The sequence below is a fragment of the Lemur catta genome, chromosome 21, assembly GCF_020740605.2.
Source record: "Lemur catta isolate mLemCat1 chromosome 21, mLemCat1.pri, whole genome shotgun sequence".
Lineage (NCBI taxonomy): Eukaryota > Metazoa > Chordata > Mammalia > Primates > Lemuridae > Lemur > Lemur catta.
Window position 1 is genome coordinate 13,341,531 of NC_059148.1, and position 144,179 is coordinate 13,485,709.

Consider the following 144,179-nt stretch of genomic DNA (forward strand, 5'->3'; position numbering starts at 1 on the left):
GAGAGAGGAAGGGGAGGGAAGGAGGAAAACAGAGGGGAGAAGGCTGGCCAGACGAGGAGGAGACCCAGAGATGCCAGTGACCTGGGAGGGCAGCAGGGACGCACCTGCTCTCTGTCCAGAACTTTCCATGGGATGTTCTAGGTCTGCCTTCAACACAGTAGGCTTCAGCCTCATGTAGCTACTGAGCACTTGCAATGTGGCTAGTGCAACTGGAGAACTGAAGTTTAATTGTATTTAGATTTAAACTTGAATAGTCAAAAGGGAGTGGCTACGGTATTAGACCGTGCGGCTTTAAGAACAGTCCTTTTTTTCCAACAAGGGCCTGGCTAAGGTTTTCTCTGGGTCCCTCTTGGCCTCCTAGACTGTGCCCCTGTCCTGAGCCAGGCATCCCTGACTTTTCTCTCCCTCATATTCCTGGACATCCCGCCCACACTGAGGTTTAATTTTAGCTGATTCTCTCGCTCAAGGACAAAGTCTATATTTTTATTTTAATTTATGTCACCTGAACCACTTCCAAGTTTTACTTTTAGAACCTGTCAATATTAGTGACATGTGGCATTTTAGGTACTTTTCTGCTGGTGGGGCCTAAATTTATTGTCATTTTATGTCACTCGGCAAAATGCACAAAATGCCAGAAGTGTTATAAACAGAGACGATTTATGTTCGGGTTGGGGTGAGGTTAAGAGAATGAATATAATCAATTTTTTTTTTTCAGAGACTTTTATGCGCGTGTGCTGGCCGGCAGGTGCACGTTTGACGCTCGGCGGGAAGTATTTTCCAAGCAACAGGAGACGGCAGACGCAGACGGGGCCCAATTACTGCTCCTCACGACTGATCACGCCACGCACTCGCCTGCCGGTCTCGGGCCCCTGGTCTCAGGCACCCAGCGGGGGGCTGTGCACACGCTAGGCGCTCCGTGAAGGCTTGTGGAAGAAAGGATGGAGAGAGCAAAAGAGACAGAAACGGGAGTTCTAAAGATTCTGCTGTTCTACCCCCAGCAGGGCCATCTCTCTGGACCTGTCAATCCACTGCTTAAACCTTTCACTGGCTCCCTAGTACCCTTGTGTTCCGGCTTACAGGGTCCTGCAAGAGCTGCACGGGAGGCTGTCTCTGAGGGATTGCAGTGCTCGGAAAGTTTCAAGCCCTTCCCCTGGCCTTCACATGGGCTCTTCCCAACCGGGAGTGCTCCATCCTTTCTCTTCCTCGTCCTTCTTCAGTAACCAGCTCAAACCACTGTGTTCTTTGCAGCCTTTAGCCCTCTCTCCCCGCTAAGAGAGTTGATTGTTCCCTCTTTGGGGTAGCTCTTGTACCTTATATACATTCATCCCTTGGCATCCATGGGGAGGTGTTTCCGGGACCCCTGTGGATATCAAAAATTGCGGATGCTCACATTCCCGACATACAGTGGCTCAGTATTTGCATATACCCTGCACACATCCTCCTGTATGCTTTAAATCATCTCTAGGTTACTTACAATACCCAATACAACGTATATGCTATGGAAATAGTTGTTACACTCTATTGTTAGGGAATAAGGATAAGAAAAAAAAAGTCTGTGCATGTTCAGTGCAGATGCAACCCATTTATGTTTTCCACCAATATTTTTGAACTGTGGTTGGTTGAATCCACGGATGTAGAACCCTCGGACGGGGAGGGCTGAGTGTGTGTGTTTCTTGCCGGATACGTTGTATCATCTTGTTTGCTCCCCTGTTGCCACCAAAAGATCACGTGCCCCCTGACAGCATGGTCTGGGGCGTTTCAGTCATCTTTACCCTGGGCCTGGGTAGAGAAGCTGAGAAGTGAAATACGATCGAATGATAAAGCACATGGGTGCAAATTGGGTGGGTCTTCCCTGTCCCCACTTCCGGCTTAGGATATAGCTGTGTTGGACCTACTAAGCCCATTACTGCTGTCTACTCACTTTCCAATTTCCAAACCTCACGACTGTTCTCTGTTCTTCCGTTTTCCTTGTCCTTGCAAGTTTATGCCATTAAAAAATTCCTTTATTATAATTTTATTGGGTTTTATGGAGGGAAATATATTAGAGGGGTGTGTTCAATCCACCATCTTTTTTTTTTTTTGAGACAGAGTCTCACTCTGTTGCCCGGGCTAGAGTGAGTGCCGTGGTGTCAGCCTAGCTCACAGCAACCTCAAACTCCTGGGCTTAAATGATCCTCCTGCCTCAGCCTCCCGAGTAGCTGGGACTACAGGCATGCACCACCATGCCTGGCTAATTTTTTCTATATATATATTTTAGTTGGCCAGATAATTTCTTTCTATTTTTAGTAGAGACGGGGTCTCGCTCTTGCTCAGGCTGGTCTTGAACTCCTGAGCTCAAGCAATCCACCTGCCTCGGCCTCCTAGAGTGCTAGGATTACAGGCGTGAGCCACCGCGCCCGGCCTCAATCCACCATCTTCATTGGCAGTCGGTGACAAATGAAAGGAAAGTTCTCTGTTAGCCTTTGGGCAAATCACTTCTCTTACTTTGGTCTCTGATTCTTCACCTTTGAAATCAGGCAGTTGGGCTGGATGAGTTCGAGGGTCAAACCAAAGTCCTAGAGGAGATCACGGTCAGATCAGACGCACCTCAGGGGCCATGAGCAGGGGGTTGGATTTTACAGGACAGTGGTCACCCTCTGGGATTTTTACTGCCACCAATAATGCACTTGCACGGCTAATTCTCTTTCCACTCATCTGTGTCTGCCTCCCAAACTCTGAGGTTGCTGGTAGGTTCTGAGCTTCTCCCTCGTACGACCCATGGTGACAGCCACCATCTTAGTCTGTGCAGGTGGCCTGCAACAAGTGCCACAACTGGGTGGCTTATAGACAACAGGAATTGATTTCTCACAGCTCTGGAGGCTGGAGTCCAAGGTCAGGGTGCTGGCATGGTCAGGTCTAGTGCGGGTCCTGTCCAGGCTGCAGACTGCTGACTCTGGTTGCACCCATAACACCATGCATAGGGTGCTAGAGCTCCCTGGGGCTCCGCCCACATGACCTAATCACCACCCCCTCCCCCGAAGGTCCCACCTTCTAACACCATCACACTGGGGGTTAGGAGTTCAACATATGAATTTTGAGGGGACACAAACATTCAGTCCATAGCAGTAACTGACAGTTGTTTGGTTCTGTAGCTTCCTCAGACTCCTCACCTTGACCTAACAGAACTCTCGTGCCAACCTGGGGCAAGACCTTGAATCTCACTTCACAGATGAAAAATCTAAGGCTTAGAGAAGGGAAGGGTCTAGCCCAAGGGGCCAAGGTGCCTGTCTTGCTCTAACTGACCTTCAGCCCTGGGTGTGTCCAGCATCCTGTCCATCAACCAACCTTGGTTTGGAGTGCAAGGGGGTTCACACTTGAGTTGAGTTGGTCAGGATGGTGATTATAGACACAAGGGCAAGAAACATCATTTAAAAAATTAATTACTGAGTGTAACATCGTCAAGTCTCACCCACATTGCAGCATGCATCAGTACTTCATTCCTTTTTATGGCCGAATAATCTTCCATTGTATGGATGTACCACATTGAGCTTATCCATTCATCCATTGATGGACATTTGAGCTGTTTTCACTGTTTGGCTACTGTGAATAGTGCTGCCATGAATATTCATGTACAGGTAGTTGTCTGATGCAAAGTGAAAGAAGCCAGACACGAAAGGTCACATAGTGTATGATTCTATTTATATGAAATATCTAGAACAGGTAAATTCGTAGAGAGAGAAAGTAGATTCATGGTTGCTAGGGGCTGGGGAGAAGAGAAAAGGGAATTGACTAACCTTTCTGGGTATGAGGCATCTTTTTGGAGCCATGAAACTGTGTTGGAACTACTTAGAAGAAATGGTTGCACAACATTGTGGATGTACTAATGCTAACAAATTGGATACCTCAAAGTGGTTAGTTTTATGTAATGTAAATTTCATCTTAATAAAACACTTAATTACTAAAGACTTCTCTTGAGTAACATTCGACAAAGCCTACTGTGTGTCTGGCAGGTGTTTGGCTCTCCACTTTAAACCATGTTGTATGGACTGGTGAAACATCTGTGGTGTAAATTCACAAGTGGTCAGATTGTCCGCTTCTGGCTTCAGCCTTGATACTGCAAGGATACGGGTCCTCAGACCAGCGCCTCTGTATCCCCAGGAGCTGGTTAGAACGCAGAATCCCGGTCCCACTCCCAGACCTAGCGGATCTCTGCTGTATGACACGTGTTTGCAACGGGAACGATCTCCTTGTCTAACCACTAAAGAGAGAAGTGGCGAGAGAGGGATTGAGGCTAAATCCCCCTGAAGAGTCCATCCTCGCTGAATCAGATGTGTGGTTCCCCCCCACCCCCCACCGTTCTTCCAGGTCATTCTCTTTCTGTCTCTCTCCCACCCTCTCCTCCCTCCCAGACTCCCCCCACTCGGCAGAATCCCTACCCTTTTGCACTCTCCGAATTGATTTTTATCACTCATCTTGGCAGGTTAGTAATCACCATTCTCAGCAGAAATTCCTTCCATTTCATTACACTGGGGGAGACACAGTGGGCAGCGGGGTGGGGTGGGGGCTGGGTTCCGTTTCACTCCCATCTCTGCGTCAGGTGGGAGAGGAGGAATCTCCACACTGAGCCTCCCAGAGGAAGAAGGCAAGTGCCATGGAGGGCAAGGAGACCGCTTGGTGGCTCTATCCAGCTCCAGGGTCCTACGGCACAGCTTACCCCAGCTCCCAGGGCCTGCTGCCTTTCTCTGTCTTCAGTAACACATTGGGGGGCTTGCTACGGCTTGCAGAGTTCATTGCCATGCATTGCTCCGTTAAATCCTCACAACCCTTCCGAGAGGCTGGGACTGCCAGCTCCTTTATTTTATAGGTGGAGAAAGTGAGGCTTGGAGATATGAAGCCACTTTCAAGACACCTGGGAATGAGAGCGGGTCTCCAGGCTCTGAAGGTTGCCCTGGACTGTACCCGAGTCAGTTAACGAAGGGATCCTGCCATCCATCCACCTGCCGTGGTGGGGTCCTAGCAGGAAAAGCTGGGCATTTGTGGTCTGATGGACTTGGGGACCGATCCCAGCTCTGCCACTTACTGGGGCTCTGGGTAAATTGCTCTATCTCCTTAGCTCTCCCTCCCCTTAGCTGTTCACATGGGACAGAGGATGGGACGGAGTTGGCTGAGCACAGCTCTTAGAACGGGAACTCTGTAATGCAAACCAGCCCCCTGCACGCCCCCCAGCTGTGGGACCGGGAGGCCACATCACCTCTCTGAGCCTCCATTTCCGATCCTCAAAACCTACCACTCTGGATCGTTGCAAAAATAGCATGAGCTGGCTCCCATGTGGCTTTCAGCACATGCCTGGCACACGGGCAAGTGCTCAATAAACACCTTTGATTGAAAAAATATCCTTCTATTGGATCATGGAATCTAATGTATGCTCACAATGGCAAGATGTACCCAGAATTCAGAGATGCTAAAATGTAAAAAAAAAAAAAGTAAAAAGTGTGCTTAGAATGAAGAACACCCTCCAGTGTACGGTGCCCGCTCTGTGCGAGGTGTAATGTGAGGCAGTTTATAGATATTTTCCTATTGAATCCTGACAAGGGCCCTAAAAGGTGGGGTTTAGTCTCCCCATTACACAGGTGAGAAAACTGAGGCTCTAGGAGCGAAGTCACTTCTTCTAAGTCATATAGTTTGTCAGAGGTGAAGCTGGGATGAACTCAGGTTGGTCTGCTACCAAATCTGAAGTGCAGATGAAAAAGCAAGCAGACGTGAACATGTTTTGCAAATTACACAGTTTCAGTCATGTGTGTAGGGGAAGATGGGGGAAAACATGATAATAATGATATCTATTAAGTATTCGTTGCCTATCATGTGGCCGACACTGTGCTAAGGGATTTACATGGGTTGCCTCATTTAATCCCTGCGAAAACTCTGTTATAATTCCCACTTCACAGATAAGCAAACAGGTTCAGAGTGGTCAAGCAAGTTACCCGAGGTCACACAGCCAAGAAGTGGTGAAGCTAGACTTCGACCCCAGTCTTACAGGCTGCAGAGTGGAGTCCTTAACCCTGAAATTGGAAGTTGCTAATCTTGGGTGTTTAACGGGGGGGACCCTCTCAACCCTTGGGGGCCTCCCTCTCACCCCTAACCCCAATCCAGGGTTCAAGCTGGGAGTGGACCAGCTGGCTCCCACACGCATCTCTGTGACCCGTCTGTCTTTAGTCCTCCTATCCTCCTCCCAGCCTGCCGTTGGAGCTGGATCCGGACCCGGGCTGGGGCGTTGGGGCTGCAGAGAAAGAGCATATAGTATGCAGATCACCCCATTAAAATTTCATGTGGATTCAGAAATTCAGTGTTGACTTCGGTGACGCAAATAGGTATGAAAATTCTGAGGAAGGCACACTCATTGTTACTGAAATCAAATGGTTGAACGGCCACTAATGAGGCAGACAAGAAGCCTGGCTCACCCTCTGAGGATTGAGGGGAGACGAGAAGAGCGATTGCACTACATTATTCATACCCTCTTGTTTGAGTTTCAGATCTCAAGGAGGCTCTGGAAGGGGAAGGCAGAGAGGGCAGAGGCGGTAGGAGGCGGGGGTGGCAGCCGAGATGGGGCCCCACTCTGCCAGCTGCGGAAGGCCGGGTGACTAATTGACAACTACTCACTGATCCCCTTCCCTAGGGCAGGCGTCTCTTCCATCTCTCATTTTTAGCTCTGGTGGCCCACAAGCACCTCTTTAGCACCTGCCACGGTGCCTGGATTTTCCCCAGCGGTGGCTGCGTGCGTGTGAGCGTGACACGTGAAGGGGGACTCGGCCTCCTCCGGTCAGTCCTGGCTCTGTGTGACCTCGGGCAAGTGGATGAACCTCCCTGAGCCTTGATTTCTTCCCCCGTCAAACAGGGAAGCAGAAATGAACGGTCTATCTATTAATACTTTGCGGGGCGGTAGCGTTTCTGAGAGTCAAATGCCACATTGCAGCGCTTCTCAGATTCTAATGCTCCCACCAGTCGCCTGTGGATCTTGCTGGAATGCCCGTTCCGATTCGGTGAGTCCAGGCCAGGGCCTGAGGCTCTGCATTTGAATCAGCTCCCAGGTGAGGCCGATGATGCGGGTTTGCAGCTCACCCTGTGAGCAGCCGGGGCTAAAGGCTCCCTGCGCATCAGCATTACTGGGGAGTTGGCATTATAAAAACACAACGCCCATCCTCATTTCTTGAGGGTCTGGTTTAATTGGTTGGGTCCAGGCACCTGGAGTTTTTAACCCTCCTGCCCCCACGGATCTTACATGCAGCCAGATTTTGGTGGTTCTTGTTACTAATGCATCTTTATTGTTTATGCCCCTCATTTTTTCTGCAAGCTTCCTCTTCTTTAACTCCCCTTAAGCGTGTAATGCCGCCATGCTTCCTCTCTTTTCCCTGAGCAAAACTGTTTGCAAGAAAGAGCATCCTCCCTCGTTGAAGAGGAAGGGATGCTGCTTCCCCAGGGATTGACCTCTTGCTGGGGGATGACACCTGTGTCCAGGTTCTAACGATGCACTTTGTGTCCCACTCTCTGGGTAGGCGGGGCCCCTCCCAGGGCTCACCTAGGCAACAGCCCCCTCTGCTCCTTCTGAGATGAAGGCCCCATCATGCTGATAACAGATTCTCTAAAAGTAGGACCAGACTGGAGACAAGCCACAGAGGTAAAACCAGCTCGAGAGGGAAGGGATTGATTTCCGCCAGAGAAACCTGCGTTGAATGCACAATCCCACCGTTGACCACGCACCCGGCATCACCAATAAACAGGTTCTCCAGTCCTCTCTGCATTTCCTAATTATTACTCGGCTATAAAAATCCCTTCTCCCTCCTGCCAACATTATCTTAGTAAACGTTATGAGCGCTCACGAGGTTAATGCAGGGCCGTAAATCCGCAGTGGGTCGAACAAGTGAGACTTGAGGAGCTGTTCATAAATCTGCGGGAACGGCTCCAGTTTGTTTATTTAATAAAATATCGTTTCACAGAAATGCACAGGGCACGGTGGGGTTCACACCTCAGCGGGCGCGCCGCGGAGGGGTGGGTGGTGGAGGTCGGTGGAGGTTGGGGAGTGCGTGCCCAGGCGTGCATGCCGCAGCAGGGCACCGTGCGGTCTGGAATTGCACCGGGCATTCTGAACTCAGTACCTGCGCTGCTTAAGGCAGCCTGTTCTCTCGGAATTCTTTAATGGGCCTCGTCAATATTTGAAACGGTGCTACAAAGCCCAGGACATGTGTAATGCTGTTTGCACAACACGAACACCTCCCTGAGAAAATCTTCTGGGATTTGTTAGGGGCGCTCTGCCCACACTGGGCTGTTAAATCAACAAGAAGTCAGGCTTCTTTACGTGGCATGGAATAGGATGCTAAAAAGCATGGGCATTGGAGTAAACAGACACGGATTTTAATACCACATTTGCCACTTACTGGGAAGGTGGCCTCGGTTTCCTTCTCTGCACCGTGGAGATGGTTGCCTGTACTTCATGGAGAACAGGTACGATAGGCAGAGAGACCAGAATGCAACACAAAGATTGCTCTCTTTCCTCTGGTGTTTACCTGTGAGTTTGCAGCATTGCGGCAACTCTGAGATGGTTTTGTTAATTAGTTTTGGCTGAAGGTCATCTACAAGGCCCTCATTCTTTTCTTTTTAATTGACTGGGCCCCAACCTTGCAATCAAAGGCAGTGGGATGTGATCGATGGAAACAGCAGAGAGTCTGCAGAAGCCGGAGGTGGCATTCCTGCTCGAAGGGGGTTAGCATCCCTGAGCCTCTGCGCTGGGAATTAAGGTACTTATGGGAGAATGTGGGTGTTGGTGTGGTCTAGTGGTGAGGACCATAGAGTTGGCAGTCCTGGGTTCGAGTTCTGACTCAGACACTTAACTCTCTGAGCAATCTCCATGGTCAAGTAATTGGTCCCCTGGGTTCCTGGGAATGGGAGATTTCATACCTACCTCTGAGCACTCCACGAGTTAACATGGCTCAAGCATTTGTATAGACCTGGCACACTTGCATGTACAAGCTCAATAAATAGCAGATAGATGAATAGTGGAGAAAAAGACGAGAAAGGCAGAAACTAGGGTGACCAACCTGTCCCAGTTTTCTCAGAACTGCCCCAGTCTTTAAAACTGAAAAGTCCCACGTCTTGGGAAATCCCTTGGTCCCGGAAAAGCTGGACGGTTGGTTGCCCGAGCAGGAAGGAACAAGTCAATGCTTGAAGCACTCTTAACTCTGGGTTTAATTTGGCCACAGCTATTGATGATTTAATAACAGCCGGCTGATTATGGAGGCTTCATCTAAAAGGCTCTAATTCTCCCAGGCTAATTGCTGAGCTTTTGATTAACCCAGTGGCTCTCATTAGAATCACCTGAGGAACTCTGCAAACATGCCAATGACGGAGCCTCATCCCTGACCAGGGTTTTTCTGCCTTGGCACTATTGATGTATTGGGCTGGATGGTGCTTGGTTGTGGGGGCTGTGTGTGCGTTGTAGCATGTTGAATGGCATCCCTGGCCTCTACCCATGCCCCAGTCTCATGACAATCCCAAAATGTCTCCAGACATTGCTCAGTGTTCCCTGGGGGGCAAAATCACCCGCCAGGTGAGAACCACTGCCCCAGACTCACTTAAGAATCTGTGGGCAGAGTAGGAACTGAGCTTTGGTATTTTGTATTAAACTCTATGCCCCAAGGTGACTCTAGCATTTGGCTAAGACCAACTTCATTTGAATATGGGTGATGCTGACAGCCAAGGAGAACTTTGAAAGGTGCTGGAGCTGACTTGGGGTTTGGCCCAGGGCAACCACTGGGAAGAGAATGTGGGCAGAGACCTCATGTGATAAGAGAGGTGCTCAATTCCTACCCCCAAATATGCTGCTAACACAGCCCAAGCCTTACTATTAGACACAAGTTCCTTTAGGAAGTTCAAAGTGCCCTGTCTTGAGTTCTTGTCTTTCAAGTTACTTCCAGAAGCCAATTTTGTTATTGGTCAGTCACGACTTCTTGATGGGGGAAGCTGTGCTGGTTCTCAAAATGTTTTGAAATGCTAAAATCATTTGCTCCTCACAACTCTCTGGGGGTGGTGTGGATTTATTTGCACATGTTACAGAAATATGACTTTCAGAGAGATTTAAACAATTTTCTCAAGGTCACACAGCTGGTCGGTAGCGTCGCTGAAAGCGAAACTCAGGACAATCACTAACTGGTAGTGACTGGCTCACTCTACCATTTGTTTCTTCCATCCCTCAGTGAGCCAGGTGTCCACGGGGCACGACGGGGTTGGAATTGGGCATGAAAAGTTCCTTCTGTTCCACGTTGGCCAACAAGGAAACATTCACTGGGTGCTTCCTTCATGCCAAGTGTTGTACTTGTATCATCTTCTTGAGTCGTCCCAATGTCCCTATGTGGCAGTTTCTCCAGTCAAGTCTCAAAGGGAGGAAGCAATTTGCCCAAGGTCATGCATCCAGTACTAAGTGGAGGTGTCCTGACCTAAAACCAGGTGGGGCGACAGCACTCTATGGTGAGTGATTTACCATCTGAATGGAAAAATTGGATATTTACATAAATTTCTCAGCTGCTGAAATGAGAGGCACTCCATTTATTTTTTTTGCAGCATTTCAGTGCTCAGAATTCTTTAACTCAGCACTGAGTAGAAACAGCTACAGTTAAACGTGTCTCCTTGGCATTCCTATTACTCTAAACCTTGGAGGTCTTCTCTGTTGGTTTCTCAAGCTTGCCGCCATCCCTCTGCTAACAAAGTCCTCCTCCGACCCGGAGGTTTCAGCCCAGCTCTGCTCTGATTGGCTCTCTCCTCACAGGAAGCGTCTAAAGGTCTTGGAGCCGACACAGGAAGTGATTCCCAGTGAGGTCAGCGCCTCTCCTCTTTCCTTCCGGGCCACCGTAAGCCCTACAAAGCCCAGGGTAGTCGCAATGTAATTGGGAAATGCGATTACAAGGATCATAATAGTACAAATGGTGAGTGAATTTTCTGACTGCCGGGAGAGGAAATATTTTAGGATTGGTTCCATCAGAGGAATCCATCATTTTGATCCGAACTGTGGCAGTTAACACAACGTTCACTCTAATTTTAGACACAGTCGGAGACAGGAATAGGTTGTATGTGTCTTTGTCAGGCTGTAGGTAACTTACATTCTCTGAGTCTGGAATGAATACTGGCTGAAAAAATGATGTTTAAAGAAAGTTCCCTTTTTTTTGGAATCACACCAGAGGTTTCTAATGGAATGGCAGCGTTTGGTAACCGCAGTGGAACTGCGTATTTGTTGAAGTACCCGTGTTGATAACCACCAAACTCAGAAGTGAGAGGGACGGGCGGGTGGGGCTGAGAGCTCCTCTCCCTGCGGAGGAGACCTGGAGGATAAGGTGGAGTTCATCGGTCAGAGGAAACGGGAGGCAGGAACAGCGCATGCAAAGCCATGGGGTATGAGAGACCCAGCTGTACTGGGGGTCAGGGAAAATTTCCAAGTGGTGGAAGCAGGAAGTATATGGGCTGGGGAGGGCAGGAGATGCAGGGGGCTGGGGAAGGTTTGGGCTTTCTCACTTTGTTGTCCCCATGACACCCAGCAGAAGCAGGCTTTGGCCCCCATCCCACCCCATCTCCAGTGGCCAGCTTGGATGCCTGGCTTTCTGAGCTGCATCTTCACTGACTCCATGGAGGACAGGAACCTCATTGCCACCACCCTGTGGCCTTGTGACTATTCTTTAATGGGCCTCGTCAATATTTGAAACGGTGCTACAAAGCCCAGGACATGTGTAATGCATGGAGAATCAACGTTGCAGATGGAATTGAGGCTGCAAAGCCGTTGACCTTAAAATGGGGAGATTGCCCTGCATTATACGGATGGGCCCAAAGTAACCACTGGTTTCTTAAAAGTGGAAGAGGGAGGCAGAAGAGAAACAGAGCGGCAGCAGCCTGACAAGGACTCAGCCTGACATCGCTGGCTTTGAAGACGGAGAAAGGGACCCAGAGCCTAGGAACATGGCAGCCTCTAGAAGCCAGAAAAGGAGAGGAAATTGATTTTCCCCTGCCGTCTCCATATGGAATGCAGCCTTGCTGACACCTTCATTTTAGCCCAGTGGGACCCATTTCGCACTTCCGACCTCCAGAACTGTAATATAATAAGCTCCTGGTATTTTTAAGTCACTAAGTATATGGTTATTGGTTACAGCAGCAATAGGACACTAATACAGGCTCCTGATTTTTATCTGATAAGTGTGTTTAATAATCATCCCTGTAGTGTGTGGACGTTTGAACTAATGTGCACCATGTGTTCAGTGCAGCCCCTGGCCAAGACTACCTGTTCTTTTCCATGGATGCTGTAGGTGGAATGACTCCTGGGCCTGCCGGATTAGCAAACCGTTTGCTCTAACGTGGGACTCAAAGAAAAAGCCCTAAACTAGGAATCAGGCATGCCTGGGTTCAAGTCCTGGCTCTGCCTTTTTCTACTGGGTGAGTTGGCCTTGGACTTGTGCTCACCCTGCTCTGGGTCTTAGTTTTCTGGTCTATACGATGACCGTGGGGGAGATGATCTGTGAGCGTCCTACCAGCTGTGACCCTCCCATGAGAATTCACGGGGGGTGGGCTTTTGTAGCCCACTCGAGACCCTTGAAGTAGTTTTCTGTAAATGTGGCACCTTGCACCGTCTCTTCAGGCCTCAGAGCTGATGGTGGTCACCCCTGACCGACTTGCTGCTCTCTGCAGAGGATGTTCCTCATTCTTGAGCAGCGGGCTGGGCTCCAGGGACAGACCAGTGGCCTGGTCCCTGCTGACATCCAGCCTTGTTCTTGACCACATCAGCTCCTGCACAAACTCATCAGCTGACGACAGCCAAACACGTCAATGTCTCTTGGTTCTCTCAGCCAAGTTGATCCCTGAGGCCTCCTGGTGCTGTGGGAAGACTTGAGATTTGCAACCAAATAGAGATGGCTTTCAGTGGTGGCTGAGCCACTTGCTTGTGAGCAAATTGCTTAGGCTCCATGAGCCTTAGTTTACCCACCTGATAAGTGGGGATAATAACGGGTGATGTTAGATAACAATAGAGCCTACCTCCTAAGGCCGTTATGAGAATCAAGATATTAATTCAAATAAAATGGTGCTATGGTTGGATATTTATTCCCTCCAAACCTCATGTTGAAATTTGATCCCCAGGGTTGGAAGGGGGGCCTAACAGGAGGTGTTTGAATCATGGGGGCAGATCCCTCATGAGTGGATTAATGCTCGCCCTAGGATGTGAGTGAGTCCCCACTCTGTTAGTTCTTGCAAGAGCTGGTTGTTAAAAAGAGCCTACCCCCACTCCCCCACCTGGTTTCCTGTCCTGCCCTGTGATCTCTGCATATGTGGGGTTCCCTTTGCCTCCCACCGTGAGTGGAAACAGCCTGATGCCCCCACCGGATGCCCTCTCTCGCACTTGTCATCTACCAAAATTGTGAGCCAAGTAACCCTCCTTTCTGTCTAAACTCCCCAGCCTCTGGTATTCCTTTATAGCAGCACAGCAGGTACCAAGACAAATGGCACGATAGCTGTCACGACACAGGAGGCATGAGGCAGTGTGGACAGTAGTACCCTGCCAGCAAGGGAAGGGGACATGGCAATCACAGAAAACTTCCCACAGGAAGTTACACCTGAGCCAAACTATAATGGGGGTAAAAAGCTTAGCACAATGCCTGACGTGCATTTTGTGCTCAGAAAGAAAAAGGGAGTGAGGAAGATACTGGATTTGCTGGGGTTGGTGGGGGACCCAGGGCCCCTCCCAGGCTCCTGCTGAACCTGCTACACCCCAGTCCTGATGCTTCTCTTCCTCCTGCCCCAATGCTGCACGCACGGTCCCGGCCCCTCACCCTGCATCCTACTGCCGGGGCAGCCAGCAGGGACAGACGTGACAGGAAACAGAGAGAGGCAGAGTTGGGGAGAGAGGCTTGAAGAAGATTGATGCCGGCATTGTTGTCATGGCAACAACAGGATGGGCTGGAGGCCCCACTGCCAGGAGCAGCTCCTGTAGCTCTTCCTGGATTCCGGAGCCTTTGAGGGTGGGCAAGAGGCCCAGGTCGGGGCCCTGAGAACACAAATGGGGCCTCAGGGTGACAGCCAGTGAGAGGGGAGGCACTGGGACCCTTCAGGCAGCATCTGCTGTATCCATAAGCCGTTAGAGAAGACCTGTCTAAACCCCTGAATTGAGAGATGGGAAACTGAGTGCTAAGGAGGAGATTGGAGAGGACACATTTCCTGAGCACCTACTAAGTGCCCAGTACTTTCCGCTAGCTTCTACTTATTTATCTCTCTTTGCGCCAGACTATGTGATCTGCCTGGGCAGGGAGGCCTCTTAGCTAAGGGCCAGATGTAGACAGACATCTAGGTTCAAATCTTGGCTCTGCCACTTACCCCCTGGGTGGTGTGGTGTGTGTTACCTCCCCTTTCTGAGCCTCAGTTTCCTCATCTGCAAAATGGGTGAAGTTTATATTATATAATATTATCTGCCTCATAGAGCGGTTGAGCTTTTTAAATGATATAATTGATATAATACGCTTAGTGCTGTGCTTGGTAAAGTGTAAATGCTCAATAAATGTCATGTATAACAATCAATAATATTACAAGGCTACCCAGAGAAAAGGAAATTTGCATTTTGCTGGCTAAACAAAATACAGTATTTGCAGCATCTGGTTTTGCCCTTTTGCCTGCCTTACATATATATAAATATATATATATTTTTCTGACTCTTAGAGAACAGAGCTCTGTGAGCTAATGGGAGCACACGGGTCAGTAGTCAGGAGACATAGGTTAATAATAATAATAGTTCTCATTTATTGGGAATTTATAATGTGCCAGGCTCCCTGTTAAACATTTGACATGAATTCTTCACAGTAGCTCTTTAAGTTAGATGCTCTTGTTATCCCGTTTTGTAAGAGAGGAAACTGAAGCTCAGAGAGGTTGCATAAAGCATCCAAGGCCACACAGCTGGTCAGTGGCAGAGACGGGATCTAAGTCAACCCAACCGTGGACTTTATTGTCCAGGATCGGGGCGGGATGAAAGGTAGTGTACCTGTGCCGCTGACCTGGGTCCTGAAACAACAGTTTGCATAGGGGCTGAGCCGCCCTTCGGAATGCTGGTTCTCTGATAGTGCCTGTCCTGCCTCTCTCAGGAGGTCTGACAGGTGACTGAAAAAGAAGTGGGGACAGGGCACAGAAGGGAGAACCCAAGGAGACAGTGAGAGAGAAGATTGGGGTCTTCTGAGAGGACCCAGCCTCTGAAAGATCGCTCCAGAGAAATACAAGTGACTTGATTGGATGCATATTTTGCAAAACAAATTTGCTAGGGAAAGTGCTTTTCCTCTCATTAGTTGGAAGAGGGACATCTGGTCCCTTCCCTCCTTTCCACGCTAGTGTTCAGTAACCTATTTTCTGTTCCTCACAGATAGGGTTTCGTTATTCCCACCTCACAGGTTGGTTTTGGGGAGCTAAGGAGAGAATACGGAAAAACTCAAGTATAGTGCGGGGCACACACGACAGTGCTGAATGCATTTCCTTTCGCCCTTCTTCTGGTCTTGTCAATAGCCTCTGCCCATATTTGCTCTGGCCTCACCAGTGCCTGGCCCAGAATGTGGGTTTCCTGGGAAGAATTTCTGCAGCCCAGCCACCCAGGTTCATTTGTAATGCGGGCATTCCCTGCCATAAAGCTCCAAGCTGCTTGGAAGAGTCAGGCACCACCTTTCCCTGCATTCAAAAGTGCCTGGAGTAAGGATCGTGTTCCAGTGGCGGCATGTAAATGCCTCTTTCAGGAGGGGAAATTGCTTTGAAGTTACTGTTTCCCTGGCTTTGATAATAATCTGCTTAATGTCTTGTGTCAAACTAATTACAGCATAATTACCTTTTTTAATAACAGGTACTTTTAATTGGTGCAGGGTTAAACAATTCTGTTGTAAAAATCAGTTGTTTTACATTCATGGCTATAGTTTACAAAGAACTGGGACAACCTCGTAATATTAAACACTCCGTAGAGCTGGGATGGGGCGTGAATGAGGGTGCCACCGTGCCTCCTGTCCATGACATCGGACCCCTTTTCTTGCAATGCTTTACTCTCTCGCAGGCAGAATGTCTCATGCCAAACTCTCGGAGAAGGAAAGCAGGGAGGCTGTTGGGAATACATGTGTCCACATACATCATCTTACATGTACATGCACAAAAGCACATGAAAGAGATGTTGCTACCCCCATTACACAGATGGGTAAACTGAGGGTCAGAGAGGTTAAGCACCCCAATCCCGATCACAATGTCAAAGGACTGAATCAGACTTTGAACTCATGCCTCTTGCTTCCAAATCCCAAGTTTTTGAAAGGTGATATAATTAAGTGGTTAATTAAGTGGGGGAGAGGTCTGGAATCCCAAATATCTGGTTTGATCCTGGCTCTGCAACATAATTGCTGTGGACCGAGGGCAGTTTCTTACTCTTGCTGGACCTCAGTTTTCTCCTCTGTAAAAGTGGGAGGTACTAACAGCATCTATCTCATGGGGTGGATACTATAAAACAACATAGGCTGAGTGTCTAACCCAGTAGGTGCTCATGCAGCAGTAGTTCCTCCTCTGCCCTCTGAGCATTGATCCAACCCTGCTTTTCTTCTCGATTCTTTCCTTGTAGACCTCCGAGCACCCCATGGATGTATTTCCTCACGTCTTGGCTGGAGAAGTGCACACACTCATTTCATTACCGCAGCTTTTTGCATTTCATTAAAAAACCTGACAGGCCATTTCATAATAATTTATTAGCACAGAGTCAATTTTTATTAATTACAATCATTAATTTATCAGTGTTCCCGTCAGCCGAAGTTTGGTCAGAAATGAAAGGCGAGAAGTGCAGAGAGAAAAATGGGGGGAAGGTGGACGTCGTGGGGGATCACGGTCCAGTGGGGTGGGATTGGGGGTGGCATGGGCTGTCTGGGGGCAGGGGTGGCTCCACCCTGGATCCTGAGCCTCAGGCAGGGGCAGCATCCGGCACCGGAGCCCATAGTTGTGACCAGCAAATGATGCTTCCTTCATTAGTGCAGGAACAGAGGAGATGTAGGGGTGACACTTGTCAGGCAGGGCTTCACAGGCTGCAGGATCGAAATCCTTCAAGTTCTGGCTCAGTGTCACCCTCCAACGTCAGCCCCGTCACCATCCCTCATTGCTCACTGCACTCGAGTATTTATTTTTCTGACTGATGTCTACCTCACCTTCCACGACCTAAGCTCCTGGAGAGCTGCCGGCTTGCCTTGGTCATTCCTTGATCTCTGGAGCCCAGATACTTGTTGAATGGCCTCTACACATCCGCTGCCCATTTTATGGAGTCAGAAGCTAAAGCCTGGAGAAGATATTTGACCTACCCAAGTTCACACTGCTAAGTGATGGCTGAGTCAGACCCAAGAATTAAACCTGCTGGACCCTTGACTAGTGGCCTTTCCCTACCTTACTTAGCATAATCTTCCTTTTTGTGTTTTAGCTTTTCCTCCATCCCAGCCTTTGAGGTCTCTCCTTTTCATCTGAAAAAGTAAAATGGAAAGGAAAAGTTTGGATTGGGAGCAAGGATGGGGTTCCCCCTCGGAGGGGCAGAGTCTGCTTCGGCCTGGGCCCTGGTCGTGCTAAAATGGGTCTTGTCTCTGACACCCACATGCTGGCTCAGTGTCTGTTCCCCTCTGGGCAAAGAGCCCCTCAAACAACTCACTGTGGAATTCCTGCGAGGAGGGCTGGGGAAATATTCGGTTGCTGGGGTCCACCCTGGAGCTTTTGAGCTCGTCTACACTGCTAACACGGTGTGCAGTATGGGAGTTGCTGCTCTTGGCGCTGACGGTACACGCCCATGGAGGGACGCTTCTTCCTATTCTCTCCTCTTTCTGCCCTTTGCGTGGCAGCATCATTCCCCCTCCTGGGTCCCAGTCCCAGTTCACGGCAGCAGAAGCACATCCTATTTGACCACTGGAGCCCCGGGGTCACACAGACCTTGATTTGAATCCCAGTCCGTGGATTATGGTGAAGACTGAATGTCAGTGCACGTACCCCAGCCTGGGGTGAGCGGTGGTGGTGAGGGGCGTGGAAAGCTTCCTTCGGGAAGGGGTACCAAGGCAGGGTCTGGCTGAGCAGGAATTAGCCAGGGACTCTGTTGGGGAAGGCGGAAGACATTCCGGGCAGAGCTGATGCTGTATACGGTGACATACATGCGAGAACCAGCACGGTGCGTGCCGGGAACCCCGCGCAGCACACACCGAGGTGCTGAGTGCTGAGTGTAAGCTGCACGGCAGAGAGCTTCAGGGGAGGGCGGCAGGGATGAGATTGTACAGGACCTTGCAGGCCAAGGTAAGGTGAGTGGCTTTCAGTTTGCAGGCAATGGGGGAGCCATGGGAGGCTGGGAAGGAGGAGTTGGATTCAGGAGTTATTAAGAATGCAGACTCCTTTGCTGAGACTCTCAAACCTCAAGTGCAGCCCCTTGCGTGAAGATGTCATGGACCATTGACCTCTGAGCTGGAAGAGTCGTCACTTCTGACCTTAGCAGCTATCGGCTGTGACATCATGAGGTCACGAAGTACCTAGGTCTGGTCTCCTTGGGAAAGGGTCTGTGCCCACTGCATGCTGTCCCCCATCGTTTAGTTTGGGGCTTGGCTCAGATATGGCACTGGAGGAGTAATCACCGGATGGAAGAATCGAGCAGTGTTAGAACTGTTGTCCACGCCCAGCTTCCGAGAGCCCAAGGCACAGAAAAGACATGAAGTACATCACATGTCATTCTTCAGAATCCTTAATGGTGTTGCTCTTTCTGCTGCCCGGAAGTACAGCTGAGCCTCATGGACTCAGTTTGTACGTTAAGTCCCCTACCTGAGCCTCAGGTGTTTGAAATTGAGGGTACCCACAGCAATCTTGCCAGATGTTTTGGAATCCCTTTAAAACATGATAGTTCCTTAGGTTTAGGAAACCCTAAATGAGCGAGAGCTCAGTTCAGGAATGATTGTGGCCCTCCTCACTTGAGCTGTGGGATCTGCCAGGATGGCAGCAGGAATGCCCGTGAGAGAGGAGTTATGGGGCCAAACTGTTCTCGGCCGGAGAAGCAGCACATGGGAGAGTGATTTAAGATTAATAACCCAGTTATTGGAGGCACTTTGTTCTGACCTGAGGACAGCCATCATGAGCCAGGCTGGGGACAGATGGCCACTTGCAGATCCAGATCTGTCATGGGGTTTGTTGTGCAAGCGTGTCGCCAGCCAGCTGCAAGGTTGGCAATGCATCCCTCGCAGGCTTCTCTGGGGCAGGAGCAGCCCAAGAGCTCCACAAGATCCGAGGCTCTCTGGGATTCCAGGGAAAAGGCAGGGACTCTGAGCGGCGGGGTTTGCAAAGTCTGAACCATGTCATGTGCTTGGAGGCTGTTGGAGCAGCGGTCTCTGAATTGGACCACGGGCCTTGAATTGGATTCATGGGCTGGATTCAAGTGCTGGATCTGTAGATTGGAATTCTGGGATCTTGGACAAGAGATTTAACCTTACTGAATGCAGTTCCCAGTACTTAGCAAGCTCCCGGTACGTGGCAATCGTGTGAAGAAACATGTTCAAAAAGTCCAAGGTCACACAGTGAGCTAAGAACTATCCTAACTTCTGGGCAAAGATTTTCCCTGGTGCACACCTGCAAATGATAAGACTCTGTCCTGAGAGGGATTTAAGATTTATCTTGATAGATTCTGATCTGTGTAGCAATGTCAAGGGAGAAGAAGAGAGGGAAGAGGGAGATCCTTTGTAATATTGATGTCCAGAGTTGGGACAAATGCCTCCCCCCCTTTTTTCTTCATTAGTTTCCTTTTTTTTTCTTTTAAAAAAGAATAGCTCTTTTTTTCCAGGTTAGGAAAGTATGATATGCTTATTTTTATGCCATTCAGCTAATGTTTATCAAGTACTTTTTATGCACTAACAACTAGGGATAAATTGACTAGTAAAAACACATGATTCCTTGCTCTTGAGGGCCTGGCAGTTTGTACAGGAGATTGATACAGTCAAATGTGCACACAATGTTAAAACAGTCCAGGGTTCTTATAACAACTAACTCTCATAATCATTTAACTATGCTAATTTCTAGAAAAGTGCGTAAAGAATACTAGTCTTGAGACAGATTGGATATTGGCCAGATTGGAAAAGTTTGACAAATCTTTTTTAGAGAGTGGATCTGTCTAGGAAGAAATATCTCTTTTCTAAGCCATCATTCCCCCACCCCCAGATCCACTCTGTTTATGCTGTTAAGTTTCTGGAATTTCAGTTCTATAGATTTCATATATATATATATATATATTTTTTTTCTTTTTAATTGTGGTAAAAACACATATAACATGAAATGTACCATCCAAACCATTTTTAAATGTACAGTTCAGTAGTGTTAAGTATATTCAAATTGTTGTACAACCAATCCTAGAAATTTTCCATCTCACAAAACTGAAACTCTGTACCCCCATTAAACAACTCCCCGTTGCCCCTCCCCCCAGCCTCTGGCAACCACCATTCTACTTTCTGTCTTTGTAAATGTAGCTACTCTAGTTGCCTCCTATAAGTGGAATCGTACAGTATTCGTATTTCGGTGATTGGCTTATTTCATTTAGCATAATGTCCTCAAGATTCATCCGTGTTGTAGCAAATGTCAGAATTTCCTTCCTTATTAAGGCTGAGTAATATTATATCGCATGTTGAGACCACATTTTGATTATCCATCCATTCATTGTTGGACACTTGAATTACTTCCACCTCTTGGCTATTGCGAACAGTGCTGCTGTGAGCATGGGCATGCAAATATCTGTATATCTGTTAAAGCTTCTTTTTTCCATTATTTAGGGTTTATACCCAGATGTGGAATTTCTGGGTGATATGGAAATTATATTTTTAACTTTTTGAGACATCACTGCTCTGTTTTCCACAGCAGCAGTATGTACCATTTTACATTCCCACCCACCGACAGTGTACAAAGGTTCCAATTTCTCCGTGTCGTCATCAACACTTATTATTTTCTGTTTTTTTGTTTTTTTAAATTTTATACTAGCCATCCCTTTTACGGGTGGGTGAGGACACAGCGTGCTTCGTGCTTCAGAACGACAGCACTGATCACCCACTCCCGGCTGGTATCGGCTCGGGGCTGGGTGCACAGCGACACAGCAGACCTGGTCCCCGGCCTGGAGGAGCTGGCCTGGGTTTGCCCTGAGAAAGATAAAAGTACTCAGTTCTGAGTGGTGCTGCAGTGCTTATAGCAAGGGAGCGAGACAGGAGCTGCTCGGACGGGCCCTAACAGCGTGGCGTGGTTTCCCTGCATTGCCTTTGGTGCGGGTAAACCCAGGGGCCAGTCCCAACTCAGCCACTTCTGAGGTTGGTAAACTTGAGCAATCATTTTCCCTAACTCAGCCTCAGTTGCTTGATTTGTAAACTCTAATAGTGATGCCTATATTTTTGATTTGTTGTGAAGATTAAATAATCTATATTACATGACATGTAGATTAGCTATAGATGCTTTCATGTATATCAAATCCAATCTACATGTAATTTACATATTATCTCCCTCAGCATAGAACCTGGGAACCAGAAAAAGGATGAGGGCTTAGGTACCCGGGATTGAATAGAAGCCCTCTGCAAGGGCTGCTCTGTTGTTTCAAGTGACCCCTGCCTTTCACCTTCCATCCAAATACTCCTCCTCTTCCCACACCGGCGCTCATCCTGGTTTGTGTTCCCTCCGCCCCACCATCCAGCCATTCTATACATCTGCACATTTGAAAAGTACATATATGGTGTGTGTGCTTTTGTAAATTACAGAAGCGGCTTCCAGTTCTCGGTCTCACTCTTGCTCAGCATCATTTCTGAGATCTGCCCCTGTTGGATCCAGCCAGTTTCTTCTGATAGTTACAGGGAGTATTCCTAGGTTGCCTCCGACCATGGATCGTTCACTGGCCCCTCTAAGTGAAGGGAGACTCCAACTTGGTGTTGGTATAACAAGGACACAGGGGACACCCTTGTGCATTGCTTCTTGTGGCCTCAAGAAACAAATTCTTCAGGCTCTACCACCAAGGATGGGATTACTGGGCTCTTGGATGTCTGTACGCCTACTTTTCACTAAACCTGGCCAGATTCAGAGGGCTGTGTTGTTCACACTCTCTCCGGCTGTGCGTGAGAATTCCTCTTTTACCACCTTTTTGTCCAAACACGATAGTACCTTTCTCTTTGATGTTTGCTACTCAAATGTGGATAATGCGCTACTTCACGGTCCTTTTAATTTATATGTCACTCATCACTAGTCATTTTGAACCCATCTTTATATACTTATTTGTCATTTTCTTTCCCTTTCTGTGAATTGTTTACTAACATATTTTGTTCATTTTAATACTGGATTTTCCAAGTTTTTTTTTTCTGATTTGTACATCTCTGTGTTTTCTAGATTGCTATTCTTTGAAAATCTCTTGTTTCACTCCCATCAGCTCAAAGTGCTAATTTCGTTTATGGTATCCGAGGGACAGATTTGTTTTAATTTTGACGTAACGAATTCTATCCTTGACCACTGCCACAATCTCTGATATTTGGATATTTTCAAGAAATCCTCCTCCCTCTCATTTAAGGATTTATGGTCACAAAAAAATATTCTCCTCTGTTTTCTTCTATTTGATTTCTGGTTTTCACTTTTAATGTTTGGGTTTCTAATCTATCTGGACTGTATTTTTGTATACGGTGTGAGGTTGGAATTCATCTTGATCGTTTCTCACAGAGTAATTCAAGTTTTCAATACAATTTATTCAATATTTTATAATTTCCTCACTGCTTGTGACGTCTCATCTATCTATCTATCTGTCTATCTGTCTATCTATCTATCTATCTATCTATCTACCTATCTAGCTATCTACCTGTCATCTACCTATCATTTCCACTTTGCTCCACTTGTCTGTTTTTTTAGAAATATACTGTTAATATGATTTTAATCAACAGCAACAACAAAAGCTGAGCTTCCCAACAGGCTGATAGGGCGTCAAGCCTGCAAAAGCACTTTAGCAATTACCTTCTCTGATCACCTCCTATCACACATGGCACGACCAGGCGCAGGGAGGAAAACTCCATGTTCAAGGACATCGTATCAGAAATAGAATTTCTGTCTCCTGTCCCCATCCTCATCAAGCATTCCTGAGTATCCGTTCCATTCCACAACACCTGAGGGTGTTTGGATGGGAGTGAATGCCTTTTAGGGGCAAACATATTCCAAGCCTTAATGATGAATTAAATACCAAATACCTTAACATTTGAAAAAAAAATGACATTTATTACACTGGGTTGTAAACAGAGAAGAAATTACAATGGAACCCAGTGTAGATCTTCCATAAACGGCACCCGTTCGGTGTAATGACTCTGAGAATGTCAGCGCTAACAAGCACATAATTGGCACTGGGGAGATAATTTTTGCCACCTTATGCGGAGGGGAAACCATTCTGCATAATGATTTTACTAGGAATATTCTTTATTCAACAGGCCCATTTGCATAACCCTCCCAACTTTCTCGAGTTAATACAAAATGCTCTGGAGACATTGCCAAGTCCCTTCCAGAAGACGTCTGCTTTCTCGAAGTAAGCCTGCGTTTTGTGAGCATGTGTTCTGTGCCAGTCTTTGTGTCCCCCGCCTCGTGTGCATTATTTACACTCGCAGACAAGCATCCCGAAGCCGGACACTTCTTGAGGGCTGGGTTTTCTCCTGTCCTCTTCACTGCCATCTTCCCAACATCTACCATAAAGCCCCGGATGCGGGAGGTACCCAATATTATTGAATCCATAAATGAATAAATATCATGACTGTCCTAGGAGGTGGAGGCTTTTGTCAGTATACATTGAAATTGTTTTCTAAAGTCACATGCTAGGAAGTAGCAGATTGGGATTTGAACACACGTCAGCCTCACTCTGGGTGTATGTATTTTACAAACATCTTTCATCTTTCCTTCAGGGAGCAGAGTGTCTAGCCTCACGCTGTCCAATGTACTAGCTGCCAGCTACACGTGGCTCTTTAAATTTAAATTAATTAAAATGAAATACGATTTGAAATTCAGTTCTTCAGTCCTCAGAGCCACGTGTGGTCTACTGTACTGCACAGCACAGCTTTAAAATATTTTCATCATTAATACAGAAAGTTCTATTGGAGAGTAGCATGTTTGCACCTACTCTTGAGTGTCAACCATGTTTTGGGGCCATGACTTAGATATTTGTATACATAGTGTTAGTATATGCTTGAGCTCTGAGTCACACAGACCTGGTTCCAAATCCTAGTTCAGGACTTGGCTTTATTTAGTATGAATCTTAACCTCTCAGAGCCTGGGTTTTCCCTTCTGCAAAATGGGGATAAGAGAAGGACCTAACACATAAGGCTGTCGTGACTATTAAAGGTGTCGATACACAGAGATCAGTCAGTGCAGTTCCTGGCTGTGAAGACTGAAGAATAATGATTCCTGGCTGACAATGAGGAAATGCATTCAGAGAAGTGATGGGGCTTGTCAAGGTTCCCGTGCCAGCGAACAAGTCCCCTGGGATTTGAGCCAGAGTCTGCCTGGTGCTGAAGTGCAGGAGCTTTCGGTTACTGTGGACATCTGTCTCTCGAAGCCTTTCCTCTTACTGGGTGGGGAGGATTGCAGGGCTCGCAGTTGGAGGTAGTCCAGAGACTCTAGGGAGTAGCTGAAGAGAAGAGAGATGTGTCCATGGCAATGCAATTTTCCTCACTTACCAAAGAAATCACTTATTCTGCATAAAAATCTAAAGAAATGATTTTATTAAAAAAAGAAAAACTTAACCAAACAAAAGATAACTTTTATTTTACAGAATAGAAAGGTAGTCCTGGTGAGAGGAAATGAATATCCTAGGACCGCCTACCTGCTTAATGTAAGAACTAAAATAAAATCTCAGATCTTTCAACTCTTGGTTCAAAACTCCATTTTTCTGCGTTTTGATGATGACCAACAATGAATTAGACTTGTTAAAGGTATTGAATAAGGCCCTTTCAGTGACAAATGCCAGAAATGCAAGTGAAACTGTCTTTATCTAAAAAAGGAATGTATTGGTTTATATGAATAGAAAGGGGAACAGCTTCAGGTACAGCTAGCTCCAGGCGCCCAAATCATGTCATCAGGAATATTTGTCTTTCCATCTCTTGGCTCTGCTTTTCTCTGAGTTAGCTCCATTCTTGGGGCATTAATTTCTCTCCATTGTGACAAGATGGCCACTAGCAGCTACAACTCTGTTTGAATTGTTTGTCCCCCAATACCAGCAGAAAGGAAGTCTCTTTCATGAGAGTTGCAGCAAAAGTCACAGGACTAACTCTCACTGAGTGGCTTGGGTTAATGTTTACTCTCCATTGCCCAGGTCACTGTTTACTGTTGCCCTTCCCACTCGCCTGGCCCAGGAGCTGAATTGCCACCACCATGGTCTTCATCAGTAATAAGAATTTAAAGAGGAATTAAAGGAAGACATTCAGTCTCCAGTGCCCATGACTACTGGGGAGGATTGAGAGTAACTGAGAGCCCTGAACCCAGAGAGGCGTGAGTGGGGAGAGGGATGCCATGAAAAGGGCCACCGACCCATAGCAAGGAAGGCATCCTAGCTGTGCTCCGGGCTTGTAGCTTAACCATCATGTTGCTCAACAGAATCAGGGGCTCCCTTTGGGTGGGCCATTGGCAAGGCTTTCTGGAGTTGGTGACTAATCTGGGCTTTGAAATATAGGTGGGATTGGCATGCAGCAGGGGGAATGCCCCGGAGGGAAGAATGTGAGATACAGTGGACAATCTAGCCAGGTGCGGAGCAGAAGGAACAACGATGCTGTCATCTCCTCCCCCTCCATTCCCTTCCTCTATCTTCCCTTCATCCTTCCATCTAGGACTGTGGCTGTCTCTTTTGGAGCCTCTGCGAATTAGTCATAGGATTCCCCCCTTGGACAGAACCCCTCTTGTCCCGGATATGTAGCTTTAAAGTACAGTGTGAATTAGATTTCAGCCCCTACTTGCCCCACTGGCTGGACCCCTTTGAACAAGCAATGGCTCAGACAACTGTACCCCACTGTCCTCTTCCTTCCTTCTCCTTTTTCCCTCCCCTTTCTTCCCTCCTTCACCTCCCCTCCCAGTTCTTCTCATGCACATCCTGCAAATCTGTCCCCCTTCATCCTTGGCCACCCAGCCACCTCTCCCCTGCGTTATCTGGGATCGTCTCGGCAGCCTCTGCCACTTTGGATTTTCTTCCTCTGAGAGCCCCCACCTCTGAGGCTGCCCAAGGACCCCACCGCTGACCAAATCCATCTCCAATTCCTCCCTGGCTGAAGGGCTTTAACTCACCAGCCCAGACCCCGCTTTTGACAGGCTTGATTGGGCTCCGTGCACATCTGGGCCTCCCATCTGGCCCCCGCACACCGCCTGTGCGGGTTGCTTTATGGATATAATAAATATTACTTCCTTAATATGATTTCGCTTAGGTTCCCAGTGACTCACTCAAGCAAATCTTCCATTTAACACATGACTTTCTCTTCAGAGGGAGCAGAGAAAATATTGTTATTGGAAGAGGCACAGCTGTGAGGGTCTGGCATGTCCACCGAAGCTCCTGCCCAGGGGCCTGGCCCTCGTGAGACCTCAGCATTCCGTTGGCTCTACTGCGGGCAGGACGATTTCAAGCAATGTGCCAGCCGCGCCTAGTGCAGGTCACTACACTAGGACTTTGAGTGTCACAGGCAGCCCGGTGCTGTGTCAGAACTCACCTTCACTACATGTCATACGGAGCGGAGCCAAGCCTCTTATGTCATTCATCTGGACGGTGGAAAGGACCGTGGTCACCACCTAGTCACTTTGTTAGAGGCATGCAAATAAATAGCCTTTACTGTCAACAGGATTTGTTAAAATTACAATGCGAGCCAAGATTTATTTTATCCAATGCTTCCAGTGCGAATGAACGGAACTGTCAAGGGGAACGTGGCGTGGAGTCTGTTACTGACACCTACTGGTGGAGTGGGGTATAGCAACCCAGCTCTATTTTACTACCTTTGAGGGGCGGAAGAAGCCAACATTTACCGAGTGACTACTGTGTGCTAGGTTACTTGCATGCATCAAATATTTACTGAATCCTCACAACTTTTTGAGAAGTTAGGTCTCTTGAGGTATGATCTGTTCATAGTAAAATGTGCTTTTTAAAGTGTACAGTTCAATGAGCTTTGACAAATATGCATGGTAGCGATACCAAAACTATCAAGATACGGAACATTTTCATTGCTTCCCCAAATTCCCTCATACCACATTGCAGTCAATCACCTGCTCCCATCCTTGGCTCTGGCAAGACGTGACTCTATTTCTGTCCCTATAGTTTTGCCTTTTCCAGAAGGTCATGTAATGGAATCCCACAGTTTGTAGCCTTTTGAGTTTGGCTTCTTTCATTTTGCATGGTGCTTTTGTGCTTCCTCCATGCTGTTGCATGCCTCAGTGGTTGATTTCTTTTTATTGCTGGGTAGTATTCCACTGTGTGGATACATACTAGTTTATTTATCCATTGTTATGTTGATAAGATCACAGTCGTTTTCTGAGGTGACATATTATCCTCATTTTAAAGAGAAGACAATTGAGACTCAGCAAATTGCCTCAGCTACAAGTGGGCTGCCACTGGGTGTGACACAGACTGGATCCCAAACTCTGCGAGTGGTTATAATGTGTACATATCCTCCTATTCAGCTGAATAGCTTCATTTGATCAAAAATATACTTCTTCCACAAAACGTCATTTCCTCCTCCTCCTCTCTCAATAAAAGCTTGATAAATAAAAAAAATAAATAAAGACCATTAGGACTGGGAAGGGGGGTGTCCCAGGCTGTGCTGGAGGGAGCTAACTAGTGTCACTTCATGTGTTCAGCGGAGGTGTATCAGGGCTTTGCAGCAAGGTACCTATCTGTGGGAATTCCAACCTTGGAGCGGGAGGTCAAGTTACATAGTCCTCATTGTCCCTTTTTGACTTCTTCATTTGAGGAAGAGTATTTGGGCAGAGCAAAATCTGAGTACAAATGCTGTTGTGCTGTGTAGCATTGTTATTTCTGCTCCCTGAACCTCACTTTCCCCATCTGTGCAATGGACACCCCTTCCTCTGAGCTGGGGAGAGGAACTTTGGAGGTGACATGTGAGGGCACCAGCTCCCCATAAGGTGCAGTTCCGGTTCCCATCCCATGTCTTCCCTGCGCTGGGAAGGGCAGAAAAGTTCTTTCCCCTTTGGTTTCTCTGCATGAGCAGTTCTTTCCTCCACGGAGTAGGAGACGTGCCCTCGGTTTCCTGGGAACTTGGAGGGTGTTGGGAATGCATCCCTAGACCCTGCCTTCCTCCCACACATGCCTCCACCTCTACCTGGCAGATGAACTACAAATCAAAGTTCCGTGCATTAATTCTTCCAAGACATTTACATCGGCTGGGGCCGTATTTCATGACCAGAGAACGGCTCCCTTCCTGTCTTATCACAGCCATCTGTGCTTGTCAGTGCGGTGCATGCCCTGACTGATCCCTCTCCCCAGTCCCCATATTTCCCCCCACCCCTAAGTCCCCTGCTAGGCTGCCTCTCAGATCTCACCGATCTTGCCAACAGAGAGTTCCGTTGGTCCAGGACCAGCCGAGCAGAGGGGCAGCCTCCTATCTCCCCTGCCTCCCATCTCCCTCCCAAGTCTTGCGGGAGGCTGGAGCTGGCCTTGTTTTTTTTGCCACTGTGCTCCTTTTCTGGGCTTTTGTACCATGAGGACATACAAGAAGGGAAGCTGAGGTTCAGAAGAGACGGCATGGATTGTCTAGGGCACACTGCAACAGATAACAATTCATTCACCATTATTGTGCAGACAACTTTATCACACCGTACCACTGAGTGTTACAGAAACCGCACGAGAGACACGCTACACCCATCCCCATTTTTCAGGTGAAGATGCAGATGCTCAGAGAGGTTAAGCCACTTGTCTAAGGTCACACAGCTGGAACACGGTGGAGCTGGGAGTCCTACCCTGGTAATCTGGACCCAGATTCACACTGTGCTGCATTTGACCCTTCAGTCTGTGCTGGGCACTGCAACAAAGTCAGGTGGCTTGTCCTCAAGGAGACTCCCGGAAAGCTAGGTTGAAGATATAGACACAGGGAAGACATGGCGAATTAAGCCCCAGGGGAATAATACCAGGCACAAACAGAACATCATGTGATAGGGGAGAAAGAAGAATCTCTTTCTTTGGCCCCTGCACTTCCCTTCTCTCCCAGTCCCCCCATCTTCCTCCTGTCTCTGTTTATTGGTTTCCCACTGCCTAGACTGCAGCAGGATTTAATAACGGTTTTGTTAATAAATCAAAGGAAGAATGACAGTATTGAACAAAAAAAGAATGAAAAGAAGATTGAATGAAAGTGGAAGGCACGAGGGAGGGCGGGAGAGGGAGGAAGCCGGGTCCAGTCTCGTGGAAATCTCGGAAGCGAGCGCTCAGGCTTTGACATGAGTGCCTGGGGGTGTGACCAGGGGCCGGGCTCCAGCTGAGTGCGGATCCAGAAGGGGAAGCAGGGTTGGGAGGCAGAAGACCATTTAAGGCTGGCCTTGGGGAGGTGGCAATGCCTCTGCAGCTGCTCTGGCCTTCGGTGTCCACACTTGTCAAAATGGAGCATTAACCCCAGATTCTGGCAATCGAGGCTTGCTGTGAGGTTCCGGTGAGGAAGTGGACATCCTTGGAAAACCATAGCCCTGCTGCAACACGGGGACTATGAGTCCAGCGACCCCAGATCATGCCATGAAGACACGGTGGGAGCACTGGATCTCCATCTGCTCACCTGGGCACTGAGGATGATGACCGCAGATTCTGTCATTTGCCTGCGAATGAATGAGCAGGGAATCCTTTAGTCTGGCCGGTGATCCCACAAGGACAGCCCCGACCTGGGGGTTCTGGGGACCTTAGTTCTATCTCAGATTGGCTCCTGATTCCACGCATGGTCTTTGGTTGAGCCATTTTCCCTGCAGAAGACCCTTCCTGGACACCCCTGACCTGGAGCACTCAGAATGAAGTCCAAAGCCCTGGCCCAGCCTCTGCCAGGCCCCCGGCCTCATTGTCACCCTCTCCCATGAGGAGCTATGCCCATTTCCTTCCTGCTCCTCCCTCGAGCATGTCTGCACCTCATGCTTTTGACCTTGCAGCTTCTTCTTGGAGCGCCCTTCCTCGGATCATCATATGACTCCCTCCGTCACTTCCTCCAGGCTCAAATGTCACCAAGTCCCTGTCTGTGTTGCTAAAGAGGCACACGTCTCAATCTTGGGTTTTCTGGCTCATTTGTTTACTTTTCCATTGTCTCCCCAAGAGCTGGCACTTGATTAACTATATGGTGGCTTCATTAATTAATGAGCTTTCTGGCTCTCTTGGCCTCAGGCACCCCCTTCTGCAAAATCAGCTCTGCATCTTGGAAGGTGTCCTCCTGCTTTCCCCACCGCCACCCTGCAGGAAGGGTGTGCGGTGGGCAGCCATGGTCCTTGGGTGGCCCTGAATCTCCTGACGAATGAGGCTGATCTCGGCGACGCAGCCGTTATTGATCTGAGCAGGTTGTCAGTGAAGGGGAAGTTGTAATTGCTGCTGTAGTTTCATTGTAACCACCAGCCCCGAAGGGAAATTAAACTTTGCAGCTAATGGGGCTATATGATCCTTCAACCTTTGATGTATTGAATCCAGCGTGGTCCCTGGAATACTGAGTGGCTGCTCAGAGCATCATCTTTAAGCAGAAGCTGCCTTGGAGCTGATATTCCTTTTCGGCTTGGGGAGGAGGTGGAGCTGAATATGTTCTTACCCTAGGTGACACATTCTAAGCTAATTTTCATGGACGATAGGCAAAGTTGATCTGAAGAGGTCATGCAATAAGAGTCCAGGGTTTGGAGTTATGTGGATTTAGGCTTGAATCTTGACTTGGCCACTTACTACCTGTGTGGGTATGTGTGATTTCCTTCCCTGCTTTGAACCTCACAGGGTTGCGGTAAAAATCAAATACATTTTTATATGCAAAGTACTTGAAAGAATGCATGGCACATAGCAAACACTAAAAAAAAAAAAAAAAAAAAAAAAAAATTCCCTTCAGCTCCTGCCAAAAGCCTAAGTACAGGCCATTCATTCATACTAAAGTGTAAATGACTGATACAGCCAACTAGTAGTTAACATGTTAATGACTCTTACAAAGCCTCATTTTTTTAGAGGAGGAAATAAGACTCAGAGAGGTGAGGGCAATGGTTGGAAAGGGATAGAGAGGGAATTTGAACACAAAACTGTCTGACTTCAGAGTCTAGGTGCATATCCACTAATGCATACTTGATTTAATTTTTTTGCTATTACTAACTACCTGGCAGGTAGATTTGCAGGTGGTGAAGCAAAGGCTCAGAGAGAGGAAGTGGCATCTAAGACTCCCAGCTCATGGACTGTGGGAAGTTCTCCCAACATCCAGTCATCCATTCATACAACCAGCATGTGCTGAGCATACATGTTGCATGTGGCACTGTTATCGTCCCTGGGGATGCTACGGTGGCTCAGACAGACCCAGTCCTGGCCTCTCAGAGCTGAGATTGGACGCCAGGGCTCTTTGATACATATTGCAAGGGTCTTGGCTCTCACTTCTGGATGTCCTGGTGACTTAGAAAACTCTCTCCACCCCCTCACTGGCCCTGCTGCCTACCCTAATCCGGCCAGACCTCCCTTCTCTCCCTTCGCCCCTCACCCAGCCCGGCACACCACGTCTCCTGGGCTTGCATCCAAGCTGAGTGGGAGATGGGGCGTATTTTATCCCAGGATCATTGATCATCCCGTTATTGACTTACAGGAAATTACCATTTCTCCCCAGCTGGCGTTCTCCCCTTGTCATGTCTCTTGGAAGAGGGACTGGGGGTGGGCGCTCCACAGGGACCCCAGTGATCTGGCTGGGGGGATGCTTTTTTCAGGGCTGGTGGCGCCACTGTGTAAGGTGCTGGGGACAGGGATGCAGGCAAGATGAAGGCAGAAGCCAGGTCAGCCAGAAATCCACACGGCACTGGGCCAGGAGGCAGGACCACTGGGCTGGAAGTCCCGCTCTGCCAAGCTCTTTTTAATGATCTTGGGCAAGTCACTTAATCTCCTTGGGCCTCTGTATCCTCTCCTATGAAATGATGTTTACTTGATGAGCCCATTGCATTGGGGAGGACTCCTAGGTCCCCACTTACAATAATATCTCGTGCTAAGATATGTATGCATCCCTCACAGACACATTATCTGGGTTTTACAGATAATGCAGGCTACAGTGATTAGGGAAATCTCCCAGGAGAAGAGGAAACTTGAGCACCCTCCAGCCCCCACCCTCCCTGAGATTTTATCTGAAGGCCTGGCACCGTGTGGTGGACATTCTACCCATCATCAAATCCTCTCCAGAGAGATATCCCAGCGCCCTGGGAGAAGGGACAGCCCCTGGTAAAACCCCAGTCTGGCCATCTATGGCTGGGTGACTTTGTGGCAGTCAAGGTCACACACCAGGCTGCATCCTGGGACCACCAAATGAACTACTCAGACTTAAAACTTTGGCTCAGGGTCTCTGCTTATGGGGAAATTCAAATTCAAATGGGGGTCCCCTCACTGAACCGGACCAGACAGCTGGAAGCTTCGTGGAACAAGCAGAGACGTCAGAACAAACCCTTGGAGATATGGATACGTGTAGCAGGTGGAATAAGGACGTGAGTACAGGGGTGAGTAGAAAACAGGAAAGCCTAGAATTCCAGAAGCCAAGGAGGAGAGAGGCTGGAGTATTGATTAGCAGTGACAAAGCCACGCACAAGGTCAAGGGGAAGAACTGGAATCAGCTCTTAAATTTAGCCATTTTATTAGTTATTATTATTTGAAGGATAGTTTTGGTAAAAATGATGGAATCAGAGACATATATCCAAAAGTTGAAGAGGGTGGAGCAGAATGGAATAGGTGAGCATTATTAATTTTCAACAAAGATTTATTAAGCACCTTTTATAGGTGGTATACTGTCACATTTATATCAGGGACTCCTCACCGCATTTCTAGAAATTAGGTCATGGTACCCAATTCACGAATGGGGAAATGGAGGTCACAGTGGTTAGGGTGACAAGCTGGAGCATCAACAGTGGAAGAAAGGAGACACGTGATGGTGCTTGAGGGACAGCGGGGTACAGAGATGCAATTGATTGAACACCTACTCTGTGCAAGCCTGACCATGACTAGTTGTGTTATTTTGTGCCTATTGCAAATATAAACAATTAGTTACATATGTTAGTATGATAGATATTAGTTATTGTTAATTTATACATAATTAGTTACATATGAAACATTCAGAACAGTGCCTCGTACATGGTGAACACTTAATAAGTAAGTGATTACTATTTTTATTTTTAACATTAATATCGTTACTGCTGCTACATTGCTCTGACCTATATAAACATCGTTGCTAAATTCTATAGCAGCCAAAGGTAGCCATAATCTCCGGTTTACGGATGAGATCAATGACACTCAGAAATGTGCCCAAGGTCACAGAACTAGAAAGAGTGGAGCTTGTATTTGAATTCTTTTTATGTGATTCCAAAGCCCATTTTCTTCCACTGCATCAGGCTTGGGCAGAGCTTTGTCACGTCAGAAGTGACTTGTGATAGGTTGAAGGGAAAGGAGAGGGAAGAAATTGAAGACAGAGGAGAATAAGCGGTTAGCAGGTGTGTCTAGTTTTGTAGATAAGATAGAGTGTGATCAAAAGGCCAGACCTACAGGTTTTCCTTACTATGCAAACAGGAAAGAAGGAAGGAGGGGAAAGTGAATTTGGCATTTTGGCAACTGTGAATTGTCAATGAGAGTCCTTCTGTTCAGGGCTTTTTACTGACCTGAGAAAACTTGGTTTCACGTTTTTAAGCTGTGAGCATGGGAGGAAAGAGGGGAGGTGTTAAGGAGCAGTAAAATCTGGCCTGGTCATAATATGCATCATGGCCCATAAAAGACTCATGCAGGAGCCTACAAGGACTAGGGGAAATAGCTCAACCTACCTTTGTGATAGGCCAGCTGTGTCCTGCCCCTAGGTCAAGAGTGGCAAGTCTTATTGGCTCAAAGATCAAGGAAGACCACCAAAGGCAACGTAGAACGGTAGAAACGTCAAGGGCTTTGCGCCAGACAACCTGGGTTTGAACCTTGGATCTGTCAAGTCCTGGCTATGTGGCTTGCACCTAGTCAGTTTCCTTCTCTGAGCCGTAGACTATGAAACGGGATTGTAGTACCTTGCTCACAGGCTGGTTGGGCAGATAAAACGAGACCATGTGTATAAGTGTGTCCGGAATGTAGAAAATGCTGATAGTAGACCTTAGCAATGACATAGTCACAACTTAAGATTCCCCCCAAATTAATGTCTCTTTCTCTGCGCCTTGCTATTTCCCATGGGAGAACCGAAAGAGCTGGTGCTATTTTGTCCACATATGATTTTTGAATCTGAACGGTGTTTCCTGAGCCCGGGCTTGGACTAATCCTGGCCTGAGCCTTGGAAAAACCGGATCCCCAGGAAGAGAGATTTTCCATGGTTTACCTTTCCTCAAATGGGATCTGGTGTTTCAGAGTCTCTGGGGACAGGGATGCCTCAGAGGAGGCCAGATTAAGCACTTTATGGGAAATTCTTAGCTTAGATGGAGATCTATGAAAGAGTTGAGCTATGAGGTTTTTAGTGGGGCTCCGTGGGGGGTTTAGGGCTCTGTATACCTCATTCCAGCAAGGGAGAGATTATGATCCTCTGGGGGGAAAAGTACACATTAAGATCTTGTTCTTTTTAAATTAATTGAGCAACCATTTATTGCACATTTTCTTCATGCCAGGGAGCTGTGTGAAGGCCGGCCCCAGGGAGCCAGCCCCGGAGGAGCTGTCCGTGGTCCTGAAACCTTTGCCTGGGCACTCGCGTGTCGTGGGGGGGGACCCATTTCCGGCCCTGTCTGGTTCATGGTCTCTACTCTGACAAATTCTCTTGATTTCAGCTCTCCGTGATACAATCTGCAGGTTCTGACACATGTCCTATATGTTCAGTGATAACCTTCAAGCATCCAACAGCCCCGATTCTGGTCTAGTCTCTCTCAATAACCAACAACTTGTGTAAAGCTCTGGCTGGAAAATATATAGAAAGTTTGAATCTCTAACTTGGCTGCCAACTTTTTCTTCAAAACCTCACAGGATTTCCAGCTATACTCTCCCAGCACGTCTGGCAGATTTCAAGCCGTCTTTAAATACGGTTGTGTTCTTCACAAAAGAGGCAGAGGAAGCAGGATGACCTGGGTTGAATCATGGCTTCAGGATTGACCACGTGTGTGCTTTGAACACGTTGTTTAACCCTTCTGGGCCAGAAAAACTTTGGTTTTCTTCCAGAACATTGTCCATCACCTTCTGGGAAGACTTTAGTGCCACCTTCAACCCCCAATAACCCCTCCTCTGTGGTCACAGTATATCTATTTTTGTCTTAGCCTTCTCTGGGTTCCCAAGGTACAAATTAACTCCATATTGATTTGGTTAAATATATATATTCAGATAAATATGTATTTGATCGAAATCAAATGAATATGGTGGATTGAAATGAATCAGCCGTCTGGACGATTTGAATCCATTCTGATCTGCTGTTGTTTTCTTCATGCCCCTGGGAAACTCTCTTCCCCTCTCTGAGGGCTCAGTTTTGCCACTGAAAAGATGAAAGGGCTGTATCAGAGGTATTTTAAGGGTACTTCCAGCTTTTTATTCAATACACACTCAATGAATACTTATCAAGCACCTATTGTGTGCTAAGTAGTGGGAGCCCCGAGGAAGAACAAAACCCATCCCTGACCTCACAGTTCTCTTATCCCAGTGGAGCAGGGAGGAAAATCATCAGAAAATTACGATGCCACATGATTTAATAAGTTCTAAGATTGTAGCTGTTATCAGCACAGGTGGTTGTGGAAGCTTAGAGGACAAATATCTAACCCAGCCTGGGGTGGTGAAGGACAGGAAAACTTCCTGGAGGAGGTGCTCTCTATAAGATGCCTAAGAGAGGAATAAAAATTGACCACCACAGAGATCTAAAGAAAAAGTGGAGGAGGACTTTTTTTTTGGTGGGAAAAAAAAAAGACTTGTAGAGGCTTGGGTATATAAAGGGTGGTGCATATTCATGAGACCACAGCTGAAGCATGAGAGGGGTGTGTGTGTGTGTAGAAAGGGGGAGATAGTTGGAAAGAGACCAGGCTAAAAACATAAGCAAGAACCAGAGGCCTCACAGGGCACATTAAAGTGTTTGACCTTTATTCTTAGGGAAGCCCTGAGAGGTTTAATCAGGAGAATGATCTGGTCAGATTGCATCGCAGAAAGCACCTCTGCTTGCACTGTTAGATTGCAGGGGGTGAAGGCTAGACTCGGGGGACTCGGTGGGGTGCGTGTTGTAAGAGTCCCGGTGGGGGGTTGGGGGTTGGTGCCCGGATAGTGATGGTAGACATGGACCAAAGTGGGTAAAATTGAGAGACATTTGCAAGGTGTAAATGACCGGGGTGTAGACGGCATGAGAAGATGAATCGCATTCTCCAGATGGGGACACTGGGTGTCTGGAGGGCCATTTATGGAGCAGGAGCATGAGAACGGAAGCAGGGCTGGGGGTGCATGTGATGGTTTCCATTTGGGACACATTGACCCGTGGTGCTATGGGGCATCCAGACAAAGAAATAAAAGTCCTGACCTCGGAAAATAGGTCTTGAAGGAAGATAAAGACAGAGCTAAGATGTAAATGCTCTCTCCTTCCACTCTATTCCCCAAAGGATCTTTTCCTTTCCTGAACTCTTTGAGCTTGTTGGTGCCACACAATTAGGCACTTAATTGCTTTCTAATTGATATGTGCCTTCGCCTGTCTCGCCAGATAAATTTGCAAGCTTCTTGAGGGCAGAGGGCTCCTGATAATGCCTTCCCCAAGCCTCCCCCTGGGTACCACATGAGATTTACGAGATTTCTGAATGGAGGACGGGAAAACGATGAGTTTGTCAGCCATTGAAGGCTGCCTTGGGCCTCAGTTTTCCCATCTGCAGAATGGGAGTCACCAGGCTCGCTCCAGTCCTTCTTCGATGTCTTAGGAAATGTTGGTTTTGTTCATCTGTCACAATGATAGAGAGGGAGCTGGTCAGAGAGGGACTTCTAAGATGCACCGCCCCGGACTGGTCCAACATCAGGACGTTTAGGCCTGAAGTAGACATTTAAGAAAAAAGAAAAGAGAGAAGAGAATTATTTCTCTCTCTGGTAGTAGCAGGCACTCAGCAAAACAAACAAGTCTAACAGAATGCTTTGGCGATTATACAGACAAACAAATCACTTTCCCAAAGTGCTTCTTGGGGGAATTACGGCTCCTGGAAATGAAACACAAACAGATTATTAAAAAAGAGCTCCCCGTTGGGAGAGAAACAGTATTTACAAGAGAAGATGTGCCTAGCCGGACCTCTAATTGCTGTTCATTATCTCATATTGATTTAATTAGCTGCTGCACTCTGGTCTGAATTGCCTGCTGCCCGCAGCGGGGGGCCGGCGGGGAGAGGGGGTTCAGATTGACCGAGCAGGCTCCCGCCATCGCTCATGTCCTTCTCCCTTCTCCCTGAAACACGGGGGTCAGCTCGCAGGGTGGCCAAGTGGCGGCCGGCGGCCGGAGGCGACCAGCCACATCCAAGCCTTGCGGGCAGCTCTGTCTCTCACGCGCCTCGACTGGGGTGGCTGCGAGGAGCTAATTAGCTGCAGTAATTAGAGAGAGTGTCTTCATAATGTGGAATTAGAGTGGTTTGGTGAAAGCATGGGGAGATATACGGCCCAGGCTGGCTGTGGTAATGGCAGAAGCAGGCAGTGGGAAGACGAGGCTGCCTCCCAGAGCGTCCTCTGGCCCCTGCGGGGTGACTTTTCTACCCCTCTCTCCGGGGTCACCACTCCCATGTCAGGCCGTTCAGCCCCCTGTGGCCTCTCCACCCCTGCGTGACCCGGAGACTCCAACTGAGCGGAGATTTCAGGATGAAAAAAGAAGGTTATTAACGTTTCTCTCTAGTGGGCATCTGGGACCAATTGTTTTGAAGATTTGGGGTTTATAATTGCAAGTGATTAATGGGGGAGTTGGCAATCAGGCTTAAAAGGTAGCTAATTGCTCTTTTAACATAATTGTGTCCGAGCTTGAGAGAGCAGCTTGTGCATCGGCTTGGCATGCAGAATGCGCGGTGTGGGACATTAAGCGGTGTCTGTGCCTCTCTCCCGTCCCTCCATCCATTCAACAAATCTTGGTTGAGAGTTTAGGGAGCTGCCGGCTACATGCTGGGTACCAGGGAAATATCTGTGAATGAGACAGGACCCCTGTACTCTAGGATCTTACTGCCTTCTGGGCTTGGGAACACTGAGATGCAGAGTTCCCTTTGCCCACTCTATTTGTGGCAAGGGAGCCAAACCAACCCACACTTATTAGAGAGCTCCTGGTAGCTTACAGTATTGTCCAGAGAGAGAAGGCAGGGTAACAGTGAATTCGGTAAGACCAAACTCACTTGGAGGTGTTAAATAGGATGACTGTACCGAGTGCAGCATAGCCAAGACCTAGAAGGAAGGTAAACATGGTCTTGGGCAGGCAGAAAAAGATATTCCAAATCTATCAGCCAAATTCCTGCACTGCTAGGAGATATCTTCAGTCTGCCTCCCTCAGAGCCTAATAACTTTATGTTTACAAACAATTATAACAAGCCTGGTGATTTTTATTTTCCTTTCACGACAGGCAAAAAACAGTGATACCTATAAAGATCACATCTTATGAGATATGTGCCATCCGACGGAGAAGGAAATTGAGGCTTATGGAGTTTGGGTTTACTCAAGGTTGCTAATCTGCAAATTAGGTTTCAGCCTCCTAATCTGATGTTCCCCTTTGTCAGGATCCTGGTAGATCCCCAAAGGCCAGGTGAAAATCCCTTAGAGTTTATTGCATTAAGGAGTGGCAAATAGATTTCATCTTGCTCACAAATCTTGCATTTCTTAGTAATGGCTACTTGGAATGTTGCATTGGGAACGCATTTAAGTACACATCTGGTCGCAGTGGACAAAAATCAGTGATTGATTAGTAATGTCTGCTTTGACTAAGGGAGAGGAAGCAGTGGGGTGGATGCACAAATTTGCCATTTTTGATAAAATTTCATCTCCTTATTTTTGGGATATGGAACCAGAGTTCCAAAAAGTTGAAGTGACTTGCCCAAGACTCTTGGGAGTCACTTTAGGAAGGATTTATTCACCTGCTCCCATGGGTCGAGTACTGCAGGGAAAACAGGAAGCGTGACTTGGGCTCTTGAGGAGATGGAGGTTACATATTATCGAGAGGGACCAGACACAGATGAATAATATGTGCAGAGGGAGTCCGGAGAAACAGTGAAGGGAGAGCATCGCAGAGGAGGAGGATCTTGAAGGACTGAACAACTTATGCTGGGCAGCTGAAAAGACTGAGGGAGAATAGTTCAGGTGGCCGGAGGGGAACCGTGTGCATGGCAGAGTCCGGGAAGAGGCTGGCTCGGTGGGCACAGAGGCTGCAGTTAGGAACTGATGGAGATAAGACTAAGAATCCCATAAAGAAAAGAGGCTCTTTCATAACCTCCGGTCCCATTGTGATGATCATGGTGCCTTGTATACAGCAGGTGTTAAATCCTTCTCCAATCCTGCTTTCAGTGTCATTTATTCGTTCATTCAACAAACATTCAGTAGATGCTGAGTGTGTACCAGATTCAGGACTGAGTGCTGGGGAGATGGCACCAAGTCAAAAGACGTGGTGGCCATTCCCGTGTTGGTACCATCTGGTGGGAGAGGCTGCACGGCCAGAGGCTTGAGCTCTGGGATGGGCATCAGGAGGCCTGGGCCCTGGCCCAGTCTGGTCACGGATTTGCGTTGCTAGTCTGAGAAAATCACTTGCCCTGTCTGAGGCTGCTCCTGTTCTTCCCGCATGACATGACCCTGCCCACCACTGCCTGTCACTCTGCTCAGGGTTCCATTCTGCTCCCCTAAACTCTGAGCTCATTCCCACCTTAGGGTCTTCACAAACGCCTCCTCTACCTTCCACTTGGATGGCTTCTTTTCAGCCTTTGGGCCTCCCTGTGAGTGCCACCTCCTCCGAGAAGCCTTCCCTGACCGCCTCGCTAGGGGACACCCTTTGTTCACAGTCACAGCCCTCTTTTGCTCCATGTAGCACCTACCCCACTTTCTAAGCATCCGTTTGTTGCTTAGTTACCTTGCTTTGCACTAGTTTGAGGGCCGGTTTGCCATTTTGTTCCCATTGCCAAGCCCAGTGGCTGGCGCATAGCTCTACGTATGTACAAGGATGAATGAATAGATAAAAGCGTGGCTCTAGGGGATGAAAGCTGCCAGAAGGCCAATTTAGTGGTCAAGACCTGCTCGCCGGAATTCCAGAAAACCTGGATTCATAGCCTGACTCCAACGCTCACCAGCTGAGGGACCCTGGGCAGTCCCTTCACCTCTCTGACCCTCGGTGTCTTCATCTGTGAAAGAGTGATCATCAGTGTACCCACCCCAGAGTGTTGTCTTGAGGGCAAAACGAGCTAAAAAGGTGCTGAACTCAAAGCGTGATGCTCGGAGCTCCTCAGCGTTAGGCTATTTAATATTACTTTTATTCTTATCAGTGCGTCCAGATGGCAGGATGGGCTGCCCCGGGTGGGCAGAGGGCAGAGTGGGATGGGACGGGCGTGGTAGCAGAGCTTCAACTATTGCACGGGGGCAGGAGACGGGGCCGGGCCCTCCAGCGCCACCTGGGCCTGCATATGGGGAGGCTCTCGCCGGTCCCGTGGAGCTCTGATTTAATTAGCTCCGTGATATTGCCCTATCGATCACTCATTTCAAGTCTGCCAACGGGGGGCAGCGTGGTTTGCCCATCACCCTCTCACTTATCCAAAGCAAAAGCTGACATCCACTTGTTTATTCAAGCCCAGCTGGGGAGCCCGCCGGGGCCCCCTCCTCCCCGAACACATATTTGAGTTTGGGTAGATCTCTTCTGCGCCACCCCCCGCCCCCGGGCTGCCAAGGCCCCTAGCCCCACCACCTCCTTTCCAATTGAATTAGCTTTAATATATTTTTTTTTGATGGAAAAAGTATTTGCTTTATCTCTGGTGCTAACTGACCTAATTGTTTCCTTCATCTTGGGTAATACCTCGTTAATTTAGCGGCTGCCTGCCTCTTCCACAACAGCCGCAGCCTTCGGGCTTCGGGTGTTTTTGTTTTTTTTTTTTTCCTGTAGCCGATGATGCTGAACAGGGAGGGGATCCAGTCGAGTTGGGGCTCACCTGGGGTTCTTCTCTCTCTCGCCCTCCCTCTGTTTATCTGTCTCCCATCCCCTCCCTGCCTTTCTCTCTGACTCGTCTGTCTCTCCCTTCTCCCTCCTTGCATCTCCCTTCATTCCACTTCTTCTCCTCTCCTGGAAAGACAATTCGGGCTAGTTGGAACGTGAGATCCTGGTAGGAGAAGAGAATATTCCATTAAAACCCAGAGAGGCCAGCTGGAATCCAGGTGACTCTGACTGTACCCGGCATGGCCTTTGTGCAATACCTTATTCCTCCCATAGGAACCGTTAACCGAGGGCTTCCCCAAACGTGTGACACTCAGTGTGAGCCCCAGGGTCTGTGGTCAGGGCAGGGGCAGAGAGGGGCCTCTGGCTGAACAAGTTAGGATATGCTGTGTATTATGAGGAAACTCTTGGAGAATCACAAAACACACTGGGAAATTAAAGGCTCTGAGAAGGTCTGCAGTAATGAAACATACTCAGTTTTGTTTCATCCTAAGATTTCTGAACTTACCCACTTTTCCAAGTGCTACATGGAACTAACTTACTTGGGAAGTAATTCCTCATTGAACGATGTTCTCTCCCTGCTTTTCCTTCTTTGCCAATCAAAACTCTACTTTTTTTTTAAAAAAAGTTTTTTTTTATGGTCTGACTTCTCAGATGCACCAACTCCCCAAGAAGAAACTCATTACTCCGACTCTGTGCCCTGAAGGGATGAGTTCTGAGACTCCTCTAAGAATTATCATAGTCATCTTTGCTTCAGAGTTCGTCTCTCTCTGGTTGTGCATTCCTTAAGGGCAGGTGCTAAGGGGCAGGAGATTGCTGTGCAGTCAGACACAAGTTCAAATCCCAGCTCCACCACCTGGTGGCCAAACCTTCCTGGGCCAGTCCCTAAAGTCCTCTGTAACTCAGTTTGCTCACCTGTTAAATAGGATAATGGCACCTACACCACCAGACTATGGGAGAGCTCATCAAGATAACGTAAATGCAACGTGGGGTTCTTGGGAGGCATATTCTGGTATGTGTGCTTGTTTATCGAGGTAAATTTCACATAACATAAAATTAACCATTTTAAAGTGTACAATATGTGGCATTTCATGCATTTACAATGTTGTGCTACCGTCATTTCTATCTAGTTCTAAGAAATTTTCATCACCCCCAGAAGAAAAACCCTGGCTCGGAGAGGCAGAGAGATGCCTCCGCGTCCACAGCAGGTGGGAAGCTGAGCCAAGGTTTGAATCCGTGCCTTGCACCAATGGTTGTGCTCCGTCTAGTATTGTTTCCTCACCCGACTCATCTCAATCTCCAGGAAACCATTTAGAAAATAATAGCCTTCATGTGTCAAGTGCTTAGGACGTGTCAGACGCCAGCACCGAGCACTGGACACGTGTTAGCTCAAGGTCTGTCCAACTCAGTCACGAGCACAGTGTCTCCCCCCTCGACACGCCCAGCGGTTCATAGAACTCTTGGATAGCGTCCTCCGAATCAGTGCACAGGTTTCCTAAATAAAATTGCTTTACATGGGAATAGGAGTTGACTTCCACAAATAGAAAAGTGAAGTCACTTCCTATAAATAGAGGCTGCTTTTAAAAATTAAGACCTAAATGAAGTATAAAAATGTTTGTATTCCTGTTGAAAATCTGATTGTAAATAATGCCTTTGGCAGTGCAGGTCTCACGCTTTGCTCAACTCTGAACCATACCTGTGAGGTAGGCACGGGTATCTTTCCCATTTTGTGGAGGAGAAAACCCCAAGGCTCCAAGGATGAATTGACCCATCTTGAAAATGATAGGGTAGGAATTTGGACACGGTTGACTGGATAGAAAGCTCTTAGCCAGTGAGCCCACAGGAGGGAGGGGACAGTAACCTACCCCTTAGCTGAGTACCCCCTGCATTACAGTCCTGTATGGAAAATAGCAACATTTTCTTCCAGGGCTCTTTTTTTTTCCCCCAATAAAAAGGCAACGATGCCTGTTTTTCTGTGGTTGCACGAGGACGTTAGCAATGCAAGTGGTGAGACTTAGTATTTAAGCCCCACCTGTTTGGCTGGGTCTGGGTCAATATCTTTGTTCTTTGAAAGCCATCCCTGGGGGGAAGTTATCCTTGACCTTCCCATAACCACATTCAATGTGGTGCCCGGGTGTGTGCGGCAGGACTGAGCTGGTTTATGTGCGGACCATGCTTAGAATTTCCCACGAGCACCCTGGAGGGAGCCTTGGCGTGGAACCCGCCACCTCCTGCAAGAGTCCCCACCGTGCCTCATGCTGCCCCCCAGAGGGTCTTCCCACACCTTCTGACAACCTCAGGGACCCCGTGCCTTCTTGTGCTTTTAATAAGCTGTCGCAGGAAGGCAGAGGGTGGGAGGGCCCAGGCACCCTATCTGGATGGGCCAGTTTTAACTCTGCCATTCAACGTGTTCAGAAGTGCTCAGATTTTATTGGGTTAAATGAGAAATCTCAGAGTGGGATTCCTGGGGAACCTTGAGACCCTTCAGGAGATTCTGTAGGTCAAAACCACTTTCGTGATAATGCTAAGATAGTATTTGTCCTTTTATCTCTCATGCTCCTGCGAATACACAGAGACATTTCTACCCAGTGCTATTATTATGATCTGCCAACTACTGTCTAGAGGCCGTGTGACACGGGATGACATCATTGTGCTGACAATTAATGGAATGTGGGCTTACATATTCTGTGTATTGTGTTTTAAACATTTCTCAATTTTAATTTCTAATGTGGTAAATATCCGTAGCTATAACCCACATCAACAAATGCTTTGGGGGGAGCTCACAATAATTCTTAAGAGGATAAAAGCATCCTGATGCCAAAAAGTTCGAGAATCGCTGAGTTAAACCACACGAAGTTGCTGATATTGGACAATTTCTAACCTATAAAGATGGCAGCTTCCTGTCAGGCTAATATTTCCACGAGGTTGCTCAAAAACCACACGTGCCTTTCTCTGGGCTTGAACAGTATCTCTTCCCCTCTTTCTGATAACCACCCCCCTTGTGTTTCTGAATTCTGCACAGTCACAGCCTCCTCCAGGAAGTGGTCTCTGAGCCCTCCAGCCATGTGTCTCTCCTTTGAGGCACTTAATGAGGTTGGAAGCTTACATTCACCTGTGTGGCTCTTTGATCAATGAGCCCCATGAGTACCAGGACCACAGGTGGTCTGTTCACCAGTTGACCCTCAAGCTCACAGAGCAAGTCTTCACAGAGTGCACTGTTTGTTCATTCACCTACCCATCCATCCATCCATCCATTCATCCATCCGTCCATCCATCCATCCATCCATCTATCCATCCATCCGTCCATCCATCTATCCATCCATCCATCCATCCACCCATCCATCATCCATCCATCCATCCATCCATCCATCTATCCATCCATCCATCCATCCATCCACCCATCCATCATCCATCCATCCATCCATCCATGCATGCATCCATCCATCCATCCATCCATACATACATACAGCTACCCATCCATCCATCCATCTATCCAACCATCTATCCATCCATCCATTTGTTTATCTGACATTTATCAACATAACCTGAGTATCCATGTCTGGACTTGGCAGTTTATCTAACTTCCCATTTAGTCTTGAGAGATATCAAAGAGAAATTGCACTAGACACTTGGTAAAAACATCGAGAGATTTTATTCTGGCTACTGCAATAGAAGAGAGTGACTTCAGCACAGAACTGAGCTTGACTCTGAATAAGCAAGGGCAGCGGGGGATTTGTAGCCAAGGGGCAAGATGAGGGAATCAGTGGATAGAAAATTACTAAGAAGAACTTGATTAGATATCAAGAGCGGGGGGAATTCTTGCTAAACTTGCTTAGCAGGATTTTTTTTTTTTTTTTTTTTGCTAAACCTGGGTTTGGCAGATCAAGGATGGCAGGCCAGGGACAAGGCCTGGTTGAGAAGAGGCCTCAGAGGATATGGACTAAAGTTTGGTGAAGGAGGGCGTTCTTGTTGGAGGATGTTCAAATTTCTAGATAAGTAAAGTGAGACTCAGAGAACATCTAACGCTAGAAAGTGGTGGAACAGGTTCAAACCAGGTTTTTAAGATTTGCTTTATGTTCTTTTCACAGTCCTTGATGCCCCTTTGAAGAGGGAAGAAATCCTGGAAGACTTCTAAGAAGTGGTGACTTCTCAGCCAGACCCTAACAAAGGGGTGTTCCAGTGTCTTCACTGGGGTCTCTTCCCAGCTTCACTTTCACCCTTGTAGTCCATCAGCATTCTTTAGGAAGGGGGCTAGAAACTGAGGACACAGAGGAATAGTAAATAAAGAGGAACAGAGAAATGAATAAACAAGTAAACACACCAATAAGCATGAGATTCCATAGTGTGGTAGGAACCAGGAAGAATGAGAACAGGTTGCTATGAGAAAAAAAACAAAACAAAACTAGGTTGCTAGTGAAGGGGCATCTATTCTAGAAATTCTCATGTCGGCAATTTCTCTATCAGAGCCTCCTGGGAAAAGTCTTGCTTCAGGGAATATTTTTAAGGGAGAATTGAAGGCACGATTTCATTATCACAAGTGAGCTGTCACATCCTCTGATTAGATATTGGTGCATCTCTTCTGGCTGTAGTGTTGACAACAATCACTACCAAATGCTATTATTGCTATGTGCCAACGGCCCAAACATATTCGTTCCTTGAATCCTGACAGTTACCTTGTAAGGCAGGTATGACTATAGCTCCACTGTACAGATGTGGAAACTGAGGTTCAGAGGCACACTGAAGCCCAGAACTGAGGGCAGAGTACATGCCCTATGGAGAGCCCGGGGCTTCCCACTTTCCCAGCTGGAGGAGGTCATTGGTGATGGCCCCAGGGGTGTGTGTGTGTGTGTGTGTGTGTGTGTGTGTGTGTGTGTATGTTGAGGAGTGACAGCAGCTGATCTGCAGACCCTAAATACCCAAGACCCTCAGGAAAGCCAGGCCAAATTGAATGGTGCTCACAATCAGGGATCCTTGAGTCAACAGACGTGGGTGTGCTCCCTCCCCTGCCTGTCTACCTGGCACCTCAGTTTCCTTCTACATTAAATGGGTCCATCCTTCTTAAAGAACTTTAGAGGAAGCAGCACGAGCACAGGACCAAGGCTGCACTCCGTTCTTGCTCTCCCTCCTCCCTTCCCCCACCCGTGCTGCAGCAAGCCTATCCGGCTCTTCTAATTTGTGTTTTGTGAATGAGGGATATTTAACTCCGAAGCCAAAGCCGGGTTTACCAGCTTCTAATACAGCCCTCTTCCTTGCCCCCAAGAGAGGCTGTTTGACTACATGCCAATGTTTTGTTGATTTAAGAACTCGGTGTGCTTGTCACCTCTAGAGCATTACACATTCTGAAAAGTTCCCCCAAGTCCAGGAGCCATTAATCACCTTTTGTAATTAAATAACACAGCAACCTGTAATTAGGGTATTGATTTGTTGGTTTAATTGTGTACTCCTGAGCTCCCCTCTAGCCTACGAGCTGCATGAGGGCAAGGATTATGTCCATTTTTATTCACGACTGGGTTCCTAGTGCCTGCCCCAGTGCCTGGCACATGGAAGACTCTCAGTAAATGTTGGTTGAATAAAGGAATGAGTAAATACGGGGGTTCACGACCAAGCTTCTCCCAGGTGTTACACTAAGTTCAAGAGAGCGGTTGGAAGTGAGCAAGGAAACGCAGGCATAATGATGATGCTTTATGCCAGGCATGGTGGCACGCACCTGTAGTCCCATCGACTCCGGAGGCTGAGGCAGGAAGATTGTTTGAGCCCAGGAGTTGGAGTCCAGCATGGGCAACATGATGTGACTTTATCTCTAAAAAACAGTAATGATTCTTTGCATCTTGTGCTTCATAGCTTAGATAGCACTTAATACTGATGTGTACTCACGGTGAAAATGACAATGGTGATGATGATGAAAGTAATGGTGATATTTGATGATGATGGTGATGATGGTGTTGGTGATGATGATACCATTTCTCGAACTTTTGTTATGTGCCACTATCACCACGTGATTCTCAGAATAACTCTGCATTTTTTGTTTCTATTTTACTTACTAAGAAAGAAGCCTCCAAATATTTGCTCGAAATCATCTAGCAGGTAAGGGGCAGAGCTAAAACTTGAACTCACACCTGTTGAACTGCTCTCGACCGTGAACCTCTGATACCTTTCTTTGGCCATGGTCGAAATTAATCCCTTCAAGCATGTAATAAGGCAGCCCCCACTATCACCATCGTACAGATGATGAAGAGAGAGCTTCAGAGAGGGACAGGAACTGGCCAAGGCCACACAGCACAAGAAGGGCAGGACTAGGACTTAAATCCTACTGTTCTTTTTTCTAATATGGAGCCTTTTCCATTATAGGACAACATTTAGGGGTCTGGAAATAAAAGGGAACATAGCGGCAAGATACTTGGATCCTAGTTCTAGCATTGCCTCTTACTAGCCATGTGACCTTAGGTATATTACTGAAACTCAACTTTCTCATCCATAAAATGGGGACCATTTTATGGGCATGAGGGTTTACTGAGACCATAGATATAGATATGATTTGTAAACACTAGAGCTCTGTGTTGTGAGATACCGTCAATTCCAATGCCTTGGTAAGTCAATGTCTCAATGCTTCTGGTCGTCCAGCGACCATCCTGTGTGGTCAGTTTCTCTGCTAAAATGAGTCACCTCTCAAATCCTCCTGGCTCTGACATTCTGTGGCCCCCAAGCAGCAACATAAAATGTTTTATTCAAAAACTAGAAAGAGACATGATGTCCAAATGCTGGATTTCAGTGTTGGTAGAGATTTATAAGAAAAGCCCCTTACTCAGTAGATTCGAGACACCTCATCGTTCTGCCCACCAAACATTCCACCTTCAGTCCCACTGCAGGACCCCTGGATGTTTCTTCTGCCTGGGACAAGCTTCCCCCTCGACTCCGTGGGGTGTCAGCTCAGGTATCATCTCTACAGAGAAGCCTTCCTGCCCACCCCATTCCCCATGATCACTCTCTCCCAGTTCATCGCTCTACTGTTTTTTCAGCGTTCACCAAACCAGCTGGAATTACCTAGTTGGTGTTTATTGTGTTCCCGTCTCTGTCTCCAGCATGAAAATATATGCCCCAGGAAAGCTAGGCTGGTGTACCCAATGCCTGGACAAGTGACCCGCAAAAACGTAAGCATTTAATACAGATTAGTGGAACGAAACATTTAATAAATGAATTGTATCCCATCTTACTTGGGGATGAATTCTGATTCTCTCAGTCTCAAATAGGAGATGCCACCTTCCATTTCCAGTCCCCTGAGTCACCGGGTGTCACGCCTGTTAAATGGCCATCATGGTGGGAAGGCCCCAGGTCTTACTCTCAGCTGGAGCTGACACCAGCGCCTCCTGCCAAATGTGGGGGAGGGAACAGAGTCCACACTCGGAAGGGCCAGGAGGAGACAGCGAGCGTCCCAGCCCGTGCTGTTTCTGGAAAGACTGTCCGGATTTCTTACTCCTCTCCACTTGTGAAATCTGCTGCCATCCTTTTGTGAAGATATCTGAGAAAGTGCAAAAACCAGACTTTCCGAATCCGGGGATGCAATAGTTTGTGCAATTATAACCCAACACATCACAGGAGTCAGATTGGCGCTTGCTGCCTGCATAATTCATCACTCATTTTCCTGTCAGGGCCTAAGACCTTTCATATCTAGTAGACAAAAAAAAAAATTAAGTTTACATTGCTCGATTAAAAATTCAGAAGTTTAAGGGCAAGAAAAAAGGAGGCTGTGAGTTGTACCATCATTAAATAGACAGAGATAAATAAAGCACTGGAAGAGGAAACATGAAAAAAGGCGGGGGTGGACAATGGGGAAAAAATAAACCTTGTTGGTAACTTGTCATTCTCAGACTTGAGAATGTCGTAGAAACTTTATTAATTTCTTCCTCCTAATGGTCAAATTTCAGGGACTATGGCAGGATGGGAGGCAGCAAGCTTTGGGGCCCAGAGAGCATTCTGTCCCTCCGTTTCTCTCTCTCTCTCTCTCCCTCCCTTCCTTCCTCTCTTCCCAGATTTTATTTAAGCCCCTACTTTTTATGAGCCACGCTGCCAAGCCCTGGGGCATGAAGCGAATAAGCCAGAACCCTGTATTGATGATGGACCTGCAGGGTATTTGACGAAAAGGCAATTAACAGCCCAGAGTGACCAATGACAAATTACAGCTCCGAGAGGGACGTGGAAGCCCAGAAGGGACATCTGATCCACCCCGGGAATGATCAGAGAAGCTTTTAAGAGAAGGTGATGCTTGGGTTGGTTCTTAAAGAAGGCACAGATATTAGCTGGGGGACGGCTGGGGCACAGGGTCAGGAATGGCACTCCACGTAGGAGTGAGCCATGTATGCAAAGGCTCGCGGGCACGGTGGAATTCGGTGTGTTTTTGTGAAGGGCGCCAATCAGGCTGGGTGGAGATACGGTTTGAGCGAGGTGAGGCAGGGCTCAGGTCATTGAAGACCTTGTGGGTGAATGAGAGTTTGTACTTAGCTCCTGCTAGACTGAAGGTTTCTTGAAGGCAGGGACTGTTTTTTATTATTATTAGTTTTTGTTCTTTCACCAGGGAAGCCTCTTTCCCTAGCATATTATCAGGCATACAACAGTACCCAACAAGTATTTGTTGACTGACTTTATAATTTCAGAAGTCATGGGGAGCCATCGAAGAATCTGGAGCACAGAAGTAACATGATCAGGTTTTTACTCTAGAAAGATCCTTCTAGATGGACAATGAGTGGACCATGGCTCAGAGGAGGAAGAGGAGAGCTGGGCAGATCTGCAGGCTTGGAGCCTGTGGTCAAGACTATGAACAATCTCCCAGTATTCAATCTCTTCTTCCTTTTGGTAGTAGAACGTCCTGAAGCTTAGCAGGGCACAGGACCTCCTAGCTAGAGACTACATTTCCCAGCCTCCCTTGCCATTAGGTGTGGCATGTGACGAGGGTCTAGCCAGTGGAATGTGAGTGTGATGGGTGTAACCTTCACACCACCTCCTTAAAAGAAAGCCGTTGGTGGCTCATGCCTGTAATCTTAGCACTCTGGGAGGCTGAGGTGGGTGGATCACTCGAGCCCAGGAGTTTGAGGTTGCAGTGATCCAGGATGACTCCACTGCACTCCACCTGGGTGAAAAAGTGAAACTCTGTCTCCAAAAAAAACAAAACAAAAAAAAAAAAAGAAAAGAAAAGAAAGAAAAAAAGCTGTTTGACCCATTTTGCTTTATTTTATTATTATTTTTTTAACCTGTTTTGAATGTAGTCACGGTGATGAGGAACAACATCAACCACGGAGATGAGGATTACTCTCTAAGGCAGAGATTGGCCAACTCTACCTGTGAACTGACGCTGCCTGGCCATCTGCTTTTGTACATAACGTTTGATTGGAACACAGCCATACTCATTCACTGCCTATTATCTGTGGCTGTTTTTTCACTACACTCACAGAGTTAAGTTGTAGTGACAGAAATTCGCATGGCTTGCAAAGTCTGAAATATTTACTATCTGACACGTCACAGAAAGTTTGCCAATCCTGCTTTAGGGGATGGCAGAGCAACAAGATGGAAGGAACCTGGGTCTCTGGATGGCTTCATGGGACAGAGACACCTACCTACTTTGACAGCCCATTAATATCTAACATGATAAATGAGAGAAAAATAAACTTCTCTTTTGTTTTAGATGCTGACATTGGGTTCTTTCCTGCAGAGGCAGCTCAGCTGGTACCCCATCTAATACAAAGACTAACTAAGAGTTAGTTGCATTGGGGAAGATGGAAGATGGGGGTGACATGAACCAGGGTAGAAGTGGTGAGGAAGAGATAAGTGACTGGAGTCCAAAGACACTGGAGAACTCAGTGGGCAAATCTGGTGTCTGGCTGGATGAGGACGTGAGGGAAGAACCAGAAGTGATTCCCAGGCCAGCAGTGGTGACTGTACCGTAGGCAACAGGGAAATGATCCTAGCCTCAGCTTTTCAGGATGGTGTTTGATGTATTTGTGGGTCTCCATGGGACCCTTCAGTTAGCCTTCAGGGGAGGGTTTGGGGATGTGGCACACTGTGTACGAGTGGGATAGACCCTACTCCAGTCCCTGGTAATTTGGTGCTAGCACCAAAATTTGCCTGGGCTGGAAAAGGCTATCACCAGCCCATCTGCCTATGCCAGCGCTAAAGAAACCGAGGCTTGGAAGGGATAATAATCTCCTCTAAGGTCACACAGAGGGCTGACACAGTGGCACATCAGCTATAAGAGGCGCCCAATTTCAGAGATGTTGAAGCTTGACAGATGTGCCTCTCGGAGAAGGTAGCGATGGGAGCAGCGGCCGTTTCCTGACTGTGCACACAGGTGAAATCCCATTCGCCTCTCACAAAAACAGGTGGGTGCTACCACCAGCCCCACTTTGCAGGTGAGGAAAAGTTAGGTTCAGAGATGCTCACTTCTAGCCAAAAGTCACACAGCAAGACAACGGCCAGAGTTGCTCATTTCATTAATTCACACATTCATTCAACAAATAATTATTGAGAATCTGCTAAATGCCAGATGCCGTTTCAAGCATTTGAAATTATAGCAAGAAAGAAAATGGATTGAGTTTCTGTTTTCCTGGGGTTTGATTTCTGGTAGTGGGGGGAGGAATGGGAAATAAGTGTATAAATACATAATGTATCAGATGGTGTCAAGTTCTGAAAAGAAGATGAAGAAGAAGAAGAACAACAACAGCAACAACAACAACAAAAAACAAACAAACAAGAGAAGGGGTTGGAGCATGAAGGGGTAGTGCTATTTTACCAAGAATGGTTAGTCAGGGAAGGACTCCTTAATAAAGTGACTTTGAGTGGAGACCTGGATGAAGTGAGGAAGGGACGTGCCATGTGGACATCAGGGAAGATGCTTCAGGCAATGGGAACAGCAGGTACAAAGGTCCTGGGGCAGGACTGAAACTTAGGTCTTTCTGCATTCAACATTCTCTTTCCCAGTCTGCTACCCTTAATTCATACTTAATTCATACCCTTAATACGTACTTATCTGAACACCTACTATGTGGCAGCATGGACCAGAGTGTGCCTCCAGGGACTTACAAGGTGGCAGGCCACACCCTGGGGCCCCAGGAAGATACAGCAAAGGTGAAATAAAATAGAAATGGAAACTTGTCTAGCCAAGGAAGAACTTGACCTGGACTTCAAAGGAAGATGGACTTTCTTTAAGCTCTTTTTAAAAGTAGTGTAACTACATCAGACACATGCACAGCTCTATGCCCTTTCACGGGATGAGTGTCCTTGTGTAACCAGCATCCTGATCAAGAAACCCAGTATGACAGGCTCCCCAGACGTCTCTTCAGACCCTGTCCAGCCACTCCCAGGTAACCCCTAAACTGATGTCTGGCACCATAGATTATTTTTCGCCTGCCTTTTATGTCTGGCTTCTCTTGCTTAAGATTATGTCACTGTAGTTGTGTTGCAAGTATTCCCATCACGATGCAGAAGCGCAACGGCGTGAATCCTCCGTGACTTATCCGCCCAGTCTGCAGTCTGCTGTCGCTGGAGGCCTGAGTTGTTTCCATTTTTGGCCACCCATAGTGGCGCTACTGTGACACTCTGGTGCATGTCTTTGGTCGAACATATGTACGTGTTTCTGTTAGGTTTGACCTAGGAGTAAACGTTGTGGGTCACGGGCTGTGCATATGCTGAGCCTCAGACGCTGCCAAGCAGTTTTCCAAAATGGTTCTACCAATTAACACTCCCACAAGACGTGTGTGAGTGTTTGAGCAACGTATCCTTGCTAACATTTGGTATTTTCTGTCATTTTCAGAAATGTCACTTCTGTGGGGATGAGATGGCATTACATTGTGGTTTTAATTTGCACTGTCTTGATGACTAATGTAGTTGAGCATATTTTCGTATGTTTAGTGGCCATTTGCTCATTCACTTTTGGTGAAGTGCCTGTTCACGTCTTTTGCCTATTTTTTTTTTTTCTATCGGGTTCTCTCTCTCTTTCTTATTGATTAGGAGGTGTTCTTTATATATTCTGGATATGAGTCTTTGGTGGAAGATACTGTTGCAAATATCTTCACTCTGTAAGATGCTCTCTCATCTCTTAATGGTGACACTTGATGGATAGATGTTCCCACTTTTAATATAGTACAGTTTATGTTTCTTTTTTTCTTACAGCAGGATAGAATTTTGTCAAGGATATTTAAATGCAAAAAGCAGCCTTTTCCAGTGGAGGGAGGGGTTTGAGCAGAGGTGGGGGGGTGGGAAGGTCAGGGCTTTGGAAGACACAGGTGTGACCTGACACTCAGGGATGTGTGAGAGTCTGGGGAGGTAGGGCGAGGCTGGAGGAGCTGCTGGGGGCTGATCATGGGGACTTTCTAACGCCCTGCTGTGGCATTCCTTCCTGAAGCCCACAGAGAGCTGAAGTTTTGAAATCTGGCTGCTAAGACCAGAGCTGGGGTTAGAAATACTAATGCCTGGACATAGGTGATGGGGTGAAGTGGAGTAGGGGAGGGCTCAGCCCGGACAGACTTGGGGCAGCCTCATAGACAGGGCTTGGCATTCCTTCTCCCCAGGGGGGGTAGCCTGAACATGGGGTGTGGGGATATATTCATGGATGACATATCCTAAGGATAGCGGCACAGCCCTCTCTGGCCCCAGTTCTGTCTGGGGCTGTCTTTCTTCTCTTATGTAAAGTCTCAGAGCACAAACAGATGATTCAGGGGGTCACAGACCAATCCTTCATCTGTCAGTTCTCTGAGAACCTCGGAGGAGACGGGGCAAGCCTGACTGTTCTCAGTCTGGAAAGAGCCGTGGCTCCCCGGGGTGGGAGACAGGGCGGAGGCCTGGGAAGATGTGGGGGGAACATGGGCAGGAGACCTGGATTACAGGCCTGGCTCTACCTCAGGCCATTACTGTGTGTCCTTGGGGAAGTTCCTTGTCCTCTCTGGGCCTCAGTTTCCTTATCAACAAAGAGGGTTGTAAGACTCAGATGGAAGCATGGATATGAAATAGTTTGTGGCTAATACTTCATAAACCTAAGGTATTACTGGGTCCCTCCTTCCCCATCCCAGGAAGCAGGGAGGCAGAAAATTTTGCATTTATCTTGATAACAGTGATGCCAGAAGTGGTCTGTCTAAGGGGTCTATGTTGTCAGACCTGACCCAGAACTAAAGGCATTCATCACCCACACTTCCTTGCTTCCCAAGTTACCAGGTATTTCCATCAATGCCGAGGTCCCCTCTTTCTGAAATCTAAGCATCTTACATCCCAGATACAGACATGGGAATTACGTATTTTCATTCGTAACGTATTCTATAGTCCCTCTAAACATATTTAAGGTGACTGACAAAATAATAACAATAACATCTCTTTACTACATCCTCAGGTCGGGACATCGACACCTGTAATCCCAGCACTTTGGGAGGCCAAGGCAGGAGGATCGCTTGAGGCCAGGAGTTCAAGACCAGCCTGGGCAACATAGTGAGACTCCATCTCTACAAAACTAGATTAATAAATAAAAAAGACTGTAGCATCAGCTCCTGCCTGGGAGCTTCTAGCCACTTGCCCTGCAGATTTCAGACTTGCCAGCCCCATAATTGCATGAGCCAGTACCTTGAAATAAGACTCTTAATATATCTCTCTATTGCTGTCTCTACCCCTGCACCCCACCTCTCCATCCCCGGTGCATCTGCATCTTGATCTATGTATCCTGTCAGTCCTGTTTCCTTGGAGACCCCTGCAGATGCAGAGCCCCAGCCGAGAAAGTAGGGCCAAGGGGTGGTGAGAGCCGTGAGCCACGAGGACCAGATCTCCGACCTCGGTGTCTTCTCTTCTCGCCCTCCCTCATTCTGCTCCGGCCACAACGACCTTCTTTCTAGTCCTCAGACATGCCAATCACATTCTAGCCGCCAGACCTTGGCACCTGCTGCTCCCTCCGCCCAGAGAGCTCTTTCCCGTGGCCTGAACAGCCACTTCATCTAGGTCTCTACTTAGATGCCATCTCTCGGCTCTAATCTAAAATAGCCGCTGACACCATCCTCTCTTTACGCAGATTAATTTTTCTTCCCGATGCTTACCGCTGCTAGCCATTCTCTAGCTTTCTTTTAATTGTCTGTCTGACTCGCTGGAATAGGAGCTCCATGGGAGTAGAGATGTTGCTTTTCTGCTCCTGTGTCCCTGTCCCCGGCACAGTGCCTGGCGCAGAGTGGGTACCCAGTGGGCTCCAAACTGTGGTGAGTTTTGAGTGCTGCGTTAAGCAATTATCAGGAGTTGAAACCGGCTTCACCAACTGATCTCCTCCTGACAGCCGTGGACTCCCAGAGAGACGCCCTGGAGGGAACTTACAAAGAGACGCCAGCAAGAAACAGCTTGGAGGTACTTGACAATTTTCCCTTATCTCCTATCCACATTGCCTGGCCAAGTTGTTCATGCAGGAGGCCTTATGATGCATCTCAAAAAAGCAACCACGGCCTCTCAATCACTCGGCAAATTTTGGAAGGAAAAACAGATATCAAACACGAAAGTGCACAGCAGTAATATATGATATCAGATCCGTCATTGTTTACAGCAACACGGACGGTGGAGTTTGGGAAACAGCAGTTGCACCCAAAAGACAGACAGGCAGTTTTGACATGTCTTGCCAGAGAAGAATCACCCAACCCACCCCCGTCCCCCCACTCTCCCAACCTGATCACGAGGAATGACAGAACTACAAACAAATCAATCAGGCAGAGAGCAGAAGCAGTGGAAATTCAGGGCTTGGGTGGTAGTAACAAGATGAATTTCCAGGGTACCAAGGATCATGGGCAAGTGTGTGGCTGCCCACAGGGCGGGATGTTGTGGGCCTTGGGAGAACTCACTTTTGCCTGCAGTGTATCCCGCTCAATGGTCTGTCCATGGTGCTGAATCGACACCACTCAGGGATAATTAGCGTTGAAGCGAAGTAGTCACAGGTGATGGTTCTAAGTCACTGGCTCCAGTGTGAGAGAGCATTTATTGCAGATTGGCAAAGCTAGAGTAGGGAATAGATGGCAAAAAAATCACAAACACATAAGCTTACAAGGGCCAGCTGATAATAGAAGCACCAGAAGCAAGTTGCAAGACAATAGGGAGTGGTGGGGATTGTGGTTAACCAGAGGGCAGTCACCACTCAGTTCCAGCTGTCTGAGGCCATGTGGGAATGTGGGACAAGCATTCCCAGTTAGAATTTATAGGGGGATCTGTAAACTATTTCTTATGTGGGATCTCTTCATTTTAAATACTGACAACTAACTAAAAATGTTCTAGACTAGCCCCTCATTTTAAAACAGGAAGATTGAGGCCCAGAGAGGGGAAGAGGCTTGCTCAAAGCAGCTCAGCAAGTTGGCTGCAGGGTAGGGCCTGGAATCCCGTTGCCTGGCTCCCAGTTCAGCGCTCCTTCCCCTTCACTCCATCTTGCTTTCCTGTCTGACAGGGGAGTCCTTTTGTCTCTGAGCCCCGGACCTAGGAAAGACAGATGGAGCTATGGGATATGGGAGGAGATGTTTGAGCAGAACAGTCCCAAATTTTACAAGAGCGCAAGATAGCCATAATTATTTCAACACACTTTAGCTCAGCTGGAGTTCCAGGCCTGGGGGTTAGGGGAGAGGGGATATCAGGATTGGAGGGGCTGGGATGATTTGACAAAGATGTGTGCTGCTCCTGGACCATCTGCAGAGTTCCGGACACCCCTTGGGGAGCTGGGCTCAGCCAAGTGCTTCCCATTTTCCTTTTATCCTGACCAAGCTTCCCCAAAATAGATCCTGCAGCCTCTGACTTGAACCTCAGGAGTAGCAAACTCTCCTCATAGGAGTTCCCTGCAGAAAAATCAGTCAGACCATGGAGGAAAAACAGCTGAGGGGCATCTGGTCTAGCCAGGAGCCCCCACCCTTCCTTGACCCCATCTTCTCTCCACTCCCTGGCTTGGGTCCCCTAGCCCTTGTAACCCCAAGCTGGAAGAATCTTTCTCCCTCGGCAATGCTGGGGACACAGTCTGCATTAGGCGAATCAACAAGGCCATCTCAGAAGAGACCAAATAGGAAATAAGAGGCCCCATTGCCTAATGGGACTTATCAATTATGATCTAGGGCCATATTTCTTTGAGGGGTGATTGTTTCACGGAGTCTGACATCTCATATAGCTTTAAATTACTCACAACCGGGACGGCTTACAAGATAGCAGTAAAATCAGGAGAGGATTGGGCAATGTAATTATAGTATGGAAATGATGTTGATCACTCAAGCAGGGAGCAGACCTTGAATCGAAAACCCTGCTGTGGCTCCCCGCCCCCTGCCTCCCATGGCTCCCACTTGGAGGGAGCTGTAGTCACCACACCTGGGATACCTGGAGGCAACCCCGCTCCCGCTTGGGTGCTGGAAGGTGGCCAGGTCCCTATGCAGGGTATAATGAGCATCAGGACCAAGGGCAGATCCCAGGGGACCCGGTGGTCAGGGTCTTTAGAGTCACCTGGGAAGGCACAATTCTGCAGTGGTAACCCATTGCTCTGGTTTATGAAGGCAACAATTTCCCACACATCTGTATGTGCCAAGAATCATATTAGAATCTAGGATTCTAGATATTCTTTCTTCTTTCCTTCCATCCATCCGTCCATTCATTCGCCGAGCTACCATCTCCATGCCAGACACTATATAAGCCTTTTGTAGACACAGAGATGAATTATTTTGACTATTTACTGAGCATATACTATGTGCAAACATTGTGCTAGAATCTAGATAGAGAAGAAGTCATTATTCATTCAATGCTTATTGATGATTGAAAAGTTTGTAGGACTGCCAACTGTTCATCAAACCCATTTCCTCTTTTTTTCTGAGCACACAGTTAAGCTACATTTCCCAGCCTCTCTTGCAGTTAGGTGTGATCATGTGACTGAATTCTAGGCAGTGGAATGTGAGCAGAAGTGATGCAGGTGTGTCCCCAGCCTGACCCATAAAATCTTCCTACCTATGATCTTCCAGGCTCTTTCCCCAGCCTGCCAGCTGGGTTTCAACACCCAAGGTGACCCTGGAAAGCCAGTTGTTGAAACTGGCCGAGCCACTGGGAGCCTGGGTTTTTGAATGAACAAGCGGTGCAGAGCCCCTCCCGCACACCCCACCCTCTGCTGCCCTGAACCTGGATTGCACCATCGGGCAAGCGAGATAAACCCGCACATCTTGAACTAAAGAAATGTGGGCTTTGTCAGTTATAGCAGTTACCTAGACACTCCGCCAGGTGCTGGGGGCATAAACATGCAGACCTTTCCCTGGCACTTACAGCAGTCCAGGCAGCATACTGAGCGCCCAGAAAGCGATGCACAGTTCATTCATTCCAACATGAATGGATGCTAGGCTCTGGGGCTACAGAGATGGGAGATAGGTGAATAATAATTAACTGGTTATTTCCACAAACATCCATTAGGTGATTAGTATGTCCGGTTTTGGAATTAAGCTTTCAGGACACAAAGACTAATTCATTCAAACATGGGTTAAGTTTCTACCGTATGCTGGACGCTGGGTTAAGCGTCAGGGAATCGGAGACAAACATGGCTCCTGTCCTCAAGGGTTCACCACTGGGTGGGAGGGCCGGGCCAGGTCATGCTGGTGCAGTGTGGAAAGTGGCCACACAGAACTTCTCATGAGATTTCACAGTGACACAGGAAATGATCTCCGCTTGGGGCTGACGAAGAAGAGGAGGGAGCAGGGAAGGCTTCCAGTAAGTGGTGGTTTCAGATCTGGACTTTGAAGGATGCATTGAAGTTTTCTGGGCAGAAAATCAGTGGAAGGGAAACCCTGGCAGAGGAAGCAGCATGTGCAGAGGGGGTGTGTCCTGGGACCAGCGAAGGGCTCTGTGTGACCTGTGGCCAGGACGCAGGGCCACAGCATGGCTCTCAGAGAGACGCTGCTCTCTCTCTCCCTGCGGGGTTTGTGTGGTTGGAGCCGGCAGGGTCAGAGGCTGCAGGTTAACTGCATCCCGGACCGAGGTGGGAGTAGACATTCCACTTTCTACCTTCCCCATCCATGGGTGAGGGTCCGATCAGTCCCTCCTTTTCCAACGCTGCCTCTCATGGGAGTACGACCTCATGACATTATCCCGTTAATATCCCCCTTTTGTGAAGGAGCAAGCCGTCAGAGAGGTAAAGTACCCACTCAGATCGCACAGCTGTCTGACCCCAGGGTTGGCACTTACACTTCCAAGTGAGACCGCATTCCCAGCGTGCTGGTGGCCCTTGCAGAGCAGGAAATGGGGTTCCAGGCCCCAAGATGGTGCAGAGGCTCTGAAGACCTTGAGAGTCGAGCGCCCGTGTCTGGAAAAGCCCAAGGAACTTCCCCTCCCAAAAGCTCATTGGAACCAGCTGAACACAAAGCTCCTATGTGTGCATGTGTGTGTGTGTGTGTGTGTGTGCGCGCGCGTGTGTGTGTGTGTGTGTGTGTGTGCGTGTGTGTGTGTGTGTAGTGGGGGGCAGGAGGGTGGGGGAGTCCTGGCTGAGCCAGGGACAGCCTGGGCTATGCCGGGAAGGAATAAATCTCTCCCTGAGCCAACATTAATACAAGCTTGGCAGGTTCTGGGCAGGCCCCCGGTTGATTATGCCAATGGACGCCGGGGAGGGGAAGATTAAGCTGCCGGGGGGTGGCGTGAATGCACATCACACAGGGTAATGCCTTGAAAACATATAACATTCAAGCAGGCAGACAGCCGAAGGCGGGGGAAGGAGGATGGCGGGGGGTAGGGGGAGGCATCTGGCTGCAATTACGGTGACCAGAACCCACCCAGCAAGGCTCAGGCATCAGATGCCTAGGGCACCTGCTTCAGGTGAGCTGCAGGAACATCCATCATTCATTCATCACATGTTTGTTGAACACCTACTCAGTGCCAGGCACTGGGGGTCCAGGAGTGAACACCCAGACACAGCCCTGTCCTCACGGAGCTCACAGACCTAAGTGGGCTGCTGTGCCAGTTGGATACACGTAACTATGAAAAGTTCAGGAAGGAAAAGAACAGGGAGTAGTGAGGGCCTATAGAGGCTTAGGTGGAGATCAGGGAGGTCTGCTTGGAAGAGGTGACATTTGAAAGGAGCGCTGAAAGACGTGTTGAGGTTAACTTGGTGGAGTGTGCATGTATGTGGCAGGGGATTGGGGACAGAAAAGTGACATGAAAGGAGGATGAAGGCCCTGAAGCAGTAGGGAGTTTGGAACTTACAAACAACAGAAAAGAGGCAAGGGTGGCTGGTGCAGAGTCAGGGCACGGAAAGATCTGAGATTGGGGCAGAAGCCGCATTGGAGGCGGCGGTGTGGGCATTGTGAATGACTGGTCTTTATAGAGAAACGCAGCCCTCAAGCTACTGAAGGTTCTAGAGCAGGAGAGTTACTGGCCAGGTTCTCCTTGCCCAAGCTACCTCATCAAATCCTCACTACACCTTTGGGAAATAAATATGGCTATCACTTGTTATTTGGATGAGGAAACTGCAGCACAGAGAGGTCAAGCAAATTGTCTGAAATCACACAGCCTAAGAGTGTCATGCTGGGCCTGTCGCATCTCAGAAGCGGTAAATGATTGAGTACAGATTCCCTTACCCAAAATTCTGGTCTCTTGCTAAAAAAAGAAGGTTTGGATTCCAAAACATGAAAGCAGAACTCCATCCCTGCATGCAGCTTCAGTGGGAATTGGACAAGGGTCGTGAGGCTCAGGGTAGAATCTGGGAACCAAATCCTGGAGAAAGAGCCCCGGGTCGCGATGACCTGCCTGGGAGTCTGCACTGGGGATGGCTAACGGGCAGCTCTGGTGGCCCAAGGGTCCCTGGGGAGCCAGACGCTTTAAGCCAGCACAGCAGCTCAGGTGACAAAATGGGCAGGTGACAAAATCCACGCACTGGAAATTCAAAAGGAAAATAACAAAAATTCCAAAATAAAATTTAAGGTCCTCTGCCCTGAAAGCACCTTCTCCCCTCCGGTTTGGAGAGAGTAACCTAATCTCTCCGTCATATATTCGCAGGGTCGGATTCAGTCTAAACCGCGGTTATAATAGATGCGAGTAGCAGCTATTCATTCATCTGGCAAATGAACGAGGGCCTGCTATGAGCCCAGCACTAAGCCAGGCCCTGAGTAGACGGGTCTGCTCCCATGAAGCCTACTGTTTTTTCCTACGGTGCTATTAACTACCCTTAGCTGAGAACCTACTATGCACCGTCTAAGCGAGATGTAGCATCCACACATTCCCTTCTCTCACCCTCCAGCCACCCGAGGGAGCAGGTACTCCTAGTGGCCGTTGTTGGTCCCTATCCAAATCCACTTTCCCTGGCCGGTGCACCCAGCCCTGAGCTACCAGGACTGTTGGCTGCTCACACCTCCCCCCTAGACGCTCCTTTCTGGAGACTTGCCCTGGAGCCACCTTGCTCAGAAACGCCTGGGGGGCCATGCACACCAGGCATGGTCTGCAGTCAGCGCCTAATTAATACAGGAGCACCCTTGCCTTCATGGAGGGCCACGTGTGGTGCCATTCACGATCCACAGCTGCCAGGGATCAGGCAGAGGTGAGACCTCACTTGAAACCGCATCTTTCCTTGGCTCCCTTCCCTCCTCTGTCCGGGCCCCCCTCCCCTGCTCCCTACAATTTTTTCTCCTGAGAGCTCCCCCACAATAAATCTCGGGCGCAACAGTCCTCGGTCAGAGCCTCGGGGACAGGGCTAGCGTGAGGCAAGAGAGACACTCAGGGCACAAAATTTAAGGAGGCTCCTACTCTTGGGGGCTGACCTTGCACTTGAGTATGTGCCCGAGAGGGAGGGTTTCCTTAAATTTTGCACCCTGGGTGCATCACTCGACATCTAAACAAGGTGTGCCAGGTACACATCCACTTCTCCTATCCGCATTCTGGCCGCAGTCCCAGACTTGGGTTCTCCTTCCAGAGAACACAAGGCAAGACAATGCCTTTATTGTACCTGATCCATAGCTGGAGACACGCAACTGACAGGCTCAGAAATTTATCCAAGATCCCGCAGCTTGTAAGCGGTAGAGCTCAGACAATTTGAAATCGAAGTGTGTGCATTGCTTTTCTGATGATCTTATTGCCTGGAGGACAATATGCTCACTTATCTTGGGATCAGAGACTCAAGGGTGAGTTCAATCGAGAAAAAAAATTCCCAGTCCCAGAAAGAGACCTCCAGTTTCATTTCTTGGGTGCAGCCCCTGCCTCTAGGCACCTAAGACGGCTGCTGTGGTCATTTTAAGGAGGAGGCAGTTGAGAACCAGGTGGTTAGAAGTCCAGACTGAAGCCACTTGGAAGGCTTAACTCAATTTTTCAAAGCCACCTGGCAGGGAAGGGACAGAATCACGATTTGATGGCTTTTGTCTCTAGCTTTGACACTTTGAGATGGTCTTGGAGGCAGAAAGGAACCTGAGAGGCAGCTGATGGTGGCTGGTGGAGGCAGATGGTGCCACCAAAGACAGTCAGTGTTATCCAAGAAAGGCAAAGGATCTGACCTGGGTCTCAGAGCGATGGGGGTTGCCCTCCATATCATAAGCCTGGGGTGCGTGTGGGTGTGTTTTGGGGTGGGGTTTGCTCTCTGCCTGGAACCCACCCGTGACCTAATAGCTCTGTTAAGTCCTGACTCAGTCAAGTCTCAAGGAAAACCACTTTCCTTTCACTCACCTCTTATTGATCGTATTAGGTTCTGTCCCTTCAAAACAGAACGGCTGCTTGTGTTCCTATGACGACTGCTGAAGACACTTTCTCCTTCTCTGATTCAGTTTCCGAGCTGAGTCACCTGTTAAGCCTGCCAATCCGGAACTGCTAAAACTGAAATGCAGGAAGGAAGGGGCTGAACTGTGGAAGGGAGGAGCCGCGGGCTGGAGGGAGAACATCTGGGTGTGTGTGATCTTGGGCCAGCCGTGGTCCAGCCTGGACTGCAGTCTCTTCCTCTGTAAACTGGCAGGAGAGAGGCTCTGTCCAACCCTGTTTCCTCTCTCCGTCCTCCTGGACGACTCCACTTCCCAAAACTCTATGCTCTTCCAGATGTGCAAGGGATGTGTGCTAACGGTGCGGGAGGGGTGGCTTCTAGAATACGGGCTTCTGGGGACTCGGAAAGCAAACAGGTATTTATTAGGCATCATTATGCACCCCGCTCCCTGCAGATACCCCAGCGTTACTGCAGGGCTTTCTCTGAATGAATTTCTCTGCTCCCAGCTGCCCGTCTTCCCCATCCTCCCCATGCCCAGCTCCATCTCCCATGGCTCCAGGCCCCCGCACTCCGGGAACGGTTTCACTGGAGTCTTCTTTTCTAGGTCTCAATGGCTTTTCAGCCACCACTGCATGGCCCTGTGCCAAACTCATGCAAGAGAAGAGCTCCAAAATTACCTGGGTTTTTAGAGTCTTGGTTCTGAACCACTTCCTCCAAGCCATTCCTTACACTGCACCAGGGTGACTTCTGCTTCCCCTAAGATTCCTGCTCCGTGGTTCCACCCCTTGCTGGCCTGATGCTTCTTGCAGCACGAACCTTGCTAGAGTCTCTGTAAAGAGGATGTGCTTCCCCGTATGAAGATCTGTGTGTCCCCAGTGCTTTCAGCTGGCCTGAAAACCAGGGGCCATGTCCCTAGACTTTACCCCTTCCCCCGCTCCCCACAATCTACCAAATAGAGGCCCAATTCTTTCAGCCCCACTTGACTAGTCTCAGGGAATCTTCCCATCTCCCTGCCATTGTCCACGCCATATTGGAAGGCGTGAGTCTTAATCAAAGAACTTCTTCGGAGCTTTGACGAGGAGGGGATGCCATTAGCAATGTAGGGCACTGTGGATTCCAGAAGGGGGAAGGCTGGATGGGATTATCACTCTCCACTTTTGTTTTCCGATAAGCCACATGAGGAGCACAAGGCTTGCGGAGTATGTTCGGGAAGCTAGTTCCCCTCTCTGAGCTTTGGTGTTCCCCATCTGTTCCAATGGGCAGGCTGGGTGGGCTCAGAGCCAAGAGTTCCCTGAGATGGGGCGTTATAGGCCGTCTACTGTGTCTTTTCTGGGTCTCCCGGGGCAGCAGGGTTTTGAAAGCATTCATCAGTTAATGAATCACTTGTTCATTTAAGATCCTTCTGGACTTCCTCCTAACTCCCACTTTCTTCCAGGCATTCCGCCCCCAGCCCCCACAGGTCCCGACAAATTGCTGCTTGAAGTTCATGGTCCCAGAGGCTTTCTTAAAATGTCCAGCAATGCAGGCTGGAGGGTGAGGAGGGGAACGTGGCTTGGGCTGGCTGGTAGCCGGCGGCCGCGGGAGGAAGGTCGGGGGCGTAGGGTGCAGGCACCCCGAGATTTCTCCGGCAGCGAGGTGGTCAGCGGCGTCCTGACTTTGAAAGCAACCCCAAAACAAGGCCTGCGTCTTAGTCTCCAGCGATGTCACAGCTAATCATTAGCCTGGTAATTACACTGAAAGCCTTCTGCGATCTTATCCTCGGCAGGGTCATTAATGCAAGGCAACCACACCAGTAAATGTCTCATTAGTCTTATTTTAGACTTATGTATTTTTCAGGACTACAGAATTTTAATAGTCTGCCTTCCCCCCAGCTCCCCCTTCTGCAACATTAATATCTATTCCACATGCCAGACTCTTCCAACAGCAGCCCCCCTCCCCGTTTTCCCTGCTCAAAGCCCCCCAGAGGAAGGCTCGGCGCAGAAGGGAGGCTGGCTGGAGTGGGGGTCGCTGGGGGTGAAGCTCTGCCTCCCCCACTAGCCCCAGCTCTGTTCCTGGCCCCCAGACAACCTTGTCCCGGATGTTCTATGCCTTCCTCAGGAAGCTTCACTATTTGTATTTTAACCCCCTTTAAACCTTTTTCCTCGTTATTAATGAAATGCATACTCATTACAAAGACAGGAAGAAAAAAATGACCGTTAATCTCAGACTCCAGGAAGAACGATTCCTCTCTCTACCTCTGCTCCCCCTCCAGCTGTGCTGGCGTCCCCGCTGTCCCTGCACGGGCTGAACCTCTCTGCTCTCGGGGCCTTTGAACATTGCTGCGCCCTCTGCCTAGAGCATTTTCCTCTCTGCCCCTAGCTGACTCCTACGCACTCTACAGGACACAGCTCCAACATCACTTCCTCCCGGGAGCCCTCCCTGCCCTTCTCCCATTCACGGTTAAGATCGCACCTCTGTCACTCAGTGCCACGGTCGCTGACATACATCCCACAGATCACAATCACCATTAACCATCTAGATGTGGCATTGATGGTTTGATTTCATTCTGCCTGACAGGTAGTCAGGGACTACCACTGGGTGGTTCATCAGCTGTAGAGTTTCAGAGGTCACCTGGGGGCAGTAGATAACAAAGAGGCACTTGATAAATATTTGTTGAATGAATGGATGGATGGGTGGATGAGTATGTAGATGGGTGAATGGGTGGATGGATGGGTGGATGGATGGATAGATGGGTGGATGGGTGGTTGGATGGATGGGCGGATGGATGGATGGATGGGTGGATGGGTGGTTGGGTGGGTGGATGGATGGGTGGGTGGATGGATAGATGGGTGGATGGTTGGATGGATGGGTGGATGGATGGATGGATGGGTGGATGGATGGATGGATGGGTGGATGGATGGATTGATGGGTGGATGGGTGGTTGGTTGGGTGGATAAATAGGTAGGTAGATGGGTAGATGGATGAACAAATGGATGGATGAATAGCTGAACTTATGGAATATCTCCTCCAGTCTTTTTTTTTGACATTTTTAGATATTGTTGAAATAATATAATGTGTAATTTTGTATCTGACTTCTTCATTCTACAGTTTCTATGTATGAACAACTATAAGTACTTTTGATGGCTGCATAGTATTCCATTAGGTGGATACTCCCCAATGTATGCAGTTAATTTCCTACTGCTGTGCATTTGGGAAGGTGATATTTCCTGAAAGTTAAGGCCCTGGGCTCCAGCCCCCAGCACGAGCATTCAGAAACCGCCGTTCCAGCATCTCAGCAGCGTGAGGTTGTGGGCAGGTTATGCAATCTCTTTATGTCTCAGTTTCATCATCTGTAAAACGAAGGTGAAAACTTTCGGGGTTCTTATGAAGGTGAAGTCAATTCAAGTAAAGTGTGGAGAGCAGAGCTTGCCCCCAGTACATGCTAATTACTGTTTTCAGTTGTCACCCATGCGTGATGCAGTGAGGGATGTCTGCGTGGATGGAGCTTTGACTGTATCTACGACAGTTTTGTTGGCATAGTCAGGGTTTGCTAGAATTCTAAAGCTTGAAGCGCCCAGGACAGGAGCGGAAACATCTCCTTCCCCATCACAGTTTGCAGTGGCCTTTCTCCAAAGCACGTCTGCCAGCAACCTGTGCCGTCCTGTCCCTTTCATGGTCCTGGTTTGGCCCCAGATCTCTCCTCGGAGCAGTGTGGCAGAAAGAGCCAGGGCTTTGGAGTCAGGGAGGCATGGGGTAGGACTGTCACTCTGTCCCTTGCGAATCAGGAGATTTTTGGAAACTATCTTCCTGCTGTTGAACCTTAGTGTTATCTGTAAATGCGCCCACGCGCACCCAGCACACAGGGGCGCTGAGGGAATCAAATGAGCGAGTGTGTGTCAGGTGTTTGGCCCGTGCTGCTGCCCTGATGATGTCCCATTCCTCAGTGGTCACTGTCCTGAGACGAGTGCGTGGAGGTCCTCTCTGGGGTGATGCGCCGAGTGCCCCCCAGATGCCTGGACGTGCTTTGGGGACTTACCCCTCTGTATCCCGCTGAACGATGCCGGGAGGAAGGAAGAAAGATGGGCAGAGAAGCGGGTAGATTTCAATCGTGGGAACTGAAAAAATCCAGAGAACATTTTTCCTCCCTTTTGTTTACAAGCAGCGGCTCTGAAACACTCCAGTTCCCACTGTGAGTTCTGGGGCAAATATCACCACATCTTAAAGCCCTTATTTTTTCATTTATTTTATTTTTAGCATCAAGAATTGTAGGGTGGGTGGCGAGGATTCCTTTAGATGGCTGTTCACATATGGAGAGTGCTCAACATGCGCTATTTATTTGTTTAGTTTCTGCACAATGGTAAGCGAAGGGCCAAAAAGAACTTGAAAATGACAGAATCAGAGTGTCAGGGCGGGAGAGAGACTCAGAGATCAGGTCTTCTTACTCGTGGCGCTGTGCCCTGTGCTTGAGTTCACAAATGAGGCAACTCTCATGTGGCCTCTACCCCTAAATCTTCTTTTCCGGGCCACTGAGCCTGAAGGCCCTTCTACCCAACCTATATCACTCCGCTGCGTGCATCTGTGTCTTAAGTTTGAGGACCTTCCCACTGGTGTGTATGCACATGGGGGCGTGATCCGCGTTGGTCTTGTTTGCTCCAGGGTACCCAGAGAGTAGCATGGTGCCTGGCACGTGCACCAGCTGGGGCTTCGTAAAACACCTGTCCAATGAGTGAATGAACGAATACATTCTTTACCTGGAGAAGGAGCTGCAAGCCTATCAAAGCCAGCTGCCGAGCCTCCTTCCCTGGCTCTTTCCCTGGAGCTTGTGATATTTAATTAATATGAGTCAAGCAGAGCCCACTTTGTGGTGCTGGCCCGGGGGCCACCCGTAATTGAGAAATGAAAGGAGGCACCTGTGACTTGACCTTGGCTAATGATGGACAGGCCCATGCGGAGATCAGAAGCCACTGACTCCTGGGCTGGAGACTCTGTCCAGAGAGCCCAGGTGAGAGACAGGGAGAGGAGATGCTTGTAGCCCTGGCCTGTGATCTCAGAGTGGGGGGCAGCTCCTGGGAAATTCTGATGATCACGTCTCCCCAGGGGGAGCGGGCAGAGGTGTTGAAGGCTCACCCCGAGCCACATGTGGCTGAGCACTTCACAAGGGGGCTCAGAATGACAGTAGGTGCTGCTGTTCTGCAGTGTCATTGCAGGACAAGAACTCAGTATGTCTCTGTGGATTGAGTGAATCAATGAAAGACTCTAGGGGCGAGTTGGAGGGAAGCAGAAGGGAAGGAGGGTCTCGCCTGGTGCATGATGGACGGCAAGGAAGGGGACTAAGGCTCAGACTGTCACTGTCGTCCCCTGCTCCTGCCTTTAGCTCTGGCGATGTTTGGGGGCTGGGGAGGAGCTCTGTGATGCAAGCCCCGGTCTAGGGTCCTCTGGGCTGCCCCCTGGCTTTGGTGTCTTAGCCCCCGAAGACGCAGCCTTCCAGTCCCCCCCCACAAGGGAAGAAGGGAGCTATTTAGGGGAAATGCTGCTGTCACTCCCAGTTCCAGGGGAGGGGAGGCTTCAGGCCCCTGGGTGTCCCCACACCTGTGCTGAGTGATATCTGGGCACAGAAAGGAACAGGAGGCCCTTTCCCACCCTCGGCGGGAGACGTCACACCTGCCAAAGGCATGAAGGACAGACGTGGAATTCAGGTAACAGGATTCTGGCCGGGGCGGGAGGGGGAGGCCTTCAGCAGGGAGGGCGTTTGGCCCCAGCCACAGGGTCGCAGAAGCGTGAACCTCCGATGACCAGGAGGTGGATGGAAAATGACAAGACTGCAGAGAACAGCACTTTAGAGTTTATAGAGCATTGTCAAGTCCAGCACGGAGAGGAGGAAGAGACAGTTACGTGCCTACGTGATGGAGGCGCCAGCGGCTGCTTGGAGAGCAGGAGCTCCCAGCTGGGGAGCCCGGACTGAGCAGTATCAGCGCTGAGACTCGGACCAGCGATTCCAGACCATTCTCTGCCCTCCCCTCCTCTCCCCTCCGTCCGCACCCTCAGGGTCTAGAGAGAGAGGGAGAGCCCACATCGCTCTCTCTCCCTCTTTTTAAAAATTTTGGAAAAATACTCATCACCTAAAATTTACCATCTTAACCATCTTTAAGTGCACAATGCAGTGGTCTTCAGTACATTCACGTGGTTCTGCAACCGTCACCACCATCCCTCTCCAGAACCCCTTCCATCCTGCAAAACAGAAACTCTGCACCCATGAAACATTAACTCCTCATTCCCTCCTGCCCCAGCCCCTGGCAACCACCGCCCTACTGTCTGTCTCTGTGGTTCTGGCTACTCCAGGTACCACGCCCAAGTGAAATCACACAGTATCTGTCTTTTCTTGTGACTCACTTATTCCACTTAATACAATGTCCTCAAGGTTCATCTATGTTGTACCATATGTCAAAATTTCCTTCTCTTTATAGCTGAGTGATATTCAATTGTATGAATGGACTATATTTTGCTCATCCATGGATCTGTTGATGGACAGGGGTTAGTTCCATGTCTTGGCTGAACATTGCTCTGAACAGTGGTTGCTCTGAACATTGGCATTCAAATGTCTTTGAGATCCTGCTTTCCATGCGTTAGTGTATATACCCAGATGTGGAATTTTGGATTACGTGGCAATTCTATGTTTAATTCCTTGAGGAATCTCCATACTGTTTTGCATAGTGGCTGCATCATTTGACATTCCTACCGGCAGGGCACAAAAGTTCTAATTTCTCCATATCCTCGCCAATACTTGTTCCTTTCTTTTCTTTTGTAAACAGTAGCCATCCTAATGGGTATGAAGTGGCATCTCATTGTGGTTTTCCATTGGCATTTTCCCAATGACTAGTGGATGCTGAGCACCTTTTCATACGCTTATTGGCCATTTGCACATCTCTTTTCCATGTGAAGCAGAGAAAAGAGCCTAGAGTTTTTGGAGTCCAACAGGCCCTGCCCCAGTCCAGTCATGGCTCAGCCTCTGACTTCTTTACTGTGTGACTTTGCAAAAGTGGCTTCACCTCTCTGGGCTCCAGTTTCCTCACTGATGGACGGGAGGAAATTATGCACGTCGAAGGGGCTGAGGTGGGGACTTGGGGAGGGGTTAGGATTCTAGTTCCTAGCCCACAGGTAGCCCTTAATAAATGCCAGTTCATGTCCCTTTATAGTTCATCACCTTCTTTTCAATGTGGGATGCTGGTGGCTGAGTAGGGTTGTAGTGTGTCTGTGAACTGGCCTCAGAGACCACCCAGAGGCACAGAGGGTCCTTTCAGGAAGGGGCCATTCTGACCTGTGTGCTTGTTTTTTCATTTTTTTATTTCACACTATCCTCATTCTGGCCCCTCCAGTGCTCTGCACTTGTCTCTCCCTGACCAGAATTTGGGGTTTTTGGAGGGCTGGGGTCATTCCCCGTTTATCTTTCTCTACCACCCTGTAATGCCTTGCACTGTAGATAAAGCGAAGGCCAGCTAACTGTTGGCAAACCCACTTCTGTTCCTTCTAGACATGCACCTAGGCTGCATTTCCAGCCTCTGCTGCTGCGGGAGGGGGCTGTGCTCCTGCATTCCGGCCACCAGGGTGATAGCGAAGCGGTGTGTGCCACTTCCAGCCCACGGCTCCTCTACTCCACTCTCTCTCCCCTGCCTGCGGCATGTACTCTGATCTTGTTGAATAAGACAGAGGCTCCTTTACCTGCCCTGGGTTCCTGAATATCATCTATGCTCATAGTTCATCCCTGTTTCTGCCCAACTGCAGCCACTTGCAAGAAACAGACTCCTTGTGAATGAGGTTGCTGAGATTGCGGGCAGCTGGTGTCCTCCTGATACACCAGGATCTCCAAGGTCAAGCGTTGGGGAACTTGCACATCCAGTTCTCAGCTCTTCCCCCTCAGGGCCCGGCACATAGTAGGTGCTGATTAACTTTTGTTGAGTGAGTCAGTGAAGTGCACAGACCCAGTGGGTGCTCAATAAATGTTTTCTCAGTGGAAGAGTGGTGGAAGCCTGAGTGAAGACGGCCAAGGTCACAGGTTTGATCTATGGGTGGACCTCTTGATGTTTCAGAGAAGACGAACCAGTCTCCCAGAACTGGGATCCGAGTTGGGCGACTTGGGGATATTTCAAAGCTTGTCCCTGGGGTGCTGGCCACACATGAATCTGCACCGCTGTGCTGCGGCTGCCACAACCAAGTGCCACAGCCTGGATGGCTTAAACAGCAGAAATGTAACCTCTCATAGTCCTGGAAGGCAGGAGTCTGAGATCAAGGTGTAGGCAGGGTTGGCTCCTTCTGAGGGCTGTGGAAGAATCCCTTCCATGCCTCGCAGTAGCCTCCGGGGATTGCTGGCAACCTTCATGATTCTTTGGTTTGTAGAAGCATCACACTAATCTCTGCTTCCATCTTCACGAGGCATTGTGTGTGTGGTCATTGTGGGAAGGGTTGGTGTGAGCAGGGATGCCTGCCTGGGTCCTGCCTTCCACTCCCTGAACAGGAGCAGCCTCCGTTAATGGTCACACCGACCAGGCAAAGGTCTGTAGCCCAGTGGGTTTGTATCCCAGGTCTGCCACTGCCTCGGTGTATGAACTTGAACATGAGCACTCTCTGAGTCCCTTGTTCTTCCCTAATAAAATGATTATAATTAAAATCCCCATTTCTTCAGGTTGCTGTGCAGTTGAAACAAGACTATGCATACTGTGATGACAATGATGAAATTTCCTGGGAGGCCCAGTTGGCATCTGCAAGATGATCCTGGCAAATTGCTGTGAAACATCAAGTGCCCTGATCAGATCAAGGGCAGCCCTGGGAGCTTGTGTCTTTGCTGAGAGCAGGGGTCAGCAAACTGGGCTGCCAATCTGGCCCATGGGCTAAATCTGGCCCACCGCCTGCTTTTGTCAATAAAGTTTTATTCGAACACGGCCACACCCATTTGTTAAGGAATTGGCTAGGGCTGCTTTTGCAATACCAGGGTAGAGTGGAGCAGTTGCAACAGACACCTTATGGTCTCACAAAGCGTAAAATATTTATTAACCGGCCCTTTACAGGAAGAGTGTGCTGATCTTTGGTGTCGAACAATATGAGCATTGACATTTATAAAGCCAGAGTTCAAAAACTCTTCTTGGCCGTGTGGTGGTGGCACGTACCGTGTGAAATCACTCTTCCTCATTTGCCAAACTGAAGTGATAAATTTTCACCATAGGATGGTTGAGAAAAGGAGATGAGTGAGATGCTTGTGTAAAGCGCTCTGTCCCTGCGTGCAAGAAGAACTCAACGGAGCTTTAGGCCCCAGCTGCTGCGTGCCACGGTTCCTGGTATCCAGCGTGTCCTCCATACATTCTTGCTGCCTAACGCGGGACTTTTCCCCTGTCGTCTCTGCCTATGCAAAGATCGCAGACCCCATCTCTTTGCCTGCAGAATAGTTAGTTGCTCGTCCACAGTGGGCACTCGGTGACAGCAATTCATTAGGCTACTCCAGCCCTTGGTGGCTCAAAGCAAATCCACCCATTCAAAAGCCACCCTCTGCTGTGCTTTACCCTGGGGAGGGCGGTGCAGGGCCGGAGGTCCCTGTCCTGGACCTGTACCCCATGCTCAGCTCCCATCACACACCCCGTAAGTGACGGAAAGAAGTCAGTCAGAGGAGAAAGACAGATCGAGTGCCTCTGTGGCCCTGGCATTTCCCTGCAGATCTCTGGATTTCCATATATTTGAAAACCTAATATAAACAACAGAGAAGAAATTTGCATTTCGGGGCAGCAAGGAATGAAAAATTGAGGCGGTGTAATGTATTGCCGCGCGCGGAAGAGGGATGACCGTGCTGAGACCAACCTCTTACGACGGGCCCAATAGGCCGGTGGCAAACTCATTTCCTGGCAGAATACAGGGTTCATCTGCTGGAACATTTAACAGGCATCAAAGAATGATCACTTCCACCTCTCCCCGCCACCCGCGATGCCACTCTCCTGCCTCTCTCTTTGCCGTTTTATTAAACCCCTTTATGCGGTTTTAATACAATATGTATGATCCACATGGAGACAAATAAATTCTTATGTACTTTTCAGGATTCGCAGGGTTCTAATGGTTATGTATGCTTTATTTATATTTTCTCAGAGACATTAAAAGGGCCATGTGTAAAAATATGCAACCCAAACCGATGGTGATTTATGGTTACTCACGGGGTGACGGCAAAATGGAAAGTTATGAAGTTAATTTCCAGATGTGTGGAGGTGGGGAAGGGGGCGCCGTGGCCTGCAGGAGTGGCCGGGGCCGGGGGAGGGGGTCGTGGCCCTGGCAAAGGCTGGATTTGGTGACAGGTTTGTCCCAGGGATGCTCATGGGTCTAGGGCCTTAAAAGGAGGCAGTGTAGAGCCATGGGAACATTATAAGTGTTTCTTTTGATGTTGCCGATGGGGAAGGGGGTGCCCAGAGAGGTTAAGTCAGTTTTCTAAAGTCACACAGCAAGCAAGTGGCACAGTTAAAATTAGAAGTCCTTCTGTGGCTCCTCCTTGGTTGTCACAAAGCTACTTAAAAATCTGCTGCAGGTTTCACAAGCCTCCCTTCGCCTCCCCCTGGCCTCCAGGTAGCAGGAAGACGTGCAGCCACTCCACAGTGGGCAGACAAAGGCAAAGCCATTGCTGTGGAACCTTTCTCCTCAACCCTCTTCTGGCACCTGGTGTCCGGGCAGAGCAGAACCAGCATGTGCAAAAGCGCTGGTGCTGGAATTCACACGAGGGGCTCTGGGAATCCACTCAGGGGGAGGACTGGGGATCTGGAAGCTCGTGGGACCACCCACCTTGTGGCCCAGGTAGGCATGAATTTACATGTGGCACTTGGTGGGGGGTGTTGGTTTATTGGGAGCTCTGAAAAGATTCAGAGCATTTACGCTGAAACTCCGTCCTGTAGCCTGCTTCTGCCCCCTCCTGCTGACTCCCCCAAACTCCGCCCTCTAAGTCTAGGACCCATTCATTTTGGAGTTGGTGATTCCGGGGAATAAAGGTGGCCCAATGATTAGAGCACAGGCTCTGAAGCCAGCCTGCCTGGATTCACATCCTGGCCTCACTGCTCACCTTCTCTGGGGGCTTCACTTCCTAGTCTGTGTTCAGGAGTGGTGACACCTTGACTGCAGAACTGCTGTGAGCAGAGGACGCTCCCACGCATGGAAGGAGCTCATTGACGCATTCCCAGTCTAAATGAATGACGTTTGTAAAATCACTGCTGTTATTCCACTTGTCTCTGGGCCTCAGTTTCCCCATCTGTACAAGAAGGGAAGTTAAAATAGATGATCTAAAACTAATTGGACTGTGTCCTGGATTTTATTATAGGGGGATAATCGCTAAATCTGGAAATTCCAACACTCACAATGCTGTGAAATGATATTTACAAGGGTCCCTTCTGCTTTTTGGCTCTGTGTATCCAAAGCCATAACAATGTCCATATCCTTTGACTCAGCAGCTTTTACTTCTGGAAGCTTTTACCTTGGGGGATTAATCATGGGTGTATGCAAAACATTGGCTACACACATTACTCTTGTGGTGGTGTTTAAAATAGAGGGGAAATTGGATGTGACCCAAATGGGAACTGTAAGGGAAATGTTAAGTCCACTGCAATGTAATGGTAGAAGATCTGCGGCTAATTGAGCACTTACTGTACGCCCAGCCTAGAGTGAGCACCTGACAATTTGCATCACATTTAAGCCACAATCACCCCATTAGGTTGCAATTAGTTCCTGTACTTTGGCCATGAGGGAGCCAAGCTTGGAGAGGCAGAGCAAACTGCCCAAGCCCGTCCCATTGGCAGAGGGCAGCACTTGGAGTCATCCCGGAAGTCTGATGGCAAACCCAGTCGTTTCAGCACACAGCACTCACTCCTCGGGTTGATGTCAGGAAAGTGGCATTGAGGAAAAAGGGCTTTTTGATGGCTGGTATGCGTGGAGGGTCGTCTGAGAGTTACAGGCCTTGAGACTGTGAGAACACATCACTGCGCTTTCACTGCTCTGAAGCCACCACCTGTGACCTGACGTCAATTTATCATTGTGTGTTTATGATGGCGCCCTGGACCACCTTGCTCTGGTTTTCTTCTTCTGGGAAAAATTTACCTTTTGTTCATTCCAATGCCATTTCCAAGTGCCAAGATTATGCTAACTCAAGATCAGGTTTATGTTCCTACTCTTTATGTCACCTATCCATCTGAACGTTTGTGGATGTTCATCCAACCACCTACTCACCCCCCTGCACTCACCTATCCATTATCCATACACCAATCCAAACATCTATCCATATACCCACACATCCACCTATCTGCCTGCACATCTGTCCTTCCATCTATTCACCCATCTACTCACCCATCCACTCACCTATCCATCCATCAATCCATCCATCCGTCCATCCACCTATCCATCCAACCATCCACCTAACCATCCATCCATCCATCCATTCATCCATCCATCCATCCATCCATCCACCCATCCATCCACCCACCCACTCATCCATCCATCCATCCATCCATCCATCCATCCATCCATCCACCCATCCATCCACCCACCCACTCATCCATCCATCCATCCATCCATCCATCCATCCATCCATCCACTTATCCATCCACCCATCCACTTATCCATCCATCCATCCACTTATCCATCCATCCATCCACCTATCCATCCATCTATCCATCCATCCACCCACCCATCCATGCATCCATCCATCCACCCACCCATCCATCCATCTAGCCATCTGTCCATCCATCCACCCATCCACATATAAATCTGTATGAGTTTTGTGTTGCAGCTGTAACAAATTATCATGAATTTAATGGTTTAAAACAAATTTATTCTTGTACAGCTCTAGAGATCAGGAGTCTAAAATCAGTTTCACTGGGCTACAGTCAAGGTGTTGGTGGGCTGATTCCTACTCAAGGATCTGAGGGAAGAATCAATTTTCTTGATTTTTTCAGCTTCTAGTGGTTACCTGTATTCCTCAGACTGTGGCTCCTTCATCTTCAAATCACTACAGTCTCCATCACCTCATTGCTTTTTCCTCTGACTCTCTCATCTTCTCTTATAAATAATGTTGTGATTAAATCAGGCCTACTTGGAAAATCTGGGATAATCTCCCCATCTCCAAATACTTAACCTTTAATTACATCTATAAAATCCTTTTCCCCAAATAAAGTGTTTTTCACAGATTCCAGGGATAAGGGCATGGACCTGTTTGGAGGAGGGCATTATTCATCCATCCACCCATCCATCCATCCATCCATCCATCCATCCACCCATCCATCTTTTTATTTATTCATTCATCTATTTGATTGATTGATCCATTTATTTATTCATTAAATCATCAAATATTTATGGGATACCTCCTAGGTACTAGGCACTGTGCTAGTTACCAGGGTTGCAGAAATGAATGAGCTGGACACAGCTTCTACTGTAAAGGAGCTCACAGACCAGTAGGGTCATTGAGTGAGTAAGCAAATCATTGTGATCATTTGCCAGTCAATAAAGATTTATGTCACCCGCTTTATTTTTCTCCATAGCCATTTATCACGACTTACCAGTACACTATATGTTTACTACTTACTGTTTGCCTTCCCACATGCAACTCCACAAGGTCAGGGATTTTGTTCTGTGACCACTTCATTGTCCATTCTAGAAGAGTATCCGGTCAACATGCAATTAATTAACAACTAGATGAATATATGGGGTAGATCGGAGCTGATGTGATCTTGGCCTCACAAAGCTTATTGTGTTATGGAAAGTCAGATGATGATCAAAGTTATTAGAGATATGATGTTGAAGTAGACGAATAGCATGAAACAAGAGCCTGCAGTAGAGATTTTGAGTCAGCCTGAAAGTTTCAGGAAGGCTTTCTGGACAAAGAGATATTTCAATGGAGTCCTGGAGGAGGGTCGGAGTTCTCCAGGCGAAGAGGTCGAGGTAGGTCAGGCAGGGACAGGGGCTTTGAGCTGCAAAAAAGTCTTTGAAATAATCAGATCCCACCATGTACGCAGCACTTTCCAGTTGGTAAAACACGTTTCTCCTCCACGATTTCCTCTGATACTCAAGGCCCATTTATGTGGCAAGGCTACTGTTTTCCTCTTCATATTTCCCTATGGAGAAACTGAGGCCCCAGGAAAAGTCTCACAACTGGGGAGTGGTGGAGCAAGGCCTCATGCTTTGACTGCAGGGCTGGTTGGCCACGTGGCCCTGCAACTCAGCATGGCGGTCATTGGGCTGGGACTGTACGTAACCCACAGGATGTGGTAACCACACCCTCCAATTAGTTTAAATAACTACTGAATGCATTTTGGATGGGTGTGTGAGCTGTGTGTCCAAGTGAGGCAGTGGCAATGTGAACAAGACACTGGGGCCCAGGGGATGGGGTTCGCATCCCAGCTCTTCCCTTTCCATACAGGTGCACGTATCCAGAAAGTGGAATGAAGACCCAACACCCTTGAGCAAATCCTCAGCAAACGTAGCATGTCACCCAACAAATAATGCTGGGACCTACGCTGTATAGCCTCTGTACTGTTATCTGGGGACACAGCAATGACAAAGACAAGATATTAGTAACATTACTGTTAATTCCCTGGCAGGTGCTCTACAACACCTTTCTGCCTAATATTTCCAAAGGCAGCTGTCTCCTTGTCCTTTCCACACAGGGGCCTACAATTGTTGCCTAACTTTGGGAAAATCATTGGGTCCCTCTGAGCCTCAGTTTCCCCATGTCCTCAATGATCTCTACAAGGCAGACACTCACGATTGCCTGATTCTGAGAGATCCGGTGATGGCCTAGGACACTGCGGCCGATGTGCCCACAGATGTCCAGAGCCCTGGCAGAGGGCAGAGCTCACTCCTGATCACAGAATGGGACCGGGCAGCATCCTGCAGATGCCTTAAATCCTGCAGAGACTGTTCCCAAAAATGGCCGTCAAAGGAGTGATTTATTTGTAACTGTCCTCAAAAGAGAGGATAAGACTAGTCTGCAGGCAACGTGCCCAGACATCGCAAGGCACATTTCCAGGATGGTGCTTCCTGCTGGCGGCCCTGTGCGATTTGAGGCCGCCCCTTTGGGGAATTGGGAGCCCTTCCCTGTTCTGCTTTGAGGGCCCACGGGGCACTGGGAGGGGAGCTACCAGGGACCCACCTCCCTGTGCGTCCAGGCTGGAGTGGGCATCGTGTGTTTGCTGTGCATCGCTTCCAAAACTCTCTTTAAACATGAGCACGTTGTCTTGGAGCAGGGAGTTTTTTGTGGAAATTCCAGTAGCTGGGGGGAAGAAAAAAAAAAAACTAATAAAGTTTTCTAGGAAACCCAGGAAGATAAGGAGAAGGCTTTCATCTGAGTTATTCCTCCTCCTCTGAACATCTACTGAATCCATCAGCAGGTCCTGTCGGTTCTGTGTCCAGACTCACCTATGGATGTCTCTCAGGCCCAAACACATCTCTCTGTCTATGGCGCTCGACCCCAGCCTACGCCACTGTCATCTGCTCCTGCCCACCTCCCAGGCCTCCCTTTTCTCCACCAGCTCAGTGGAGCACGCTCCTGAAATCACGCCACTCGAATCCTGTCTTCCCCTGCTACCAAACCGGATTGGTCTCTGTTTGCCTGGCATGGTCAAGCCAGACACTGATGGTGAGATTTGCAGCAGGAGAAAAGGGCATTTATTGCATGATGCCAAACAGGGAGCATGGGCAGCTAACACATCAGACCCAGAGTCCCCATGGCTTGTAAGAAAGGGTTTTTAAAGGCAGGGGCCCGTTTCAGGACGGCAGACGTTGCAGGCAAAACCATAAACCAATACGTGGAGGTTATACGCTGGTTTGGCCTGGGGGGTGTCAGTCTCTCCAGGCCCCTCGGGAAGAAATTTAGAACAAATAACAGTGGTCCGAGTTCGGTCCTCAGCTCCCCCTCATCTGGGGTCTATGGGAGAGCTGTTGGCATTTTCCATCTACGCTAAGACGTTATCATTTAGTTTTTATAGGGAAGCAAAACATCTATGACTCTGGCTTGCTGGGGAGACTATTGGTATTATTTTCTTGCTTAGCAGGTTGCTCATCTACTTTTGAAGGTTAGCTAAGTACCTGGAATGTACCTCGAAGAGACTCAAGATTTTTGCCTTTATTTCCATGCTTGGGGGGGCTGGCAGGCCCCTAAGAGGGGTCCCTGCTGCATCTCACCCCCTGTTGATGCACTTCAGTGGCTTCCCATGGGTGGTGTCCCAGCTCCTGCCCTTGACCCCAGCGCCAGGTCTTCCCATCGCTGACCCCCCCGCATCATTCCGCTCCCCTTCCCCTCGCTTCCTGTGCTCCCGCACACGGGCCTTTTGTTTCCTTGAATGTACCAAGAGCTTTCCTACCCCGGGACCCTCCCAAGTGCTATTCTGTCGAGGACGGGATGCTCCTGCTCCTAAACTGTGGCCGCCACTCACCTCTCAGGTCTTGCTTTAACCATCGGTCCCCTTCAAGCATAGTCCCTATGGCAGCCAACACATCATGAAACTTTTATAGCATTTATCATAATTTAGACCTATTTTTTATTTACTTCTATATCTTCCTTCTTCCTCACTAGACTACAGTCTCCATAGAGGCAGGGACCATGTCCGGTCTGCCAACTGCTATCTCCTCAACTCCAGTCTCCCAGCCTTCCTCTTTTTGTGGGTCGCACAGGGACACGGTTGCGCTCATCCTCTGCCTTGTTAGGAAGGGGGCTAATGTCCCCAGGGACTAGGTGGAATGGCGATGTGGCAATGTTTCACAGAGCAGGGTGACACGTGGGGTGAGCAGGAGGTGCAGGGCGGCTTTCTGAGAGCACAGGGATCCTGTGACCTCTATTTGCTGGGGCAGCTCTGAGTTCTAGAAGATTATTTCAGTTAGGTAGGGGGGAAAAGAGCCCAGTCTTTGGAGTTGGATTGACCTGGGTCAAATCTGTTCACCGTTCTCTTACCTCCTGTGTGCCCCCGGGCAAGGGGCTTTGCGTCATGGAACCTTGGTTTTCTCCTGTGCTAAATGGGGGTACTGGTGCCCGCCTCTCAGGGTCTTGGGAGGGGTAGAGGGTGATGCTTCATCATGCGCCATAGAACAATCTCAGTAAACACCAGTGTCCATGGCCTTAGGCTGACCTTCAAGATGACCCAGTATTTGATTTTATGAACATGGTCCTTGCGTCTATAAGACCTTGAAGATCTCTCACAACTCGAAGGTGCTTGGAAGCCATACTAATAAACTGATTTCCAAGGATTCCAAGTCCAACGTAGAAGTCTCAGGAAGGGACGCAATGCAATGCGCTTTCTCAGAGAGGATGAGGAATTTGGAAGTCACCCGTGTTCCTCTTCATCTGGCAGTGGAGCCATCAACCGGCCATGCCCTGCCGCATGGGAAGCCCATGGTGGAAGGCAGTAGAGTGCAGTGGTGAATCCTGCCTGCTCGGCCACTCGAGAACTGTGTCGCTGCAGCGGGTTGAATGATGCCCCCCTGAAATACATGTCTTCCTGGAACCTCAGAATCTGATGTGGAATAGGGTCTTTGCCGGTGTAATTAAAGGAAGAATCTTGAGCTGAGCTTATTCTGGATTCAGATGAGCCCTAAACCTAAATTCCTTATTTTCGGCCTCAGAAAGTGGTACGCCAAAGACTGCCACTTTGACATGTTGAAGGACCTTAGAAACTGCCCCACGATCAAGCTCCCTCTGACCTTATCTCATCCACCTTCTCCCCAAGGGCAGGGAATGACTCTCTCTGGAATTTCCTCATCTGACCAAGAAAAGTTCTTTCTAAAAGAAAAATAATTGCCTTCCTCTCCTCACTGAAATCTCATAATCAATCTCAGGAAAGAAGGCAGGAATGCAACCACTCCTGGACAAACTTTTTCACAAGACGGTGCCTCCTCCAGGGTTCCTTCCAACGTACAAGTTAATTCCTGTCCATTCCTTGTCCCCAGTAATCATTCACTGACCCTCAAAAGAATTATATGCATCCCTATTTCCCCTTTCCCCTAAGAAAAAGGGTATATAGAAGCCTCTGTACCCCATTGGGTTATTGGGTAATCATTCTCTTGTGATTCCCCTGGGTTACACACGTCAAAATCGATCGTGTATGCCTTTTCTCTTATTAATCTGCCTGTTGTCAATTGATTTTCAGGGAACCTTCAGAGGGCCAAGGGGAGGTTCCCCCTTGGCCCTGCACTTAGAAGAGAAGTAAGTGCAGAGGATGATGACCCAGAGGAGAATGCTAAGTGAAGACGGAGGCAGAGACTGGAATGATGTTCCCACAAGCCAAGGGTTGCTGGCACTAGGAGAGAGGCACGTGCAGATTCTCTTGCAAAGCTCCCAGAGAGAACCAGCCCTGCTGACTCCTCAACTCCAGGCTTTTAGCCTTCAGAACTGTACGAGAATACATTTCCATCATTTTAAGCCACCCAGTTTGTGGTAATCTGTTACAGCAGCCCTAGCAAATGAATACGGTGACCGCCGCCAGCTTGGTTAGATGTTTCAGCCTCAGTTTCCTTATCTATAAAGTGGCTGTTCATCGCTGCTTGGCCTTTTGGCTGAGGTCAAGTGTCCTATAAAGCGGGTGTCCTTGTCGTCTAGAGGCATTGCGAAATCGAGAACGATCCAGTGTGCAAACTGCTGGGGCCATTGCCTGGTTCACAGCTGATGCTCAGTGAATTGTCATTATTAACTGTTACTATTATTGATGAGTCATCTCTTGGGCTTCTCCCAGCTTAAGGCCAAGCAACTCCTTGCCCTTCTCCTAGCAAGAAAATAGCGTTCTTGGAGAATTAGGGAGTGAGGGAGCAGGAAGGCATGGGTTGTCCTTTAAGTTGGCCATGCCAGTAAACGGACACTGGCCTTCCTCACTTTTGATCCTAATGTCCCTGCCTCTACTTCCCTTCTATCAGCCACCAGTACCTCTTCCTCTGTACCGCTGGCATTTCCTTACTAATCTTTTGACTCATTCATTCTCAGGAAGAGGAACATTTTTTTCCCCCAGGAACAATAATACCAGGGAGCAGTTATAAAAATGCAGCGCTCGGTGCTAAATGTTAAGAACTCGTATTTCTCTCTCTCTCTGATTTCACTCTTGCTCTCTCTCTTTCTCCGTCTTCCTCTCCTTCCCTCTCTCCTCCCCCTTTCCTCCCCCCTCCCCCCTTTTATGGCCAATGGCTGTCTTTCAAAGGTTTAACAGATTTGTAAAAATAATCCCTCCAAAAGGCTACCGTTGAGTAGGAGCACACAGAGGATGGTGGGCGAGCCAGCCAGCAGCAGCAGCGCCATAAATCCACCCGCGCCAGCCCGGGGCGGGCCTGCAGTCATGAGTTTCTCCTCTTCCCCTCTCCGCCTGCCAATTCCCGGGCCCTTGCCAGCGCCACTCTGTTTTCAGGAAGGCTCCCTTGACCCGTGGGTCCTTCAGCCACCACAGAGGTGGCGCCGGCTGGAATCCAGGCGTGAAATTATGAAAGAATGGGGCTGCCGCGGACTCCAGTGGCGCGCTGGCCTCAGATGTGAAATTGCCATTTCTTTCCCTCCCCCCGCCCCCCTCCCACCGGCCTGTCGCATGCGGGGCGGAAAAGATTGTATTTATCACCTGTCAGGATCTGCCAGAACTGAGTTACGTGAGGCAGGACAGCATAAAATTATCATACACAAGCATGAAATTACAAAATCGCTCGGAACTGAACAACAAAATTATTTCATTTCGGAGGGAGGCCATTCCATTTTTTAGCCCTGACACCTTGACTGCCAAACTTTGAATTGAAATTGAGTGTGAGGGCCGCGGGATAGAGACAGCAATAACAAGAAGTAGCATGTAAACTAGCCATGCAGACACACTACATTAATGGCCCCCGAAACCTCCCACCAGAGATATGTAACTAAATAAATGTCACATGTCCCAGTTACTCAACTTGCCTTCCATAACTAGAAACGACTTAAGCCAACGTTAGAGCCCAGGTCCAATATCTAGGGGTTCCTGGCGGGAACCGGGTCACGGATGTGTCTTCCGATCCACAGAGCGATGTCCTGAGGAAATAGAAACCGTGCAGGCTTTGGGGTCATGCGTGTGTGAGTTTGAATGTTGGCGCCAACATTAGTGAGCTGTGTGACATTGGGGGACTTTCTTAACCTCTCTGAGCTTCCACTTCATGATCTGTGAAAATGAAAACAACCCTATCTGTTTCACAAAGTTGTGATGAAGACAAAAATATCTCAGACCTAGAGTCTGACCTACGGTAGGTTTTCAATAGGGGAATTATGAGAGTTGGGATGTGTGAGTTACCCACCCTCCTCTTTTCCCCTTCAAAGTTTTTGTGCCACTTTTACACTCTGTGGCGAAGGCAATTATCCTACAAACTGTAATTAAGCATGGAAAATAATAACTGTGACAGTAATTTGTGTTTAGATATAAAATGGAGTTGGTTTGGATTATTGATTATTATTCCTGATTTTTTCACCCTTCCATGTCCCCTATGTCCTTTGCCATGTGACTTTGCAGCCCCTCCCACTGGAGGTGGGGCTTATTTCCTCAGCCAACTGTTACTGGGCTTGGTCATGTGACCCAAGTTGACCAATGGCCTCTGAGCAGACATGATGCAAGCATATCTAAACACACTGTGTGGTTTGCTTTAGTCTCTTGCACTCCTGCTGTGTGCGTGAGAGTGGCATGGCCCCAGGTCAGTGCTGGTCAGTGTAGGAAGAGAGAGAGGAGAAGCAGCCTAGAGTCAAATGCAGTCAACCTGTAGGGCCTGTGAGTAAGGGAATCAAATGCTTGAGGCTTGGGGGACTATTTGTTACACAGCAAACACTGACTAATAAAATAGCTACACTCAGATGTTTATAAACAAAGACTTACCTTCATGAATGCTCTGCAGAACATTTAAAATCCCTGTGGAATTCAGGGTAATTCTTTATTGCGTGTGACCGTTCTGTGAATTGCAGTAGACCTAGAGTCTCTAGCCTCTACCACTTCAATGCCAATGTTGCCCCATCAATATGGAAACTAGTCTGGGACAGTGAGATTCTACCTCATCAGACCCCGCATTCCCTTTTCATTACATGTATTTTATAACACCCACTTTACTATTCTGAAATGAAATTCATGCATTTCATCTACATACACAGGTAATTTAAAAAAAAATCAATATAATGCCCTAACTGTAATATAAAGGAGGAATAAAATGAAAGCAATTTATAATAAAATAATATCTATTTCAATATGTAAATTATCGAAAACCCACTATATGCCAGGAGACATAATGAAGCAGTCTGCTGCTTGCACCTACTTATAATGAGTAAGTTGAGATTTCAGACAAATATTCAGTTGAATATTGTCGACATTTTTCCTCCATATTTGACATTTTGAAATAAGAGCTAAATTAGGATATTCATGTGTATGGGTAGCATCCCCCTGAATGGGACTGCAAATGTCGACCGACACAGGTGGGCTGTGGTGGCAGCTCACATCTCAGGAGTGGCTTTGAGGCCAATGCCTGGATTTCTCAAAATAGAAAACAACTCTTGATGGGGTTTTGGATAAAACAAAGTTCTGCATTCCCCCAATTTATACCACAACTACATTCCAGGAAAATCCTTGTAAAGCAAACCTATGCAAAAAAAGACTTAGTTGTATGTAAGATGAATTTAAATTCTAGGCTCAGTTCATTGTGAAGCAGAAATTCTACCTACGTGAATGTCTGGGAGGGCATCTGAAATCTCCGAGGCACCTGGGATCATTCTTCTTGGTGTGGGATTGTCCTGGGTGTTACATGTCCAGCATTGCTGATTTAATTCTCTCTAATCACTGGGACAGGTTTTCTCAACCTTGATACAATTGTCATTTTGGGTCAGATAAGTCTTTGTTGTGTGGGGGCTGCCCTGTGCATTGTAGGATGTTTAGCAGCATCTCTGGCCTCTCCACTTGATGCAAGTAGCATCTCTCCCTTAAGTTTTGACAATCAAAAATATCTCTTGATATTGCCAAATGTCTCCTAGGGGTGTAAAATATCCCCCTGCTGAGAACCACTGGACAAGGATAGTAGAAAATGCGCCCACCCCCACCCTGCATTCCCTCTTGGGAGATGGTACCACCTCCACTAAGAAACATTGTCCAGGAGGCTCTAGGTTCCACTGTGTCATTGCATTCCCAGACCGAACATTGAGTCCCTACTATGTGCCAGGTGTCATGGATTCAGCGATGAATATGACAATCTTTTAATTCATGGAGTTCAAGTTGTGAGTTCCAGGCCCCAACCTGGAAGTCACCCCTGACACCTTTCTGAACCCCGTGCCCCCCATCCTGTACTCCCCAGCTGTTCTAATATGGATTTCATCTTGAAGTTTTCCACTTCTATTTCCATGCCGTGTTTCTGGTCTTGCTTCTCTCCAATCTACTCTCCACCCGTGGTTGGAGTTGTCACGCTAAATGACAGATTTGGAAATTTGATTCTGTCACTCTTCTACTGCCCTGGCTTCCCACTGCCCTTAGGGAAAAACAAAAACCCAGTTCCCACCGTGCCGTCCAAGGCCATGGTTTGTGTCCTGCTACCTCCCCTCGACTGAAGATGACCCCCCAGGGGTCAGCAGGGGGCTGGGCTGTGGGAAGCCTTGAATGCCCAGCTAAGGAGTGGTCAAACCTCAGAGCCAGGATGACACCCAAGAAGCATCTGATCCCCCAATGGCCATGTCCCCAAAGCCGGATCTTCTTCTCCAGGGGGTATGTCTCCTGTAGGTCCCTTAAAAAGGAGAAAAAAATATGGAGGTGGAATGGGACTTAGATTATTCCAAGATCTAATCAGACAGTAGAAGGGCAGAGGAAGAGGTGCAGAACTTAACTGAGGTCTCAGGGAGTTTCTCCCAATTTCCTCTCCTCTGCGTTAGGCTCTGAGTTTTTTTTTTTTTTTTTTTTTGAGACAGAGTCTCACTTTGTTGCCCGGGCTAGAGTGAGTGCCGTGGCGTCAGCCTAGCTCACAGCAACCTCAAACTTCTGGGCTTAAGCGATCCTACTGCCTCAGCCTCCCGAGTAGCTGGGACTACAGGCATGAGCCACCATGCCCGGCTAATTTTTTTGTATATATATTTTTAGTTGGCCAGATAATTTCTTTCTATTTTTAGTAGAGACGGGGTCTCACTCTTGCTCAGGCTGGTCTCGAACTCCTGACCTCGAGCGATCCACCTGCCTCGGCCTCCCAGCGTGCTAGGGTTACAGGCGTGAGCCACCGCGCCCGGCCTAGGCTCTGAGTTTTAATGTCTTATAACATCTTCTCAGCGCCTCGTACGGTGGGTGCATTTTCCCCATTTTACAGATGCTCAGGGAGAGGAAGTCATTTGCCAAAGGTCACTGAACCCGTAAATGTCAGAGCTGGATTGGAACCAGGTGCCCCAAGGATCTGACCAAGTCGCCAGTGCCTCTTATGTGATAACTGCAGGAGTCTTACTGGGTACCTTGAGTCTATTTTGGCAGCCCCACCTACTGGTCCTCCACTCCACAGCAGAGGGCTTTCAGAAGTGCAGGTCTGGCCAAGTGAGTGCATACTCCCCTCATTTCATTGCTTTTAGGGCTAAACCCAGACCCTGATCCACAAAGCTCTGTGAGAGATGCCCCTTTACTACCTCTCCAAACCCATCGCTCTGCCTCCTTCTTGCTCAGTCTCTGAGCTTCAGGCATACAAATCACCTCTTGGCAACTTGATCCTGCCACAGGACCTTTGCATATACCATTCCCATCGTCTGCTCAGATGCTTTGCACTTTATTCTCTCTCAAACCTTAGATCAAGCCTCACTTCTTCATGCAAGTCTCTCCTACCCCCCTCCACACCTCCCTAGTCTGAGCCAGGTCCATTTGTTATATACCTTCATGCAACAGTGTTCCTTTTCTATTTGTATGGTTAGATTTTGATCTAGACTCTTCCCCTAGACCGTAAGCCCCACAAGGGCAACAACTCAACTTGCTTTGCTCATGTGAGATGCCATCCCGTAGCTTAGTGCACGGCACATAGTAGGTTCTCAATAAATGTTTACTCAGTGTATGAATGAATGAATGAATGAATGTCTTACTCAGAGGAGTGTGCTCCATCTTCCACACCCCCCTCCTTAACGTTTGCCTGGCACTGCCCTGAGGCATTTGCCCTCCTTCTGCCCCGTGGCTGGGCCCAGGGTAGCCCGTCAGGGGACGGTGGTGTCTGGAGCCCCAGGGTGAGCAGCTGCTGGGCTCGAGCTGTGCCAGGCTGCCGGCACCCATGGGCAGAGCCCCAGGCTGCAGCGAGGCAGCGATGTTGTCATTTTGCGGAGTACTAACAGCTACAGGTACCGGTCACAGGCCATTGCCCCCCAGCCTTCACCACGTAAATCCTCCGCTAACGATTTGTATAAACTTCTGTTACACGTGTTATTTATCACTGCAAATAACTTCCGCAGTGGGTTGGACTGTGCTCCCCGCGCAGTTCCGCACGCACCTCCGGGAAAAGCCCGGGCTGAGCGGGGGAGGGGAGTCCTGTAGTGAAACTGCCCGTGTGGGGCTCATGGCTCCCCCCCCACCTGTGAGCTGCGTGGCTACCCCTCTCTGTGCCTCAATTTCCCCGTCTGTTCAGCAGGGATAAGGATAGTGCCCACCTCAAAGGGGTTGGAAAGATTAAGCCAGATAAAGCACTCATGTGGGGCTGGATGCATGGTGAGCACGCGGTAAGTTGGCTGTTGCCACCGTCACCGTCATCATCATCGCTGTCATTGTCATCACCATCACCACGATCACCATCACCATCATCATCCCACATGGGGCTCTAGCGGACACCCCATTTCACAGAGCCGTAGGAACTGGAGAGAAAGGACGACATCTTTCGCTCATGAGTCCCCAGCACACACCCCGGCCCATGGCAGGTGCTCAGCAACACGAGCCAATTAAATGCGACGAGACAGAATCAGTGACAGCGCCGGTTCTATTCGACCCCCCGCTGCACAGAAGGGGCCCGACTTACCCGTTCCTATGCTCAGTTTCCAGTCAGTGCAGATAGTGGCCTCACCCTAACCAGATGAGTGACCTTGGGTGAGTCCCCTCGCCTCTCCCGCTTCAGCTTCCCCATCTCTATCCGAGGAAGGGCGCGGTGACTTCCCCTCACCATCTTCCTGGGTTTTGGAGGATCGAGTGAGATCATGGATGTGGATCTTTTTACTCCGGGTCTGGCGTGCAGTGAGCATCCAATAAGTGGTGGGTTGATCACTCACTCAATCAACAGAGTTTCTTGGGTGTTGCTATGTGCCAGGCACTGCACTGGGCACGAGGGACATGTCAGTGACCAAAACCCTGCCCTTGGGAGCTTCCATTCAAGTGGGAGGAGAGAGACATGAAACACAACAAATGAATAATATGGAAGGCCAGAAAGTCAATCTAAATATTAAAATGAAGAGCAAGTGGAGGGAGGATGGGGGTATTGGACAGAGGGTCACACTCTCAGTAAAGTGGTTAAGTGAGGACTCGTTGAGAAAGACGCCATTCAAACAAAGGCATGAAGAAGGCAAGGGTGTACTACCTCCCATATCTGTGGGAAGGGAACTTCAGGCAGAGGGGACAGCAGGTGCAAATGCCCTGTGGCAGGTGTGTGCCTATTCAAGAAAGAGCAAGAGTGAGGAGGTCAGTGTATCTGGGGCAGAAAAAGCGGATGTGGGACATGAGGTCAACGAGTTGCCCTGACAGTCCTCGCTGCCCTGCACCTGCCCCGTGTGCACCTGGGCTGCCTTCCCCCAGCGTCCTGGCCCTCAGCAAGCCTCGGGGACAACAGCTAGCTGGACACAGCTGGGGCCTCACCTGCCTGGGTCATCGATCTCAGCTTTGGGCCGCATCTTCCCTGGATTAGTTCCGAGGGCTGTTGTAACAAAGTACTATAAACTGGGTGGCTTAAAATGACAAAAGTTTATTATCTCCCAGCTCTAGAGGCTAGACATTCGAAATCAAGGTGTTGGCAGGGCTGGGCTCCGTCTGAATGCGCTAAGGAAGAACCCCTCCTTGCCTCTTCCCAGCCTCTGGTGGTTGCTGGCAATCCTTGGCTTGCAGCCCCATCCCTCCTAACTCTGCCACTGTCTTCGTGTGGCTGTCACACCATTCTGTGTACACCTGTGCCTCTGTGTGTCTGGACCTCTGCCTCTCCGTATGAGGACACTGGGCATTGGATTTATGGCTCACCCCAATCCAGTGTGACGGCATCCTAAATGGATTACATCTGCAAAGATCCTGGTCCCAAATAAGGCCACATTCCCAGGCACCAGGTATTAAGGTTTCGACATATCTTTTGGGGGGACATGGCTGTGACTTAAGGTCCCATCACGTCTCTGCTTCCTCACTGGCCTCTCTGCCTCTGGCCTCTCCCATCCTACCTCTCCCATCCAGCCTCCTCCCTGAAATCAGAGATCTTTCAAAACTATCTGAGAGTGTCACTTCCTTGCTTTAAACCCTTCCATGGCTCCCTAGTGCCCTCCCGACGAAATCCACCCTCGTTAGCATGGGACTGAAGGCCCTGTTGGGCTGGTCCCTGTATCTGTCTCTGCTCCCTGCATTTGACTGCTCGGTGGTCCTTACCCTTGGCTGCCCACGCCTGGGCTCCTGAACTAATTAATCAGGGGCTCTCGGGATAGAGGAGCATTGCCGTGTGCTGTGGAAACTCCTAGGTGACTCCGCCGGACAGCCAGGCAGGGCTGGGAACCCCGGCTCTGGCCGCGCCAGCGGTTCTCACACTGCAGGAGAGACTCGGAACCTCCGGGAGGGCTTGGTACAATGAGGGCTTCTACCCCCCAGAGCTTCCGATTCAGCAGGTCTGGAGTGGGGCCAGAGGACCCGCATGTTTAACAAGTTCCCAGGCGATGCCGACGATGCTGGTGTACCAGAGTGTCTCAGTCTTGGCACTGGTGGCATTTGGGCTGCGGAATTCTTTGTGGCAGGGGCTCTCTTGCGCATTGTAGATGTTTAGCAGCATCCCAGGGCTCCACCACTAGAGGCCAGTAGCACCACCACCCCCCTCGCTGACTTGAGAAAACCCAAAATATCCCCAGACACTGCCAAATATTTCCTGGAGGCCAAAACCGCCCTGGTTAAGAATCAGTGGGTTAGATTAAATGATGGATAATTCTCCTAAGTGCAATGTGGCCTCTCCTGCCTCAGGGCCTTGGCACATGCTGCTTCTTCGGCACACAACTCTCTTCCCTAGTCTTGGCCTGACTATCTCATGCTGGCTTGAACGTCGTCTCCTCCAGGAGGCCTGATCCCTGCCTGGTCCCAGCCTGGCTTTTGTGCTTCCCCAGTGCCGCTGTGCAGAGCAATAGCAAGTGCTCCTAACAGCAGCCCAGCTGGGGTGCCCCACAGCTGAGCCAAGCAACCGTGTGCTGTGAGTTCAGGGGAGGGAAGGTCTCTCGGGGAGGTGGCGTGGGAACCGCAAAGGGTGGGTGGGCACTGCATGGGCCAAGAGGAGTGGGGTGAACCTGCCCTGGGGGGACCTCAGGGAGTGAGCGTGGAGGCTGGAAGACCAAGATCATTTCCTATCTGTGAAATGAGGCCAATAATCACGCCTGCTCTATCGAGTTGCTGGGAGGAGCCGATGCGTGTTATGCCGCAGGTAGGACGAGCCCAAGAGAGGTAGAGGGTGAAGATGGTGGGGTGTGGGGGGTGCCGATCCTTCCAGTGCAGCTCGAACGGGTGGGCTGGGGAGGGAGCCCGCGGGAGACAGCCAGAGAGGGTGGCTGGCTTTTAAGCGCCGCCTTGGTGCAGGCGGTCGGGGAGCAGGGCAGGGGGAGTGGAGTGGGCACGTGGGAAGCCCCTCTGCAAGAGGAGATCAGAGGCGGGGGGCCGAGGGAGGGCGTGTGGCTGGAGAGGTTCTGGCAGGAGACAGGCGGCATCTTTCCATGGGGTCACTTGCAGAGTATTGGGAAAGGGACTAGTTATGAATGTGGGGACAGGGTGTGGGGGATCCCGGGCAGGGCGGCACCCGGGCTAGTAGCAGCAGGAAGCTGGTCGCACCTCCAGGTGCAACGGGGCAGGGGAGGGGGAGGTTCCCAGAGCCACACGATGGGGAGGCCGAGGGTTAGGGATGCTCTGACCAGAGCTGTGGCTGTCAGGGTGGGGAGCAGCCAGCCCTGGGGGACCCCCTGGAAGGTACCTCCCCAGCCTCACTCCCCCTGCCTTCCCGTGGGCCAAACCCAGCCAGCAGGCAGAGGACCAGGACTCTTTGATGTGGAGCATGCAGGCGGCGCCAGGACTGAGAGCCGCTCGGGGGGCTGCAGGGGGGGCCGGTGGGAGGTGGAGATGCCCACACGGGCCAGCAGGGCAGGCAGGCGCGTGCGAAGTGTGTGTGTGACAGAGACTGTGTGTGCATGTGAGTGCATGTTCACATGGGTGTGAGAGAGTGTCTATGTGTGTTCATATGTGAGTGTGTGTGAGAGGGCGTGTGCACGTGTGTATACATGTGTGCATGAGTGTATGTGAGTGTGCATGAGAGAGGGAGAGTGTGTGTGTATGTGTAGCGTGTCTGTGAGTGTGTCATGTGTGTATGTGTACATGAGATCATGCACACAAGAGAGGGAGAATATGTATGTGTGTGAGAGATCGAGTGTGTGTACATTTGTGTACATGTGTATGTGAGTATGTGAGAGTGTGTGCATGTGTGTATGTATGAGTGTGTGCATGTGTGTACATGAGTGTGTGTGAAAGAGATGGAGTATGCACATGTGTGTACATGTAAACATGGGTGTGTGTGAAAGAGATGGAGTATGCACATGTGTGTACATGTAAACATGGGTGTGTGAAAGAGTTGTGTGTGTGTATGTGTGTGCACGGGTATATGAGAGGTAGAGAGTGTGTACAACTGTGAACGTGTATATGTGAGTATATAGTGTGTGTGACACAGAGTGTGTATCTAGCACAAATAAGCAAGTGTGTGCTTGTGTGTGTACATGAGTGTGTAAGAGGGACGGCGCATGTGTGTTCCTGTGTCTGTGTGTGAGGGTGAGCATGTGTGTGCATGAGCGTGTGCGAGGGGAAGAGAGTGTGTGTGTGTGTCTGTGTGTGTGGTGGGGACAAGGGAGGTGGCAGTTGGGGTGTGAGCTGAGGTCACTGCAGAAGTTCTTTATCGCCTGGCCCAGGTCACACAAAGTGAAGGGCTGGGGTATGAATACAACACTCCCCTTGGTCACAGACGATTTTGACGCTGCAAAGACACCCACCCCTAGAAGCCTTCTTGCTGTGTGTCGTGCATGTCACATGCGTGTGATCCTTGCCGCCTTCGAAGCGGGCACCACTCCCCTGCTGTGGGGGTCCCCGAGAGGTGGCATGACTCCTCCAGGGCACAGAGGTAGCGAGCGGCGGCGCCGGGACCCACACGCGGGGCAGCCCCGCTCAGGTGGAGCCTCCTGGGCACAGTCGAGGCCACCCCCCCTCGCTTTCCAGTTGGGGAAACAGAGTCTGGCAGGGGCGGGGCTGGGAGGCAGAGCCCACCGTCTCCAGCCCGCAGTTCCTACGTCCCCAAGAGGGAGGACCACTGGTACGATGCCAGACACTTCCCGTGCCCCGTTGTGTCCCTCACAGTTACCCTTTGTGTTTTTCTCCCTCCACCAAGGAGCAGATGGAGGCCCCCAGCGCTGATGTCGCAGCCGCGGGTCACTTCCCCTTGCGCGGGGAAACGTGGAGGGGCTGGGATTCCATCTCAGCCTCATCTGATCGAAACCCAGACCCCTCGCCACTCCCCCTCTACGGCGTCTAGTTCGTGATATTTTGTCACTCGCTGTTTTCCCTCCAGCCCAGGATTCAGCGAACTTGGGCTCTTCTGGTCCCAGCCGCTCTTGGTGCCTGCGGCTGCAAACAAAGAAATAGGAGATAAAATAAAACCAAACCAAACTCATACAGGGACACTCTGTGTGACAGGCATGCAGCCTGCTCAGTGCTGAGATCTCACCAGCGGCTGGGGACCTGAAGCCAGGTCACGGCTGTGAATTTGACGCCAGCACCTCCTCCAACCTCCTCCTCGGCCGGCACCGCTGGCTGCCTGGGGGGCATCTCTGTCACTCGCCACCGCCGGGGACCAGAGCGGCCTCCCCTGTAGAGAGCTGCCCGGGTTCATGTCCCTCCACATTTCCCGCAGCCCGAGGGAGTCACTGAGACTTCGCTGGAGTAGGACATTTTGACACGGAGGAAGGAGCCCACAGGGAGGTGGCAGGTGGCCCTGGACTCCTGGCCGGCCAGCCCAGCGGTGGATTGGCGTCAGCTGGGCCATGTTTCTTGCCACATGGACTCACAGATCTAAGGCTGGAAGCACCTTACTGTAGGGGGCAGAGGAGGGCAGACCTGGGCTCAAATCCGACTCTCAGCTGTTGCTTACTCTGTGGTCTTGTGCAAGTCCCTTCCTCCCCTGGGCCTGGGTTTTCTCGTCTGTAGAATGAGGATGCTCACGTGTGCTGCAAGACACGATGAAGGAACAGCACGTGGGAGGCCTGGCACATAGTAGGTGCTCAGAGAATGGTGGGGTTCTTCTTTCCCTACCTTCCTTCCTTTCTTTCCTTTGGATGGAGGGGCATTTAATGTACCTGGTGACCTTAACAGTAATCCTTGCTGAAGTGCCAGTGGCATCCTGTTTGAATGTGTCTGGTGACAAACACGGGACCTTCTGGTTAGAAGAGAGCTGACCGTGCTAACACCCTGACACACACTCCAGGGGACAGGGTAATGGCTCCCAAAGACGTTCACACCTTCACCTCCTGAACTCCGGCCAACACCAACAGGGAAACAGAGACCTCAGTCCTTCAGCCACATGGAACCGAATTCTGCCACCAACCCCTGAGCCTCCAGTAAGAAATTCAGCCCTACTGACACCTTGATTTCAGCTTGCTGATACCCATGTCACACTTGTGACCTAAAGAACCTGTGACGTTATAAGTGTGTGTTGCTTTAAGCTGCTAAGGGTGTAGGAATTTGGTACAACAGCAATAGAAAACCAATCCACATGCCTCCCTCTAACACCCGTCTCTCGCTTCTCAGATTCCTTCTGGAAAGGAGTTGGCATTTGGAGCGCCACTTCTGGGCCAGGCATTGTGCTGAGCACCTTCCACAGGCGCAGCCACGTGATCCACACAAGAAACCTGAAAGGGTCGTGTGATCGCCCAGCCCCACTAACACAGATGATGGTGCCGAGGCTCAGAGAGGTGCAGCAACTGTCTGAAGACCACACAGCTACAGATTCAGGCCTGGCTGACTCCAGAGCCCACGTTGCCAGTGTGCTCAGCTCCCACCTATGCGGGAGTGAACAGCCGGATTCTGCCGTGACACCTGCCACCAGGGAGCTCTCGCGCCCCCTCCGAGCAGCCTGCCTGGACTTCGACGGGAAGATCAGAGGGCCATAAAGTGCATCTTCCTGTTGAGCTGGGGCTGCCTGATTTTCGTGCTTCTGTTCTGCCCTGGCGAGCCATAGAGCCAGAGACCCTCCCCTCCTCCCCAGGACTGTCCTTATACTTCTCCCGTAGAAAGTGGAGTGTCACTGCCCCCTTCCTTGAATCTGGGTAGGCCTTAGTGACTTGTTTCTAACAGATGGACTATGGTGGGGGTGATGGTGGGTGACTCCCAAGGCAAGGCTGGATCAGTGCTGTAGTTTCTGCTCTAGCTTTCTCTGGGGACGTGCACCTTTGGGCCCTGAAGCTGCCATGTGGTGTGTTCGGTTGCCCTGAAGCCACCGTGCTGGGAAGACCACGTGCAGAGAAGGTGTAGAGACAGAGACACTCATGCATTTCCACCGTCTGCCCCACCAGGTGTCTGAGTCTGTCCAGCCCAGGTGCTGGGCATGGAGGTGAAAAACCCTTTGAGATGTTCCCATCTTGGCCACCATCTGGCCACCCTCTCAGGACAGATCCAAGGCAGCACCACCCCCAGCTGGGCCATTCCCAAAATCCCCATCCCTAGAAACCCTGAGAAATAACGACTAGTTTTTAGTGTAGACCGCTAAGCTGTGGGGTTAATCGTTACATGGCAATAGCTAGCTGATACACGGCTGCAGATTTCCGCTGTCTTCTCTCTTCTGGCAGAACACCCCATTTCCTGCACAGGGAATCTGTTCTGAGCCCAGATGCACTCTTTTCAAATCGTGGCTTTATCAGAGCAACACTAACTTGCGGGGGGTTCGGTGGGCCCAGGGCAAGAGATTGTGGAAGAAGCAAAGAGCAGAAGGACCTCAGCCCCCTGTGGCCAGGATGCAGGCTAGGAGTGCTGACCCCAGGAGGACAGACAGGTCATCCCCAAAGTGTCCCAGAGAAGACCTAAAATCATCTTGATGATGATGGCAACTTCCAATTATTGGCCAGTTGATGCATCTTGGGCCCTATGCTCAAAGCTAGCATGGTACATGCATGATTTCCTTGATCTTCTCAACAACTGTGTAAGGAAGATAGCATAATTTTCACTGTACAGATGAGAAAACTGAGGCTCAGGGAGGCGGAGTGATGTCCCAACTTAAACGTAGGCTTGTCTGCCTCAAACCTGAGCACTTGCCCATCATTGGCCTGAGCTGGTCTGGGCAGAGGGGCTTCCTTAGCCCTTAGCACTGCAATCCAGGACAGACGGGCCGTTGGCTTTCACACCGCCCTGATCTTCTGCAAGTGTGAGGCTGCTGTCTCGCCCTGCCCAGGGAGCACAGGTGTGGCACCAATATATTGTGAATGCAGCCCCCCACGAGTGTGCTGTCTGCAGCTCGCTTTGCATTTGAAGCTGAGCCCAGGTACCCTCAAAGGGACCCCTGCAGCCCAAGAATGTGTGCTGGGCTCTGCCCACCTCCCCAGATAGCATCATCTGTCTGTCCCCTGGCTCTGTCCTGCTGTCTGAGAGCAGCCCTTCTCCTTCTACGTCCAGGTCCTCAATAGATAATGGTGCTATATTTAGAACAGTTGCCTGTTTGTTTTAAAAGCATTCACTTAATAAGCGCTTATTAATTTTCTCTTTATAAGAACAAGGCACACACATTATGGCAAATGTGCAGAAAAAATGCCTCTCTATTCATTTGGCAAATATTTCTAACGCACCTACTATGCGTCAGTGCTATGCTGGATGCTGAGGCTATTGAGGCGAGCGAACCACCAGGCCATTCCTACACCAGTGACTTACACGTCATGCAACTGGGGGAAGCACATTTTAAAAAATCCCTTATTTCTGCCTCTCAGAGAAAGTGCCCATTAGCATTTTGCTGCATGTGCTTTCAGAATCCTTTCCCCATAAAATTTATACTGATACATATAAATATACATTTAAATAGTAGATATCTTTAAAATATAGCATCATACCACACATACGACTCCGTAACCTGCTTTTTTCCTTTGTAGTATTTTTCCCACTTAAAAATTGATTGTCAACATTATGTCATGTCAATACATTTTCTACAGTATCACTCGTAAAAGACCAAGAAGAGGTAGGAGAAAATTTCCCAGGGCTCATCGATCCAGTGCCAGTTATTTCTGTTCTTGAAAAGAGGAATAAGGAAGGGTGGGGTCGTGGGTGGGAACAGAGGGAGAGAGAGCCCAGACTCAGGGTTGGCTGCCCCCCAAAATACAGACCCTCCTACAGGACCTGCCCAACTCCACACCCCACAAGCCTGGACCCACTTCATCAAGGTGGGAGCTGTTACCTTCTTGTGGGGGAGTTTCTGTTTTAATGATGGTCTTTTTAGCAGAGAACACAAATACCTCTGGGATAGGTAACCCATCTGCAAGGGGGCAGCTGCCTGGGGTACCCACTGGGTCTCCTAGAGTCCAGCCCTGGAGCCAGAGCTCTGAGAAGCAACGAGAGCCAAAGCTGGACGGGGACCTGGAGAGCCCTGGGACAAAGCTGCCCATTTTAAAGATGGGGCCACTGAGACCCAGAGAGCCTCACACAATATCTGGACAAGACCAGACCCAGGTCTCTAGCCCCCAGCTCAGCCCTCTTTTCCAAGTTGACTAAAGAGGAGGCATTTCTCCTTCGAAGGTAGAAAGGAGTCATCATTACATTAGCATTTTAGAAACTTGAAGTATACATGGAAGCCCAAGTTGTTCTCAGAAACCATGCCTCCCCCCCCGCCCCCTGCCACTTGTGATTCATATTGTAAACATTGGTTTACTCATTTTTGCCTCTATTTATCAAAGTTTTATTGAAGACCTATTATGCATCAGGAGCCACTGCTCCCTTTGCTCAGTGGGCATGAAAAATAATAGTGAAGCCATGCATTTGTACAGTCCACTGTATGTTGAAGGGCACTATTACATGTATTATCTCATTGGACCCTCATGACAGCCCGCTGAGGTTGGGATTATTATATCCCCACTTTAAAGATGAGGAAACCAAGGCTCTGGGAGGTGAAATATTTTGTTTTATGTCATTCAACGTGTAAGTTATGGAGTGAACCTGACGGTTTTAGTTTGATTTGGGAACACTTTGAACTGTACTGATAAGCACCTGTTATATTCATCCATCCACCCACCCATCCATATATCCATCCATCAATCCATCCATCCATTCATCCATCAGTCCCTCCATCCATCCACCCACCCACTCATGTATCCATCCATCCATCCATCCATTCATCCATCCATTGATTCATCCATCCATCCATCCATCCATCCATCCATCCACCCACCCACTCATGTATCCATCCATCCATCCATCCATCCCTCTATTCATCCATCCATTCAATCCATCCATCCATCCATCCACCCATTATAAAGGGGGGATTGCAAGGGGGTAAGACATAGTCCATGTTTTTAAGGATCTTTCTCTCTAGGTCTGTGCTGTCCAATAGGGTCGACAGTGGTGGCTATTTAAATCTAAATCTAAATTAATTCTAATTAAATAAAATTAATAATGTGGTTTCTCAGTCACACCAGTCATGTTTCCAGTGTTCCACGTGAAATTAGTGGCTTCCATACTGGACAGCGCAGGTCTACGATGTTTCCATCGTGGCAGAGAGTTCTATTCGACATTGCTGCACTAGAGGCAGACGCCGAAAGATCAGGAGGATAGAAACACGAGGCAGGCCGTGAAAAGTTCTGTGAAGTCTGTGAAGAGTGACAAACACAATCAATTATAAGGACAACAGCAGCAGCCACAGCTGCTTCTTGGTAAGGGACTTTGTAATTTGCAAAATCCAGCTGTATCCATTTGGTGCTTGAACACTTTGCTCAACGGAAATTTTAAATCTATTTTACAAATAAGGAAACTGAGGCTCAGAGAGATGAAGAGATATACACAGGGGAGTCTGGGACTTAAAAAAAAGTTTTTTTTTTGAAACACCTCCTTGGAGTTTGCAGAAGAGAAATGTCAGGAGGCAGAATTCCATTTCCCTTGATCAGAAAGTGCCCAGCACCCAAACATACCTCCTCCTTGCCACCCTGTCATTATTCTTTTAAAATTCCTTAGCTCTGATGAATCCAATGCAGCCAGATTCCCTGCTCCGGGGTTCTCTCCTTTCAGTCCAATCCAACACTAGTCGCCAGAGAGCTCTCCCTGAAAGGCAAAAATGAACCAGTCTTTTCCCTGCTAGGAACCTTCCATGGCTCCCCATTCCTTTTAGGGGAAAGTCCGAATCTCACACCGGGGCCAGATGAGCCCTCCGTGATCCAGGCCCCGCCGACTCCCAGGCCTCACCTGCTGTGGGTCCCCTCCCTGTCCTGTGTCAGCTCTCCGGGGCTGCTGATCCTCACTCGGCACTTCTCAGCCCACAGGACCCCTTTGCCCCGACACGCTTTCAGCCCTTGCCTGCCCGATCTGCCGCATGGCCTTCTAGTCTCTTCCCACCACTGCTTTCCGATGTGCAGGGCTGTACCTAGCTACATATCTGCATGTGACAGAGAGCGGCAGACAGAGAGGTGGAAGGGGGAAGGAAAGGAAGAGAGAGAGATGCAGAAAGAGACAGAGAGAGAGAAAGAAAAATTTTAACATGATTACCAGAAATATTTTAAGTGATTATCCTTGGAGAGAGGAACTTTGGGAGTTTTACTATCAATTTTGTATCTTTTTTTTTTTTTTGAGACAGGGTCTCGCTCTGTTGCCCAGGCTAGAGTGCAGTGGCGTCACCGTAGCTCACTGCAGCCTCCAACTCCTGGGCAGAATTAGGCACCCTCTTCCCCCCGCCCAGGGGAGGTGTAGCCAGCCACCCGGGGGTTACTGGAGGATTGGCTTGGCCAGGACTTCCTTATCTGCTGTGTTCTCCGGTGTCCTGCAGAGAGCATGGCTGGGACAGCCTGGGCCTCATAAATGTCGCTTTAATGACCAGAGGAAGGAAACTCATTATAGCCCCAAGTATCGTCCAGGTTAAATAACGGAAAGGATTATTATAGCAATGATGCCGTATTGTACTCTCGATTAGCTGTGGCAACGAGCAGCGCTGGGACAGCTAATGCCACCAAATCAGGGATCGTCAGAAGTCAATTTTCCCTTCTGTGAAGCATCTTTCGCTTTTGTTTGGTTGTTTGTTTGCATTTTAGTTATTTGAGATTTCTTACACATACACACCCTCCCCCTCACTTTTGTTTTACCTTTTAGGGCGGGGAGACTGATTTGAAACTCATTTGTATTTGGTTCATGGTGAAACCAGTTGGTTTCTTAACAGTGGTGATGACCCTCCATTGAGCAGCAGTCCTCAAAGAGTGGTCCCTGGATTTGCAAGATCAGCAATGGCCACTGCCTGAGAACTTGTTTTTATAGAAATGCAACTTGGGGGCTGCAGCCCAGACCCCTGACTCAGAAACTTTGGGCTGGGCCCCAGAAATCTACGTTTCTACAAACATTCCAGGTGGTTAAGGTGCTTGCTCAAGCATGGGAGTCGTTGGCCCAGAGGTGGACTCTGGTGCTTGGGCTTAAATTCTCGCTGTGCCACTTACTGGCTGTGTGTCCTGGGACAAGTTACCTCACCTCTCTGTGTCTCTGTGTCTCTGTCTGTGATATGGGCATGTCCACAGTACCCATCCCTTAGTGCGTGTGAGGATGGGCTGAGAGAATGTACATAGAGCAATGGAGCAGTGCTCAGGCTTAGCCCCAGAACATGTCATCTGGTGCTGTATTTCATGGAGTAGAAGCTGCCTTTGATCACCCGACTCATTCAGATTTCATATAGTAAATATGGGGCAAAAGTTTGCCTTAAAACAGTGTTTCTCAAACTTCAACATGTACACAAATGCCCTGGAGATGTTGTTGAAATGTGGACTCTGCTCTCCAGTAGGGCTGGGGCCAGGGATTCTGCATTTCCAGGGTGGTCTCAGGTGGGAGGTGCTGCTGGTCTGCGAATCACACGTCAAGGGCAGATGGGACCCGATATCTGGGGCTTGCACTGGGCTCACGTGACAAGCTGACAACGGCCGTGGGCTGGCCTGGGAGAGGGCAGCTGAGCAGGGCACAGGGCACTTTGCCCATCCGTCTGTGGCCAAAGGACAGAGAGAGCTTCGCTGGAGACATGGTTTGAGCTCCTTCTGTGCCTGCTCAGTGGCCTAGACCAAGCCATCTCCATCCCTGCCCTCAGCATCCTCATCTGCCAAGCAGACCACGCAGTGCCCACCGTGCCCATTCCAAGGGCAGGTGGCGAGGAATCGAATACTGATTTTCTCAATAAGTGAATTCATAACACACTTCTTGGGACTACGGATTTGCCAGAGTTGAAAAATGGTGAAATTACATGAAAATTTACATAAGCATAGACAAGGCACTGCCAGTGAAGTTGGTCAGTTACTGCTATTATATTATAGTGGTTGTTGGTATGAGGGATAAACCCCGTGCTGATATTTCCCCTCTAGCACCAGCCCCAGGGAGGGTCAGCCTGTGCAGAGGGTCTCTGTGGCATCGTGACTGTTCCAGGGGTCGCCTGCCAGGCCACCCCCCGGATACCACCATTATTTTCTTTGCAGCCACTCTCTGATTTCTAGGCACTGCTCACTTCCAAGGGGACATGATAGGGCTGGAGGGAGAAGGGGTCACACATGCTCATTTCCAGAATGAACAAAGAACACTTATAGGGGAGAGGAAAAAATGCCTCTTGCCCCTCTCCCCTGACACGTGTGCGCGCACACACACACACACACACACACACACACACACTCTGGCGGCCCCAGCCTGCATGTCACCATCAATCAGCTCCTTCCCACTTGCTGTTTGCAGGCAGAGTTCCCTACAGATGTGCTCAGGGGGGCTGGGAGAAGGAGAAGAAGGTAGGGCTGGGGCTGGGGAGGGAGGGGAGGCAGAGAGGTCCTCAAAGAGTTAAAACCTTGCCTCACCAGACTGCGAATTCTCCTCGACTCTCCCCCACCCCCACCCCCCTCAATCCAGCCAAACAACAGCTTGACATTTTCCATCCTTCACGAGAAAGACAAAGACGGGAAGATATTCCCATGATCCCTTTCTGCATGCCTAACCGTGAGCTCAGGTGCCGTAGCGTTTGCCCTGCGCCGGCCCCATCAACATGAAGGGCGAACTCATCCCTTCTGCATCTTTTTCTCGCCACTGCTTGATTAATTGGCTGACGACGACGCCAGTGGAATACCTAATGCTTTCCCTTCCCCTAGTCTTCCCTCACAGTTTTTTCCCACCTCTTTTGCACCATTTACATATACTTTATATTCCATAATTTTCACCCAAAAAGAAAAAAAGAGAGGGAGCGGGCCCATCTCAGTAATTTGATGTAATGACGGCATGTCACCAAAAAGAGGAATTAGAAAAATCTGTAGGTATTTAATTTATTCTTGTTTTTTTTTTTTTTTTTCAAGTAGATCTCTCTGAGAGGAGCATTAATATTCATGGGCAAGGGGAAAAAGTATACTCAATAGGAAAATTCCAGATATTTTTTTTTTTTTAGGGGTGGGGAGACGGCTAAATTCAATGCATTTTTAAGCACCATTATTTAACTAATAGTGCTGGAGTCCCTCTGGTCTAAGTTCCTCCCCTTCAATGAAAATAAGTGAGTTTTCGTTTGCCTTCAAGGGCCGTGTGTGTGTTGGGCTCACACCCACGCTGTTGAGGCAGGAAAACTGGATTCTGTGTTTTCCTCCCCTCCTGGGAGGACTCGAATAAAGAAGAAAAACATAAATAAAGGCCTTTCAGAGTCCCCAGGCTTGAGTTTTGGTTTCTCTCCAAGCTCCCCTGTTGGCTGCAATAGTATTCTGACGGCGCTGTGGACAGAACCATTTTCTTGAGGTTTCAGGCTAGGCCATCCTCCTTCCTATTAACCTGGGTTCAGATTTTGTGCTGTTAATTAACTGCTTGGTTATCAGAGTAAATGCTGAGTTAAACCATAATCATAATAGTTACTGCAAAGAATCGGGGGAAAAAATAATGACGCATCAGACAGATGCCTGCAGTGGGAACTGGATGGGAACAATTTCTCTCTCCCTGAGGCAGGTCTTTGCGAACGGTCTCAAGGCTGTTTGGCTCTTTGGTGGCCGCGACATCGGTGGGGTTCAAGGACCCGACTCAGTTTAGCAGGAAGGTGGGCTCTCAGCCACGGGGGACATAGATGCCCACCCCCATCTCAATTGATGGGACCAGAAACATGTCAGAGTCGATGGGCCCTAAGTCTAAGTCATTGCCCAATTGTGCCAATAATCATTATTATAGGTATAGAAATTATTGTAAGCCATACTATGTATTATTACTTGTTATTCATTTTTTGTTGAGTTAAAACTAACATACAATAAACTGCACGAATCTTAAAAGTGTGCAGCTTGGTGAATATTTTATCCACCTTTGTACTCTACCTGGATCAAGACACAGAACATTTCCAACACCCCAGAAGGGTCTCCTGTGCCCCTTGCCCCCAAGTCAACACACCCCTCTTCAAAGATAGCCACTCTTCCGGCTTCTGGCACCACAGATTAGTTTTACCTGTTCTCAAACTTTAAATATTAATAAATGGAAACATGCCAGTATATACTCTTTTGTGTTGAGGTTTTTTTGTTTTTTTTTGTTTTTTTGCAAAACATAAAGTTTTGGAGATGGACTCATATTGTTTTGTGTAGCAGTAGCTCATTTTTATTATTGCTGTGCAGTATTCTGATGTAGAAATATACAGAATTCAATTATCCATTCTCCTGTTGACGGCCACTTGGGCTGTTTCCAGTTTTGGCTATGATGAGGCAAGCTGGCATGAACATTCTCCTACATCCCTTTTGGGAGACAGAAGCCCTCATTTCTCCTTGGAATATACCCAGGAATGGAATATCTGGTCATAGGGTAAAGACATGTTTAGGTTTAGTCGAAACCGCCAAAAAGTTTTCAAAGCGGTTGCACCCGTTTATTCTCCTACCAGCAATGCCTGGGTTTCCAGTTACTCCGTATTTTCACCAGCGCTTGGTATCTTTGTCATTCCTTGTGCTTTTGGCTGTTTTTATAGGTGTGGGAGGGGCAAGAAGAAACTAACAGAAACCAAGCAGGGAGAAAACAAGAGACGCTGACTCAGAGAGACACTGAGACAGCAAACCAGAGACATACGGAGAGAGAGGAAGAGGATAATAGAGCCGGGAAGAAATACAGGTGGAAACCCACACAGACAGAGCGAGGTAAGTGAAGGGGAAAAAAGTTCCAGAAAAGAGAAAAAGAAGAGAGAGGAGAAAAATGAAAAGGAAAATGGGAGAAACGACAGCAGACGCTGAGAAGGGGCAAGGTTAACAGAGGAGAGAAAAGCAGGGGAGGGGAGAAGAGGGGAAAGAATGAACGACCCTGAGAGGGGAGCAGGGCAAGTGCAGAAATGGGTCTCTTGGTATTTTATGAAACATGGCCTTTTTTTTTTAAAAAAAAAAAGTGCTTCTTGATATTTTTATGTTTATATGTTTTAACTTAGGCCCGGCCTCATGGAAAATGCATGAGGAATAAGTGCTTTCTGGGAATGTTTTATACATGACCGGGGAGTTGCCAGGATGCAGAGCTGGGCAGGAGGGCGGGAGGGTGTGGACATCTCCTCCTTGGGCCTCCCTGGAAGGGCTTGGCCGCGGACTGTGGGCAGGTGCTCAGGAAACGCAATGCTTCAAGGTCACGTGCAAGGCGACCGAGGGTGGCAGACCAGCTGGCATGACCAGGCTCTACTCCCAGTTCCACCAACCCTGTGGCTGGGCCATCTACATTCCCCTCCTCTGAGCCTCAGTTTCTCCTTTGCAACATGGGATGCTACCCGTGCCGGTTTAGGGGGTGGTTATACTAACCTGGGGCCAGAGAGAACGGCAGGGCTCTAAGAAAGCTTAGGCAATCAGCAGTTTAGAGCAGAGCTTGAAATGCAAAAGAGTATCTTTAGAGATAACATAGGACTCAAGAGAACATCTTTATGCTTCTACCAGGTAAATTCCTGCCTGCACCTGAGAAGGTTAGATGTCCTTGATGTGGGCCCCATCTATTCCCCTGCGCTGCAGCCTTCATCCTGGTGCCCCGACCTCAAGGACTGTTTTCCCAACATGCCACATGTATTTATACCCCTTGCACCTGCACACGCTGTTGCCTTAGCTTGGAATGTCTCCTTATCCAACAAGACAGTGATTCTTAAACTCCTCGTGGGGGAGTGGAAATTAAAATCCTTTTTGACAACCAGAGGAAAAACTGTACACTCTTTCCCAAGAGGAAAAAATGCACATTCCCACCATCGTGTATACAATCTCAGAGGTTTCCCTTGACCTTGGTAGTCTCACCTCTGAGCTCCGGTTGAGGAGTTTCTGCTGCAGGAACTTGGTGCTAAGGTCGCTGCCTTCATGGAATCGTCTATCCAGGTCTGCCCTAAAACAGCATCAGCCCCTCTCCTGAGACTGGTCTCCCAGGGACTTGAGACGTTGCTCCATCATGTCCGTGTGTCGTCTGTTTATGTGTCTTTCTCCCCCACTAGGGAGTCTGGCAGGGAGAGGTTGTGCCAGTCTCTGCATCCCGGGAGCCTGGCATAGGAGCTGGCCCAGGGCAGGCCCTCAGGAAACGTCAAACACATTTGTAGGCATGTCTCTTTAGGGAACATTCAGAGTGTCACAGTGGCTGCAAAGGCAGAGTGGGAGCATTTCCTTCTGGAAGCCGGACCTTGCCTCTTTGCAAGGACGAAAGCAGCGTCTAGCGGAGTGTGGGTTTGGGTGGGGAAACCAAAGCCTCCAGAAAGCCCGACACGCTCATTCCCAAGAAGCATAAAACTTGGCAACGTTGTGAACATGCTTTATGCTAAAATTGGCCGAGGTAGCTGGACACGATGGAAGGACTTGGACTGCAAGGAGTGAGGAGTGTGCTCCCATTCCTGCTGCGTCACTGGTCTCCTGCGTGACCTTGGGCAGGTCGCTTCCCCTCTCTGCCCCTCGATGTCCTCCTCTGTAAACTGGGGTGGGGTGAGAAAGAGGAGGTTGAGGGATCTTCAAGGTCTCTTCCAATTCGGGGAGTTTACGAGCTCTGAAGATGCTCTTCAGGAAGGCTGTGATTTACATCGCACATGTGCGGGAGAGAAACAGTTGTGCGGGAATCAATTTTCTCTTGTAAATAGGATCCTTTTAAAAGCACTCCAGGGATAAAGGGAGGGACAAGCATTTCTAGAAGGCCTACTATGGGGCCGAAGGCACTTTGTGTTAGCCTGGTCTCACCGAGCTCCTCACGCTAAAGTTGATTTACCTTGCAAATGCATTATATGCTTAAAATTTAAGAAAAATAACAGGTATGATGCTTTGCCTCACAAAGGAAGGGATCACATGCTCCTGAGGAAAATCTGAGAAATATAAAAAATAAGAAGTGAAAGGACAAATGATCTATTCATCCAACAGGTATTTACTGAATACCCACTATGTGCCAATCATGATACAAAGAAACTAGGTTTCTACACAGCACACACACACACACACACACACACACACACACGACTGTAAGCATAGAGTCTGCGAAATTTAAATTCTGCAATTATATTTAAATTTCTATTATATTCATTCTGATGTTGTCATGTAGCTAGTTCTAAATAAGCCTACTGCTTACAAGTCAACTTTCTTTTTCCTGATTGTAAAAATAACACATATGCTTATTGAAAAAAATGTAGATGTTGCAAGCCCATAAAAAGAAAGAAATAAAGATTTACTTGAAATCCACCACCCAGACTTCTTTCTATTTACACCTTCGGACTCTCAACACACATGTGTATAACCTGCTCCACCTGCTACAGGGAACTCCCACCCCTTATTCAACATCCCCCACCAAGCTTACACACACTAGAATGTAGAAAGCTACCCGAAGTCAGTAATTTTTGTCTATTTAAATTATTGATTTGTATTCAGCACTTAGAACAATGGCTGGCACATAGTAGAAGCTCCATAAGTAGCAAATGCTCTATATAGTGGCAACAATAAGTAACAAGGGATCATACATGGTTTTATAATACGCTTTTTTAAAAAGCATCAACATGACATAACTATTATCTAGTATCATGAAATATTCTACTATAATATAACCGATGATGCCTTCCTAATATCCCATCATATCGATAAATCATAATTAACTTCTCTGGTCTCATCTTGTGGCCATCAAAATAACACTTCCAGAAAGATCCTGGTAGCTGTTCTCTGCACACCTAAATGATCATTTTCTTGGCATAAATTATTTCCAGAAGTGAAATCGACGAGTCAAAAAGCAGGCACATGCAATGGAATATTAGTTAGCCATAAAAAGGAATGATGTGTTGATACATGCTGCCACATGGATGAGCCTGGAAGATGTCCTACTAAGTGAATGAAGCCAGACACGAAAGATCACATGATCCATTTTTGATATGAAATATCTAACATAAGTAAATCCACAGAGACGGAACATAGATTAGTAATTGCCAGGGGTAGGGGGAAGCAGGGAACGGAGGGTAACTCCTGAATGGGTATGGGGTTTCCTTTTGGGGTGCTGGGAGTGTTGGGTTTGTCTGTGCGGATGGTCCCCGGTCCCAGGTTCCCAGTGACAGGAAGGAGTACTGGGACCGAGTGCAGCCGAGGACAGAGTGATCACAAACACACAGCAATTCTATACAAACAGTTTACCACATAAAAGACAATGAAAGTAAAGAAGGAAGCTACGCAAAGTGACAATACGTTCCAGAGGGAGTGGGACGGGTCAGCCTCTAACAGCGGAGAGAGACCCTGACGTCTCCGCACGCGCTGCCTTTTATTATATAAGCTCACTCGTTTGTCCCGCCTTCCCCCCGTCAGGATTGGTTGCTTTTTGCCACCTTTTGGGGTGATTGACACGTTGGGGTTCTATAACCGATCACATGACAGGTTATATAACAGGTTGATGATCTCACAGTTTCCCTTTCTGCGCATGCGTTTTCCCCAGAATCCTTCACGAAGCTCCACCCATGATATGCTAATTAGATGGTAATGAGCTCTACGCCAGTTAAGGGTTACTAGGAACTTTTTATCATGTATGTTCCCACCAGGAAACAGTTCCTAGCCGCACTTTGGTTCCCAGCTACAGCTCAGTTCCCACTCTTTGCCCTTAGCCACTTGCTTGCCACTTCCTTGCCACGTGTTTACCGTCCACCAGACCTAGCAAGAAGGCTTTGGAACTAGATAGAGGTAGGGTTGCGTAACACTGTAATTGCATTAAGGAGCACTGAAATTGTTCACTTTAAAATGGTTAATTTTGTGTTTTGTGAATTTTTTCTCAATTAAGAAGATAAAGCACAGTATCAAAGTCAACGTGCCATACCCATTTATGCACCCTCCGGAAATGCGTTTGAGTGCCTGTGTGGTCAAAAAGTCAGCATCACTGGTGATTGTCTATAAACCTGGCCAGCTTTATAAGCAAAATGTATTGATCATTAGGGATAACAGTTTTCTCATTGAACTATTTGATATTTATACTTGATATTTTCATGTTCATCTTTACCAATCATATTGGAGCTTTGGTCATATTGATCTGCAAGAATTCATTCTCCATTGATGAGAACCCTTGCCATGTGCATCTCAAATTTTCATTACCCATTTATTATTTTGCCTGTTAATTTTAACATTATTCTATCTTTCAGTTGCTGCTACTCTACAGCCAGTGACTACCACACCATCCTGTTGACTGCCCACTAGACATTCAGTCCCCACTCCCACCCTCCGCCTCCTGATGGAGCCTAAGTCCACCATCCGTGTTCTGGAGCCTGCCCTGCCCCCAGCCTCGGAGAGAAGGTCCTGACTGGCCCATCCAATCACAGACATTTCATTTCTCTTTTTAAGGTTGGTTAAGACCTGGGCACACAGCACAATCACAAGCAATGAGATAGGAGGAAAAGTTTGCCGGGGGACTCCATTTGGCTCTTACAAAGAGGCATTCGTGAGTTAATGTCCCTGTTCTTTCTCGGGTGTGACTGGATCTGGGAGTGATGCTGCCACCTCTGCAGCCATCTTGTGCCTACAAGGAGAGCCATCCCAAGGACAAAGCCAACATGTAGAAAATGACACAGGGAGCAGATCCATCCCATGGAGGCACCTGCTTGATGTGCCCTCCCTCTGGGCTTCTCACGAGGTCAGATAACTGAGCTCCTGAGCTCTTCATGTAGCCAAGGTAAGGGGCCTATTACCCGCAGCTGAGAGTATCCTACTCCACCAACCCCATTCAGGGGCAGCTATTTCACTGTTTGTTTTTTATTTTAATTTACAAGCCAATTGCTTCAATAAGCATCTTTTTAGGAACACTTATACACTATTGGTAGAACTGCAAGGTAGTTCAACCTCTATGGAAAACAGTATGGAGATTCCTCAAAGAGGTAAAAATAGACCTGCCATTTTATCCACAATCCCATTATAGGGCATCCACCCAAAGGAAAATAAGTCATTTTATATATATATATAAAAAAGACACCTGCCCTTGAATGTTTATAGTAGCACAATTCGCAATTGCAAAGATGTGGAATCAACCTAAGTGCCCATCAGTTCACGAGTGGATAAAGAAAATGTGGTATATATATACCATGAAGTACTACTCAGCCATAAGAAGGAATGACATGATGTCTTTTGCAGCAACTTGGATCGAACTAGAGACCATTATCCTAAGTGAAGTTTCTCAGGAATGGAAAACCAAACACCACATGTTCTCACTAATAAGTGGGAACTAAATGGGTACACGTGGGCACAAAGAGATATAAAGGACATTGGAAAACAAGAAAAGGGGAGAGCAAGTTGGGGGTGAGGGGTAAAACTTACCTATCGGGTACAACGAACATCATTCTGGTAAAGGACACACCAAAAACCCTGACTTAAGCATTGTACAAGGAATCCATGTAACAAAAACATTCGCACCCCCTTAGTATTTTGAAATTTAAAAAAAAAAGGAAGAACCAAATAAAAAACACTTTTTATTTTTATTTTATTTATTTATTTATTTTTGCCAATGAGAAATAAGTTTATTTCTGTAGTGTCAAAATCCGTAAAAAGCACTTTTTAAATGAAACTTTTTCTTTCATTGGATACATATCCTCAGATAGACTCCCGGAAGTGAAATTTCAGGATGAAATGATATTTATTTTTTTAAAGTTGCTCGATTCATATTTTCATTGGCCTTTTAGTTGGAGGTGCTACAGATTTCATCAGTCTCTCAGCTAGAAAATAGGGGGGCTAGGGGCCAGACCCCAGGTCTTCTAATGTCACATCCAAAGCCAGATACTAAAAGGAAGCTGGCCTTTAGTCCTGATTAAGTTCCTTTAAGTCTGAAATCATAGGTAACGAATTCAGTTTGTCTGAACAAAGCATTCCCTGGATGGCCAAACCTTGCTGCCATATGCCTGTGCCTTATACTTCATTCTGTAGGGTTTTAGAATGTCGGGGTGGAGGTGCACATGAATGGTTCTGACCTGGGGTGAGGTGGATGAAGAGCCCCACTGACACTCCGATGAAACGTGGGGACAGTCTCCTGAAAGAGGAATGCTCACCTGCATTTGTGTGCCAGGGTTGCCATAACGAAGTGCCACAGACGAGGCGGCTTAGAGCAACAGACATTTATTCATACACAGGCCTGGAGGCTGGAAGTTCAAAATCAAAGTGTGGGCGGGGCTGGCTCCTTCCGAAGGCTGTGAGAGAGAATCTGTTCCAAGCTCTCTCTTAGCTGATGGTGGCCTCCGGGCTTCCTTGGCTTGTAGATGGCTGTTATCTGCTGGTGTCTTTATATCACCTCCCCCCATGCATGTCTGTGTCCAAATTTCCCCTTTTTATAAGGATTCGGTCATATTGAACGAGGTTCTACCCTATGATCTCATCTTCACTTGTCATCTGCAAAGACCCTATTTTCAAATAAGGTCCCACTCACAAGGGTTGGGGGTTAGAACCTCAATATCTTTTTAGGGGACACGATTCAACCCGTAAAGCCCTCCAAACCCAGGAGCTTGCACATAGAATGTTGGTGGGTTATGAACCCACGGAACCCCCAAGGTAGTTTTCTATTCTATTCTGACCTGTCGATCTTTTGAGTGAGAAATGAGAAAGAAAACATGGGGACACCAAGGTCCGGATGGGGAAGTCCACGTTCTCACGGGACACGTGGGGATGTGTGAGGACTGGAACCCAGGACTCCTGAGTTTTCACGTAGCATCTCACCGGGATCCCGGCCCTCGCTGGGTCCAGTCCTCCGGCAGCCGCGGGAGCTGAGCCTTTGCAGTGTCCGGTGAAGAAGGACGGGTGGCCAGACCTCAAGGGAGGCAGAGAGGAGCTGGCAGGGGCCGGGAGCGGCTGCCCGGGGCACCCCGTCCCTGGCAGGGGAAGGGAGCTAGACATCGGGAGTTGGGGAAGGAATGTGACGTGTCCCGGGGAGGCCAGAGCTCGTGCAAATCAATGCAGGTCCTAGGAAGCGTGGGAGAGGAAGCTTGATCCCCCTGCGAACCCCTCAGGGTGACGGCGGGGTGGATTCTGGCTTCAGTTCCCATTGGCCAAGACCCCCGGACACTTAAGGGGGCAGCCAAGAGGGGGCTGAGGACCCCTCCTCTCTGCTGCCGGTGCCAGCTGCCCATCCATAGGAAGCCAACATGTCAGCCCTCCTGCCCACGGATGCTAGCCCAGAGGTGCCAAGGCACCAGGCGCAGCAAAGCCAGCTGGCAGCTTCGCGGAGAGCCAACAGCCCGGCCGGCCGGCCCATCTGCTCCTTGCTGCCAGCTGCATGCCTGTGGGAGGCGGGCCGGCAGCCCATCCGAGTGGCCGAGGTGCCAGCCACCGGGCGCTCTGGGCCAGCTGGCAGGCTGGCAGGACTGGCCAGCACCCCCATCTGCCCGCCGGCGCCAGATGAACGTGCGGGGGAACTGTGCCCGGGGACCTCAGGGTGCCAGCCTGCCTCGAGTTCCAAGGCATCGGAGGCCCTGGTTTTCTCCTCTTCCCCCTCTCCCAACCCTCGTGAGCCTCAAGATGCTGCTAACAAAGGCCCTGAGAGAAGGTGTGGGGACACAGAGTTGGAACAGGAAGGATTAGGGACGTGGGACTCCGGGGCGTGAACTCACAGGCTGTTAGAAGCGCCACAGATCAGTGATTAAGAGCAGGGGACTCCGGGCCAGATTGCCTGGACCTGAATCTCGGCGCTGACGCTAATTAGCTGCATGACCTTGGACGAGCCACTTGGTGGCTTGTAGCCTCGATTTTCTCGTATGTAAAATGGGAAAGTAGCATCCGCTTCGCTGGGCTGAGGTGAGGATGAAATAAGACGCATAGACAATACTTAGAATGCGGTAAACACCCAGTACATGGTGTTTATTATTATCAGTGATATTATTAAAATCAGAAGATTAGAGTGTTTTAGCGCAAGTGAGCCTCAGATATTATTTAGTTCAATTGCATCATTTTAAAGTTGGGGAACTGAGACCCAGAGAGGGCACAAGCACACAGACAGTCATTTGGGCTGCAGAGGCTGGATTCCAGGTGTCTGGACACTCTCCCTGGTCCATTGTCATGAAATGCTCACCTGAAATAGAAGAGGTGATAAAAAAAAGGTAGGGAGGGGGTTTCTTGTCTGGCTCCAACCCACCTAAATACCTTGAATGCTCAGCTGTCGCGCCCTGCACTCGACCCCGGAATGCACGGCCCAGTGTGTGCGTGCGGGTGTTTCTTTCTGAGTGTTCACATCTGCCCTTGTGCATCTACCGTGTGAGCACAAATGTCCCGTGTCACCACACAGACCAAACTCTCCAGTGCGGAGAACATGTTTTGTTCGGGTACAGCTCACCTATTAACAGCTCCCCTCTCTGGAAGCCTCAGATATCACATCCAGAAAGCCCCTGACATCCCTGAGCTCCTATGCTTGGAACAACACCTGGAATGTGGCTGGAACTCCATAAACCCGTGAATGAATGAATGAGTGAATGAATGAGTGAAGACAAAGCCTTGGTTCAGCCTGGGGCAGCTTCTCTAACTTGGTGGACCAGGACTCTCACTGTCCACCCAGCAACCAGCAAGAGCAAGGATCTACGCTTTCTAAGTCCCCGCGCTAATCAGTAGTTCTCGATTCTCGCTCAGAGCCTAGCTACTCTGAGTTTGCACACAGTGCTAACAAAGGTAGTTAGCTGACCTTCTGGTCTGCAGATTGGGTGCAACGAATACAAAGGGAGAAGAAACAACCGCGGGTAATAAAAGCAGATAAAGATGGCTGCAGACGCCTTCATGGGCATCAGAAAGAGAGGGGACTGTTTGAAAATAACCTCACTAATAGCAAAAACTGAGCCATCGAAGGCCATTTTGTGAAGGGGCGAACACCCCGCACGTTGTGCAGAGCCTTTCCTTTCTCCCTGGAGAATAAGTGATGCTCATAATGATAGATCTGAGATTTAGTTCAAGGGCCCCTGTCCAAACTATCAAAAAACAGAGTGCGTTTTGCAGAGATTTCCATCCAAAGCGTAATTTTTAAAATGGTAATTAAAGAGCGGTGATCTTCCATCAACCAGAAAGCTTGGCTTTCTCAAATGACTAGGTCAGGGGAGGTTATATGCTGCTAGGATCCACTGCTCTTCGTGTGGACGGAGCTGACAATTAGAGAATTTGAGGGAATCAAAGGGAAAGTGGAAGGCTGGGGGAGACCAGTCGAGATTGTTCTTCATGCTGGACGTGAATGTTAACACTCCGGGCTATGTGTGTACAGGGGTGGGCAGTTCTCAAAACGATTCACACCCATTATCCATCTCCTCATTTACGGGGCTTGTTGTCTACCAAAGAGGAAACACATGTACATACATATATGCACACACATACAAACAGATGTGCACACACATGATGACACACTCATGCATATCCATATAGACGCATGTACACACAGATATGCACACATCCTAAGATGCCCCATCCTAAGATACCTAGAAGGCAAGAAATGAAAAAAAAATCCCTTTGCAGAAAAGTACATATAGCATACACACACTCATACATGCAAACACACAGACACACACGCATGCACATGCAGGCTCACACACACATACACACAACTGCACCCAGAGATGTGCACATGCACATACGCACATATATGTACACACGCACAGGCGCACATCTGGCCAGTCCTTTAACCGCACAGAACAGTGAGTCTGAGGGATTTTTTCACTCTCTTGGATTGGCGAAACCCCAAATAATTTTGGAATTATGATGATCATGATGAAATGATGGTACTGTAACTGCCACCATTCCGGAGGGCACCTCATATGTTCCACATCTTGTGACTGGCATTGGGTACCCCATTTACCAACCTCTCTACATTTTTCTTCTCCTTTTCCCTCCTTCCTGCTTTTTTTTCTCCTTTCTCCACTATTTTTTCTTTTTCTTTTTTTCCTCTTTCACAAGCAGTCCGTGAGTACTTTCTCATTGTAAAACATCAGCACGGTACTGACAAAACAAGCCTTCCCCTTTGTGTTTCCTGCCTCATACCCACTCAATTTCTGAGCAATATTGGCCGTGATCAATTTCAAGTGGCACCTGCATCCCCCAGTTTGACATGCAGCTCTACTGCGGGTACAGAAGAGCTCTGCATGGCCATTCACAGGATAAAGGTTAAGCACACTCTGGAATACTCCACAGCGGCTGAAAAGAACCAAAGTCAATTTTTGGAAGATTATTACTCAGTGTCTGTGGAGGCCTCACCAGGAGTTGGCATTCTTCCTGCATTCCATCACTTAATCGCCTCAGCGACATCGTGCACCTGATCAACATCCCTATTTAACAGATGTGAACACTGAGGAAAGGTGGGATTAGGACGTTGGGACATTTGTCCAGCCAGCGTGTTGGAGATCTAAGATTCAAACCAGGTGATCTGTGTCTACAGCCTGTATTCTTAAGCCCCATGCTAATATACTCAAGAAGAAAAGAAAAAAAATCCCTTTGCAGAATAGTGCATACGGTATAATCGCACTTATATAAAAGCTGAAAACACATATGTAGGTGCATAAATGAATGTATGGCTTTCTGTAACTCTCACCACATCCCTGTACCCTTTTAACAAATCAATAGTGCAACACAGAGGTGAACTGACTTTCCAAGGCTATGCAGCTGGGTTCAAGTTCACCTCTGTCCGACTGCATAGCTCGTGCTGTTTTCACAATACTTGTCTTCCTATGATAACCGAGTGAACTTGGTGCTTCAGGAGGGGATTGTTTTTTAGAGGGTTTGCCAAAAGAGCTTCTTTTGGGGAGAATACCTGTCCCTCCAAGCGCCCCGTTCTCGATGTTCTGTGCTTCTAGAAGGGCACGGGTAGCTCCACGAGGTCAGAGAAGAGGGCATTATGGGCTGCATGGAGTGTGAGACCACCACGAAGGGAAGACCCCTCCAGCAGCTGGCCATTGGATGATGCCTCAAAGGCTCCCATTACGGAGCTACATAGTTTACTGGTCTCTTGGTGTGGCACTGCAAGGAGCCTTCAACAACCTTGGCGAGTTCCAAATGCACAGTGGGATGGAGGAAAATGCATCAGCTGGGACCCAGGAGACCGGGTTCCAGTCCCAGCTCTGCCCCTCGCTTGCTGTCTGCCCCTCTCTACTCTGTTCTCAGCCTCTGCCTCTGCTCACTGAGTGGGGGTTGGACTTGGGGATTCAGCAGAGAAAATTCAAGATTTAGCCTTGAAGACTCGGCTTGGTGTCTTACAAAATTCTAAACTCGAAGCCAAACACTTAATATTGCTGAGCCTCACTTTGCTCATGCATTAAATAGACATTACTAACTGGGCAACTGCCATTTATGAGTTTTTGTATTCCAGGCAGCAAACTGCACATGCAAAGGCCCTGTGGGGCCATGTTTGCTGCTACTCGTTCATTCATTCATTCATTTATTCACTCATTCAGCAAATATTTGGGTGATTTGTATTTCCATGATTCCAGGGACTGGGAAGGTGACAGTGAACAAGATAGCCACACTTTCTGCCTCCCTGGAACTCACAGTCCAGATGGGGAGACAAGTATGAGTCAAATAAACACATAAACAAATGTAAGAGTAGAAATACGGGAAATATGTCAAAGAGGCAGCAATGAGGGTGTTGACCGAGAAGAGCAGCGTCAGCCGGCTGGGAGTGGATTGAAGGTCATGGCTAAGAATGTCCCAGGCAGAAGAAAAGCAGGTGCAAAGGTCCTGCGGCAAGAGCAAGACTGTGGAGAGTTCTCAGAACACAAGGGAGGCCAGCGCAGGTGGCAGGCTGAGAGCCAGGAAGAGTGTAGGGCAAGACAAGGGTTGAAGATGTCAACAGAACCTGGGGACCCAGTGGGGAAGGATTTAGTATCCAACCCTGGGGTAATAGGGAGCCCCTGCAGGGTTTGGAGCTGAGGAGTGACATGATTGTGTTCGCTCTTTGGAGTGGTGCCCCTGGCTGCTGGGTAGAAGGGGGTTGGCATGATGGATAGAACCCAGGCTCCTGAGGTTTCTAATCTGGCTTGCCCCTTTCTCGTGGTGCGACCTCGGGCAGGACGGCACTTGCTCTCTGTCTGTCCCTGTTCACTCATCTGTAAAATGGACTATGACCCTCTTAAGGGTTGTTGAGAAGATTAAATGAGATAATATGTGCCAGTCTCCCAGTACAGGCCTGACCCAGGGCAAACACTCAATAAATGTTGCCATAATTATTATTACTGAGAATGGATTGGGGGGGACAGAATAGAAGAGAGCGAGGGACCAGATCCTGCCCTCAGTCCCGGGGTGGGGGGGCTCAGCCAGCTTCTCTGCCTGAAGCTCGCTGCTCCCCTCATTAGAAAGTGGCTTTTCTTTCTGCTGCGCGCTCTCCGGAAGAGAGGGCGTGGTGGAGGCTGCAGGAATGCCGTGAAGGTCTTAAAAGAAATTATAGCCTGCATAAAAATATTCACTCCAGTGGAGGGCCTTAAACCATTCCCCTGGGCATTGAACAGTGACTGCGAGTATATTACCCTGCACTTAAGGCGCCTGCAGCCACCCAAGGTCAGAGAGAACGGAGGGGAACCACTTAAGCGTGCAAGTGCCCCTGAATAGGAGCACCCTCCCCCCGGCGACCCTCTCCCCCACCCCCACGGGTCTGCTCAGTCGCCTCGGCATCAAGAACCCCAAGAATAAGTGGTCCCTGAAATGCCTTAGGGAGGGAAGGGAAGCCGCACCTGTCTGGGAGCAGGAGTGGGTCCCAGTCTTAGCCGTGGCCTGGGAGGAGGTGCTTAAAGCTTCTGACCTCACAGTTATCATCTGTGAAATGGGAGCAGGGCCGCCTGCTTACTTCTGATTTTGGCGAGGACTAAAGGAAGAGCTCTATCCCGGGTGCCACCTAGAAAGGGCTCAGAAATGATCATTCATCCTTTTTGGCGCCTTCTTCCTTCTCCCCAAGACATTATTTTTTTTCCTCTCTCTTAAACTCTAGGCGATTTCACTTCTTGGTAAGTTAAGCAACCTTCACCAGACCCGGTTTGCTGATCATTAAGGAAGGTGTGATACAGGACTCACGGGTTGGCTGTGGGCAAAGGAAACATTTGGAGCCGTGGCCTGCTCAGAGCGGGAAGACTGGATCTCATCTGCCTTGACATGTTTTGGTCTTTTCACAGCAGGGGGGTGGCAGTAGGGACAGGTTATGTCCCCTCCTCGCCTGCTTACCTCTGTGGGGCATTTCCTGCCCGTGGTCTCAGCAGTGTGTCATGGCAGGAAGGGTTCAATCCTCTGCGGGCGTGCAGGCAAAGTCATCATATCCTTAAGGAGGTCCCCTGGCACCCCGAGGAACTGAGGAGTGTGCTGCCACAAGTAAAATCGCTCTAGGTCAGGGCTCAAAATCCAGACATGGGCAGTCACTGGCCAGGGAGATGGAGCACTTGAGCCAGCCGCTCTGGCCTCGGTTTTGTAGCTGACGAACAATGGAGGACACAGGGAAGGAACAATGGGAGGGAGGACGCCAGGAGGGAACAATGGACCGTGCGTCAGAGGGTTACTGGGAGGGTTAAGTGGGATACACTGTCTGAAGTGCTCGGCACTTGGTGGGAACACAGAACCTGTCAGCTTCCTTTCCTCTCTCCTTGTATCAGAGCTACATTTTGTGCAATATGTGTGGCACTCCCATTTGCTCTCTGAGCAGGAGAGAAATGAATATGTGCATACAATGTATATTCATTAAGAGAGACTAAAAAACAAGGAGGAACTATGCTCACTGTCTTGCATGAAACTGGTCCCTGGCGCCAAAAGGTTGGGGACTGCTGCTCTAGGGGACATCTACTTTTTTGGGGGATGGGGAAGAGATGAGAAACTGCAGAAGCCAATCTCTAGGAGCTTTTAGAACTCTTGAAAGTTGATGCCTCTATTTTAGTTGTTTCCTTTATTTATTTTCTTTAAATAACTCTTCCACGTGACTCTTCGCTCTTGTCTGTGCTTGCCTTGATGCGTTTCAGGATCATGGTTTTATTGTCCTTGTTTCTCTGTTACAAAATCACTACATGTTTGTGATTTGTTTCATGGTATCTCTCAAGAAGTTGTCGCTCCAGTCCCCTCTGGGGCAGGCACCTTACTACGCTGTGCCGTGGGGCAGGTTGACATGAAGAAAGAGCCTGTGGTCATGGAGGCTCCCAGCGCTCCTCCCGCCCCGCCACCCGCCCCGTTGGTGATTAGTTGGAATCCAAGACAGCAATACAAGAAGTGTCGTTGGTGGGAGTGATGGAGTGCCTGCTGAGTGGGCCGCAGATAAGCAACGTTGATTTCGGAGGACGCTTCATCATTTCGCCGTAAGAACATGTTAACGGGTGATTGTTTGAATGTCTCCAGCTAATAGGATATTATTCATAACACTCCGGCTAGTTGGAATGGAAGATGATAAGAAATTAAATCCTTAATGGCTTTCTTTAAGGGAGGACTTTTCCCAGAGGGACTGAGAACCCGGGGAAATCGCTCCATGTGCCCTGGAACTATCTGTGTGGAGGGAATTAGCTTTAAATGAACCTCCCAGGGAGACACAAAGGGCAAAAGGAAGAGGACAAAATGAATTCACATTAACTGGGGACCTACTGTGTGCCAGGTAGGGAGACATTTTACATTACGTTACTTCATCTTTGCAATGTCTCCCTTGTGCCCAGGCACTATGGAACCCATTTCAGAACTGGGAAACTAGGAAAACTGAGGCTCGGAGAGGTGAATTGACTTGCCCAGGGTCTCATTTCTGGTACTGGAGTCAGGATTTGAGTCCTAAAGGAATGCAATTTATAAAGAGAGGAGTTATCTGGAACAAGAAGAAGTCTTTGCATGAGAGGAAGATATACTACCTCAGAGGTAGCTGCAGGCAGGTGCATGGTGTGGGTGGAGGGGAGGCATGGGTTCTGAGGGTGGCTTCTGTTAACTCTTGGGGATTATTTACTTCCCAGATGCATGCAGCCAACATTACCCCGGATACTGCCTGTGATCCCTGCGTTTCTGGATTTCCTGGAAGCTTTCCTGAGCTTTGTTCTCCCTGTCTTTCCAACAATTAAGGCAGCTTCTAACTCTCTGTATTAAATCCTTTCCTGCTTGAAATACCTAGAGCAATGACTGAACCCTGCCTGCAAAATACCCTGTCAATCATTACACACATTAACTGTACACACATACACACTGTATACACACACACACACACACACACAGGATAAACTCACAAGGATAAATTCCCAAGGACAGAATTACAGGTCACACATTTTGGGGACATACGATATTAAAATAATAACAATAACAATATCTGTTTTTGCAGTATGGAAACCATTTCTGGCACAGTTTCTGGAAGCCTGGGAATAAAGAGCCCACACTACCTTTTGCCAACAACTGCTTTTTCCATGTAATTAAATCCTCCTTCTAGATGAACAGGGCAGAAATGGTGGTGAAATTCTTTAACAGGCCAAATTCACTTTCACTGGGAACTCACCATAGCAACTGGCTGTGAATATTTAAGAGTGAATGTGATTTTTTTTTTGTCTGTTTGTTTTTATTTTTGTAAGGTACAAATATCCAACATTTTCCAGCCTCCTCACACATGTTCTTCTAGGTCTCATCAGCTCCCACAGTGGAAGGCAGCTTGGTTTTCCATTTGCAAAGTTCACAATTCAACCAGCCATGAGCTGTGCCTTTAACCACTGCTAAATTGTTTCCTGACAGCCCTCGCTACAATTTTCTCCCCTGACATTTGATTTACATATGATCTTTAAGCACTGCCATGGCGGTAATAGCGATTTGGTTAATATTCCAAGCGCTCCCCCATGCCCCACACCTTGCAGGGCCATTTCATTGCTGCAGCGTGGCAAAATGCATGTACCAAATAAATGTATTGCTAATGAAATAAACCGATTATGGGGAAGAATCAATTGCCCTGCTGCCGGGATGAGGCACCAGGAGTTAATTTTGTCTGGATCTGCAAGGGTAGCTATTAATAGAATAGGCTTTTTACCTAATTGGAGGGAAAGTAAATGAAGTACAGTAATATTCCATGATGCATTGGACGAATTTACCTCATTTTCTCTTAGTCCTGCTTGATGAGTGTTTACAGCAGGATAGGATTTATGGTCTACCTTGTCTCCCAATTTTTCTTTTCTTTTCTTTCTCAAGTCTTCATTCTCTTTCTTTTTCTCCCTTTAACATCTCATTTTCTTTTCTTTCTTCTTCCATCCTTTCCTTTTATATTTCTTTTCATCCATCCACCCACCCACCATCCACAATCCATCCATCCATCTATCCACCTGTTATTTATCCATCCATCCACCATCCGGGCACCCCACCCACCCACCCATCCATCTATTCATCCATCCATCCATCCAACCATTTCTTTATTCACCTAATAAATCAGGGTCTCAAATGCAAATGTCTTCAGGAGCCACTAATATAAATGAGTGAATCTTGGTGAATCCTTTTGCAAAATGGAGCCATCACCATCCTCTTCCTCCTCCTCTTCCTCCACCTCCTCCTCCTCCTCCTCTAATATATCTGTCATTTATTGGATCTGTCCATCCATCTTCCGTTCTTCCAACATTTATAGAAGGATGACTATGCTAATTAAGACCTGATAGGCTTCTGTGAATATGACAAGAGAAGCGTAGCTGAAGCGGTCCTTTATACCAACCTTTGTCTAAGGCCTAGACTCCTACCCAGGGCTTCTTCTGTCTCTTCTCCTGACGGAGGCATTGAGATTCTGTTGCAATATATGTATCTGCCAAAGACGAACCAACAGGAATTAGGTGAAGGGTGGTCAGACCAGTGGGATCAGGAACAGGAGGCATCTCTAAAAGGGCTAAATAGAAGGGTCTGGGCACTTTCAGGGGATTCAGGATTCTTTTTTTCCTAGCATAAGGTCATGCATAGGAGGTCATACACCAGAGGGAAGGGGAGAACGTGGCTGACTGAATAGAGAGGCCATGCGTTAGGGGCAGAAGCCCAGGCCAGCCCCAGGGACAGCCCAAAGGCCTTTCATCTGGGCAACTCCGACCTTGCAAAACAACTCCTAAAAGAGTCTCTCCAACAACAGTAATCCAAGTGGCATTTCCTGAACACCTACTGTGTACCCAACTTGTTCTTTCCATGTGTTCTCTCACTGGATCCTGCAGCAAGCTTTCAAGAGGTGAATCGTATTACCCAGCTATGGATGAGGAAATAAACTTGGACTCTAAGGACGTTGTGCCATGTCGTGCAAGGTCACGTGACTGTGAAGAGGCAGGATTAGGACTCTAGAGCCCATAGTGATCCTCCAACTTCAGCAAATCAGAATCCTCTTGGGAGTTTATTTTCCCTATTGACTCTTGGGGAGGAAGCCCAAGACACTCCACGTGGAGCAAGCTCGCAGGTGCTCCTGATGCAGGTGTTTTGCAGGCTGTGCTTTGAGAAACTCCACCTGAACCTTGTGGAGGCACCTGCAGGGCAGCCTTGAGTTATTCATGCAGCATCCCTTGGCCGCCCAGCGTCATGAGGGATGCTGCAGGTGCTCAGAGAAGAATCGACGTGAGGCTGGGGGCGTGCCAGTTACTTGCACATGAAATTTTTTTGTTTGTGAAAATTTTCAGGTTCTGTTTTCAAGGGCATGACTTCCTCTGCAAGTCTCTGCATGAGTCTGGAACCCAGATTTTGAATCCTAGTCAACTGCTCTGTCCGCGGTGAGTCATTTCCCGAGAGCCTACTATGTGGCAGACACCACGCTGGACATTGGGGAGGGACACGTGAATCAGCCAAGATTTCTACCCTCCCAGGAGTTCAATGTCAAAACCACAATCACCCCTCCATTCTGCATCTGTTGGGCCGGGGCCCTATAAAGCATTTATCATCTCGTTCAAACTGTCTCCTGTTTTCCCCCTTCTCCTGCTGCAGACTTCTGCTTGTGTAAACTTTGCTGAGAATTTGAGCAGAAATAGTAAATAATGAAGCTCCAGAGGGTTGCACTAATTTCCCAGACATTTAATCAATACGGAGCTGCCCTGTTCATTACAACTGTCAAAAATATGCAAAATCGTCCATCTGGTCCTCTCAGGTACAAAGCTCTGAGCTGGAGTCACCAGTTGCTTGGCTAATTACCACGCCCCATTTTCCCTCATTCTAAGGCCTCTCCATTAACCACGGGCTACCAGCTCAAGTATAAAGGCAAACAGTAAATATTTGAAATGGCATTGCCTCGTCTGGGGTCCTTAACAGGGGTTGAGTTGGGTGGCTGCGGATGAGGAATGCAGGTGGAGGTTTGTAGGGCAGCAGCCTCCCCTAACCACGACTCTCCCCAGTCCCCCGACCTCCTTCCTGCGGAGGCCCCCTCCTGCCCCTCAAATATTTAGACCTATTAAAAACCATTGGGGGGAAAAATGATCTATACAAAAGCTTTGCATAAAAAAGTGATCAATGCAAATTCCTCTGAGGAAATTGCTTCAACAGATGGAAACGGCCCATTTGCAACAAATGCCGCTGGCTGTGCAGATGGTAATTATGGGATGTATGTAAACATGCAAGCTCTGGCAAGCAGAGCAAACTGCACTGCTGAACTCAGGCTGCATCGGGGCTGCCCGCCCTGGTGCTGCCCCCGCCCTGACTGGCCCACAGGCCAGGGTCTCATGAAGGTGGGTTCAGGTTTGGGATTCCAAGACCTATTAGCCTAGCCTCCGTTTAACTACAGATCTTTCTGAAATGGTCCCTGTGAGCAAACCACACATCTTCTAATCTCTGGGTGGACCAAGGCTATGGCATGGCCCCCTGCAAGACAGAAATCAACATGCATTGAGTGTTCACCACATGGCAGACGCTGTGCTGTTAACCTTGAACGCATTTCCTTGTTTGATCTTCACAAATACTCTGGAAGGTTAGCCTTATCATTCCCACGATCATCATCATCATCACTTTGAAAACGAGGAAACTGGGGCTTGGAGAGGTAAAATGATTTTTTTCAAGATCACAAAGTTAAGATATAAGGGGACCAGGATGTATCAGTTAGCTATTGCTGAATAACAAACAACCCCAAAGCTCAATGGCTCAACAATAAGCATTTGCTATTACCGGTCATCTGGGCAGTTGTTCTGGTCTGGGATGGACTCAGCCAATCATGACTGGGCTTAATCATGCAAAAAAGATGGGTCCAGGAAGGCCTTGCTTAAATCTGGTGGTTTGGCTGACTATGGGGCTGGAATGATGGGAGTTAAGGCCTGTGTGTCTCCCATCCTCCAGCATACTTATGGTAGATGAGCAAGTCCTAAGAGAAATAGCAGAAATTCACAAGGCCTCTTGGAGTCCAGGCTTGGAAAAGGCACACCCTCCCTTCTACACATCTATGGTTAAAACCACTCACATGGCCAACCCAAACTGAAGAGTGGAGACATAGACACCACCTTGTAAATCAAGGAACTGTAAAGACACACAGCAAATGACAAGGACCCACAGCAACTGTGGGAAAGTTTGGGCCAATTTTGCAAGCCATAAATCACATAAGATTTGAACTTGGATTTCTACGGGTCCAAGTCCAAAATTCCCAAGGCCGCCAGTGACGGTCCATCATTCCAGAGATAAGTTGGCCCTTTTGTTCCTTCTCACCCTGACTCTCCCCTGTCTGCAGGTAAACTCTGGTTCATGTCTTCTTTCTCCCAGTGATTCTCACTCCTACTCTCTGCATCCTTTCCTCGGACATCTGAGTGAGACAGCATTTTAGGCATGAAATCCGGAGTCAGCGTACTCGAGTTCTCCTCCCCATCGATAATAGCCCTTGGAATCTCAGGCAGTCTCCCACCCTCCCTGAGCCTCAGTATTGCTTCTGTGCAGTAAGTAAGATGGAGAAGGTTCTATCAGAGATTCCTTCCAGGGGAATCCGTTATGATTCTATGAGTGGGAAGGGAGTCCCTGGCCCCAGTGGTCTCACTCATGCCTGGACCTGTCCTAAAAGTCCCACCATCCTAGTCACTACTCCAGGGAAATCCTGAGCTCCTGATGGTCCACATAGGATAATATATGTGAATGAAGCTTTATCGCTGGGAGTCAGCAGAGTGCCATGGACTTGAGTTCTGGAACCAGACAGGCTTCAGTTCCCGGGCAAGCTCCACCATCTGCTGGCTGTGTGGTTTTGGGTAAATCTCTCTCCCTCTCCTCCATCAGGCTAGGCTGGGCTTGTTCTCGTGGGGGATGGCTGGGTCCCAGGAGACGGGGAGGAAATGCACGAGGCCTCCTAAGATCCAGACATGGAAATGGTGCAGTATCTCCTCTGCCACGTTCTCTGAGCTTCTGTTTTTTCATCTGCTCACAAGATTATTGGGTGACGACATAGCACCCAGTAGAAGCTTAACAAATGATAGTCACTATAATTGTTATTATTTCTTCTGTTTTTTTCTGGATGTTATCTCATTGGAGCCTATGATACAAGGCAGGTGGATGTTTTTATCACCATTTATAGATGAATAAATGGAGACCCAAAGAGAGGCAGTGACTTGTGCAAGACAACACAGGATGTCGGCAGCAAAGCAGGGGTCCACCTAAGGTTTGGTGCACATTCCGTGGTAACTCATCGGCCTGTTTCTCGTTCTCCCACTTACTACTTTGGTGTGTGGAGTACTCAACTTTGGCTCATCGTGGGGAAAGGGCAGGGAGCCCCAGGAGTAGAAGGGTTGGAGAGGGAAGAAGCCCTGGCAGGAAGAAGCACAGGTCTTGGGCTCGGGTGCTACGTGAACCTGGGTTTGCACACCAGCTCTGCCTCTGCCTGACTCTCAACTTCACCCTCTGAGCCTCAGTTTCCTCTTGTGCAAAATAGAAAAACTGCCATTGTTAAATGAAATAAAGCACATAGAGGGGATAACACATGGTAGGTACATAATACATTTTAGTTCTTTTCTTTTCTTTTTTTTTTTCCTAGTAACAGTTGCCAAGATACTGGGTTAGGAGGTATAGGAACGTTCTTCAGAGGAAGGTCTAGTCTAGTGCAAGGTTCTCAAGCTTTAAGGTGTATCTAATCTTCCCACAAAACATAGATTCCAGGGTCCTGCCACTAGAGAATCTGATTCAAGGGGTCTGAGACTTGCATTTCTGAGCAGGTGGTCTCTAGATCACAATTTGAGAACCACTGGTTTAGACATCAGGTTTATAAATGTTTTAGGGTTCCATGCAATCCTTTGGGCACCTGTTGAGAGCTTCCCACACCCATAGTTTTACTTCCAGCCACTTCCAATCTGTCCTCCCACCATAGGGCCTTTGCACTTGCTATTCTGGCTGTCTGGGTTGTCCTACCCTTCCCTTCTTCCTCTAGTCTTAATTCTATTTGGGTCTCATCCCTTCCTTGGAGAAGCCTTTCCCAATCTCTCAGTCCAGGCCAACTAATACCGTCATGTGCTGCATAACAACCTTTCAGTCAATGACAGGCTACATATATGATGACGGTCCCATGAGATTATAATGGGGCATATATAGAAACCTGATAAATGGCACTCGATATTGGCACTGCAGATCAAGCAGGGGAAATGATTGATATTCAGTAATGGTGCTGGGACATTTGGTTTTCATATAAAAATATAAAAATACACATGCCATCTAGGCTTGTGTCAGTACACTCCATGATAGTCCCACAATGATGAAATCACATAATGACACTTTTCTCAGAATGTGTCCCTGTCGTTAAGTGACGCACAACTTTATTTGCGTGGCTGCTGGATGAAGGTCTGTCGCTGTGCCCTAAGGGGTGATCCCTGCGAGGGCAGGAACCCACCCGGTTGGTTCAACTCTGTATCCAGCGCCCCATACCTCGCCAGGGTGCAGTGACTGAGAAATAAATGCCTGAGCAAACCAATCAATAAATACTCCCAACACAGCCGACTCTGCACACAAGTCTGGGACTCTCAAAGACCTCCCGAAATCCATCCATAGACCCCAAGTTAAGAAACCTCAGGCAGAGGTTCCACCCACTCCCCTCGCCCCTTTAAACCCTTTTTGTTTGCTAATGTGGGTGGATGGGAGGAAACAGGGCTAATCTCTCTCATCTCTAGTGACCAAAGAGCAGCTTTTGAGGGAACTAGGAGACGGATGGAGAACTTTCTAAGTGGTAGAGCTGCTTCCATGGGGAGCTGCCTGTCTCATAAGGTAGTGATCTCACCATCACTGCAGGTCCTTGCTTGTTCTGGCTGTGGGTCCTGAATTCTACTCGTGGAAATGCCACTTAACCCAGGGCTTTGATCTCAGAGGACCCAGAATTTCCAGGGACTGTTTGTGACTAAGCTTTATAACTTGTCTTGAAATATTTTCCTTATTAATGATGATAATAAAGTTTCACACTGAGCAAACACTGAATCATTTCATTCATTCATTCATTCATTCATTCAACAAATATATTTTGAGCATCACCTCTGTGTCAATCACAGGAGCTATTTAGGGATAAATAAGAAAGGGCCCAGGTCCTCCCAGGTTGCAGGCTGCTGACGGAGACAGTCATGCAAACAGACAGTGACAATTCAGTGTGATAAATTCCATATCTAGGGCGGAACTGATAGGCATGAGGACCCAGAGAGAGCAGGAAACACTGTTGGGGAGTCAGGGAGGGCTGCCTGGAGGAGGTGTGACTTAAACTGCATTTTGAAGGAAAATGAAAGTGAGCCAAGCCAAGATGAGGTGGGAAAATGGCAAAGGGCATTCCGGGTAGAGCAAACAGCCAAAAAACCAAAGACATGGAGGTGGTAAAAAGCATGTTGTATTTTGGGATCTGAAGAGCCAGCAGGAAGGTGGGAGGATGTGTGCCTTAGAGAGCTCCTTCAGGCGGCCACTGTGGAAACAGCATGGAGGGGCCAGGGGCAGGAGAAAGATCAGTTAGGAGAGGGGCTGAGGCAGGACCAGGTGGTGGCAGTGAGGCCCAGGGAATACTGGAATATTAAGGAGGGCAACTCTCTGAGGCTGGCTTCTGGCAGGAGAAGAGGGAGGTTGTCTAAGTTTCCAGTTTGAGGGCAGTTTCCTTCTTGAGAGGCGAAATATATCTGGGGAGGACTGACAGGTCCTCACTGCAAGCTCTGAAACCCAGGCCACGACCTCCCTCCCTACCCTGAGCACCCTCGTGCGCCCTTCAAGAGCCACGTTCAGGAGCAAGCCCTTGATCACCACTAGTTCTCCAGGCATTGTCCTAAGTGCTTTGCAGGGAAGGGGTCATTTAATCCTCACAGCAACCCTCTGAGAAGGAATTGTTACTAAGTTCCCTTTTCACTTGAGGAAACTGAGGCACAGAGAGGCTAAGTCACTTGCCCCAGGTCACACAGTCAACAAAAGGCAGAGCTGGGAGTTGAGCTCCCGTAGTCTTGTTCCAGAGTTTATGCACTGTGATACGTCTACACACACACACGGGCAGGGAAACAAAGAGATTCGAGACAGTGTCGTGCATTAACAGACGGTCATCACTCACAAGGGAGTCGGCCCAGAGGAAGGATGGACAATGGGAGGCCCGTGGGATGAGTATGGCAGGCAGATGTGTTTGTATTTTGCTCATGCAGAGTTGTGAAAATTCTGAAACCTCACATCCAAATTCAGAAATTCTGCTTCTCCTGAAAAACCAGAACTGGCAACACCTGGCCGGCGTTCCTGCATGACAGCAGAATTCCTGCACTGGCAGGAGGAAAAGGGCAGTGCTGCCTTCTTACAATGAGGCTTGTGTTGCCCATTTTGCCACAGTCTCCACCGTTCCCTATTAACCTCCACCTGGCTCACCTTCCTCCTTCGTGTGTGCCTCTGTCCATGCCTTATGGATATCTGATTTTGTAGCCTCTGAATTCAGAACCTCTCCAGCATTAAAATTCTCTGAGTCTGATCTATAGCAACAACCCTGTGAAGAAGATAATACTATCATTGCACCCATTTTACTGGCCAGGAGACTGATGCTTGAAGAGTTGAAGGAACGTGTTTAAAGCCTCAACTCTCCTGAGTCTGACCTGGGGACAGAACCCACATTGCTTAACATCCAGTCCACTGAGGAAGGCCAGAGGCCCGAGTTGGGACCCCAAGCTGGAGCTGGAACCTCTCCCGGGCCTGGGTACCTCGTTGCCCGGTTTTGTTTCCGCATCCTTCAGATGTTGCCGGGAATCCACAGATTCCTCCTCTCCCTGAGGACCTCGGCTCCGCCCCCACCTGCATTGATTGCCGGCTTTACGAGGGTGACAGGCCATACCTTTTAATTGCATTATTACATCTTTATGGTCCACTCATTGAGCAGGTCTCCTCCGCTGGGCAGCCAGGAGCTGGAATTTATATGCGGAACTGAAACGTTTATTGGAATCATATCGATAAAGGCATATTGTGAAAAGGCCTGTGGCTCTTAAGAAGAGATTGGGGTCCTCGGGAGGCCGGGGGAGAAGGCAGGTCAACTCACTCCCGAGGAGAGAGTTGGTCACTCATGAGATGTGAGGGCAGCGCCTCCCCCCAGCCCTGCCCAGCCCTCAAATGTTTCCTCTTCCTGCAGCCTGTTAGGACTCGGGTAGGAAAGGAGACGCTTTCCGAAGAAGAGCGGTAGTCCTGGTTCATGGGGTTCACAGACGAGCCGGGGTGGAAGGCAGAGATGGCTCCCGCCGACACGGGGCAGGCTCCTTTGGGCAAAGATGCCGTGTGGACCAAGACACACAGCGGGAGCCCTGGGAGGACGCGGAGTGGGCGTTCCATGGAGCGCAGGATCCGTAAGGAGCTTATCTGGCCTGCTTGCCACCTCCCCCTGGGTGTCGAGTTGACCTTTCAAACTTGGTGCGCCCCCAATGATCCCTGGCATTCTATCAGCACACGAACCCATCGCAGGTAACGACAAGTGCACCCTCCCGGGTGCTCGGGCCACCTTGGAGTCACTCGACTCTTCCCTCTGTCCCACTCCCCGCTTCCACTCCATCGCAAGCACTGGGGGCTCTACTTTAAAAAATATTTTGAGACATTGAGCTTCTCTTGCATCTGCACCGTTTCCACCGTGGAGGGAGCTCTCCTTGGGTCATTTCAGTTGTCTTGGAATGAAGTTGTCACTCACCTGTCCCCTTCTCAGTAAGATCTTCCCTGATAGCCCTGTTGTAAACCCCAAACCCTGCTGCATAGTGCTGGCTTCCGCCTGACCCTGCTTTGCTTTCTTAATAGACGCTCTCTCCATCTAATATAGTAAACTGTTTACTACAACTGTTACCTTTCTCTCCCGCTAGAGTGGAAATTCCTTGAGGGCAGGGACTTTTATCTGTTTTATTCTCTGCCGTACTCCAGTGCCAGGAACAGGGGCCGGCATATAGTCGGTGCTCATTAGGTATTTGTGTAATGAGTTCATGAATGGATTTGATTGGGGGCAGGTCCTGAGGGGTCACGGGTGCTGCGCTGGAGGCTGGAGCTTGTACCCTGAGCTCTGATTTGCACCCCGCGTGGAACCGTGTGTTAGCGGAGCCCTCACCCTTGTCTAAGGCAATCAGTATGCCTTCCCGGAGCTCTGAATTAGTAATATCACGCGCCATGGAGTCAACCCTAAACGGGGAATTTGGAAGAGGAATAGCTCAGGGGTTAATTTGAATGTATTTCCATGTCTCAAAATCAGCACATTGTAGGAAAAAGGAATCTGCTTAGCATAGTAAATGGTATCTGCCGTGTAGCCTCTTTCCTCGTGTACGACCCGGCTCGTCTGTCTTTTTGATTTTGAGACGATGGAGGTACCAAGATGGAGGGTGGTGCGATGTTTATTGTTGGCAACTAATTAGACCTGGTTTGTGACCTCTCCCAGGCCACAAGCCACCAGGGCTTTGGCTCAGTGTTGTAACAGTCACTGCTGTTTTCTAAAGTGCTTCTACTTTTGATAAGAAACTGTGGCATGTGGCTAAATGTTCCTCCAGGGATCTGTCCTCAGGGGGACAGAGGAGATGGGTATTTTACATTTTAGGGCTGGGGTCCTAAGTTGTAATGGTCAGATTACAAACTTCAGCCCAGACATCTCTGGGTTCAAATCCTGGCTTAGCCACTTACTAGCTCTGTGACCTTGGGCAAGTCTAGGACCATGTTGTGTCTTAGTTTCCTCATCTGTATGATGGGTATGATACAACTTTATTCCCAGAGTTCTTGGAAGGCTTAACTGGAATGAACAGAAGATGGGAGTAACAGTAACTATGGCTAAGCACAAGGCTGGTGCTTCATGCTGTTGCACGGGTGCATTTGAAGATTCCCCCAAAATATCTGTTGGCTGGGTGTACGAATGCATGAGTGCTTGTTGCATGAGGAAGTGAATGGATGCAATTCAGAGATCATAGAAACGGACCACGTGTCCAATGAACAAAATGGCAGACTCGGGGTCGCTTGACCTTTTGGGCATTAAAAGTGCAGAAACTGTTCACGAAGCATCCTAGATTTGAAACATCCTAAAGTATCAGGGCTTGAGGGGTTCTCGGGGAGCCTTCTCATTTTGAGGGCAAGTAGAATCAAGGCCAGAGAGGGAGAGTGATGGGGACAAGGACGCTCAGAGAGTGAGGGGCAGAGCTGAGGTTGGAACCAAGGTGCCTTTCAGCCCGCAATGTTCCCAGCTCAGTCTGGCCACAGGTGCCCTTCCCAAAACACAAGGGACAGAGAGGGGCAGACGCTAGACCTGTGGGTTCAAACGCTGGGCTCGGACGAGACAGAAAGAAAATAAACAACACTCCAAGGCCTCTTCCTAACAACTCCCCACGGCAGAGGATGAGCAAGGACAAGCCTCATGGGCATCAAAGAGATGCCAGCAGAGGAAGAACTGTAATTAATAGCCACCAGTGGTGGGCTGTGTCGGGGTGAGCACCGAGATTCCTATTGATCAGGGAAACAAACACGAATCACTGCCAGGTGTCCCTTCGGCCCTGGGTCAATATGCTTCCGTACACAAGGAAGCCGGGGGCCGTTGCCGATAGCGGGGATGTCTTCATCAAGGCAGTCGAGAGAGCTTGCATCCCTCGGAGACGTAGCGGTATCGTGGGCAGTGTGGGTGCTTCTTCATTCATCCCTGCGTTCCTTCCACATACTCTAGATGCTCACGACGTGTCAAGTGTCTTCACGGCCCTGGGATGGAGCAATGAATGAGACAGCGATCCCTGCCCTGACGGGGCTCCGGGGACAGGTGAATACATAAAGGAGATGATTTCAGATTGCAATGAGTGCTGTGAAGAAGGCCACACAGGGTCGGGGATGGAGGGTGGTGGAGGGGGTGGTGTCTTGCTGAGATTGGGCCACTGGGGAGGGTCTCTCTGAGAAGGTGACATCTGTGCTAAGGTCCAAATGAATTGAAGGAGCCAGTCCCATGAACACAGGGGGAAGGGTGCTCCAGGGATAGGGAACAGCAAGTGCAAAGGCCCTGAGGTAGGAATGAGCATGGGATGTTGGAGGAACAGAAAGGAGGCTGGAAGAGAGTGGCAGAGGATGAGGTCAGAGAGGTGGGCAGGGGCCAGGTCACGCAGCCACTTCTGCCAGAGTGAGAACATGAATTTGATCTAAGTGATGAGGCCGTTAGAAAAGGATCAGCTTGTGACCCCTTTTAGCGTGAGCACCTTAGCAATGACACACTCTCCCAGAGTCAGGGAAAGCCTCCTGGCTGGGGTCCGGCAGACACAGCCCAGACTGAGCGTGGAAACTGGGGCAAGCTCCTCTTGGTGGTGGGCCTCCCTTTCCACACTCACAACGGGCAGGCCCTGGGCTCATGACCCCCAGCACTCTCATTCCGGCATGCTTCTAAGAAGCTGTGACACAGATATGCAACCTCGACACACTTCATCCATTCACACCTGGGGAAACCCTGGCCACTGCGTCACGAGCTCTGGTGACCACCATGCATGGGTGACAGGGAACCACACTGAGGGCAGGACGCCTGGCAGAAAACCCAAGGGACATCCAAGGGCATCCTTGGCTTCAAGGTCACCAATCCTCTCAGCCCTGAGTATCCTGTTGTCTCACCTCCACATGTCTTGGATGCCAGTGCGACTTGGAAAACCAATGGGTCTGACCCAGCGCCCTCTGGGGACTAAACTGTAGATTTCTGGTTTGCACAGGCCCATGGCCACTGAAGGGACAAGCCCCTCTGGGTGACGCTGGGCAAACTGAGCTCCACCCATCACTCCCTAGGTCCATAGGAGGAGGGAGGCGGCGATTACAGTAGAGAGAACAAAATTCGGAAAAAGTGTTTACCCGAGAAGGGCTCCCCCTGCAGGTGCAGGTCCTGGGCACACGTGTTTGAGGTCCACGTCGGTGAGCGTGGGCGCACACACGTGACTGTGAATGCAAGTCGCAGGAAGGCAGGGGCTGCATCTATTTCCTTTCCTGCCGATTCCACCACCACCTGGCGCGTGGTGAGTAATCAATAAACATTTGCAGAGTGAATGAATAAATGTGTGCTCATGTGTAAAAGTTAAAGTTATCTGTTTCCTAACTTGACAATCTGTTATTTGAGCTTTCTGTCCAGGAACTACATTGAGAAACCACTTGGCATCACTGTCTACACCCACCGTCTCTTTTCTAATTTATTTTTAAATTTTTATCGACGAGCCACGTGCGAGTGGGAAAGTGGAGACATCACCAGCGTACATCTCGATGCATTTTCACAAAATGAACACCCGTGTCATCCCCGCCCACGATAAGAACCAGAACGTCCCCAGCCACCCGGCTTGGTTACACTCCTCGGTGGACCACCGCGACCCTGTACTCCGGCAACGTGAACTCGCTCTGCCTGTCTTTGCACTTTGTGTAAATGCGATCGTGCAATGGACACTCATTCGTGCCGTCCCCTTTCGCCCAATATTATGTTTGGGAAAGTCACCCGCATTTCTCGGGGAAGTTATGGACTGTTCATTTTCATTTTTACATGGCAGGAGTTGGCCAATTTGTTCTGGAAAGGGCCAGAGAGTGAATACTTCAGGCTCTGTGGGTTATGCTGTCTCTGTTTTGACTACTCAAACCTGCTGCCGGAGAACAAAAGCTGACACCGACAATGTGTAAATGAAGGGCCATGGCTGTGTTCTGATAAAACTTTATTTACAAAATAGGCGGTGGCTGGATTTGGCCAAGGGCTGGATTTGCCAACCCTGTTACAAGATCCACCTTTCTGAGAATATGGCACAATTCATCCATTTAACTGTCGATGGACATTTGGGTAGATCCCAGTTTCGGGGATTTGAGGAGCGCTGCCTAGAACATTCTCATGTATGTTTTCCTGTGCTTCTGTGTAGTTTTTCTTGGACGCGTACCTGGTGTGTGATCTCCGGGTCGCAGTGTTGGCACTGGTTCAGGTTGAGGAGATAGTGCCAGGGAAGCAGGTGTAGCACCGCTGGTTCTTAATTAGGTGGGATTTTGTGTTTTCATTCTGCGCAACTGTTTTCGTTACTCTGTGCTGTCCTGCTGGTTGGTACCTTGCAGTCCTTGTTACTGTCCCCAGGAGCTGCCCTCAGAGGCTGCCACTTCATCGGAGAAATGCGGGGAACACAGCCACGGGTACCTCTTGCAACAGGGCAACAGGGCTGACCTCTGCTGCAACCTGGAATCCAGCGGCAGGGAACTTGATAACCCAGGCCCAATGCAAAGGACTCAACGTCGATGAGAGGTTTTATAAGCTAAATTCTTCTCTTTCATATATTAACTTTTCCCATCACCTCATCTTCCGTTTCCTTGACTGTAACAACCTACATCCCGTGGCAAGAAAAGGGGGCCTTCTGGATAAAATGAAAGAAAGGTTGGGTCTTTACTAGGTCTGCTTGGAAACAGCCACTGACCTCTGATTCTAACTGAGGTGATCAGTTTAGTGAACCCCATTTTCTTTGAATAGCTCCCTTGGAAGACCTCCGTGCAATGCAGTCAACTGGCAGGACACTGGATTTTTGTAAGCACAAGTCGTCAGCACACCCGTGTCATGGTAGCTGGCAGCGTGCGACACGATGGCTGAGCACACACACACCTGAGTTCAAATCCCACCTGTATCACCTACTTCCTGTGACTCTGGGCACCTCCTTCTTTGACCTTTCCATGATTCAACTGCTCTGCGTCATTGCATCTAATCGCCCCACTGACAATAACGAAGCCGGCACCATCATCATCCTCACTTCACAGATCAGGACACTGAGGCTTAGAAACGTCAAGGACTCACTTGAGGACACACCCACGTCTTACCCATGAAATCTAACGTGGAAGGCCATCTGTTGCTCCTAAGCATTGGTCCAAGTTATGCACAAAAATGGCTTCCTTTGGAAAAGTCACCATTTTGTGTTTTTAGAGCCCTGAGTTTGGCTAATCAGAAACAATCTTCTTTTCTTGGGGAAATAATTCAACATTGGATGCAGTCTCATGGAAAAAGTGACTTCCCTCCAAATTCTTGTAACGAGACAGTTAGTGCCGAGGACAAAATATTGAGGTCTTTTGAGGAGACCGCACCTCTCAGTAAGTGGAGATATATAATTTTTTTCTTTTCAGCAAAGGACCTGCTGTTTCAAATTTCCAACAACTGGCTCACTGCTTCAGTGCTGTCATGGAGTGAGCTTTGAGTGCCAAGGGTCGTCTCTGGGCCGATGAACTCCACCAATTTTGAGCATCAAGTCAGTCAGAAGTGAAACTGGTGCTTTCAAACGTATTTCCACTTCCTCCAAAATACAACTGTTTGCCTGGGAAAATGAAAGTTGCGTGGTTCACTATTAAACATAGGAGGTAAAGCTCTGCTGAGCCTCCATCAGCTGACCACGGTTTGCATAACAACGTTTTGTTCTGTCAATAAATTTCTCAAGTGTGTCTGATACTTTTGTTGGCATCGCGTAATCGATATGCCCATGGTATTTACCTGTGGAAATGGACAGGTGGGTCTCTGGGTGGGTGGGTGGTTCATGGTTTTACCTGTTTTAAAAACTGTCTGGAAGGGCTGGGTTCACAGTTGCACCAGAAGATGGCCCTGGGCTCGAGCCATGTTCTCCAGCATCCTCGAGCTTGTAGAAACTCATCCATCAACACGTGAGAACCAAGATGGCGCCCTATAGAGCCAGACGTGGCTGTTTACACCCGTGGACACTGAGAGTGGGAATGGAAGGACATAGGGAGAGTCGGAGGCAAAGCCCACAGCTCCGGAAGGGCCAGCAACTGCAGAGAGTGACCTATGAACCCTGGAGCACCAAATGACCCCAGGTCTGAGACCCTGAGCCCAGGAACACGGGACTGTCCCATCAGAGGTCCCACGGCAGAAACGACCTGACCTCTCAGCCAGCGTGTGAGTACGGATGGAGAAAGGTTATGTTTTAAGCAGGACCACTGTGGCACGAGAGAATTCCTGTTTCCACTTGCCATTTTCCAGCTGAGACTCTGTTAAACACCACGCTCTGTTAATTAAACATTTCAGAGGGGCTGGTGATAGACAGACGCTGGCAAGGAGGCGAGCTAACCCTGGCCGACCTGCCTTACCGGTGCTTGGAGGTGTGTCCGGGAAGGGGGCAAAGATGCCTGGGCAAAGGCAAAGTGAGGACACTGCCCCAGGAACTGAGTACCCCTGGGAGCAGGGAGACCACGGCTCCAACGATCAACACGGGGAAACCAAAGGTGCTCAGCCTGCACCCGGGCTCGACCTGGCGACAGACGTAATCTGGAGAAAGCAAGTCACTGGTTTCCCCCGGCCCTGGGATCCACCGTCAGCCCGGGATCCAGGCCTTCGGTAATGAGCATCGGGGGCGGCAAATGAGGTTTGGAGTCGAAATCCATCTGAGGCCTCTCTCCCTGCCAATGTCTACAGCTTAATAATTGCATCCCCGCTCCCGCTGCATTCAGGTTCAAGAGCAGCGTGAGCCCCTCCAGCCGCATTATGCAAATAGGGCCCACTCCGTTCCGGCGGCGTATAGAATATGTAAATTTATGGCGGTGGCGGAGGCTGTTTAAGACAGAAGATTTCTCAATGATGAAATGAGATTTTCTGGAAAGAGGCTTCCGAGGACCTGTCTCCGTTGCCCCGCCTCGTGCTGTGCCGTAGCCACCAAACCGGTGCTCTGGGAAATAATTAACGGAATGACAGTCTCAGACCTGTTTTTTTTTTTTTTTTTAAACAAAAACAAAATAAAGAAGGAAAGAAGGAACAGACCAGGTTTCACGAGGCCACAGCAAATCCATACTTTCCGGAACGTGTAAACAGGAACGGAGGCTGGGTGGAAGGGAGGGAGGTAATCGCTTCTCCGCCTTTTGGCTGAGATCAAGTGGGAAGGAGGGAGGCAGGTGGGGGACATCCCGCTCTGCTTAGCAGGAGAAATTCACACAGGGTGCAGCGGGCCCCGGCGTCCCTGGGTGGTCTTCACACGGGGCCACGAGGAGCCTCCAAGTCGGGGGTGAGGCTGGGAGAGTGGGCAGAACCGTGGACCCTGCTGTCTGCTTCAACCCTGGCCCTGCAGCTCTGCCTGCTTTCTGTGCCTGCCCTCTCGCGATTTGGAGAGAAGGAAAAGCATTTATGTCATTTGAAAAATGGCAGAATGATCAATCTAGACCGGAGGTGCTCAAACTCTTACGTGCACCAGGCTTACCAGGAGGGCTCGTTGAGCACAGAGGGCTGGATCCCACTCCCAGAGGCTCGGACGGAGTCGGTCTGGAGAGGGCTCGAGAGTCTGCACGTCTAACAAGGTCCCAGGTGACCGCCGAGGGAGCACATGTCGAGAACCACCGTCCTAGGCCACAGTCTTCATTTGACGGCTGAAGGAAACCGAGGCCCAAAGAGTTAAGCGATTTGCCAAAAGTCACACAAGCGGAGTCAAGGCCAGGGTACACATCTGCCTCTTTCCATCGTCATCATCTTTGTCATGGTCATCGTCATCACCATCATCTCCATCATCATCACTCTCATTTGCTGGGAGCTTTCTACCTGCCAGGCATTGTGTGAGGCACTTGTACGTCTTACTTCATTTAGCCCCTACCACGGTTCTACACAGGAGCCACCACTACTGTCCCCAGGGCAGATCCTGAGGTTCAAGTTCAAGTTGCTTCACCTCTTGCCTCGGGTTTCTTATCTATAAAATGGGGAGTTCTGACCCTTCAGAATATTGGGGAGGAGTCGACGAGGTTTTACACTTAACGTGCTGAGCTCAGAGCCCAGCACATAGCAGAGGCTTGGTTTTTAGATATTATAGTAATTATTATTATAATTATTATTTACCAAATTGTGGGGATGGGGACACAGAGTGAGGTTGTGAAGTGAGCCAGGATTCAGAATATGAAGATCTCAGTCCCATTCCTAAGCCCTAAACTCATCTGCTGTGGGACTGGGGGCATGTCACCTACCTTCTCCGACACCCAGTTTTTGCAAAAATGAGTGACTGGAACGAATGACCCAAGAAAACTTTCTGCTGTGCAATTCTCTAATTCCATAACTCCAAGAGTGGAACCATTTCTCACCCCCGTGTTGCCCTAGTGTGGGTGTCCCCTCTCTTGGACTGTCACCCACCTTCCTCCTGGCCTCTGTGCCTCTAGTCTCACCCAGCCAACCCACCTTTCTAAACTTCTGAAGTGGCAGCCTAAGTCTGTGCTCTCCTGCTCAAGTCTTTCATGGCTCCCTATTTCCCTGCCTTAAATCAAGTCTCAGCATGGCACCCAAACTCCTTCATGCTCTTATCTTTGTAAGCCCCTCATCTCCTGCCTCTCCCTCTTCCATTCAATTTTCCAGGAATATAAAGAAGCATGTTTGACCCTCAGGCACCACACAATTCCTGCCTCTTTACTCTGGCCCTTGTGTCTTCCGCCTGTGGGTATCTCATTCTAGTGCTTAATAGATTGTATTGTAATAGTTTACCGACTTTCCTGTCTTTTCCACTGGACAGTGACTAAAGGAAGACACAACCTTATCCATCAAGTTTTTCTTGGAAATTTTGTGTTTTATTATTTGTTTCATCTGCTATCTGGAAGCCCCATGAGTGCAGGGGCCTTATATATTTTGTTTGTGACTGTAATTGTAGCACTCATTACCATGTGTGGCACATAGTAGATGTTTAGATGTTCAGTCCTTGAATGAATAAATCTGAACTCTCTGCCCATTTTTTTTACAGATTTCTTATTAACCATTATATCCCTGATGCCTACTGAAATGTCTGGCATGGAAGTGCTTGGGAAATATTTGCTGGATGAACGAATATGTGGAATGAAATGAATGACTTCATATATAACTGTATCAGTCAGCTGTTGCCGCATAACAAACAGCCACTAAATCTCCATTGCATGCAACAATAAGCATTTATTTCTCATCTAGCTTTATTCTGCAAGTAGCTGGGGCAGCTCTGAGCCACAGGTGTTGTCTGGCTCAGCTCCGTGTGTCTGGCACCCTCTGTGGACGAGCAGGCTAGCTGGGATATGCTTCTCACGTGGTCAGGGCAGAGGTGCAAGACAAAATGTGGAAGCGTTCAAGGTTTCAAAAGGTCTCATCCCAGAACTAGCACACCGGTCCTTCTGCTTATATTCCAATTGGCCAAAGCCAGGCATGTGGTCAAGTTCAAAGTCAAGGCACAGGGATGTACCCTGTAGGAGGAGAGGCTGCAAAGTCAGGTGGCTAAAGGCATGGATAAAGGGAAAGTGAAGGACTGAGGTCAGTAATTCAGTCTGCTCCAATGACCAATCCCAGCATCTAGCCCAGAGAGCTCATGGCACATGGCAACCATTCCCTATGACCACTGAGACAAAGTGACCCCATGTGGACCCCCCCAGGGGGCCCACCTATGTTCAAAACCCTAGAATGTTTTTGTGCTTTCTGCATACGACACCTTCCTTCATCCCCCACCCTGAAATTTTCCCTGATTTTTCTCAAGCCTTCATTAAACCATCTCTAGGTCTCAGCCACAGTATGGGTGCGCTGGGGCGTGTCTGAAGTGCCCCCCCAGTCTGTGCTGCTGAACAGGGCCTCCTCCCCCCATCTTTCTCCCGGCCCACGGTGCACGTTGCCAGGGTCCCCCTGATGTTTAATGCATGAGCTCCACACCCTCCCAGCAGCCGCTGCAGAGCTGCAGACAGATTCTCTCAGCATGAGAACGGCCATGAAATCAGATGACTGTACCGGAAGCGGCCCCCTCCCCCACCCCTGATGGTTGCGACGTTGGCCCTGCTTCCACTCACTTCCAGGTCTGTAATCTCTTTTATTAATGTGCCAGAGGCAAAGAAAAATGCATTTGTAATTTTCCCTTAATGGCTGATGGAACTTCTTTTTGCTTTGTTTCTGAGCGTTTGTGGTATACACACACACACACACACACACACACACACACACACACACCCCCCAGGTCAGGATAAACTGAGTGTCAACCCAGCAGATATGAAAGCACAGCGTCTCAGAATATTCAAGGAGGAAAGGATCGGAGTCCAATGGCTGTCACACTATGTTCCCAGAGCCCTGGGGTTCCCCAAAATAGCATCAGAGAGTGCTGCAGGGGGAGAAGGAGGAAGAAGGAGGGGGTTGGCAGTCCCTCCCTGAACCTTGCTTCAGTCAGAGCATGCCGGCTTTTACCTGCTTTGCGCACTGTAGTTGCACGGCAGCTCGCTTGGAATTAAAGGCTTCACTGCTGTACAAAATAGGCAATAACCCTTGTTTCCTTTATTCTTGGTTTCCCAGAAAGGGAAACCAAGTCTGAGAAAGCCAGTGCCTTGTCCAAAGGCACAAAGTGAGATGGTGGGCCAGTGGAGGGACATTCAGGGACTGGAGCCCCTGTCTCCCAATTTCAAACTCGCTGATTTTTGCCTGCAAACAAGGTTAGATGTCAGTACGCGGAGCATCTTCACTGAAATGGTTTGATGTATGTTTTGTCATCTCCTTAACATGCCGACATGGGCTCTCATGCCACAGGGAAAAGGCAACGGTGGGGAGGTCTCTTTTTCCTTGCTGTGAAGGAACTACTTACTGAGCACCTAGCATGTACCAGGCACGGACTTACAGGGGCAGTAGATCAGTACTATCTAATAAAAAATAACCCTCACCGCCAGGTGGAAATTCTTGCTTCCTATTGCAGATGAGGAAGCAGAGACTGGAAAGGATGAGCAACTTCTCTGAAGACACGTGCCCAGGACACGGTGAAAATGGGATTCAAACTTGGGTTCGCCTTATGCTAAAGATCTTCATGGACCTTAAGACCCCAAATCATTCAAATGATACATGATGATGGTGACCACAACTGCCACCAGACACTGAGTGCTTATCTTGAGGCTGGAGCATGTTGAGTGTTTTACATGCAGGGATGCCAGGTACAGTTGTGCAGGGTGTGTACTGCAGAAGAGCCCCCAACCAAAGAGGCGAGTGAGAGCTGAAGCCAGTCTTTGCACTGCTCAGTAGATCCTGGCATAGGGCTGCATCCACCCGGAGCAAGGGGAAGCCATTCTCTAATTGCCATGCCAGCAAAGGCTGCCTTTTCCCACTTCTCACAAAGCCGCTCGGTGCAAGCTGCTGTCCCGTTTGCACACATGAGCTCATACTCCCCCAGCCTTTGGGGTGGCTTTATTTCTACACCATGTTAAAGATGAGGAGACAGAGGCACAGGGAAGTTAGATTTCTGGACCAGCGTTCTGCAGCCCTGTCAGTGGCAGAACTGAAATTGGAACCCAAGGTTGCAAAACTCTAAGGTTAGATGAGATAGGAATTTTCAGCTATACCCACCCACACTCCTGTTCCCCAAAGGATTGTTGAGTTTCACAAGATCCAGGGATGAAATCTGGGAATGCAAAGTTTGGGGGGCTCCTGGAAGAAGGTGTTCTCTGTCCTGAGTAACAGGAAACAAGAGGGATTCTGAGGCAGCAAAGGGTATCCGAGGTTCAGTCCTGCTGGGCTTTTCCAGTCTCGCTGGAGCATGTGTCTGTGTTCTTCCCTGTCACTCCTCTAAGGAGATCCCACGGCAGGAGCCAAAGACCCCCGGGTTGTGCGGATCTGACCTTCCCTCCCTCATCTCCCCTGCCCCTCTCTCTCTGAAAGCGTGAGAGCTGGAAGAAGGCTCCCCTGCGGTAAATACCTACACAAAGACAGACAATTGTCAGGCAATGTCCCAGAGCCGATTATTCATTCCGAGGGACCCCGAGGTGGTTTGAGGAGTTGACAAATGAAGAGGAAATAATTCGCAATTTGCTGTTTCCACATAATCAGAATGTACCAGGACAAAAAACATAGCGTCACCGCTCACAGCCTCCCACGTTTCATTTTGATCTTCTCCTACATCAATAGATAAGTGGAGAGGCAGCAAGAGACAAACGTTTTGGGGAGAAAAAACTGTTTGGGTGCGTTTGGCTGAAGGAAGGACTTTCTGTAAACACAAGGGCGTGGCCAAAGAAGGTCGAATGAGATCGAGTCCCCCGTTTCCAAAAGTGGGGGGGCAGCAAATGACACAGACAGGACTCTCTTACTCCATCCATGCCAGACACCGAGCCAGGTGCCTCACACAGCTGTGAACCCTCATATCCACCCTGTGAGGGAAATTCCATGGTCGGCTCCATTTCACAGGTGGGCAAACTGAGGCTCCAAGAGGTAAAGTTTTCTGTCCAAAGACATAGGACCCGCACAAGCTGAAACCAGGACTAGCCTCCCAAGCTAGGCTGATGCTGGGGTCTAGGATTTTTCTGTCTCATTATTTGGCTCCGAATTCATTACTCTGCATTTTGATGCTGTCGTTTATTTCAGAACCATTAAGGGGCTTAAAACGGGGCCTGTTCTCTAGAGGAGAGGGTCTCGGGGAGGTTGTCCTGGACTGATCACTTAGACTGCAAGTAACTAACAAAGTGAGAGGGGGCTTCGGGGGGGAAAGAGACTTGGGCAGGGGGTCTCGGGGACAGGCAGGTGACAATGGCCACTGCTCCTGGCGTCAGAGTCAAGGATGCTTCCCAGCTCTGAATTTTTTTGCAGTTCCTTCTTTCTCTTTCTTGGTCTCCTTGAGAAATTGGCGACATCTACGTTCCTTCTCAGTCACCTCCCCTGGAATTGAAGTAGCCAAGATTCCTCCCGAGAACTTCAGAGTTATTCTCACTGTGCTATGGGGACGTACTCTCTCCTCTCATTGCCCCAGGGCGACAGAGCGGGGAGCCACAGGGACCTCAAAAGGAGATATCACCCAGCTCCGGAGTCAAGGTAGGAAAGAGGACTGCAGCCCCATTTCACAGGCACGGCCACTGAGGCCGAGTGCCAGCTGCAGCCTCAAAGCAGAAGAGAAGCCGCAGGTCCACACTCCAGCCCCTCCTGACCCCGGCGACCTGGCTCCTTCCGCAGGGGAGCCCGCCTCTCTCTTTGTTCTCTCTCTGCCACCGTGGCTCCCAAGCCGTGTGCGATTTACATCTACACACACCCACATTTGCATGAAACACACAGACGCACGCAGACACAGGGCTGCTCCTGGCTTGAACGACAAGGGATGCCAAATGCCGCTCACATCTTTCCGGGGAGGCGCGTATCCATCCCGATTCTGTCTCTGCCAAATGCGCCATGCCTACCAGACGCACATATATTCCGCGTGAGTTTCCTTAATCTCCCTCACAGCTGTCCCGCTCCACGGCCTCCGCCACAGCCCTCCCAGACTGCTCGTCTGGTCACTGGTGGAGCAGCCTGGTGTCCGACTCGCCCGTCCCTTTGAAAACAGCCACCACCATCGTCACGGCTGCTGTGTCTGCAGCGCCTACTGTGTGCTCGATGTTGGGCTGCATGATGCACGGGTCGCATCTCCTTTCGGCATCCCTAGAACGGAAACATTATTAGCTCCATTTTACAGGTGAGAAAAATGAGGCTTCAAGGTTAAGTGCATTGTGCGGGGCTGGGGAGTTGAGGTGTTTAGCTGCGGCTGACTTTGAGACTTGTGCTGGTAACCCCTGTCATAGCCTGCCTGCCCGCCCACTCCCAACCCCCCCCCCCCAGTGTCCCCATCTAGCCCAGCCTACCACGGTGACAGCGACAACACAGAGGAAAGTCCTTGTTTGGGAGGCCCCAGAGGGTAGTAGCTAAGATAGTGCACCCTTTCAAGCTCTGTCGGTGCCGTTTCTGTCTAGGTGAACTTGGGTGAGTCATTTGAGCTCTCTGTGACATGTGGATCACAGTAGCGCCAGCCCACCTAGTGTTGCTATGGAAACCAATAAGATCATGGCAAACGAAGCACAAAGCACCATTCTCAGCATCTAATACATGTCAGGTAATTAAAATATTGTGGAACATGCTCAAGGCCCTTCCATGTTCATCCCTGCCTCTCTTCCCACCATGAACACGCATCACCGCCATTTTTCACCCCAACCTTTGGCCAGAAGGAGCCCCTCACTGGTATCCCCCAAATCCCCACCATTTCTCACCTCCGTTAACTTGTCCGTATGGGTCTGTCAGCCCATCTGTCTTCCCCTCTCTCTGCCCAGCTCAGAGACTGACTCCAACCTAGCATCCTCTCTGTCTTGGCCTTTGGAGGTCACCTGTCCCTCCTCTGGACATGGCCTTGGGCTCTACTGTCTTTCAGTCCTGACATCGTACTTTGTGCCAGGGTAAAGATTTAGCTACACCTTTAGGACATGGCCCTACCTTTTCCCCCCCTGTACTTTAAATGCCACTAGATGGAAGAACCCTTGGGTCTCTGAATGACTGTGTAGAGTAAGGCCCCTCCTCCTGCCAACCTGCATGGGATAAGGCATGAGAAAAAGAAAAACAGGAGAAGCCAAACTCTAGGATTGGAAGTCAGGCCCCATTCTAGCAAGGAATGGGGAGGCAAAGATTGAGGGGGGCCCCAGGGAGGGTCTCCGGTGCCAGCAACATTCCATTTCTAGGCTTGAATGAGGTTGCACTGGTATTCCCCTGAGCTGCATGTTTGTGTTCTGTGTCCTCTCATGGACGTGAGTCACATTTGAATTAAAAATGCAGACTGTGTTGATTGAGGACAATTTAGAACCACGAAAGAGCAGAGCCGAAATGAAAACCAAACACAACTTCACATCTCCAGGGTGTCTTCTGTTCACGTTTTTCACAAATGCACAGCACACACACTCGACATACACCAAAGTGGAAGAGTCTGGGAATGGTGTCTATTTTGTCTGTATAGCCCTGCTCCAGAGTACCTGGCACAGAATCTTAAATTTAGAAGGTTCTCAGTACGTATCGGTTAAATTAGAGATTATTTCGTTGTAAACTTACTGCAATCGGGTTTGTCTGTTGTGGCTGAGACATGCTGTGGGTTCACCAGCCCCTTTCCTTTTCCAGCCTCCCTTGTGCCATGATGGGGTCATATGTCTGAATTCTGGCCAATGGAATAGGGGCGGAAGTGACGTCAGCCAATTTTAGGCATGGCCACTGCATCTCTTGAACAATCCTCCTCACTCTGTCATTGCAACTCCCTTCAGAGAAACCAGAGACCCTAAGGGACGCTGGAGCCACCAGATGGAAGGAACTCTAGCCCCCTGAATGGCTGTGTGGAGCAGTGCCCCACTCCAGAGAGCCCACACTGGAGTGCGCCATGAGCAAGAAATAAACCTTTGTTGAGTCGAGCCATTAAGAAATGGAGATTGTTTGTTATAGCAGCTAAACTGA